Source organism: Hyperoodon ampullatus, assembly GCF_949752795.1.
Source record: "Hyperoodon ampullatus genome assembly, chromosome: 2".
Taxonomy (NCBI): domain Eukaryota; kingdom Metazoa; phylum Chordata; class Mammalia; order Artiodactyla; family Ziphiidae; genus Hyperoodon; species Hyperoodon ampullatus.
In genome coordinates this window covers 189,363,893-189,508,071 of record NC_136915.1, presented here as the reverse complement: position 1 = coordinate 189,508,071, position 144,179 = coordinate 189,363,893, and the positions used below count along the sequence as shown (strand labels likewise).

The 144,179-nt window shown below is 39.6% G+C and overlaps 1 protein-coding gene and 1 long non-coding RNA gene across 5 annotated transcripts; one reads left to right on the top strand and one right to left on the bottom strand.

The window, feature by feature from the left end:
• Window positions 1-24,504: 24,504 nt before the first annotated feature.
• On the bottom strand, window positions 24,505-27,087 carry RGS2 (regulator of G protein signaling 2; the record flags this gene model as incomplete). The annotated part of the gene is made up of 5 exons (XM_079697915.1): window positions 24,505-24,699; window positions 24,947-25,113; window positions 25,682-25,743; window positions 25,841-25,942; window positions 26,978-27,087. 5 exons carry the CDS (start codon window positions 27,085-27,087, stop codon window positions 24,505-24,507), a joined length of 636 nt encoding a protein of 211 aa, XP_079554041.1.
• A 191-nt stretch (window positions 27,088-27,278) lies between these two features.
• Window positions 27,279-143,525, top strand: LOC307049262. 4 transcript variants are annotated; one of them, XR_013810745.1, is made up of 8 exons: window positions 27,279-27,459; window positions 33,011-33,123; window positions 33,805-33,834; window positions 36,213-36,371; window positions 37,019-37,116; window positions 62,925-63,073; window positions 100,419-100,463; window positions 143,444-143,525. It is a non-coding gene; the product is annotated as an uncharacterized lncRNA (long non-coding RNA). The 4 variants fall into 4 exon arrangements; XR_013810746.1 differs by having other exon boundaries at window positions 27,279-27,572; XR_013810747.1 differs by lacking the exons at window positions 100,419-100,463; window positions 143,444-143,525 and adding an exon at window positions 67,977-68,106 and having other exon boundaries at window positions 27,279-27,572.
• Window positions 143,526-144,179: the final 654 nt, after the last annotated feature.

Sequence of the window (144,179 nt, the reverse complement as noted above, 5' to 3'; positions counted from 1 at the left end):
ATCAGTGGTCTTTTCACGTCTACACTGTGGTCCATAGCATCAACTTCACCCAGATTTTTTTTTTTTTTTTGCCCGCACTGCACGGCTTACGGTATCTTAGTTCCCTGATCAGGGATTGAACCTGTGCCCCCTACAGTGGAAGCGTGGAGTCCTAACCACTGTACCGCCAGGGAAGTCCCACATCAGCTTCATCTAGATGTTGGTCCTTCTTGTGGTAACAAGAAGGCTGCTTGTTGCAATCAGGATTACCCACTTTCTTATTCACATCTAGCAGAAAGAGAGAAGGCGTTTTCTCATATTTCTTTCAAAATTGAGTACAACTTTCTCAGAAGCTTCCCACCAACATTCTCCTGTCCAGTAGCAGTTGGGTGTAGATCTATCTGAGCTGAAGGCAGATGTCAGTATACAAATGATAATTGGAGCCGTGAGAGTGCATGAAATGCCGGGCTGCCTGCTGGCAAACACATCTTTCGTGGTGTTTAGAAAAGAACACTCCCTCTGGGCCAAATCATTAGAAAGCTGTGCTGCATCCCTCCCTCCCACAAGGTCAGCCCTGTTCCTACACTAACCAGGACTCCAGCTGTGACTAAATTCCCCTCCTCCTTGATCAGGTGCCTTTGTATCAGACACTGCCTTCATAACCAACCAGATGCCAACAGAGAGGAGATGGTCCAAGGAAGTGGGAGACTGAGGAAAGAGAGACCCTTGGTTGGAAGCACAGGAGGACATGTTCTTTGCGTAGCACAGAGTCCAGGACTGTAGTGATGCTTGTGCTGTGACGGGTCCACAGCAGAGTTGGTCTGTCCCCTCCCTCATCCTATAGCCTCCACCTCTATTAACACAGCCCAACCCTGCATTCAGTTTTGGGGAACTACCATCAACTGTCGACTTATGTCAACGTGAACTCTTGGTCTTTTTCAGAAGCGTTTCTTCTCAGATGCCTTCCTATCAGGCAAAGAGGTTTAGAAGAAGAGCCTGGAAGTTAGCAAAAGAGACCACGAAGGTGAGGGCAGAGAGTCAGGAGAGTAGCCAAGAACACCCAGTGCTTCAATCTTGGAGTTCATTCATGGTGTGTGGACCTTTGGGAGTGATAATCTCATTTCTTGGGTGACATACTGAGGGTATATTGATGCATTTAGACTCATGGCCCCGTTTCTAGCATCTTGAAGGGATTCTGCACATAAGACTTTGATGTATGGAGGCGGATGGTCCATCCCTATTACCTGGTCCTCTGTCTCTCGGAAGCAGTGAAATGCACAGATGCTGCAACTCGCCCCTGGGCACTGCTTCCAGGACTGGTCCCTCTCTCCTCCACCACCTCTTTCATCCACCACCTCCTCTACGTGCTGCACTTGTTGGCACTCTCCTCCCAGGACTCCATGCTCCTCTACCAGCCCCTCAGTCTTTTCCTTGCTTTCTTTTTTTTGCAAAGCAAAAAAGGAGTGGGTGGAGGGAGTTGCAGTCTCTACCTGTGTATATGAGGGGAGGTAACCCTAACCCTAACACAGTTCCCTTGGGTCCCCTGGTTTTTGTGCCTAAAGGTGGGCACTGGGGGAAAGATCAAAATCCCTCTCCTTAGCCTCAGGCAGACAGTTCTATTCTTTTTCAGGTTGTAAACCATGTGTCCTCAAAAGATTGTGATTCCTAAATCAGCTCCGTGGGATGTTGGGGTAACAGAATTTCCTCTTAGAATCTGGCAATACAGTGCCTGTCAATCATAGACTTTGGTGTTTTACATTTTTCTCTTGATGTCTTCACAGGCACTTCAGGGGACATGGCAAAATACTATTTAGAGAACGTTGGCAAACGGTCGTTTAAAACTGGACTCTTAGCCACGGTATTTAGAGAACTACATCTATAAAGCCGCCCAAAATAATTATTCTCTTTAGAAATGGAAAGAAGTCATCATTACTGGTTTGACCAGGTGCCTGTTTAAATGACTAAATCCACCTCGACTTAATAACTGATCTCCTTATTAGAAGTTAATACATAGTTTTAAGCCATTACTTTCTCTTCAGCTCTAAAAAACTGTTGCCTGGCTTCTATATGAATTAAATGTATCTTGAATGACCTGCTTGTACCCATACTTCTTTATCAAGGCTTCCCTGATATCAGCACTTACTGTATCAGAGAATTGCCTCTTAGTAAGTAAATATGGACTTGTAACATCGACCAATATTTTCATTGCGTAAGAATTTATTTTCCCCTCAACTAAATTCCTCAAAGGCTAGAATTGTAATGTATACATATTTGCTTTAACTTTTTCTAAATATTGATTGCATCTCCTTTCGAATTTCTGTCTCTACTGATATCATCCTAGTTTCAATTTTCATTTTTTCATACCTGCACAATTGTAATCTGTCTCTTTTTTTTTTTTTTTTTTTTTTGCGGTACGCAGGCCTCTCACTGTTGTGGCCTCTCCCGTTGCGGAGCACAGGCTCCGGACGCGCAGGCTCAGCGGCCATGGCCCACGGGCCCAGCCACTCTGCGGCATGCGGGATCTTCCCGGACCGGGGCACGAACTTGTGTCCCCTGCATCGGCAGGCAGACTCTCAACCACTGCGCCTCCAGGGAAGCCCGTAATCTGTCTTTCTTGCAATTTCTCCTCATCTCAATCTACCCTACATGAACCAGCCAAGTCAGACTTGTTGAGGACAATTCTCGTCTTGTTACTCTCTTGCACAAAAATGGTCTAAAAAGATTCTCTGTATTTTTTTTTAACAATAAAGTACAAAATCTTTAACCAGGTGGGTTTTATCAGGGGGTTGATAATGGCTTTTTAAAAAACTGAGGTATGGGGGCTTCCCTGGTGGCGCAGTGGTTGAGAGTCCGCCTGCCGATGCAGGGAATGTGGGTTCGTGCCCCGGTCCGGGAAGATCCCACATGCCGCGGAGCGGCTGGGCCCGTGAGCCATGGCCGCTGAGCCTGCGCGTCCAGAGCCTGTGCTCCGCAACGGGAGAGGCCACAACAGTGAGAGGCCCGCGTACCAAAAAAAAAAAAAATAATAATAATAATAATAATAATAATAATAATAAATAAATAAAAATAAAAAACTGAGGCATAGTTGATTTGCAATATTGTGTTAGTTTCAGGTGTACAGCTAAGTGATTCAGTTGTGCATATGTATGTATAATTTTTCAGATTCTTTTTCATTATAGGTTATTACAAGATATTGAATATAGTTCCCTGTGCTATACAGTAAATCCTTGTTGCTTATCTATTTTATATACAGTGGTGTGTATCTGCTAATCCTACACTCCTAATTTATCCCTCTCCCTCTTTCCCCTTGGGTAACCATAAATTTGTTTTCTATGTCTGTGAGTCTGTTTCTACTTCATAAACAAATTTATTTGTATTATTTTTTAGATTCCACATATAGGTGATATCATACAATATTTATCTTTCTCTGTTTGACTTACTTCATTCAGTATGATATTCTCTAGTTCCATCCATGTTGCTACAAATGGCATTATTTCATTCTTTTTATGGCTAATATTCCATTTTATATATGAACCACATCTTCTTTATCCATTCCTCTGTTGATGGACACAGGTTGCTTCCATGTGTTGGCTATTGTAAATGGTGCTGCAGTGAGCACCGGGCTGCATGTATCTTTTCTAATTACATATTTCTAATTATGTATCTTTTCTGTTTGTCTTTTCCGGATATATGCCCAGGAGTGGGATTGCTGGATCATATGGTAGCTCTAGTTTTAGTTTTATAAGGAACTTCTATACTGTTTTCTATAGTGGCTGCACCAATTTACATTCCCACCAACAGTGTAGGAGTGTCCAGGTGTTTTTAAATAACACAGGTCCAATGGCCTCTTTTTTGACATTCCCCTAGCATTTTGAATTGTTTGACTCGAACTTATTTTTTTCAAAACTCTTTTCTCCCATATGACTCTGCTACTATTTCTGTTAACTGCTTTTCAGTCTCTTTCACTGGATCTCCACATGTCTCTGAAATGCTGATAGCCTCTAACAGATGCTCCGCCTCTTCTGTTGTCTCTCCACACTACAGGCTCTTCTTGGGGGACCTAATTTGTTCTCACGCATTGACTTATACAGACACAGTGAGAACTCCAGAGTCTTAGTCTTCAGGCCTGACTTATCCACCTGGCTCCAAATGTGCATTCTGAAATGCCTGGAGAAAAAAAAGCATATGTCTACATCTCCAATGGTGGAAAGTAATTTCATTTTTAAATTTAGAGAAAATCTATTCTTCTTATATGTAAATGATATGGAAACAATCTTCAGTAGTAAATCAAAGTTCCATAATCGATGAAGAAGAGAGAAGGACCACTGGCAAGTGGGTTTACTTTTGACTTGGGCACTTATTTGCCATATAACCTTAAAAAAGGCACCTAAACTCCTGGGACCTCAGTTTGGAGTCTTTAAAATATGGGATAATCTAGTTGAGGCAGCTGGTGTGGAGGGAAGTAGCTTGTGTCTGGAGTCTCATCTGAGTTCTGCTCCAAATGAGCGAAGTGACACTGGCAAGTCATGTCAGCTCCCCACTTCTTCCTCTCTTGTGAAATAAGGAGATTGGATTTGTTCCTCTTTCTATTAAAAATCTATTCTATATCCCATTATCTTACTGTAAGTGTCACGTGGGTGTGAAAGTGCTTTGTAAACTGTGAGATATTATACAATTCTAAGGTCTTCTTAGCAGTATAAATAATAAAGTTGGCACTGAAGATGAGGGACTGAATAATCAAGAACTGCTAGGTTTGGGGGTTCTATTAGGATCTATAAAGTCATCTGAGTTCATGAGCAATTTTTCCCCCAAAATATAAATGTTGAATTAAAACATTTAAATGTCAAAATGGATGCAAGCTCTTAGACCACTTTTGAAGTTGGAGCTTATTTATTTGTTTATTTTTCATCATGAAGCTGTTTCCTGGGTTGATGGTTTTCAAAGGACTAAGTTTTTCATACTTTAAGAGCTTAGGAGAAGGTTGTCTATTACTTTCTTCCACTGGCAGGAATACCAGGAGCCCTAGCTATCCTGAGAAAAGACAAGGAGCCAAGAGCAATTTTTAAGTTTACATATTAATTATTATTATTTTTTTTTTCTGGGCTCACCGTCACAACATGTGGGATCTTAGTTCTGAGACCAGAGATCAAACCTGCACCCCTGCAGTGGAAGCATGGATTCTTAACCACGGGACCACCAGGGAAGTCCCAGGAGCAATTTTTAAGTTAAAAATAGAGTCACTGGGGCTTCCCTGGTGGCGCAGTGGTTGAGAGTCCGCCTGCCGATGCAGGGGACGCGGGTTCGTGCCCCGGTCTGGGAGGATCCCGCATGCCGCGGAGCGGCTGGGCCCGTGAGCCATGGCAGCTGGGCCTGCGCGTCCGGAGCCTGTGCTCCGCGACGGGAGAGGCCGCAGCGGTGAGAGGCCCGCGTACCGCAAAAAAAAAACAAACAAACAAAAAATAGAGTCACTGAATTGCTATTCAGCATCAGTATAATTACTAATATTTATTGTTTATAATAATTGAGCACTGGTAGCATAATTACTTGTAATATACCCCTAAACGGTATACTGTAGTGTGCCCCACACTTACTAAGAGGATAGGTGCCATTATTTATTGTTTTTCTTACTTCCAGCAGTTCACCTCTTCACAGGTATCATTAAGCTGTTTTTACTTTAAATGAGTGATTAACGAGATTATGCACTGTGAACTGAGTACAACCAGGAGGAGTACTTGCAACGGGAAAGTATAAAAATCTAGTAAAAGGTAAAGAAAACTGTATCGTGTAGAAATCTTGAGATGCAGTAAGGAGATCAGTTACTGTATGACTCAGAATTCTCCAAAGTTTTACAGGTGAAAAGAGATTCTAACTTTTCTAGATTTATGTAACTTCTCTGTTCCTGTTTTCTGTTGCATTCAAGGACCAGTTGAATGGTCAACCAAAGTTTTCATATTTTCCTCTAGGCAGTGATTGTAGAAGAGATTTGAATAGCTGCCTCTCCTTACCCCAATTTCCAGTCTGACCCAGGGTGAACACACACACACACACACACACACACACACACAATAAGCCTGCGTGACAAGGAAGTCAATCCATTTGGAAGTTTAACCAATCTAGGCAATTTATTTGACACGACCTCTGTCATGATTTTATCCAGCTTGAGACTTCTAATCCTGTAATGCTAATTTTACAACAATAAGGCAAGACAGTTTTAAAACATCATCAATTCCAAAATAAATATCCATGTTTTGTCTGCCCTATGCTCATACTGTATCTAAAATCTGTCTTTTATTTCATCAAAACTTTTTATTTACTTCAGATATTTGTTTTGTTTTTACTTCAAACAACAAATCTTTTCTACTTAAGGAAAGGGATCAATTAATCTGCCTTTAAAAAGATACTCTTGTCTTTTAATTTCTTTATCTATCTGGGTGATGCAGAAGGTGTTCTTTCTGAGACCCGAGCATATTAATTTTTCAGTGGTTCCCACTGCGCTGATGAAGAGTTCCAGGCAGGGAATTCACTAATTATTTTTGGCAGTAGCCTCACTCACAGTATTAGCTGTCAGATTCGCTGCCAAGATTCCTTTGTTATTGGCCTTAGTAAGACCAACCTGGGTTTGTGTTTCATGGCCGTTCGTAGGCTGTCATGTATGCCCTGCCCGGAGAGGAAGTGAAGAATGTCACCGTCCTTTACAAGTTGTCATTCCTGATGCTGTGAACTATTTCCCAGCTCTTCCTTAGTCATTTCCTTTCAGCTCTTCAGCAATGTTTGTTTCATTTCTTAGACTTGGTTGGGTAGCTAGTTAACACTGAGACATGCAAATGGTTTCTTTTTTTTTTTTTTCATTTTTAATATGTTTTATTTGTAAATGTATTTGTGTATAACACATCATTTCCAAGATACATGGGCAGTTTGTTTTCACTTTTCTTTTTTTAAAATTAATATTTTATTGGAGTATAGTTGATTTACAATGTTGTGTTAGTTTCTGCTGTACAGTAAAATGAGTCAGTCATATATATACACATATATCCACTGGTTTTTAGATTCTTTTCCCATATAGGTTGTTACAGAGCATGGAGTACAGTTCCCTGTGCTATACAGTAGGTTCTTATTAGTTATCTGTTTTATGTATAGTAGTGTGTATATGTCAATCCCAACCTCCTGCAAATGGTTTCTTTGTATTGTCATTTGCTTTCAAGAAGAGTTTGCTGTCGAGGAGAGCTGCATGGGTTAAAGATTTATGAGGCTGCACCTAAGATTTTTATCTTTTTGTGTTTCCAGACTCTAGTTAACTGAAGGTATTACCATCAGTCAATGGCAGATCACTCGAATTTTATATGAATCCATTTTATTTCTGCTATCCAGACTAGCGCTGCAGGATGTGTTCACCTTGACCCTTGGGGTAGGGGTGGGGAGGTGGAAGAGGGGAATGGCATTGGTGTGACTGGACCTGGAAACCTTGAGCCATTCATTAGTGTATTTATGAGGTAGCAGCATGCATGACATCTGTGCCAGATGGTCTGTGAAATGGAGAAAGCACGCATACACTTTATTGTCTATGTTTGGGTGAGTAGTAGTAGATGGATAAGAAGAAATTAGGAATGAAAGCCCAAGAAATGACTAAAATTTGTCTTAGATAATCTAATAATGTTTTCTCAACTAAGATAAAAATATACAAGCATGAGGTCTTTTGGTAAATTCTATATATGACACTTCTCTATGGGATAGATTTGCTTATGTGTTCATTTAACCACACTTATTAGGCATCTGCCGTGTGCCTCAGTCTGTGCTAAATACTGGTAATTAAATATGTAAAATATATATTACATGTTATATATATATATGTGTGTGTGTGTATGTATATAAAACATATATGTGTAATTTCTTTTGAGGAATTCACAGTCTAATGAAAGGATAGACATTCTATGGAATGTGATAGTGACTGAGCTGTCCCTCTCAGGTCCTGGTGTGTGGTCTTTCCTTCTTCTTCTCTACCTGCCATCAGGGTGACCAAGACTGCCATCTCTTTGAGGTGGGAGGCATGCCTGTGAGTATTCTAGGTCACTGAAAAGGGAATTTCCAATATAGCACAGTTAAGAAGGGGCTGTCCTGTGGAAAACCTACACCCAAAGTGATGGGGAGAATGGCTAACTTCACTTCTCCCAGGATGGCAGCCCGTGTTCTCTGGAGTTCTGAGGAAGATCCGCCGGCTTGGGTCACCTGCTAAGCGACAGCTTGCATGGTGATGGATAGTTCCCTACTCCTCTCCGTGTAATTATCCTAGTTCTTGTTGTAGTTTCTCTTCTCCACATAACCCTGGGTGGGGTCGGAGAGGATGCATGGACGTTAGAAGAGCCAGTGTGTGCTCTAAAGAAGGGAGCTGGGCCAACTGCATATCTTGGAAATAATTCTGTGCTGCCTCCTTAGGTTCTTCGTTTATAATTTTTTCTCTAAAGTGGTGGTTCTGTGCTGTGGACCTCTATGGCTAGCTGGTGATTCTCATATTGCTTATAAATCCAAAAATGAAACATATAGGATTGCAAAGGAAACCAATTATATTGAAATACAGTCATCAAAATATCTTTAAAAACAGTAATAGAGGAGACTTCCACTTCCTGGAAGATGGAATAGATATTCTTTCCCCTATTCCTCTCACTAAATACAACTAAAATCCCTGCATATTATATATGAAACAATCATAAAAAGACTCTGAAAAGTGAAAAGAATAAGGAGACCAGCTGGAGACTTTAGGGCCCAAGGAATAATAATATGATGAGTTTTCTAGATTGTCTTTTTGCTTCATATATCCCGGATCTGGAGCTGAAAAAGTTGGCAACCCAGAAATGTCAAGGCAGGCAGACAGAAAAGTCTCAATAAAAGCCTTCTTTCTTTAGCCAAAGGACCAGGGAAGGATTCAGCCTAACAAGACAGAAAACTTTTAAACAATAAGTACTCTATTCCAGCCAAACACCACACACACACACACACACACACACACACACACACACACACACACACATGCACAAATCTATGGCCATACCCATGCCTATGCCAGCAAAGTCTGAATGGGGAGATAGGTTTCCACCTTTGTCAGACTCTGAGCCAGCGAAGTTTCAGTGGAGATCTAGTTAGGAGCTGAAACTCTCACCCCTCCCCAAGAGTAAAAATGAGCATCTGTCCGCCCTCGGGTGTCAACAGAGGCCAAGTGGGAAACTTGGACTTCTAATCCTGGAAATAATAAGGCAGCATCTATCTTCTCCTACTGGAGTAGGCAGATATGAAGGCAACTAATACAGAAGGTTTAAATAAGATCCAAGGTCTCATAACAAAATACTCAAAATGTCCAGATTTTAATATGAAATCACTTGTCATGCAAAGAACCAGGAAAAATCTCAACTCAATGAAAGAAGATAACCAGCTTATACCAACAGTGAGATGACAGAGATGTTAAAATGACCTGAGAAAGAGTTTAAAGCAGCCATCATAAAAACCCTTCAATAAGCAATTATGAGCACATGTAAAACACATGAAAAATAAAAGTTTCAGCAAAGAAATAGAGGACATAAAGAAGAACCAAATGGAAAAATTAGAAGAACCAAATGGAAAAATTAGAACCAAATGGAAAAATTAGAAAAGAAAAACATTTAATAAACTAAATGAAAACAGTCAACAAATGGGCCCAATAGCAGAGTGGATAAGACAGAGGCAACAATACAGTGAAATTGAAGATAAAATAGGAATTACTTAATCTGAAAAAAGGAGAGGAAATGGACTGAGGGAAAACAAACAAAAAAACAGAGCCTCAGGTACCTGTGAGACTGTAACAAAAAAGCTAACATCTGTGTCATCAGAGCCCTGAAAAGAAAGGAGAAAGGGTGGGGCTGAAAGAAAATGGCTGAAAACTTCCCAATTTGACAAGAGAGCTAAACCTACATATTCAAGAAGCTGAGTGGATCACAAAAAGGATAAATCCATAGAAATACACATCAAAGCATATCAAAGTCAAACTTCTAAAACTGAAATGGAGATTTCTCAAAAAAACTAAAAATGGAGTTACCATATGATCCAGTTATTCCACTTTGGGGTATTTATGCAAAGAAAAAGAAAACAGTAATTCAAAAACCATATGCACCCCAATGTTCACTGCAGCATTATTAACAATAGCTAAGATATGGAAGCAACCTAAGTGTCCGTTGATAGATGAATGGCTAAAGAAGATGTGGTGTATATATATATATATATATATATATATATTTCATTATATATGGAATATCATTTAGCCATTAAAAAATGAAATCTTGTCATTTGAGATAACATGGATGAACCTTATCCTAAGTGAAATGTCAGACAGAGAAAAACAAATATTGTATTTCGCTTATATGTGGAAACTGAAAAACAAAACAAAGGAACAAACAAAACAGACACAGACTCATAGATACAGAGAACAAAGTGGTGGTTGCCAGGTGGGGGTAGGGGAGGGACAGATGAAACAGGTGAAGGGGATTAAGAGTTACAAACTTCCAGTTATAAAATAAATAAATCACAGGATGAAACGTACACATAGAGAATATAATCAATAATACTGTAACAACTTTATATGGCAACAGACGGTAAGTGGTCTTACTATGGTGATTATTTCATAATGTACAAAATAATCCTAGGTTGTACACCTGAAACTAATATAATATTGTAACTAATATAACTCAATAAAAAAAGGGGAGATAAAACAAAAGGAAAAAATCTTGTAAGTAGTGAGAGAAATGACCTTACCTATAGGGGGAAGACAATTTGAATGACAGCAGATTTATCAGAAACCATGGAGGCTAGAAGGCATATCACTTTTTAAGTGCTGAAAGGAAAGAACCATGAACACAAAATCCTGTATCCAGCGCAAATGCCCTTCAGGAATGAAAGGGAAATCAAGACATTCTCTGATGAAGGAAAACTAAGACCACTTTCCACCATTAGACCTACTTCTAGTTCTTATCTTATAAAAGCAAGAGGAAGTAAGGTAGGCATACCATAACCAATTCAAAACATAAGCGGTAAAAGAGGGTTTGATATTAAAATTCAGATGTTAGATATTCGGTTTCAGCTTTCACAGTAAAATAAATAACCTAAACAGAAAAGGCACAAGATGATATGAAAAAAGACATGAACAGACATTTCACCAGAGGATATTCAGACAGGTAAACTCATGAAAAGATGTCCAACATCATTAGCCTTTAGGGAAATGCAAATTAAAACCCTAATCGGTATCACTACACACCTACTAGGATGGCTAAAATAAAAAACTATTTTAACTCAAAATGTTTGTGAGGATGGGAAAAAACTACATTATTCATACATACATTGCTGGTGAAAACGTAAAATGATACAGCCACTGAAAAACAGTTTGGCAGTTTTCTTACAAAACTAAACATGTATAACCCAGCAATTGCACTCTTGTTCTCCCAGAGAAATGAAAACTTGAGTTGACACAACAACCTGTACATGAACGTTTACAGCAGTTTTGTTCATAAGAGCACAAACTGGAGGCAATCCAGGTGGATTTCAGCAGGTAAATGGTTAAACAGATGATGCTATACTCACACTGTGGAATAGGACTCAGCATAAAAAGAATAACTCACTGATACACACACCAACTTGGATGAATACCCATAGTGTGATGCTGGTGGAAAAGCCAGTCCCTAAAGTTTACATACTGTAAGATTCCATTCGTATGACATTCTAGAAACGACAAAATTATAGAAATGGATAGGAGGTTGTGGTTTTCAGGGGTTTAGGATAGGGTGGGGTGGGAGAAAAGTATGTATGATTATAAAGAAGACAAGGCAAGGAATCCTTGTGGTGACGGAAATATATTCTATATCTTGAACTATACATGTCAATATACTAGTCGTGATATTTTACTGTAGTTTTGCAAGATGTTACTATTGGGGGAAAATGAGTAGAGAGTACACAGGATCTCTCTGTATTATTTCTTACAAGTGTATGTGAATCTACAATATCTCAAAATAAAATATTTACTTAAAATAAACTATGATAGAGTAATACATGTACTTCTTCATTAACACTTTAAACAAGATCTGCTGGCAGGTCTAATGACTCTTGAGATTTGGAAGTAATAATGATTGTAAATAAGATTTCAAAATATCTTCAACAACTGTAATGTGACGTAAAAATATCTGTGCTTTCTATTTGTGACAGAGTCTCATGTCTCGCTACTACTGTTGTGGTTTATTGCTAGATTCACAATGGAAGGAAATGCTAAATTTAGCCTGGGGTTAGTGAAAATGAAGATGGAATTCCCTCCTATCCAAGGCCACAAACCCCCAAAAGGTCTGTGGACAAGTTCAGAGCCTCTGCTCTAGATCATATGTGAAGTGTTAAAAAAAATAATAAACAGAGAAACAAACTGGACACTGCACAAGGTAGAGTTCTCTTTCCTCCTGGGAAACAGTTCCACGTCTTGCCCAAGCAATGAGAATGCTTTTGGTTGACAGAGAAATGTCTCTACAAGCAAGTGCACAAGGGAAGAGATTAATGTTGTGGGATAGATATTATCTCAATAAAAATGCTATAATGAAGGTGTGAACAAAATAATGTGGGTGATCAGAAAAAAGAAGTATTTTTTCTGCCTAGGGGTTTGTCTGGGAAGTTTTAAAGAAAGCAAATTTTTGTCAAGGATTTGAAGAAGGAGTAAGGAAATCTCAGTCTCAAGAAGGAGGAAAGAAGAGCATTTCAGGCAAGAAAACAATACATGCCGAGGCCTGGGGTGTGGCGCTCCGGAGAAGCTCTTCCTGTCAAGGGATGTAGAGATGTCTGCTTTGGTGGCAGGCCAGGGTGCCCTAGTGGAGAGTGAAGAGAATAATTTTAAAAAACGATGAAAGTAAGCTGGAAAAGTAATTGAGTCAGAATGAGAGGAGCCTGCCAGTAGATTTGGAGCTGAATGTAAGTCATGGGGTTGTAAATAGGTCTTCCTAGGTAAAGAAATGAAGTGATCTCATTGGATTTTTAGGAAGGGAAAGGGAATTAATAAACGTGGTAAGTACAGTGCATGCAATGTTTCTTAGATTTCTTAAAACCATTTATGAGGTTGATACAAGTTACAAGTAAGAAAACAGTCTGAGAGAGGTTCAGTACTAAGCCAAAGACTGAACAACAGTTACAGTGGTGGAGTCACGATGACCACTGGAATCTGATTATTCTTTCTGCTCCACAACCTTTCCACTCTTTTCTTAGGATGCACGGAGCATGTCCAGGCTTGAGATGGGAGACCTTTCAGTAGAAAGTTGTAGTGAAGAATCCAGGGGAGAGGTGGTGAGGACCTGCCCAAAGGTATACTGTCTTCATGTAAATTACTTAGAATACTATTGTTGTTGGTTGTCTTCATGTAAATTCTTTCTCCACTATTTTATTTTATTTTATTTTCCCATTTTATTGATGTCTTCACATTGTAAATTTAAGGACTAGAGCTGTGAGGAGAATCTCTGAGGTTTAGTAACTCAGCAATGTGAATGGTTGAGGTTTCTAACTTTCATAAAAAGTATATATAGTGACAGGTTTTTATCCCAGGGAATAAAGTATGTGATAAAGTCAGTAACATGATAGTATACTAGGAAGAGAAGCAGGTTGCTACCTGAGGAAATAAACCATAAAAAATAATCAGAAGGTCAGGAGCTCTCTAGAAACATTAGCCTGGAGTATCAAAATAATAACAGTAGCAAAACCTTTAGATTAAACCTGGTATCTTTGCTGATTTGAGAAATACCTCAAGGGGTTGTTATATTTTAGAATATAAAAACACTGAATGTAATACGTCGGTGAAAAGATTCTTTTTCTTACGGATAAAAATTATTTTGGAATTAATAGAAAGCTATGGCTTAGCTAAAACAAGTTTTATGTCTATTTTATGCAAAGAGGATTTGTTATTGCAAAGCAGAACCAGGCTTTTGTTTAGTTCATCAGTTGGTCAATACAAATTCACAGAACATCTGACAATACTGCACAGCTAAAATGTGCCTTCCCAGGCCACCCAGTTTTCTCCCTATCTCACCACTTAGCTTATTTTTTTGGGGGGGAAGCATTTGCCATAATCTAGAATTAACTTGTTTGTTTACTTGTTCATTATCTATTGACCCCAGTGGAATGTAAGTTCCAGGGGCAGGTAAACCTGTCTCTCTTATTCAGCGAGGTGTCCTCAGTGCTATGCACAGAGTACGCACTCAACAAGTATTTGCTGAATGAGAGATTAGATGCAGAGATTAATAAACTGGTGTGCCGTGGGAATGTGAGTTGTCTTTTTTTTTTTTTTTCTTTTGCGGTACATGGGCCTCTCACTGTTGTGGCCTCTCCTGTTGCGGAGCACAGGCTCCAGACACGCAGGCTCAGCGGCCATGGCTCACAGGCTCAGCCACTCCGCGGCATGTGGGATCTTCCCAGACCGGGACACGAACCCATGTCCCCTGCATCGGCAGGCGGACTCTCAACCACTGCTCCACCAGGGAAGCCCTGTGAGTTAAGTCTTGAAGCATCTATGGGATATGGGTAGGATAAATGGAGCAGGGAGCCTATTCAGGCAGGTCAATACGAGTGAAATGATGGTGGCTTTGTTAATGGGGATGAGGAGGCAAGCAGAGAGATTAAAGCAGTGATTTTATGGTAGATTATTTGGGGGAAAATTAAGGTTGTTAGGGGAGAGGCAGATTGCAGAGAAGATCCAAAGCCAAGCAGGATTTTAGAGTTAGAAGAGACTTCACGATCCAATCAACTCCCTTAAACGTGAAGTGGCTGGATGGACTTCCCTGGCGGTCCAGTGGTTAAGACTTCGCCTTCCAATGCAGGGGGTGCGGGTTCGAGCCCTAGTCGGGGAACTAAGATCCCACATGCCTTGGGGCCAAAAAACCAAAACAGAAGCAGTATTGTAACAAATTCAATAAAGACTTAAAAAAAATATGGTCCACATCAAAACAAAAATCTTAAAAAAAAAAAAAAGAAGATGAAGTGACTGGGGTGCTGAGAGGTGACGGGTGACCTCGACAAATAACTAAATGGTTAATGCTGTTACGATCAGAAATCTCATTCTGTTGACTTCCAATCCAGTGCTCTTCCTATGGTACTTTGGAGAGCAATGAAACTGAATGAAACACAGTATATGGTAACATTGGTGTTTATGAAAAGTAATCTGACTCAGTATGTAGGGTGAGTTGGAAAGGGAAAACTCTAATTCCAAGAGAACAGGCAATCCACTGGAAGTAGTGTTGTAAGCAGTGGAGCTGCAAATCAAATTTCTAAACATATTCCTTGTTTTATATTTATTTGCTCACTTAATACTTCCCATTCATATTTGAACTGATAAAGACAATAGTGCATGCAGTTGGGATACAAATCATGTGTGTTCTAAATTTCACTTTACGATGGCCCATTTTCTGGTATTCTCCCCAAGTCCCTATTGAGTCATGGACTGCCTCTGCAATGGCTTTAGAACTATCACACAAATACCAGTTCCTTTTTAGCAGCATGTGTGGTAGACATTGTTGATTGCCCACACAGTTTCATTTCCTCCTTACTAACAAAACCCTACTTTCCTTCAGCAACCCACCTCAACCCTAGGCATGATCCGTCTCCTGGACCGAGTAGTACTGGATCCTGGTGATGATTCCACACCTTTGCCAAGGATCCTTTAAAAGCCCAGCCTTGTGCTTCCCTGGTGGCTCAGTGGTTGGGAGTCCGCCTGCCGATGCAAGGGACACGGGTTCGTGCCCCGGTCCGGGAAGATCCCACATGCCGCGGAGCGGCTAGGCCCGTGAGCCATGGCCGCTGAGCCTGCGCGTCCAGAACCTGTGCTCCGCAGCGGGAGAGGCCACAGCAGTGAGAGGCCCGTGTACCGCAAAAAAAAAAAAAAAAAAAAAAAAGCCCAACCTTAAGCCAATCTGCATGATTTCTTCTCTGGACTGATACAGGTTGACCCAAGGAGACTTAAGAAACCTTTTTAACTGACTTGGAGGAGCGATCTCTTGTCTCCATCGCTCCTGTCACTAGTGGCAACCTTTTTTTTTTTTTTTTAACATCTTTATTCAGGTATAATTGCTTTACACTGTTGTGTTAGTTGCTGCTGTATAACAAAGTGAATCAGCTATACGTATACATATATCCCCATATCCCCTCCCTCTTGCGTCTCCCTCCCACCCACCCTATCCCACCCCTCTAGGTGGACATAAAGCACGGAGCTGATCTCCCTGTGCTATGGGGCTGCTTCCCACTAGCTATCTATTTTACATTGGGTAGTGTATATATGTCAATGCCATGCTTTCACTTGGTCTCAGTTTACCCTTCCCCCTCCCCGTGTCAAGTCCATTCTCTAGTCTTCCTCTTTATTCCTGTCCTGCCCCTAGGTTCTTCCCTTTTGTGACCATGGTGGAAGCCAGTCTGTTTTCAAAACAGAAGTATAGAGGAGGGCTAGAGAAACAATGCCCAGTCACAGCAGGAGCCCGGATTGCACAATGACTGGGGTCGATCCTATCTTTGAATTTCCATATTTTGCAAGCCAGCTTGATTGGGGTTTTTGACTCTTTGCAGACAAAATCATCCTATGATAGATATAAGCGAGAAGACTGTAGAGGGGATATTTACTGCAACAGAAATTCCCATGATGGCAGAGACCATGTATCTTGTTTGCTTCTTAGTGGGTACCGGGCTGAATATTCTTGAATGTGTGAAAGCAACTCCTAATCCTAATTCTAATTCTAATTCTAATTCTAATTCTGTGCAAAGGAGTTAGTTCCCTTAAGAAACTAGTTCTTTCAAGTCAGGATTTTCTAGTGGTCTTCCAGTCAACAGTATTTACTGATCTCCATCATGTCTAGAAAATTACACCAAGTAGTGTTAGTAGCTAATGCTTAAATAAATAATGTTACTATTAAACATCATTTGCTAGCACTGTTATAAGCATTTTACATGTATCTATCCATGTATTTGGAAAAAAAATCAAAAGAGCAGAAAGACCTGTTAAAGGGGTCTGTCCCTTGCTGTTATATAGCTGAGAGTGAGGTTAAGAGCTTCCATAATATGTCCCTGCTTGGGGACACAACCAGTAAGAGTTGGAGGTGGGATCTGATCTCAGGCAATCTAGCTTGACTGCCTTTATTCAGCAAATAGAAGGCAGGTTTCCTAATTCAAAGCAGCAAGGTGGTAAAGGATTTTGAGAACTGCTGGCTACAAAGTATATTTTGGGGACTGGAAAAAAATAAGCAAAGTGTAAATTTATTCTGGTTTATAATCTGTCATCTCAGACTCACCTTTTACTGTTATGCTTTGCAATAAGGGAGCCACTAGCCACATGTGGCTGCTGCACTTGGAAGGTGGCTGGTGTGGACCTGGATGTGCTATAAGTGAAAAACATACACCAGATTTTGAACACTTAATAAGAAAAAAGTACATATAAAATTTCTCTTTCAAAAAAAATTTCTCTTTCATAATTTATTATATGGATCACATGTTGAAATGATAACATTCTGAATATTCAGGGTTATATAAAATATATTGTTAAATTAATTTTACTTGTTTCTTTTTACATATTTTAATGTGGCTATAAGATTTAAAATTACCTATGTGGCATGTTGTGTTATATTACATTATCTTTTTTATCGGACAGCACTACTTCACTAATTTTATGTTTAGTGCTGTTTCTGGGTTCTTTCTACATTCTCTGGATGAAAAAAACGTCTCAAAGTTCAGAGATACTTTAACAGTTTCAATAGGGGGTGAATTATTGACTGTTTTCCTAAAAATAGTTGTCTGATGATCAAAATTATTTCAGAAATTATTGTTATCAGCTGCTCTTAAAATGTTAATCACCGTACTATCACTTTTGTAGAAAGTTATAGGACTTGTGAAGTTCTGGAATCTGAAAACAGAAGTAGAAGAAATTAGAAAGAGGTAGCACTTTAAGCCCTGACATTTAGATTACCAGGCTCAGTGGCCACTTCTGAGAAGGCACAGGTTTCTGCCAAACAGAGATTTAATACTGTAAACTTTCCTGTTTTTGTATTGTTAACAGGGCAAAGGTCTGCTAAGTACCACCTGCTTCTCAAACCAAAGCTTTATATCTGGTCTTTCTCAGACTTCACCATGGCTCACATAAACTGCATATGTGCATTTTCTTAGTTCTTTCAATATCGTAGTTTAAAAATGCACTTGTCGTAGACAAGCTGTAGTTGCATTCCGAAGTGAAAGACTGAAGAGTAATTTGGGGTGAAAGTGGCAAGAGGCCTATGAGATTGGAAGTTGCAGATGCATTAAAAAAATAAAATAAAAATCAGGTCCCTTCTTACCCCAAAGCAGACAGCAGCAGATATCAATAGTTTCTTCTCATTCTCTTTTTTGGCCCATTTCTCCTTTTCATTATTTTGATTTCGTGTGACGTCCGTACATGTCTAAGATATACAACAGCTAAGTAAACACATGGCCTCACTTAAGGGAAGTTTCCATATAGGGCAGTGTGCTTTATAAACTATATAAATATCAGATTAATTTGGGATTTGAGAAAAGCTAATGTTAGGATCTTATCCAAGATCCACACAGTTAATAGTTTTTTTTTTTCTAAATTTGCAAGGCAAAAACATAAAGAAAAAATGAAAAACTATGTTGACTCCTGAAAAAACATTGTTTTGCAAATGAGTTTAGCAAATTTAAATCCTTTATATCTCTGCATGCATTTTTACTGAGGAGTTTGTGAATCGATCAGTCAATGACCTAATTACTGAATCAATGATCAATGGGCACTGAGTATCTTCCATGTCTGGAACTTTACTAGTTACTCCAAAAATTAAGTAGAATAAGCCAAAATGGTCCAGTTATTGACCATTTATTTGGAAGATAAGACAGACTCCCTTGGCAGGATTTCATAAAGGTGAAACTTGATCTGAGCCTTGAAAAACGAGTAAAATCTAGGGAAAGAAAGGGTGGTTCTATGCAAGAGGAACAATTTGATCTCGTAACAGGAGAAAAATAATATATCTCAGGAGCAGTAAGAAAATCCAGCATTGAATGTTTCTGGTCAGTGGTGGGAAATAAGATTGGATGGCAGCAAAAGGCCACATGGTGGAGAAGTTTTAGCCTTAGATATAGGAGTTTATCTTGATTTGGGAGATTCCAGAGTTCATATATTTTGTGTGAGAAAGTCAGTGTTCAGATGGTAGTCTAGGGAACAAATGAGAAACAGGACACGGGGTCTGACCTATCAAGCTCTAGTCGAGAGAACCATGACAGTGGTGTGCTTGATGACTAGGCTGGTTGATGATCTTACAGAAATCAGTTTTTAAGACAAATAAAGCGTAGCTTTTGTGTGATTTTGAATTTCCAGCCTTTCTGTTTCTTTCCTTCTCAGTAGATGACCATTTCTCCTGCTCTTTCACATCTCCCGTGCCCGGAGAAGCTCTTCATAAATATTTGCCAAAAATAAATCATTGAAATGTCAATAGTTTTCAAATATACATCTCCATCAAAAATATCTGCCTACAATATCTGTTTATTTAGCTGTTGTATATCATAGCACAATGCAAAATGCAATCCTGCTTTCTCCTTTCCCTTTATTTAAACTGTTTCTCCACCCTGACGCTCTCCACTTCATCCTTGCTAATCGATCCTTTTTTTTTTTTTGCGGTACGCGGGCCTCTCACTGTTGTGGCCTCTCCCGTTGCAGAGCACAGGCTCCGGATGCGCAGGCTCAGCGGCCATGGCTCACGGACCCAGCTGCTCCGTGGCATGTGGGATCTTCCCGGACCGGGGCATGAACCTGTGTCCCCTGAATCTGCAGGCGGACTCTCAACCACTGTGCCACCAGGGAGGCCCTCAACCCATTTTTTAAATCTGCTAAAAATTGCCACTTCACTTTGTTTCTTGATTCATTCCATCTAAAGGGTCTTGCACTTCTCTTTTGATAATTAATCGCCAATCATGGCCCACCTCATGTTTTACTTTTGGAACATTATTTCATCAGATACGTAATTGGTGCCTCCTAGAGGACCAATGTCTTACCATCCCCTGTGTGGTTGAGATCGGTGCTCTGCATAGATGTGTAATTTGCTGTTAACTTATTGGGTTGGCCCAAAAGTTTGTTCGGTTTTAAGTAAAAATAAAAGACACATTTTTTCATTTTCACCAAGAACTTGATTGCACAATGGATTCACTAACCGAACGAACTTGTTGGCCGACCCAATACATTGAATTATTTGGTGACAACGTCCTGGTTTAGGCAACGTGGCACGTCTCATCCGGGCTATAACTGCAGTCTCCTGATTCATCTGCTTGACTCCAATTTATCCTTCATTTGCTGCCCAGGTTATTTTCTACATTTGAGATTGGTATCCATCACCTCAGAATAAAATCCTAACCTTTCGTATTCAAGACTGTCCTCTATCACCTGGTTCTGGGCCATGCTTCTACACCGATCCCGGCCTTATCCTGCCAGGTACTCTGGTGATGCTGAATCATGGACCCCCAATGGGTAGTACCAGGCTTTTGTTCAATGCTATTGCCTTAGGCTAGCATGTACTTCTTACTCCTCTAGTGATTCCTTTCTTTTTTTTTAAAGATGAAACATTTTAATATACATATATCATTTACACACACAAATATATGTAATATGTATACAAGTACATAATGTGTATACACTCACATAATTAAGGAAATTAACCATAGTGTTTACAAAACATATAGAATAGAAAAACTACAGTGTTCAACAGAGGAGAATTAATTATAATAAGCACATGTTACAGAACACTATGCAGTTCTTAAAAATAATGGTCTTCAATAATAGAGAGTCTGGAAAACATTAAAGATATAGCTTTAGATTTTAAAATCAGGTCACAGGAGAAGCTTTTGGGTGCTGTTATTGTTGCCTCAATCAATTCCAAACTACTCCTTGGATCCGATGCCAAAATGTAGATCAACCTCATCTTCCTGCCATTGACAAAAACACAGCCTCCTCACTCTGCAACCCCACAAGGTAAGGATCACTGCCAGAAATGATCAAATAATGTGGTCAAACAAACCCTCTACCAAAGACCTGTTTCCTATAAAATTTGGGGTGATCATTTTAAATCACCACGTTGAAACTCATGTATTGCCTCTCTGGGCTCACATGACAGATAATACACAATTCTAATTTTTTCAGTGGGACCGTATGAAATTACATTTTGAAGTGCTTCTGAACTTAAAATAGATGGAAAATGAAATATTACCAAAGCGAGTGGACTGTGGAGTCTAAGTGTACGAACTCCAACAAATGGGAACATTAAGTGACATTTATTTGTGGAGGTACGTGGTTTCTAAACTTAAATCTATTTCAGCTTGTTCTACACTAAAGAACATTGGAAAATACCACCTGAATAAAGCCTGTACTTCTAGCAGCCCGGAAATGGTCAGAACTCTTGCTTCTTGTTACTATAATCTGGCTTCTCCTTCTATTAAAGGTCAAAAGTTAGAACATGCTTAGTAAGAGGTATTTTTTTGGCCAAGAAGAAAGCTCGGCAGATATTTTCAGATGTTTGAGGCAATGGGGCTTTTAAAACCTTGTCCTCAGTTCCTTGTGCATTGGTAGATACTTTCTGTTTCACCAAAATGTAAGAGTTTTTAATATTCATGCATTCATGAATGCAGCTGGCATTGTGTGCCCGTCAAGGTGCTAGGTGCTGGGATCTGGCAGTGAGCAGAAAAAGACACGGAGTCCTTGAACTGTGACATCTGCAATCCAGGGGGAAAAGATAGAATTATTAATTATCATACAAATTAATGAGAATTCTATTAAGTGTGCTGAATTAGAGAAGCTGGTGCTATGAGAACATCTAAAAGGGGATCTGACCCAGGTAAGGAGGTCAGGGAAGGCTTCCCTGAGGCAGTGATGATCGCACCGATCTGTGAATGATGAGGAAGAGCTAAAATTGCATTCCATGCAGAGGGACTGTGATGCCCAAAGGTCCTATGGAACCAGCGGGCATGGCACCCACGGGGGAATAGAAGTAGGTCGGTGAGGCTGGCAGAGAGAGCTGGGGGACGCGTGGTGGAGGATGGATGGAGTGGAAGGAGGGGTCAAGCCCATGCAGGTGTTAGACTATATTAAGGATGATGCCTTTATCCTGATTGTTTGGGAATCCTGTCAGGGGTTTATGAGCAACAGGAGACAAGATCAGGTTTCTGTGTTGAGAGGCTTCCTAGGGTTAAAAAGCAGGGAACACACTGGAGGGGGGAAAGTGAGTGAGGGTAGGTGAGTTGAGACTGTTGCAGTTGCCCGGGCAGATGGTGGCACCTTTGATCAGGGTGGCGACAGAAAGCAGGCTGGAGAGAGACTTGAAGTAAAAATAGGACTTGGTGACAAATTGGATACATGGCGTGATTCCTGGGTTTCTCTGTTGGCCAAAACCTTTCCAAATTGAGGCTTGTGCAGACCTGGCATATTTATTCTCCAAAGACATCTCTTTCAGTGACCCTTCAGAATTTTTATTCTATCACTATTTATGGAGCACCTGTTATGTATTATTTTGGCTGCTGGTGACACAGGAGTAGACTAGTTCAAGTCTCTCATGGAGCTTGTGCCTGTTGGTCCAGAAAGTGGGGTGAAGGTGAAGTTCAGTGCAAGCACCACGAAAACAGTTTAAACCAGGGGAGGTCAAGTTTTCTTCTGGCAAATCAGGATAAATGTTCTAAAAAGCGCTTTACACTTCCTAAAGCCCCTTACTACATCACAGGAACCAGTGGGATAGGCAGGAAGGTGTGAGTTAAGGAGCCAGGGCAGATTAGGACTCCCAAGGTCACAAGGGGTGCGAAATCAGTCCATGGGCTCAGGTTTTCCAAGACGAGTGTCCGCCCTCTTCTTCAAAATGAAAACCATCATCGGGAAGGTTGAAAAAGCAGCCTGCTGGAGAAGAGTATTCCTTTTCCAAGTAGCTGGTTTGGAGAATAACAGATTCAAGGCCTCTCTCTCAACTAGGGAAAGAGCACACGTCTAGGTGAAGTCTAAGCCACAAAAGCGTGCTTCTTGCCTTCATCATTAGCTGCAGTAACATAACCAGCTTCTTTAAAAAAAAAAAAATTATTTGGCTACACCAGGTCTTAGTTGTGGTGCTCGAGATCTTCATTGCCGTGTGCAGGATCTTTTAGTTGCGGCATGCGGCATCTAGTTCCCTGACCAGGGTCAAACCCTGGCCCCCTACATTGGGAGCATGGAGTCTTAACCGCTGGACCACCAGGGAAGTCCCCAGATTCTTTATTGGCCAAATGAAGGCTGGCAAATCAGGGAAATTCTGATTTTGTACAGCTCCATCATGGAAGTGAACCGTTTCAAGCATGGATCTTGGAAGCTCATGCCATTACCCTGCGGGGGAACATGGAACCAAGGGAAGTAAAAAGGCCTGCTTTCCTCTTTATTTGGTTTCTTTATTTGGTTTCTTTCTTCATTTGAGCAGCTTAGTTATGTGAATAATTTTGGTGCTTTGTCTCTTACATCATTTTACTTCTCGTATTTAGCTGATCTTTAATACTCATGAAAGGCTTTAAAGCCAATGTTCCCATATTTTCAGTATCAAGCTTGATTTTTACAAGGTTGTATTAGAAAGGTTGATCTCAGGGTGGCTCTAAAGATGGGACCTGACCTCCTTTGACCTACGGAAGCATTAGAGATGGGAACAGATCTTCCCTGCAGCTGTAATTTCTCCGAGGATTGTCAATTCTCACCAAACAGGCCCATCAACTGACACCTCTTCTTCACCAGAGAGGAGTTATTTCACCTTGTATCTGCCATATTCAGTTACCAGAAAAACCCACCCCAACCCACATCTGGACCAAATATTCAATAACATTATTTATCAAAATAAATTTATTAAAAGTATTCAAAGACCACTTCAAAGTTTAGCTGCCATCAGGACAGTTTTGGCACTCAGAATGGACATTGTTGTTTTCTACACAACAGCACTCATTCTATTACACACACCGATTGACAATTCAAACAGACTGTTTCAGTTTTAGAGTTACGTGAGACAACAGTACTGATGATCTGTAGTCATAGGAACTTCAATACCCTTGCACATAGTAAACATGTGTTACCTAGTACTAAAGAAACTACAGCTAAACCACTATGTGGTAACAAAGGACTGATTTAGGGAAACATGTACAGCCAGCTCACTAAGGCCACATAACCCCAGACCTATTGATAGTAAATGCTTCTGGACCAATAGTGTTACATCGTTATCTTTCAGTCTCAAGCTCCTGCTTTTCCAGCGCGAGACACGCCACGTTTAGACCACGCTTTCCCTGTGCTCCATCAGTTACGGAAGCTGTCCCAGTACCAGCTTCTCCTAGACGGCCACTGGCTTCCTGATTCACTACCCAACTCTGAATCAATAGTTCTGAGTGATGTTTCCTGAACACCCAGGCTGAATTCAAGGTCAGTCTTTTTGGCAGGTGACAGCCGTTCCCCTTAGGAAAAAAATGAAATGTCCTCGTTTCTGGCCTCCCTTTTTCATCTCAGGTAGCATGGGGCTCTGTGGTGATCTGTGGCTTTTTACACAAGTCCTGGTAGAATTCTGACTCCAAGAAACGGGGATAAGAGTTGTTCTCCATCAAGCTGTACACCCTTTTCTGGGCAGTTGTAAAGCAGCCACTTGTAGCCTCTTGTATGTTTTGGGCAATCAGAGTTTTGGTTTGAAAGTCTATGTTGATCTGAAATAAAACATAAAAAGTGGTTTATTCCATATTCAGAGTTAACAAAAAAACTAGAATGTGTGATTAGCTTCACCAGCCAAGGCACTGAAGAAATGTAATTAACCTCCCTGAAACTAGAAGTAGGGGAAAAACATTTACCCCACTCCGCTTTTAATGTGAGGTCTCTTCAATTCTTTCTGTTTCACTTTGGTGCTGAGAATGTTTAAAACATGCTAAAAGGAGGAACTTTTTTATCTCCCCTTACCTCTTTTGGAGCTTCTTTTTCTATGAAATCAGTATATATTTTCTTTGCTTTTGAGGACAGCTTTTGGGGTGACTTGGTTTTTTTGAAGTCTTCACAGGCCAGCCAGAATTCAATATTTTCTTCACAGAATTCAGATTTTAAAAAAGCCCTGAATGCAGCAAGACCATCTGGGGGTGGGGGAGAAAGAAAGCAAGCATACAGTGAACTGAGTGACCAAATAATCCCTTCTGTTTTTTCCTAGAACTCCCACTCCCCTGGCCCCATATTTTATTATTTCTAAATGATAGCAATTTTCTAGATTTCAGTCAACCTGTAATGCTCAGAATTTAGCTCTTTAAAGACTAACATGCCGGTCAGCAAAACGCTTAAGTTGGCACACTACTACAAAAATATATAAATACTTAGCTTCGCTGTTAATGTAAATATTTATAGGGGAGCCGTAAGTTCTCTGGGAACGACGTCTCTTGAAAACACTGTGTGCAATGGAAAACCTGACTCAACCTTAACAGAAAGCAACTGCCATTACAGTTTTGGGCTAATTTTTTTCCCACCTAGAGTGAAAAAGTCATGCATTTCCCTGGTTAATCACTGGGAAATAAAGGAGAAGAATACGCCTCATGTCATGGGGATTGTAAAGTAAAATTCCCCTTGGGCAAGCTGCTCTTGCTGTGTGGACACAACGTTTCTAGAGTCTCCTGATACTTGAAATGGATCAAATTCAAGAGGTTAACTTACATTTACTGGCTAGCAGCTCATCAAATGCTTCTGACCACAGCTGGGCTTCCTCGGGAGAAGGCCTGCAAGAGAAGTTCTGCGTATTAGCTCACTCATGTCAGAGGTTCCCTTTTCAGCTCAGCAGTGAGCTCATTTGCAAGTACAAGATTTTCAACTTACTTGGTGAAGGTTTGCTGTTTGCTTTTCTTGCCGGTTTTGGGCTTCCCAGGAGAGGAGGAATTTTGCAAGAAGTAGCTCAAACGGCTCTTCCAATCTTTCAATCTTAAAAAAAAAAAAAAAGAAAAGAAAAAAGAAAAAGGATATTCACTTAGTGGCAACACTTGAAATTGCCAATGCAGCTGAAGGCATTTTTACCAAATAAAGTTTCTCCCTCTAGCTACAGACAAACCAAATAAGACACAACTCTTCCTGTCAGTCTTACACCTTTAACGTTTAAACCCAGCACCTATATACTAAACACACTAGTTTCATCCACTCATCGGAACATAATGACTAGTTTTAAAACTAAGGGTAGAACTACCTACAATTATAGGGTGTTTTTATGAATCTAGTTTGCATAGTTCAAAAAGCAGATGTTATTTCTGGCCCACAGAAGGCAGCAGTTTTTCTGGAACGTTAATTACAAGTCTAAGACATTTCACACTTGATGAAACCCACAGTGGAACTGCCCTGAAACAGCCCGTGCTCACTTCCCTCTACCCTTCGCGCAGGAGGCTCTGGACCACCCTAGAAGCTGTGCGTAATGAAAGTATGTGTGTGAGATGGCCCGTCCTCCTCCCCCAATTACAACACTCATTTTAAGAAGATGATGCAGAACAATTATTTGTTCCACAGTCCTGAGTGGGTGAGATCTGCTGTTCAATTAAAAAAAAGAAAAGATTTTAAAAGAATATATTCGGAATCAGCAAAAAATATCTACATCGCAGCAGCCATGTAAAGCTGAGCAAAATTTACAGTGCAACGTACGAATGCTGGGGACGCGCTTCGGCCGCAGGATTCCCTGAAGTCATTTTCGCTGCAGGGGGACAAAAAGCCAACCAGCATCTACCACCGCCTCTGCATCAAGAATTTTCTGCAGTTTCTAAACTCTACCCGAGAGTCCTTCGCTCACGTCACAAAAATAAATACCCACGCAGGTTTAAACCTTACTTAACAAATGAACCTTTTCCACATTTTTTTTTTTCCTGCAGAGGTGCACGCTACCCAGTTCCAAGCGCAAATGTACCGCATTTGCAGCCGCCCAGGACAGCTGGGTCCGCAGGGGTGGCGGGGGGGGAGAGAAGAAAGCCTACTCACAGGGTTCGCTTCATCTTCTCCCGCTTCTCCTCGCTCTTGGGGCCGGTGCCTGCGCTCTTGTCCATGGGTCCGCAGTCGTGCTGGACAGCCAGGAACATAGCACTAGGCATTATCGTTTTCCGACTGAGGATACTGCTCCGAGTAGCGGGGCGGGCGCCGCCGTATTTATAAAAGGCGGAGGCTCGGGGGCGGGGCCTGACGATGCCACTCCCGCCTCCAGTGGACGCCGATTGGCCAGCTGCAGCCGGGCACGGGGGCGAGGTCAGCGCCCGTCTGCGCAGTCACGGCTGCCAGCGAAGGGTCTGGAAGCCAGGAAGCTGCTGACGTCTGCGGCCCCGGCGTCGTGCGCAGTCGGGCCAAACGCGGCGACCGGCTCGGGTCGGTTTGGGAGCAGAGAAGTTTCCCCCCGAGTGGTCGCCAGACACCTCAGCCGAGTTGTGGCGGCCGAGCAGGGTCGCAGGGCTGTGGAGGCAGGGAGCCAGGTCGGCTGCAGGCCCGGCCGGGGCGCTCGCCCTCCCCTTCCTTTTCTCCATCCCCTCCCCTCCCCCACGCTCACGTGCTCCTGACCCCAAAGCGAGCGAGGATTGCCCAGCAGGTAAAGGTTGCTTGCTGGGAACCCGAGTGCAATTACCTTATTTTGAATTAGGATGTGTTTTCCCCTTTTTGGAGCGCACGCCCTCTCCCCACGCCTCATTTCTTGGTCTGCAAACTGAGGCCGTGGGGAGACCCTCATCTGTTCCTCTTTGCGACTCCATTTAATTTGCGGAAGGAAACCGTGAATGGGAGGAAAGGTGACGGTCCAGAGGCAGGTGGTGTGACTGACTTTGCGTTCTGCCTGGGCGTCTCGTAGCACGTTTGGAGATAAACTTTGGTCAGGGAAGGGACGGGAGAAAGTGCTTTCCCTGGGTGTGCAGTTTTGATCACCAGCAGGCACGTGGCTGGGTCTGTCCGTGGGGTTGCAGACTATCCCTCAGGAGTCCTTGGCTGCCTGTCCTTCCAGAACAGAAAGAGAAATCACAGACCTCCTTACGATGAGATAGAGGGAAACACCAAGACCTCGCAGCTGTCATACACCCGAATCAGTGTAAGAGTGCAAGGATGCAAGATTTCCTCCTGAGTCATTCTTAGTTGCTTAGAATTTACCAGAACACGTAATTGGCAAAAAGGAGAGGTGGCGGTGGAGGGAGGGAGGAGTTAACAGTTTGCTTTAATAAGCTTAGTCTGTGAAGTCTTCAAAAATTATCTTGCTGTAGCACGAGTTAAATGGTTTGATTGGTAAGGACAAGTAGATAAGCTCAACTCCAAAATGATTTGATATCAGATAACATGATTAGAACCGTCCAGTGGCATATTCTAGTGGTTTTCCCTCAAGCGTCTAAGTAGCGAGATTAACAGCAAGGTATTAGACTGCAGCTATTCTCTCTGCTTTGCATAAGAGCTGTTAAAAGAAAATGGGGACTAGTTTACCATATTCTTACGATGAGCTGCCAGTAGTTGGAGCTCCCAGTTTGACTTGGAGAGTAAAGCCTGCAATTACTACTAAAGAGGACAGCCGTGTACTCACTTATGGAAAGGAAAATCATGTAGATTTCAGTAATAAATACTTGAAAGCATGTTTGTGAAATGTAAGAATATAATTTTTCTCAAGCCTATGTATACTCTGCATCTCTGAAAGAACTTTGCATATTTCCAACAGCTATTTTTACTTTCTGATGATTCAGTACTTATTTATTAAATATGTGTAACATGCAGACACTTGCCTTTTCTTGCTACTTTAAACCTCAATATGTTTTTCACTTGGAACCTTGGATGGTAGAATTCACTCATAGTGGAAAAGACAGGAGTTCTGACTCAGAGGCAGCAGAGAGAGAGCTGGGCTTGTGTCAGGATATGTAGTTAAGAGTCTCAGCTTCACCAGTAACTGCTAAGTAACTGCTGGGGCAGTCGCATCCCACCTCCCTGAGCACCAGTTTCTCATCTCTGTTAAGAGTAATGAATGTGTTTTTCTTGCCAGCCTCACTGTATATTATGGGAATCTTTCGTGAAAGGCCGTTGCAAATTTTAAAGTACTATACAAAAGTTTGTTTTTTCTTTAAAATTTTTGTGTGCATGGAAGAAGGAAATATCTGGAAGCATAGCTATTCAAGGTAGAAAAATCATTAAAGGATTAATTCAGGGTTTATTAGGTTATAAATGTGTAAGTACTAGTAAAATTCAAGATAACGTCACAGCTTTGTGGAGTACCAAGCTCGTAATAGATACTTAATAAATGTTCTCTGGGTAAAAAACAAATAAGAAAATAAGTAAACTGTTTAGGATTTGAACTTTTTCAGAGATCTTCAAGCCAGAAAAGTTTAATCATCTCAATACATTCACGACAGTGAATGTATGTCGTGAATGTATATGTATATCCATGTAAGTAACTGGTTTAAATACAGACTATTCCAGATGTTTCTTGTAAGTTTTTAATAGAACTGTTTGCTTTTTTTTGCAAACCATTTCCGATTGACAACTGAAGTTAAGGCAGGCAGACGTACATTTAAAGCGAAAACTGCAGTGTTTGATGACTTCCCTTTTTTGCTGTTGTTGTGAGTGGCTTTTAGGTGAATGGGATTGCTTAATATGAAGATGACACATGCTTTCCATTCTGCGTTGGAGGAAGAAACAATGCAGTAGGATGTAAATACTGCACAGCAAAACCTTAGCTTGAGAGTGGCTTGATGAACTACATATACATTTCCCATGCTGAGTCTACCGTGCCCTCTACTGGAGAGGCTGTCTGCTGAGCGCATTAGTGGTGGAAGCTTGCAGGGTGGTCCTTGAACTTTTTGTATCTAAAAAAATTTAAGTTACAGAAGAAGGCAAACAAAAAATACAAGTTTTTAGTAACAAAGGAGATTACGGAAAGCAAAAGTGTCCCCTGCCATACTTCTCTCTTCTGCACCCACTATATGCTATTATTAATAAAAACTATTATTATTATCTGAAAATACTTATACATAATAACTTGCATACTTATGCTTTAGAAATTTAGGAAACAAGATATATGCTTTAAAAGAAAAGGATCATTCTGTGTATTCTCTGTGCTTTACTTTTTTGGTTAGTAAGATATCTTCGTTCCTAAATTTGTAAAAGCTGTAAACCTGTTGCTTACCTCATGAAATCTTAAATTGGTGAGCAGTTTAAAAAAAGGAAAAAAAATTAGGAAATTAAGTGCCCTGTGTCAAACGGTGTGATGAGTAATGGGAAATAATGAAAACTTTTAGTATCCTAATTGTTGAGTGTATTTGAGGAAGTGTGACACCTGTTTTGTCCTTTTGTCTGTCTTTTTTGTCCTTTTTTTCTTTTTGGTCTTATTCTCATTTAATTGGTGGAATATTCTTTTAACAGACGGAACATATGACCCCACAATGAATGAATTTATGACCCCACAGGATTATGTACTGTACTCTTCACTCCTAATATGGTCTGAGATTTAAAATTCATAATTGTTCTCTTTCTTAGAAGGTAATTTTCATACCTAGGAGTTGTTAAGAGAGAAAGTGTTTTTGTCAGGAATGAATCAGAGTTTCAACCAAATACTTGACATGTATTATAGAGGAGTTAATGATTTACTAATCCTTGTATTGGTAATCTCAGTAAGAGCACTTCCATGGTTCTGCCTTAAATTCACCCATCGTGTGAAGTATGCCATACTTCAAATGCAGGCAGGGCCTCCTTAAATTTAATAATTCCCTCTTACTAAGTAAAGCACCTGGATTCTCTTTGGAAACCAACAATAGGAGCATCACAAATTTTTTTTTCTTCCTGAATAAAAATCCTAATGTATATTGAAATACCTCTAGTAGGTTCCTGTCGTTAAAGAACACTTAGTATGAAGTCTAGGTTTGGGGGACTGTTTCCAGTATCTGCCTCTTGCTGCTGTCTTCTGTGACAGTGGGCCACATGGAATCTCAGGGGATAGTAGGCCATTAGAAACACTTTCTGATGAAATAAGTTACAGAGATGGCATATTACCTTATTAACTGCAGAGATAAAACTAGGGCTTTCTTTCCTGGCATTTGTTCTCCTGGGATTTTAATTTCTGTGCACCGAATTTTGTCAAATCATGAAAATGTCAAGTGTCTATTGATTACTGTTTTGAAATCTTGGGATATTGGCATCATAATGTACAAGATTTCAAAGGTCTATATGATATCAGTTGCAGAGAATCTTTTTTTTTTTTTTTTTAAGTGTGAAGAAAGGCTTCTTTTCATCTAGTAAGTAAGGAATCCATTTGCACTGGTATTTCCAGCTTGCTGACTGTTCCTATGTAGGGAGTATTAATTCATTTTAGGCACTGGCTTTCAAAAGTCTTTGATCCATGGACTACTTCGCAAGAACCTAAAACCTCGTGGATTTTCTCTCCCAAACACATTTTTTTAAACCAACAAAATTTCCCAAATCTTAACCGAATTAACTGATAAAAGAACAGTGCTTTCAAGGAGATACCAGTAGGCCCTGCCCCAACTGCCTTGTTATAAATGTTCAAGTCCTCAATAATGAGCTCACATCCTCAGCTTCAAAAGACACAGTACTTTTGCCTTTATTTTCATAAATTATCCTTAGGAGAGCAGGATGGTTGGAGGGTTTGTCCATAATTGGGATACTTGCCTTTAGTTCCCAGTTCCTGGCATTATTTTAGTTCTGACCCCAGGCAAATTGCTTAGCCTTCTTGTGCCTAGGCTTCGTATCTTCAGGGTGGAAGTAATTACAGCAGCCTTCCTTTGCGAGGAAGTGAAAAGAAAACATTGCGGGGACTGCATGAGTGTCTGGGTTGATGATAGCTCATAGTGCCCAGGCCCGGTGTTCAGCAAAACTTTGTAGTAGGACTAGTTTCTTCCAGGTTACTCTTTTTCCCATTTTGTTGTTGCTTTCCTAGCACCCACTATTTGCTGCTACTCTTAGGGTGGCAGGTCTTCCATTCAGGTGGAAGGGTTGAATCAGAAGGCCCTGAGTGCCTACCGGTCCAAGGAGCAAAAGGACAAGTTCTGGCTGGCTTCAGCGGAGGACACGCTGCGTTAAGGGTGGGGGTGGCCAGGGGAGGGCTCTTCTGTCTGTGGTCCTGTCCCTGGGAGGATGCATCTGCTCTCCACCAGGCTCTAGGTCCTGGACTCTGTGCCATCCCTGCCTGATGCCACTGCTTTCTGGGTGTCTGTTCATCCACTGGGTTCCCTGGTGCTCCCTTTGTGCTCCTCCAAATGTCCATTGGGAACATCAGGGATGTAAGGTTACTTTTTGAAATGTTTTAAGTTCTTCCTGAAAAATGTTTTGGAAATGTCTAGCTCTTCACATGCTGACATTTCCATCTATTGATATTTTGAAAGAATTCTCCACTATCTTCACAGGGTGAATTCTCTCTACATTAGATATTTGGTGAAAATTCATCTATTTTTCTCAGTGCAGTGTAGGAAGGATGTTAAGTTGCCTCTGGTGGTTCTCCCTGTTCCTTTCTGAGTACATTCCCCTCTTCCCCCCACCGTCCCCCTTTTTGATCATAGTGAAGCTTTCTTATTTGGAGACTTACAGACTTTCAGTGCTTCAGTTATTTTATCTCTTTCAGTTAATGCAGTGTACATTTGGTTTCGTATTCTTCAAGAGTTTTAAAATAAATTTTAAACTAAACCTAGCAAAGGTGAGCATAGTCACCTGGCCTAGCCAAGCCCGGATCAGCCGTGTTTACCCCAGCAACATGAGGGGCTCTGCCCCCTGAATCTCTCATCCTTGTCTTGTAATCTGTGGTAAAACCCAGTCTATCCTTCCCATGGTAATGGCAGAGCACAAAACAGCCAGTGTTTTGGCTGTGAGAGCAGTTATCCAATTTGCATTTTTAAAAATTCACCCTGACTGTGAGATGTCGGCATTTCATTTGGTGGCCTTTTCTCTTCTCGGAGACATGATCCTGAGGGAGACTGTAGGTTTTCCGGAATTGGGATATGGGGTAGAAGTTGATCTAGTCATTCATTTCTTCTCTTTCTATGCCTTGGTTCACAGGTCACTGTGAAGTTGGGACACGTGAGTTGGCAGAGATGAACTCTTCCTGCAGTGGACACCAACCCAGAGACGGCTAAGCGAGCATTCCCGAAGTCCTGCACTCAGCTGACCAGGTGAGGAGAAACTCCTCGCAGCATACACTGTCCAATGGGAATAGCGACGGCTTGGGTGTCCAAGACACTGATTCAGCAGGACCAAATGCCGAGTAACTGCAGGATTCCAGGGAAGCCTCTTCATATTTGCAGGTCTCCATTTTTCTCTCTCTGAAGAACAGGAAATATGTGAATAAACTCCATATTTTGAATCTGGTGGGGCTCAAGCTGGTGTGAAAAGTTCATCTTTGGCAGGACTGCGACAGTTTTTTTCCAAGAGTGCTAATTTTTTTTAACATATTGTAGAGTTTTCTTGAAAGAATAAATCAACATTTATGTCAAGGTGCAAGGCATTATGCTCTGAGTCATTCTTTGTGCTGTCTTTCCAAAAGGTGATAAGCCTTTAATTCTTGTCCTGAAACACCCAGCTGCAGCTGAGAGCTACAGAATTTCAGTCAGCTTGTCAACTTGTTCTTTATCTTCCCTTTTCCACCTCCTGCCCCTTGGGGAACATCATGATCCCTTGGGCTGGTGGATGACTGTAGCAAACCTGAGGGACTTCTGGAGGAAGGTGTCTCTGCTTTGTGAGACTACCACCTGGGTGGAGCGTCTCCCTTTTTTAAAAAACATTAAATAGTTAATGTTTGTTTGTCATATAATATAGAAACAGACCTTCTTAGCAGACTGTTCTTTTATTTTCAGGGGAGAAGAGCTTATGAACTTGATGAAAAGGTAAGAGTGTGTGTGTCAGTTGTTTTGGGGGAGGGTAGAGAAGTGGGCGGGTGATGGTGGCTATCAGATGTTCGAAAGCTTAGCAAAGACGTGAGTTTAAGCTGGTCAGGAGAACTTTCTCTGTGGGTCTCCCAGATCTAAGCCAGGGGATTTTTATAGGGATATCCAGTTGACTTTCTGTTTGGGAAGAGGGTTTTCTTTCCGCCTTCTTTGCAGCATCTGCTTGTTTGTCCCTTCAGTGCTGAAGTTCCTTAGCTGTCTTCTGTGTTTGCTCTGCATGTTCACGCTATGCAGTCACTCCCATAAACTCAGCTGTGGTCTGTGTGCTGATGAATGTCTATGCTCGTCTCTCTCCTAATCTCAGACCTTTTTAGCTAATTGTCCATTAGCTTGATTCACCTAGATGACTCATAGGCGGTTCAAGTGAACGTGTTGAAAACAGCATTTCCCATCTTTGCACCTAAACCTGTTTCTTTGCCTTTGTTCTCTGTCTCAGTTACCAAAGACAAATTGAGTTTCTCTTTGAGTTCCACCCTCTCCCAGTCTCATATCAAGTTTATCCTGCCTATTCATTTTACTTCTTAAATGTATCTTGAGACTATAAACTTCTCTTTACTCCATTTCCACTTTGCTGATTCTCTCTTCATCTCTCTTATGGATCCAGGCAAAACTTCTAATTGATCTCTCACCTGCTAATTGATCCTCTCTAATGAATGATCTGTTTTCAGGCAGTGTGATTCTACTAAAACATTTGTCTGGTCATGATTGCTTTTCTGATTAAAACCGCTAATGGCTTGTCATTACCCTTAAGTTCCAGATTGCTTAAATTGCCCTACAAGATCCTTTCTGTCTGGCCCCTGAAAGCCTTTCATTTATTACGTGGTCTTCTGTGACTGCTGCCTTGCTCTCTATGCCCCTACCTACTGAATATTTTGTACTTCCTTCCACATGCTATGCTTCCTCTTTCCTTTAGCCATTTGCTCATGCTGTTCCCTCTACTTGGACCTTTTTCCATTCTTTCCACTCTTTATCCGACTTTCTTCTGTATGATTCATACTCTTCCAGGTATCGCTTAAGTGAACTTTCTTTGTGTACACCACCTACACACTTTTCTTCCCTCCACTGACATATCTGGATAAGGTGCTCCCCTTAAGTGCTGTCATAGCACCTGTTAATTTACTTACCACAATGGATTGTAATTTCCTGGTTTCTTGTCACTGTTCATCACTAGACAATTTCTCTTTCTCCTCCCCCTTCTCTCTCCCTCCCCCTCCTTCTTCTTCTCCTTCTTCTTTTTAAAAATTATTATATGCTGGAACATAGAGAATCCTCAGTAAATATTTGCTGCGGGAATGGATGGGTGGACATACAAATGAGTGAATGAGTGAATGAATGCATGCATGGTAACCCTTCCAGGGCGTTTGACATCTGTTACCAGTGTGACTTGTGCTAGAGGTTCATATGTTCTCCATATCTGTAATTAAATTCCTATTGTAACCTTATAAACTTTCCATACTAACATTGAACTTTGCAGTGTTTTTAAGTTTTCTATTCTTTCTGTTGGTATTTTTTCTGTGTGCAATTTATGAAATAATCTATTTGTTGGTTTTCTTAAAAATCTGACTTTTACCTATTGTAAATAGGTTTACAGGTTTAGAGGCTATTCATTTAAAACATTATGAATGTGTGAAAAATCTCACATTTCCTCTAATAAAAATGTTTAAAAAAATAAAAACCCCACAGGATTAAAAAGGTCACACGGTATTATCATTTGTTTTCCTTTCACTGTCTCTTACCATATATATTTGAATGAAGCCATATAGATGTGTATATGTGTGTGTGTGTGTGTGTGTGTGTATTTGTCTTAATTAGACAATTTAATAGTAAATTAGATCTAATATAAAAGTAGCTTGTTTCTTGTTTTTAGGAATTTCCAGTTTGGACCATTATGTAATAGGTTGCCTCTTTTTTGCTTCTGTCAGATAAACGGACTGAGGCCTAACGCATTGTAGATTTTAGAAAACAGAACATTTCCTAATGGTTTTAAAACTTTCATAATGATAGAAAATAATATCCTTTATACTTTCACTGCTTTTAAACTCTGAATTTCTGTTCGCATATAAGCAGTATTGCATTATTTGGATTGTAATGTTCAATTTATTATAACATTATAATATATAATATGTACAATTATCAGTTTAGGTAATTTTCCTAGGTTCAGGAAGAGGAAAACAAATAAGAAAGCCTTATTAAAAGTATGATCAATTGGGTAGCACTTAAAAGAGTTGAAAAATTTTTCTGGATTTCTGCTTTGAGGTCTTGTGTTGAGCCTGTGCAATTACCTCCTGTTCTTCCCCACAATCCACTGAAATGGGAAGAAATTAAAAAGAGAGAGAAGAAAAGAAAAGAGGAAACTTTGTAGGACTGCTGTAAAAGAGGAAAATGTACCATTGATGTATAAGAAATATGGAGCTTGGGGAATATGTGAAACAGAAAGGACCAAATGGAAGCAAAAACCTATCAGACTTGAATAGCAGGTAAGTTGGTTCCTCTTGAGAAGTAAGTGGACAGTGTCCTCAATTTAACCTGAAAAAGTTTCCTTTTTGGAGCAACAGGTTTGAACAAGGGTGTGCTATAGGGGTCATGGATGAGGGGGATATTACATTATTTTAGAAGGTGTACCAGTGATCCACATGCTGTGTTTCCCTGGGTTTTGTTTTATACAGAGAGTACGAGATGAAGAGCTTGTAGGCCAAGGAGGAAATAAAAATAAAAGTCAGAGGCTATTTAGAAATTATTAAAATGGGACAGTCATCTACGAAAAGCTGTGGAATGTGGTCACAGCCATACACAGAAAATAACTTGTCTTAATTTCTTTTAAATTTGAAGTATAGTTGATTTACAATCAACTATTACATTAGTTTCAGGTATACAACATAATGAATCAATATTTTTATAGATAATACTCACATGAAGTTATTATGAAATACTGGCTATATTCCCTGTGGTGCACATTACATCCTTGTATCTTACTCCTTTTATACCTAGTAGTTTGTACCTCTTAATCCCCTTCACCTGTCTTGCCCCATTCCTCTTCCCTCTCCCCATTGGTACCCAGCTTGTTCTCCGTATCTGTGAGTCTGTTTCTGTTTTGTTTTATTCATTCGTTTGTTTTATTTTTTAGATTCCACATATAGTAGAAGAAAGACTGAAGATAAATGAACCCATCCACGTTTGTCACTCAGTGGTTATTTGAGTGCAGTGTTGAGAAGGCGTGTGAAGGTGAGTCTGTACTGATTGGGCAGCACTACTGTTAGTGAGTAGTGACTTCAGGGTTCAATGGATTTTTCAGATGAGCTGAATAAAACTGCTAAGGGTCTGGTAATTCCTATATCGCTCCAAAGCACAGAATGACAGGAAGTTTCCCCAATAATTTTTTTTTTTTTTTTTGCGGTACGTGGGCCTCTCACTGTTGTGGCCTCTCCCGTTGCGGAGCACAGGCTCCAGACGCACAGGCTCAGCGGCCATGGCTCACGGGCCCAGCCGCTCCGCGGCATATGGGATCTTCCTGGACCGGGGCACGAACCCATGTCCCCTGCATCGGCAGGTGGACTCTCAACCACTGCGCCACCAGGGAAGCCCTCCCCAATAATTGTTTTGAGGCAGGCATATTTCTGGTGCCCACATCTGCTGAAGAAAGCACTCAAAAGAAAACTAAAGAAAAAATTCAGTTATAAAGATGTAGATACCTTAAATAAAATATTTTAAATATTTCCACTGTAAACAGTTTCAAGTAAGCAGAAACACTGTGCACAGTGAAATATAGAATTCGTGGTACCTACAAGTGATAAGCTCCTTTGCAGAAATTGAAGAATTTATATCATAATTCACAGATGAGGTGGTGAATAATATCTGCCTGGCTTTGCTGCGTGGGGCAGTTCACAGGGTGGGCAGTGCTGTTGACCTGCTTCCCCAGGGCATGGCAGGAATCACTAGCATCCACACCAAGAGTCTGAGAACTAGGTGAAAGCTCAAGCAGAAAGTCCAGCACCGGATTTTGAAGGTCAAACTTACATTTGGTATTGGTTGAGTTTGTTACCTGTATGTCTGTCTTATCATGAGATACGAACTATAATGATTCACCTTTGTTGCCATCTAGTACAGACATTTCCATAAAGCAAGCGCTAAGAAAATCCTTGTTAATTGAACCTAATCACAGGAGCTATGGAATAGTGGGGCATTCACGGGTCTTGGAGACAAGGATTTGGTTTCATTCAAGCCAGGCTGCTAGTGTGTATCTGCTTTTGTCACGTTACTTCCCTCATGACTCGGCTGGGACACCCCCTCTGGGGAGCCTCTTCGAGGCCCCCCGCGTCCTGAGCGAGCTCACTTGTGTGCTGCCACGGCCCCGTGCTTCCCTCTTCTGGGGCGGTTCGCTTCTCCTGCGTTTCCTCTGTGAGACAGTGGTGCTTGAGGCCAGAGACTCTGTCCTTTGCATCCCTGTGTCTGCAGAGAACAGCCCTTGTCTGGACACAGTAAGGGCTGACCACACTTGATACATGAATGAAGGATTTAACTTCCCTGAGCTTAATTTTTCTCCATTTGAAAAATGAGAACGTTAATAATACATGAGATGAAGTAAGTCAGAAAAAGAAAAACAAATATCGTATATTAACGCATATATGTGGAACTTAGAAAAATGGTACAGATGAACCGGTTTGCAGGGCAGAAATAGAGACACAGAGGTAGAGAACAAACATATGGACACCAAGGGGGGAAAGCGGTGGGGGGGGTGGGGATGGTGGTGTGATGAATTGGGCGATTGGGATTGACATGTATACACTGATGTGTATAAAATTGATGACTAATAAGAACCTGCTGTAAAAAAAAATAATAATAATACATGAGAATGGGGTTTTCAAGAATCTTCCTTAGAAAAAAGTCTGGCCCTTTCATAATAAATGCAGTAGGTTTTGTTTATTGAACACCTGTTACATGTGCCAAACACTGACCAGGCACTCTCTATTATTATCATTCTCTCTTATCCTTCCACGTTTGTGAGGTAGGTGCTATTATCTCCATCTTACAGATGCTTGGAGACCTGAAGAAGCTGCCCCAACTAAATAGCAAGCATGTCCGGCAGAGCCAGGGTTTGAATCCCAAGCCTGTAATTGTTCCACTGTAGAATTGATGTTTCTATGGGAAGCTCAGTTTGGGTTGTTGTCGGTAGGTCTCCTCGTGGGTACCCTGGCTGTGTAATTATGATCTGTAAAAGGTCGATCGTGAAAGTTGAGCTGGTGAAATCCAGCCTTGAGTACATTGCTGGGCACGTGGTAATTGCATGCTCAATATAATTGTTGAATGAAATAATGAATTAGTTAATTAATAGAAAACCCATGAATGTTATTCTTAGTAATTTATGTAATAAACCAAGAGACTGTTTATATGTGTGTGATTCAAGAGTGTTTAAACACCCACAACTTCAGATGACATACAGATATTCCTAGGAAGGTAAAATTGGAAGTTGATTTTCATTTGGTGAGTGAAAAAACGTGAAATAAAAGGATTGGCTAGTCATCTAGGGATCTCTTAAAAATGAAAATCCCTATATTCCATTCCCAGAGTTTGTTATTTTTATGCTCTCCTCTCGTGGATGTGAAATAAAATGCTTTGTAAATTGTGGAGTGCTGTACACACTTAATATATTACCAAGAAACTGTGTGTGTGTGTGTGTGTGTGTGTGTGTGTGTGTGTGTGTTTCCCATGAAGGTGGAGAAAGTATCCTTTGGGATCTGTTGAAAGTAAAGGAAGAGAACAGTTAAGAGCCTCAGTTAAATCAGAAAAGAAAGGGGCTCTTTCATTCAGTGAAAGGAATATTTCTTTTGTCAGTATCTCCCCCAGGAGCAAGTCTGGTTGACTAAAATTTAACAAAGAGATCCCATTGGTGTGTTTGGTTATTTTGTGGTTGAGGCATCCTCGGTTACCCCAGGTGATAGCAGTGTATTGTGACTGTGTACACACAGTCTGAAGGGAGAGCCAGGAAACTCTGAGCAAGGCTGCAGTGCTCAAAATCTGGCCCAGCTCTGGGAGCCAAGGGTGATTCTGCTTGTCTGTCATGCTTGTGACTCAGCACTCCTCTCCTTGCTTCCCTTTGTAGATGTCTTCCTATTCCATAATTGGTTACTACTTTTGTCTCTACTTGTTTCTGCCTCATTGCTTCTGCTTACTGCCTTCTGTCTTTAAAAATACCAGTAAGCAACATTTATTGAGGCTTACTGTGTGCCAAGCAGAATTTCACCTTTATTCTCAGAACAACCTTTTGAGGTAGGAATAGGGTGTCCTTGTTATCTGAGTATTCATTACTATAGTCCCCACACTGAGTGCACAGGGATGCTAAGGCCATCAAAATAGGAAAACATCCACTAATGAGTTGAAAACCAATGCATTTTACACTCAAAACCCTCTTCCCACTTCATAGTAGTCTTGGTAATTAACAATCACTGACATACAATGCACATGTAATGCAAAGCCGAATAGCAAAATTTGCAAAAGATGCAGACTGTCACAAAGTCGATGTCAATAGGAAGGTCATTGGTAAAAGACCGTCCGAGAGTGTGGCCAGTTAACAATTAGAGAAGAGGAAATTGACAAGGCCTGTGTTAATTTTGCTACTTGAGAACCAGTTTTGCTGTTCTGAAATACATTTTGGACATCTTTGGTATGTGCACTGTTATATAATTGAGTGTAGGCATTAACGTAGGCCAGATTTTTATCCTTTTTAGGCCTGTCAGGCTTTCGTGGAATAAGAATTAGGCTTCTGGAACATAATGTCAGTGATTTTTGACTGATATATGCTAATGGGGTTAGGGAAACATGAATACTTGGAGTCCTTAAAAACTGAGGGTCATCTAAGATGTATAAATGATGGAGCTGTGACTATTCGTAGGCCCAAATAGTGTCTTTGGCTTTCACTCTAAAGTCCTGCTAATAGCATCTTAGTTTTATATAGGATATTACAATTTGAGATTATTTTCATGTGCATCATCTCATTTCATGGTTATTTATAACTATAAATATATAAACATTGGGGTGCATGTATCTTTTTGAGTTATAGTTTTCTCCAGATATATGCTCAGGAGTGGGATTGCTGGATCATATATTATTTTTAACTATATGGAGTAGAAAAGGGAAATAACATTATGTTTTAAAGATGAGGATACTGAGGTTAGTCTGATGTCACATATTAGTAAGTGACACTCCAGTACTAGAATGACTTCCCTAAATCCTGGTTCAGTGCCTTTCCTACTCCCCCAAATAAAAACAGAGAATAAGGAAGGAACAGCATCATCTCTGTTTTATAAAGGAAGAAATTATAGAAAACTCAAACATTGTAGATGCACACTGGGAAAATCACTTGGCAAATTAAGTGGAATAATCATGTGTCCATAATCTGACAATTACTAAAAGAATTAACAAAATTGGAGTTACCCAGACTGATTACCCTTTTTACCCAGGGCAGCTTTTAAAATCTTACCTGATTTTTTTCATCAATATTTTTTTTGTTTCTTTTTGTTTTTTTATTGAGGTATAGTTGATTTACAATGTTGTGTTAGTTTCAGGTGTACAGCACAGTGATTCAGTTATACGTGTGTGTGTATATATGTTCTTTTTCAGATTAGTTTCCCTTATAGGTTATTACAAGATATTGAATAGAGTTCCCTGTGCTATACAGTAGGTCCTTGTTGGTTATCTGTTTTGCATATAGTCGTGAGTATATGTTAACCCCAAACTCCTAATTTATCCCTCCCCCCACCCTCTTTCCCTTTTGGTAACCACAAGTTTGTTTTCTGTGTCTGTGAGTCTGTTTCTCTTTTATAAATAAGTTCATTTGTATCATTTTTTTAGATTCCATACATAAGCGATACCATATGTTACTTGTCTTTCATTGTCTGGCTTACTTCACTTAGTATGATAATCTCTAGGTCCATCCATGTTGCTGCAGATTGTATTATTTCATTCTTTTTTATGGCTGAGTAGTGTTCCATTGTGTGTGTGTGTGTGTGTGTGTGTGTGTGTGTGTGTGTGTGTGTATATATATATGTAAATACCACATCTTTATCCATTTATCTGTTGATGGACATTTAGGTTGCTTCCATGTCTTGGCTATTGTAAATAGTGCTGCTAAGAACATTGGGGTGCATGTGTCTTTTTGAGTTATAGTTTTCTCCAGATATATGCCCAGGAGTGGGATTGCTGGATCATATGGTAGCTCTATTTTTAGTTTTTTAAGGAACTTCCTTACTGTTCTCTGTAGTGGCTGTACCAATTTACATTCCCACCAACAGTGTAGGAAGGTTCCTTTTTCTCCACACCGTCTCTAGCTTTTTTTTTTTTTTCCTTTTTTTTCTTTTTTTTGGCTGCACTGTGTGGCATGAAGGATTTTAGTTCCCTGACCAGGGATAAAACCCATGCCCCCTGCAGTGGAAGCATGGGGTCTTAACCACTGGACTGCTAGGGAAGTCCCTGTCTAGCATTTATTATTTGTAGACATTTTGATGCTGGCTATTCTGACCTGTGTGAGATCATACCTCACTGTAGTTTTGATTTGCATTTCTCTAGTAATTAGCAATGCTGAGCATTTTTTTCATGTGCCTGTTGGCCATCAGTCTGTCTTCTTTGGAGAAATGTCTGTTTAGATCTTCTGCCCATTTTTTGATTGGGTTGTTTGTTTCTTGGATATTGAGCTGTATGAGCAGTTTGTATATATGGGAAATTAATCCCTTGTCCATTGAATTGTTTGCAAATATTTTCTCCTATTCTTTAGGTTGTCTTTTCATTTTGTTTGTGGTTTCCTTTGCTGTGCAAAAACTTTAAGTTTAATTAGGCCCCATTTGTTTATTTTTGTTTTTATTTCCGTTACTCAAGGAGACAGATCCAAAAAACATTGCTGCGATTTATGTCAAAGTGTTCTGCCTATGTTTTTCTTGAGGAGTTTTATGGTAATCTGGTCTTACATTTAGGTCTTTAATCTATTTTCAGTTTACTTTTGTATATGTGTTAGAGAATGTTCTAATTTCATTCTTTTACTTGTAGCTGTCTAGTTTTCCCAGCACCACTTATTGAAGAGACTGTCTTTTCTCCATTGTATGTTCTTGCCTCCTTTGTCATAGATTAATTGACCATAAGTGCGTGGGTTTATTTCTGCGCTTTCTATCCTGTTCCATTGACCTGTATGTCTGTTTTTGTGCCAGTTCCGTATTGTCTTGATTACTGTAGCTTTGTAGTATAGTCTGAAGTCAGGGAGCCTGATTCCTCCAGCTCTGTTTTTCTTTCTCAAGATTGCTTTGGCTATTAGGGGTCTTTTGTGTTTCTGTAAACATTAAAAAAAATTTTGTTCTAATTCTGTGAAAAACGCCATTGGTAATTTGATAGGGATTGCATTGAATCTGTAGATTGCCTTGTGTAGAATGGTCATTTTAACAGTATTGATTCTTCCAATCCAAGAACACAATATATCTTTCCATCTGTTTGTGTGGTCTTCAGTTTCTTTCATCAGCCTCTTATAGTTTGTTGGAGTACAGGCCTTTTGTCTCCTTGGGTAGGTTTATTCCTAGGTATTTTATTCTTTTTGATGCACTGGTAAATGGGATTGTTTCCTTAATTTCTCTTTCTGCTGTTTCGTTGTTAGTGTATGAAAATGTGACAGATTTCTGTGTATTAATTTTGTATCCTGCAACCTTACTGAATTCGTTGATGAGCTCTAGTAGTTTTCTGGTAGCTTCCTTAGGATTTTCTGTGTATAGTACCATGTTGTCTGCAAACAGTGGTATCTAAAAAAACAGTTGAAAAGATCCATGAAACTAAAAGCTGGTTCTTTGAAAAGATAAACAAAATTGATAAATCTTTAGCCAGACTCATCAAGAAAAAAAGAGAGGGCCCAAATCAATAAAATCAGAAATGAAAAAGGAGAAGTTACAGGATATAAAGCATCATAAGAGACCATTATGAGCAACTATGTACCAATAAAACGGACAACCTCAAGAAATGGACAAAGTCTTAGAAAGGTACAGTTTCCTAGGACTGAACCAGGAAAAAATGGAAAATGCAAACAGACCAATTAACTACCGAAATTGAATCAGTAATTTAAAAACTCCCAACAGACAAAAGTACAGGACCAGATGGCTTTACAGGTGAATTCTTCCAAACATTTAGAGAAGAGTTAACACCTATCCTTCTGAAACTATTCCAAAAAATTGCAGAGGGAGGAACACTTCTGAACTCATTCTATGAGGCCACCATCACCCTAATACCAAAATCAGCAATATGTTTTGTTGCAATTTTTTTTCTTTTTTAAAATTGGTTTGTTAACCATGATAAATCACATAGGTCAGTACAGTTTTTGTACTTTTCTCTTTGTGAAAAATAATATGTGGTCCTAAGCATTTACTTAAAAAAATAAGTCAAAAACAAAACAAGACAACTCCAGCCAGGAGAGACTTAGTCTTGGGGTGATTGATAGCTGATCATATGCTAATAGTTTCTTCTGCTTAAAATTAATAGTATACTTAACTTGTAACCACAGTTTAGGCTTAAGGGTTTTTCTGTGGGTGCTAGGCAAAGAACAATGATCAAAATTTTTGTGAGTCTTTACATTTCTGACTGTTGCCCTTTATTATTCTTTATTTAAGTATTTAGGAAAGAGTTGCTTCTGCAGAAAGGTTGGTTACTGGTGCTAAGTGTAAGTACCCTGCGGTTTTGTTGTAGGTAATTATTTGAAGTGGAAAAGCCCTGAAGGTTGGTCTGATGTTATCCTGTTATCCACTTCATGGTTAAACCAAATTTATTGGCTGAAAACTTTAGCTTAGGAGCCTCTTGTATAGAGCTCCTGAAATAGATCAGAGCTGTTCCTAGACATGCCCTTGCTTCCCAGTGCTTATCAGAACGCTGTTTTCGTGACTCTTGGCACATTAAACTTTTCTGATTTTCCTGGCTGGTCATTTGAGGACAAATTAAGAGAAGACTCAGGATGAAAGAAAAAATGTCTCTGAAGGCAGCTGTATCTGGTTCTAAGGTATAATAAAAAGCTGTTGAAATACCATGTCTGACTTTAAAACAGAAAAATATCCATGACTTTCTGAGACCTGATCTATAGCCAGGGAGAGGAGACCATCAGCCTCCCAGAGTTTCTGTGGGATTAAAGTTCCTATTTTGTCAAGAAAAACACATACAGAAAAACATTCCATTCCCCTGAATAGGACCAAACATGGCTCAAATATACTAACATCTTATATATAGTTATTTTATAAAAATATTTATTAGGTTTTGGTTATATGTTTGATTTAACTAACTTTATGTAGCTGAATCATCCCAGCATATGACTAAATAGAATTTCTGGCTAAGTGTTCAATTTTTTTTTCACTCTTGTACATTATTATCTTATATTTTTAAGACCATCAAAATCTTAAAAGTTTAATTTTTTTATTAAAAAAAATTTTTTTTTCTGCACCACACAGCTTGTGGGATCTTAGTTCCCTGACCAGGGATTGAACCATTGCCCCCTGCAGTGGAAGTGCGGATTCTTAATCAGTGGACTGCCAGGGAATTCCCAAACAAAGTTTAATTTAACCAATTGAAATCATTGAGAATGTTTATGTTTAAATTTGTATAGTATTTTAAAATATTTTAGATAAAGTGATATTTGCTGTATCAACAATTCAGGCATACATAGAAGTTACGATAGTTATTAAGGTTTTTATGAAATCAGAGAAAGAATAATGAGATATATTCATGTCGGGCAGGAAGAAATTTTTCTCTACCTTTCTAGGTTCTTCTGGCTGGTCTAAGAATTAAAGTGACATGAGACACATTAACAGGAGAAAATCAAACAAAATTTTAATAACATATGTACAATGGGAGAGACCCAAAAAAACTGAATAACTCCTCAAATGGCTGAAACCTTCACCTTTAAATACCATCTTCAGCTAAAGACAAAAGAGGATGTTGAGGGTCGTGGTTTGGGACTTAAAGGGGAGGAAGGCAATGCACATGGAGATGGAAAAACAAATGTTTGATGAATAAATGTTTGCTGGGCCAGGAAGAGACATGGGACACAGAGAGGAATTTGCTAGTTTCCTCCCTGTCTACATACCTAGTTCCTACTATAGCTCCTACTATAATAGTTCCTACTGTATACGGGGATGCGGGGGATAGCTCTCTTCCTGGAATAGGCCCTCTATCTAAATGTTTTTTAGGCAGTTATGGGGAAGGTCAGGGTTTCTTCCTGAGTCTTTTGGGCCTTGATTGTTTTCAGTTCAAAATAATCCGCATGCCACAGAGACATTTTGAGGTGGCAGGTTTTGCTCCCTTACACTCACAAGGGAGGTGCTGTAGGGTTAGGGATGAAACACAAGGTTTGCATCATCCTGATTCTCTTATTTATAACTTTGGTTTAGTCTGGGTTCCTGTTCTCTCAATTATAAAATAATCTTTACCTCAGATGGTATTTGGCATATGTATTAATTTCTGCCTTCTTATGTATTTGATGTGCTATATTAGTTTATATTCGTAAAATATGATTATATAAGTTAATAGGCTTTTTAAATTATAAAAAGTCATAATATGTTGCTTATATTTGTTTCATAAATTTGTTTTTAGGATCAATGAGTCAAGAATTCTGACTTTTCAAAATTCTTTAATGTTCTTCCTTCTTTCCAGTAACTTTGTATTAAAATAAGTAAGCCAGAAGCGTTTGGATTTTAAAGAAAACCTGATAAAATCACATCAGTCTTTGTTGGGAGGATGGTCATTGTAGTCAAACTTCTTCATCTTTTTGGGGGGACTTGATTCCTGTTTCCTTTTCTTTTGTGCTGCGTGAAACCTGACAAAGTGTGTTGATAAGACTCAACTGATAAAATAGGACCCACGTTCACTGTATCTCCGAGGACCCTTGGCATTACAGTGGTCCCTCACATCTGCACGGTAGGGGGGCGACTGGTTCCACGTATCTCCCCCCACCCCCATACCAAAATTCGAAGATGCTCAAGGTCTCTATATAAAATGGTGCAGTATTTGCATATAACCTGTGCACACCCTCCTATATACTTTAAATCATCTCTAGATTACTTATAATGCCTAATACAATGTAAACGTTATGTAAATAGTTGCTGACCCTGGCAAATTCAAGGTTTGCTTTTTGGAACTTTCTGGGATTTTTTTTTTCCCCTGGATATTTTCCGTCCATGACTGGTTGAATCTGTGCCTATGGAACCCTCGGATATGGAGGGCTACTATATTTGGATGCGGTAGGTGGAAGTGAGGGACCTAATTTCCTCCCGGATTATTTTCTTTCCCCTCCCTTGAAATCACGGCTGCAGGTGGTGTATCTATGTAATGGTCTGGTGGCCTGGGCAGTACCTGGCGGGGGAAGGGTGACGTTTAGGAGAGACAGCAATGAAGACTAAGGACTCAGTGACGTAGTCTCGAACTGTTAAATTCTGAAATTAGTACTTAATAGATAAGAACAGAGATGTCACTTTAAAGAACTGGTTGATTTTGTCCCCAGGGGATATTTGACAATGCCAGGGGACATTTCTGATTGACTTAGCTGTTCCTAGCAACTGTTCTATCCTCTCAAACTCCTTCCACCCTGCCTCACTGCACCCCAAGCCAATCCTCTTTTCCTTAGTCCTGTTGTGATGAACTACCTCAAAACCATGAAACAATGCATCATCATGCATTGCAGAAATAAATATTAATGGGAAACACAGGAGAGACAGTGTGTGTGTGTGTGTGTGCATGTGTGCGCGTGTGCATGCCTGCACTCCTGGCATAGTGGGTAGAGGCCAGCAATGCTGCTAAACTATCTGCAGTGCACAGGACAGCCCTTTAAAACAAAGAATTATCTGGGTAAAGATGTCAATAGCGCTGAGGTTGAAAAACCCTGTTTTAATAGAACAACCAACTTTCCAGCTAGTGAATCTTGACTATAAAGGATTGAAGGTATTAATATATCATTCAAAAAATGTGTTGATTGGAATAATGCAGTTTAGAACATTTCAGGAAAAATTGTAGAAAACCAGAAAGACAAAGTTTGGCAATAATTATCCAAGCACAGGGGAACTTTCATTCATTCATTCATTCAGCAAATATTTACTAAATGCCTCCTGGGAGCCAGACCACGTTCTAGGTGTTCACCATGAAGTATGGGGCCATTTGGTGACTCTTTCCTTATTAAGAGGATGGACCCGTAAGTCTGTTAGATCTAATGTCATAGAATAATGCAGTCATAAAATTAACTGCCCTATCGCCATTCTGAGTCCATCCTCACCAAGCTCATCTGAAAATTTTGTTTCCATGAAGCATGTGTCCAAAAGTGCACTATTTAGACCAAATGACAGTTGCATTCCTCTGTGTAAAGGGTCCATTGGCAATTAATCTCTGTAGGCCTGGTTTGTATAAATTAGCGTCCCTGAGTTTTACTACTCTGAGACATTGGTAGTATAGTTTCTGGTCCTGTGTGGTTGAGTGCCAAAGAAGTTTACTGAGGTACATATCGCATTGTGGGCGCTGCATGGGTGGCCATGTTATTCTTTTTCTGAGTTCCTACCGTTTTTCAGTATGTACCTTAATTGACCTTCCAACAGTAAATGATTTATTTTTTGAGGAAAAGAAAATAAATGAAAATATTCAACTTGTTCTCAGTACTTAACAACCTTCTCTTTGGGATGTGTTGTTAGTATTCCTTTTTGTTGACCGAGATTTGTATAGCCTGTTGCCATCATGGACTCAGTCATTTTTATATAAAAAGATATTACCCAGCTCAAAATAATGCCCTTTCTTTGAACGCCTGCAGCATTTATTGTTGGAATACTTACTTTGAGCTTACTTTCATTTTGACTTTTGTTGTCATTGAAATTCGTATGTATTCCGTTATAACCGAAGTAGAGTATAAACTCTAAGAGTGTGTAAGTCAGGGTCTGTAACTTCTTGGAAACTTCTAGGAGCCTTACGTTACCTGGGTACTGCTTAGGTAATCGGTGATACTAGCCACTGTTTACCCAGCATGGACAAGGCGTCAAGGGCTTTGTAGGAGTTGTCTTGCAAGCAGTGAGTTTGTTCAGATTTATTATGCGTTTTGGAGACCCAGAAGAGAGTTAAATGACCCAGAGTAGAGTTCAAAAAAATGTTCCTACTATTTACCAGATGTAGATGACTCTGAATCTCTACTTCACAATCTGTGGCGGCCCATCTTTTTTTCCCTCATCTCCAGATATCCCTACGCGTCCCCAGGGTTGCTTAGTCCAATGAAGTTGTCCCAAGTTTCTGTCTCCTAAAGTTGGGAGAGCATGCTGAATGACATCGTTCTGAGCTGCTGTTGCAGACGTTGCTGCTCTGGGTGTCCCTTCCAAAATCCAGGCAGTCTGGGCCGACCAGAGCAAGTGCCCTTTCACTGCAGCTACTGCCCGTCTGCACAGCGGTTTTTCAGGTCATCAGCCATAATCTGCTCAGAATCAGACCTCTCTTACTCGCTTCCCACAAAATGGGAACCCCCAAACACTGCTAATTGAGACTCCAACACCCAGACAAGCAAGTCCAGTAGTCCACAGGATATTACCCAAGGTCATGCCCCATTGGCTAGTACCAGAATTAGCCTTTTGGGGTGGAGATTTGTCTCTTTCTGGTGTTCAGACACCAGAGGCAGAGACATTTACTACATCTCTCATGCCACCAATAACTGGAAGAGCTGGCTCTCCCTAGCCTCTTGTCCCAGTGCACGTTGTTTTAGGAAGCTTGTTTGGTCCTTTTCCATTGGAAAGGGTCTGGGAAACAGGATCCTCACTGAGGTCGCCTTTCAGATTTAACCAGTTAAAGTGAGAGCTGAGTTCACTGCACGTGTCTCACATACAATTAGGCAAGACCAGGGTAGTAACTAGAAGTACAAAATGAGGATCTACCAAATTCATCCTGGCTTATTTTAATGTAACAGTTAATAAGCCTTGGTATTAAAGTAAAAGATAAGTCTGGGACAAATACAAAAGTGGGCAGGACATCAGGATAACAGATGCAAACCTGGACCACCCAGGCAAATGGGGATGTGAACTTATTCTAAGGAGAAGGGTCTTGATCGCATCCAGAAAAAGAAGGTGTCAAAGTGTATTGAGCCACAGGGAGGGCCTCACAAGATAAGATCGCATAGGTAGAGACGAACGAGACGGTGTGGGCGCTTCTAGGCCACAGTGAGGGTTTTGGATTTTATTTTAGGTGTAATGGAAAGTCCTTGGAGAGTTTTCCCCAGGGGAGCAACGTGATCTGACACGCACTTTAAAAGTCTACGCTTTTTTTTTTATGGAACATAGAATTTTTGGTGCAACAATGATGTGTGGGCAAGCAGGAGAGTTGAGTAGCCCAGGTGAAGGTGGCTTAGATGGTAAAGAGTGGAATTGTCATCGAAAAATTAATCAGTCGATCTAAGAAAGAAATGGAACATTTTATTCGAGCCAAATTTGAGGATTATAGCCCAGGAAGAGCATCTCAGAAAGCTCTGAGAACCGTGGGTTAGAAGTCAAGTTGCAGTTATATGAGGTTGTTTGTTTGTTTTTGAGACTGAGAGCTGTACATCAGATAACATGTTATTGACATTTTACGTAATCCAGATCTAAGCGTCGTCCTGGTGGCTCACGTGACCCCTTACAAGATCAAGAAGGAATGTTACCTCTTAAGGAGTTGTTGATGCCAGGAGAATGTTACTCTTTAAGGTTGACCAGGTATCCCTGCCGATGGTGGAGGTGTGGTCGATGCATAATGCAGATACACAGCACGCAGCGGGGGGAGAGAGGAGGCCAAGGGGCAGAGAAGATCTTTTATGTTTAAATTTTTCTAGTCTTGCCATAAAATATGAATTTTATTTCACAGAATGAAATGGTTAGAGTTAGGATATATTTCAGAGTTATTGTTATGATACGAGGTAATTTGGGGTGTGAGAAAACAAGAATAAAAAGTAACTGTTAGGTTTCTGGCTTGAGTAACTAGGTGGGCTGTAGTGTCATTTGCTAATAAGGTGAACATGGTAGATGAACATATATGGGGGAAAATCAAGAGTTCCGTTCTGGACATGTTAAAATGGAAACAAATGGCTTTTAGACAGAGTTCAGGGGGGAGGCTGGAGCTGGAGATAGAGATTTGTGAGAAGGAAGTGGACAGGTAGGATCTGAAGATGCGAACGAGCCCAGAACCAGCAGTTGGTTAGGCAGGAAGGACACCAGACAACGTGCTGCCGCAAGAGGAGGAGACGTCTCAAGGAGAGGGCAGCAGTGAGTCGCTGCGCGCTGCGGGGAGTTTGAGATAAGGGCGGGGAAACGACGTGGGTTTGGACGTGATGGAGGTTTTTGGAGATCTTGCTTACTATAGTTTCTGCAGAATGGTGGTGACCAAGTCCAGTGAGATCAAATGGATGAGAGGCTAAGAAGTGAGGAAGTGGAGAGAATGATGTTAGACATCAATTTAGAAAACTATTACTGGGAAAGGAACTAAAACAAGGTGGGGTTGTAGCTCTAAGGAGGTGTGATCATGGGAACATAATTCTCTCTTTTTCTCTCTCCCCATTCATGGATTCACCCATCCATCCATCCATGACCATCCTTTCATTACTTAAAATTATCACTTGAGAGAGAGGAGGTTTTCGTGTGCCCCAAGTCCTTGGAATGGTGATAGGGGACGTGATCCAAAGCACCAGTGGAGAAGCATATAGGAGCAGGAACACCTCACCTATTGGAAGGGGAGGCAGGAAGGTAGATTTAACTGGTAGAAGTGGCATGTTTGATGGTGGGAAGCTTAGGGAATTCTCATCTCAGTCCTTCCACTTGCTCATTGAAGTAAGAGTCAGTCATCAGCTGATAATGAGCGGAATGGCAGGGGCGGGGCGTTGTAGATTTGAGAAGGAAGAAAAAGGTGTGATGTGGTGATTTTGGATAGTGAGAAAACAAATATTCCAAGAAAGTGTAGTAAAATACTCACCAGTGTTTAGTGCCCATTTGGGATTTGAGGTCACGAATGCAAAACTGGAATTGTTAGCTTGGTTGTGCGTTTTTCTTCAGCCACATTCAGCTGCTTCAGAGTTAGAGACAGAACAGGCAGACCGCTGTCAGAATTTAAACTGCTGTGTACTACAAAGAGAGGAAGGCATAAAAGAGCAGTGGCCTACCAAGGGGGAGGACAGTGGGAGTGGTCTACCATAGCAGAAGAGGAGTATTTTAGTATTGACATTATTTAAATCGCTAGCACAGGGTAGCAGTCAACAGCAGGCAGGCTTTTAGTGTGCTTCATTATCATTTTATTTTATTTATTTTATTTATTTATTTTTTTTGTGGTACATGGGCCTCTCACTGTTGTGGCCTCTCCCGTTGCGCAGCACAGGCTCCGGATGCGCAGGCTCAGCAGCTGTGGCTCACGGGCCCAGCCACTCCGCGGCATATGGGATCCTCCCGGACCGGGGCACGAACCCGTGTCCCCTGCATCAGCAGGCGGACTCTCAACCACTGCGCCACCAGGGAAGCCCTTCATTATCATTTTAAAATTCTGTTTAGGTAGAGCACCCCTTCCTGCTTGTACCTGGGAAGGATGATTCCTGCTGTGAACCTTCCCTGGACCACTGTTTACAAAGGAAGGAAAGGAGGATTATATTGATTAACCAAGGAATCCAAAGAGAAAAACAAAACTCCTACCCTAAAAGGCCATGTCTAGCTTAAAAAAATGTTTGAATCCTCTTTTTGCCAGGCACCTCCTATATGTACAACTCCATCTAAGAAGAATTAGTGTTCCCGTTTGACACATCAGGAACAGGAATGGAGGAGGGAGGTTCGCAGATGTTGTGTAAATTGCAGGCCCCGTCAGTGGGTAATAGGCACGGCTGAACGTCGTATCTAGGCCTTTTGCATCCAAGACTTTGTGCTTTTTCCTCTGCTGAGTTACCTATTATCTTTAAATCCTTTCATTTTTTTTTTGGACTCAAAAGAGCTATAGGCAGTAGCAGAAGAATTTAGGACTACTGTAAGAATTATTGTTTAAACATAATAATGTGAAATTGGTAAATATAGTTTTTTAATATAAATACAGAATAGGAGACTTTAACTCTTTAATATGTGATCCAGGAAGAAGAATTGCAAAAAGCTAATAATGAGTATTTTACCTCTGTTCATGGTTACAGGGAAGGTAATGAATCAGTTCTGTGAGGTCCTTTTCTTTTCCCCTATGCTTGATCAGTTTATTACTGTTTTTAACTGTGTTGGGTTTTTATTTATTATGGAGTAATTCAGGTATAGAAACATGTAACAACATGAACACCCATGTAAATAGAAATAGAAAGGTCAAGAAGGAAAACAGTGCACACATGATTATTGTCCTGTGGGTCCCTCTGATCCCCATTCCACCTCCTCCCCCAGGAGGGACCATTCTCCCAACTAAGGTGTCAAGGGTGTTTGTGTATCATGCAGCATCTGCAGACCTCTGTTGTATGCCTGTGGAATGTTGAATGTGGGAAAGCAAATCGTAAAATTGTTTGTCTTTTTCTTACTGGTTTTGTAGATGTTCTTTATATATTCTGGACACTCAGTCTTTGTCAGTTATATAAATTCCAAGTGAAGTAAACTCTGAGCCTTTTCATTTCACTATTATAATATTGTCTTTAAATATTTTAAGTAATTGAATTTATGAAATACTTTTCTTTACAGTTCTGGATTTTGGGGTCTTATTTAAGAAATTTTTAACTCTGAGGTCATAAAGGTATTTCTCAATATTGTTTTTTAAAATTTGTGAAGTTTGATTTTTTTATATTTAGTTTTTAAATCTACCTGGAATTTCCTTTTATATATAATATAAATTTATAATATAAATTTCCTTTTATATATAATATAAATTATATATAACATATACTATAACATAATATATAAATATAATATAAATTATATAATATATATATATTTATATGTAATATAAATATAATACAAATTATATATAATATAATATTATTTATATTTATATATAATATATATGTATTTATAATAGTATAATAATGCGCACCTGCATTATTTAAATAAATTTTGTTTGTTCCCCTGATCTAAAATGCCACCTTTGTTGACTTTTCAAATATACGTATATATATGTGTGTGTATATAATATATATGTATACATATATTTTGTTATTGTTTATATGTATTCATAAATAGAGATCTATTTTTAGGTTGTTTTTTTTTTTTTTGCGGTACGCGGGCCTCTCACTGTTGTGGCCTCTCCCGTTGCGGAGCACAGGCTCCGGATGCGCAGGCTCAGCGGCCATGGCTCACAGGCCCAGCCGCTCCGCGGCATATGGGATCCTCCCGGACCGGGGCACGAACCCGTATCCCCTGCATCGGCAGGCAGACTCTCAACCACTGCGCCACCTGGGAGGCCCTATTTTTAGGTTTTGAAATTAAGTTCTTTTTTAAAAATTTTATTTATTTATTTATTTATTTATTTATGGCTGTGTTGGGTCTTCGTTTCTATGCGAGGGCTTTCTCTAGTTGCAGCAAGTGGGGGCCACTCTTCACTGCAGTGCGTGGGGTCTCTCACCATCACGGCCTCTCTCGTTGCAGAGCACAGGCTCCAGACGCGCAGGCTCAGTAATCGTGGCTCACGGGCCTAGTTGCTCCGCGGCATGTGGGATCCTCCCAGACCAGGGCTCAAACCCGTGTCCCCTGCATTGGCAGGCAGACTCTCAACCACTGCGCCACCAGGGAAGCCCGAAATTAAGTTCTTTTGATCTGTTTATCCTTATAGCAATATCACATTCTCTTAATTACTCTGACTTTATAAGACAATATATGTTAAGTAAATATTATACCTGTTCTTTTATTTTTCAGAATTGTTTTGGCTATGATCTTCCATATACATTTTAAAATCAGCTTGTAAATTTACATGAGAAATCTTTTGGGATACTGACTGGAATAGCATTGGATTTATAGATTACCTTGGAGAAAAATGGCATCTTTATGAACATGGTGTATTTCCCCAAAATCTTCTTTCATGACCTTTGATAAGTGGTGCATTCTCTATAGATGATCTTGGAAGTTTTCACTTGCTGTTCATTCTGATTAGAATATACTTCTTTCAGATTCTCCATAGTTGCTTTCTGTATGAAATTCCCAGGGTTGCTATAACAAATTACTATGAACTGTGAATTAAAACAACAGAAAATGTGGCCGTCTGCAATCCAAGAAGCAGGCCCTCATTGGGGAACTGAATCAACCAACACCTTGATCTTGGATTTCCCAGACTTCAGAACTCTGAGAAATAAATGTCAGTCGTTTAAGCCACCACATCTGTGATATTTTGTTATGGCAGCCTGGGCTGACTAGGACAGGGAGAATCCATTCTCTGCCTCTTCCAACTTCTGGTGACTATTAGCACTCCTTGACTTGTGGCTGCATCACTCCAATCTCTGCCTCTGTCTTCACATCGCTTACTCCTCTGTCTTTGTCTTCTTTCTGTCTCTAAATCTCCATCCGCCTTTCTCTTATAAAGACATGTCATTGGATTTAGTACCCATCTGGATAGTCCAGGATAACCCCCTTATCTCAAGGTGCTCACTTAATCACATCTATAATGGTCCCCTTTCTAAACACAGTCAGCATTTACAAGTTCTGGGGATTAGGACATGGACATATTTGGGGGGGGCACATTTCAACTTATTACATCTTATTAATTCACATCTCAACTCAAATGTCACCTCCTCAGATGACATTTTCTCTATCTTCTTTATACTCTTGTAGTTGAAATTTTCTTAATAATTAGTTTAATGTTTTGTCTGTTGTCTCTCTTCCTATTTAAAAAAATGTAACTCTTTGCAGGGAGGGGCTCTTTGTATTTACTGCTATTTTCAGGTTGGTATTCTGATAATACACACTGGGAAAGCTTTATCAGTTGTTTATAGCTGGTGTCTGCTGGTTGAGTATCCATTATAATTGGTCTATGTAATGTTATACTAGTTGCTAGATATTTTATTTTATTTTATTTTTAAATTAAATTTAATTAATTTTTTATATAGCAGGTTGTTATTAGTTATCCATTTTATACACATCAGTGTATACATGTGAGTCCCAATCTCCCAGTTCATCACAGTGCCACCCCCCCACCACTTTCCGCGCTTGGTGTCCATACGTTTGTTCTCTACATCTGCATCTCTATTTCTGCCCTAAAAACCAGTTCATCTGTACCATTTTTCTAGACTCCACATATATGCATTAATATACGGTATTTGTTTTTCTCTTTCTGACTTACTTCACTCTGTATGACAGTCTCTAGGTCCATCCACGTCTCTCTACAAATGACCCAATTTTGTTCCTTTTTACAGCTGAGTAATATTCCATTGTATATATGTACCACAACTTCTTTATCCATTCGTCTGTTGATGGTCATTTAGGTTGCTTCCATGACCTGGCTACTGTAAATAGTGCTGCAGTGAACATTGGGGTGCATGTGTCTTTTTGAATTATGGTTTTCTCTGGGTATGTGCCCAGTAGTAGAATTGCTGGGTCTTATGGTAGTTCTATTTTTAGTTTTTTAAGGAACCTCCATACTGTTCTCCATAGTGGCTGTACCAATTCACATTCCCACCAGCAGGGCAAGAGGGTTCCCTTTTCTCCACACCTTCTCCAGCATTTATTGTTTGTAGATTTTCTGATGATGCCCATTCTAATTGGTGTAAAGTGATACCTCATTGTAGTTTTGATTCGCAGTTCTCTAATAATCAGTGATGTGGAGCAGCTTTTCATGTGCCCCTTGGCCATCTGTATGTCTTCTTTGGAGAAATGTCTATTTAGGTCTTCTGCCAATTTTTTGATTGGGTTGTTTGTTTTTTTAATATTGAGCTGCGTGAGCTGTTTATATATTTTGGAGATTGATCCGTTGTCCATTGATTGGTTTGCAAATATTTTCTCCCATTCCGAGGGTTGTCTTTAGGTCTTGTTTGTAGTTTCCTTTGCTTTGCAAAAAGATTTTAAGTTTCATTAGGTCCCATTTGTTTATTTTTGTTTCTATTCCCATCACTCTAGGAGGTGGATCAAAAAAGATCTTGCTATGATTTATGTCAAAGAGTGTTATGCCTATGTTTTCCTCTAAGAGTTTTATAGTGTCCAGTCTTACATTTAGATCTCTAATCCATTTTGAGTTTATTTTTGTGTATGGTGTTAGGGAGTGTTCTAATTTCATTCTTTTACATGTAGCTGTCCAGTTTTCCCAGCACCACTTATTGAAGAGGCTGTCTTTTCTCCATTGTATATCCTTGCCTCCTTTGTCATAGATTAGTTGACCATAGGTGTGTGGGTTTCTCTCTGGGCTTTCTATCCTGTTCCATTGATCTGTATTTCTTTTTTTGTGCCAGTAACACTGTCTTGATTACTGTACCTTTGTAGTATAGTCTGAAGTCAGGGAGTCTGATTCCTCCAGCTCTGTGTTCTTCCATCAAGACGGCTTTGGCTATTCGGGGTCTTGTGTGTCTCCATACAAATTTTAAGAGTTTTTGTTCTAGTTCTGTAAAAAATGCCATTGGTAATTTGATAGGGATTGCATTGAATCTGTACATTGCTTTGGGTAGTATAGTCATTTGCACAATATTGATTCTCCTAATCCAAGAACATGGTATATCTCTCCATCTGTTGGTATCATCTTTAATTTCTTTCATCAGTGTCTTGTAGTTTTCTGCATACAGGTCTTTTGTCTCCTTAGGTAGGTTTATTCCTAGGTATTTTATTCATTTTGTTGCAATGGTAAATGTTGCAAAAGTGTTTCCTTAAATTCTCTTTCAGATTTTTAATCTTTAGTGTATAGGAATGCAAGAGATTTCTGTGCATTAATTTTGTATCCTGCAACTTTGCCAAATTCATTGATTAACTCTGGTAGTTTTCTGGTGGCATCTTTAGGATTCTCTATGTATAGTGTCATGTCATCTGCAAACAATGACAGTTTTACTTCTTCTTTTCGAATCTGTATTCATTTTATTTCTTTTTCTTCTCTGATTGCCACGGCTAGGACTTCCAAAACTATGTTGAATAACAGTGGTGAGAGTGGACATACTTGTTTTGTTCCTGATCTTAGAGGAAATGCTTTCAGTTTTTCACCATTGAGAATGATGTTTGCTGTGAGTTTGTCATATATGGCCTTTATTATGTTGAGGTAGGTTCCCTCTATGCCCACTTTCTGGAGAGTTTTTATCATAAATGGGTGTTGAATTTTGTTGAAAGCTTTTTCTGCATCTACTGAGATGATCATATGGTTTTTATTCTTCAGTTTATTAATATGGTATGTCACATTGATTGTTTTGTGTATATTGAAGAATCCTTGCATTCCTGGGATAAATCCCACTTGATCATGGTGTATGATCTTTTTAATGTGTTGTTGGATTCTGTTTGCTAGTATTTTGTTGAGGATTTTTGCATCTATGTTCATCAGTGATATTGGCCTGTAGCTTTCTTTCTTTGTGACATCTTTGTCTGGTTTTGGTATCAGAGTGATGGTGGCCTCATAGAATGAGTTTGGGCGTGTTCCTTCCTCTGCAATTTTTTGGAAGAGTTTGAGAAGGATGGGTGTTAGCTCTTCTCTAAATGTTTGATAGAATTCACCTGTGAAGCCATCTGGTCCTGGACTTTTGTTTGTTGGAAGATTTTCAATCACAGTTTCAATTTCATTCCTTGTGATTGGTCTGTTCATATTTTCTGTTTCTTCCTGGTTCAGTCTTGGAAGGTTATACCTTTCTAAGAATTTGTCCATTCCAGGTTGTCCATTTTATTGGCATAGAATTGCTTGTAGTATTCTCTTAGGATGCTTTGTATATCTGCAGTGTCTGTTGTAACTTTTCCTTTTTCATTTCTAATTTTATTGATTTGAGTCCTCTCCCTCTTTTTCTTGATGAGTCTGGTGAATGGTTTATCAATTTTGTTTATCTTCTCAAAGATCCAGCTTTTAGTTGTATTGACCTTTGCTATTGTTTTCTTTGTTTCTATTTCATTTATTTCTGCTCTCATCTTTTATGATTTCTTTCCTTCTGCTAACTTTGGGATTTGTTTGTTCTTCTTTCTCTAGTTCTTTTAGTTGTAAGTTTAGATTGTTTATTTGAGATTTTTCTTGTTTCTTGAGGTAGGCTTGTATTGCTATAAACTTCCGTTTTAGAACTGCTTTTGCTGCATCCCATAGGTTTTGGATCATCGTGTTTTCATTGTCATTTGTCTCTAGGTATTTTTTGATTTCCTCTTTGATTTCTTTGATCTCTTGGTTATTTAGTAACATATTGTTTAGCCTCCATGTGTTTGTGTTTTTTACATTCTTTTCCCCTGTATTTTATTTCTAATCTCATAACGTTGTTGTTGGAAAAGATGCTTGATATGATTTCAGTTTTCTTAAATTTACCGAGGCTTGGTGTGTGACCCAAGATGTGATCTATCCTGGAGAGTGTTCCGTGTGCACTTGAGAAGAAAGTGTAATCTGCTGTTTTCGGATGGAATGTCCTATAAATATCAATTAAATCTATCTGGTCTGTTGTGTCATTTGACGCTTGTGTTTCCTTATTAATTTTCTGTTTGGATGATCTGTACACTGGTGTAAGTGAGGTGTTAATGTCCCCCACTATTGTGCTACTGTTGATTTCCTCTTTTATAGCTGTTAGCAGTTGCCCTGTGTTTTGAGGTGCTCCTATGTTGGGTGCATATATATTTATAATTGTTTTATCTTCTTCTTGGATTGATCCCTTGATCATTATGTAGTGTCCTTCTTTGTCTTTTGTAATAGTCTTTATTTTAAAGTCTATTTTGTCTGATATGAGAATTGCTACTCCAGCTTTCTTTTGATTTCCATTTGCATGGAATATCTTTTTCCATCCCCTCACTTTCAGTCTGTATGTGTCCCTAGGTCTGAAGAGGGTCTCTTGTAGACGGCATATACATGGGTCTTGTTTTTGTATCCATTCAGTGAGCCCGTGTCTTTTGGTTGGAGCATTTAATGCATTCACGTTTAAGGTAATTATCGATATGTATGTTCCTGTTACCATTTTCTTAGTTGTTGTGGGTTTGTTTTTGTAGGTCCTTTTCTTCTCTTGTGTTTCCCACTTAGAGAAGTTCCTTTAGCATTTGTTGTAGAGCTGGTTTGGTGGTGGTGAATTCTTTTAGCTTTTGCTTGTCTGTAAAGCTTTTGATTTCTCCATCGAATCTGAATGAGATCCTTGCCGGGTAGAGTAATCTTGGTTTCAGTGAAAGAGTAAAATTTTGTGAAGAAAAGAAATTTTGGGGGGATACAGAACATTATATTTGGACCATACTATTAAATTTTACATTTGCATTAAAACTCTATGAAGCCATCATTGAGAGATTTTAGTATAATCCCTCCAGTTCTATTCAGTATTGTGAGACATTCTGTTTCCTAGAACGTGAGCATAAGTGAGAAAGTTGGAACATGCTCTTTTTCTCCGAGATGATGAAAAGTGTGAAGGAGATGCTCAGGAAAGATTTGGTTCAGCCTCCACCAGGAACATTGAGACTGTTCTGCTGGGTATTTTGTTTGAATTTATTCTCTCAGGAGTCCACCTTTAAAAAATCTTACAGAAAAAGAAGTGTATCTGTCTTCATTTCAGGAGTTCCAGATGGGGAAAGGTGTGAGGATAGAGCAGCATCCTTGAGGCCCCTACAGCCTGTACGCCTGTTCCCCAAACCCCACAGGGCCTGAGACTCTAAGGGCTTGTCAGATGCCCAGGGTGACTGGGGCGGGCATGTGACCTGGTTTGAAAATCCTCCCTTGGTGATTCTAATACGCCTTCTCTCACCTTCTACTGTCTCACTCCCTGCTCCATCCTGAAAATCACTGTTCTTTTTTATTTATTTATTTGGTCGTGCTGGGTCTTTAGTTGTGGCATGCGAACTCTTAGTTGTGGCATGCATGGGGGATCTAGTTCCCTGACTGAGGATCGAACCCGGGTTCCCTACATTGGAAGCATGGAGTCTTAGCCACTGCACCACCCGGGAAATCCCTGAAAAATCACTGCTCTAATGCACGTGGTTAAGAACAACCCTTCTGTGTGCTAAAGGAGGCATGTAGTTAGATCTTTGGGAATATATGTTGTGAAATGGTGCTGACCTGGAAAGTGTAGTCTTATGGACATCTGAATATATGTGTCATAGATTTTTGCTGGGCCCTGATTTTAAATCGGGTTTATATTTTGTTAGGAATCCATCAAATGATGGGCAAGCACTGGTTTTGGTTGTCCTGGGAAACCTGAGTGTGCTTCCATTACAGCCACTTCAGCTTCACTGAGCCAGTGCAGAGCTGGGTAACTTAGATTCCAAACATACTGACTTGTTTAGCTAAGTGAGTCATTTAGTAATTAACTTACATGTTTGTATTTATAGACTTACCCCAGTGGATTTAGATGCCGGGTGAAATTACACTAACATTTTCCCCTGTTCTACTGATTATAATTGAGAAGATTTTGCCTTATCCGCAGTCCTTCTTGGCAGTGAGTGCTGTTGCTTTTAATATGTACATCTAAGATATTTTTATCTTACCACTTTTTTTTAATGCAAAGAAACTGATGTCTGGTACTTCTGATATGTATCACCGTAAATGAGCAAATGACATTTAGACCTCTTCACTATGGCTGACAGAGAAAAAATAGATACAATTAGTCAGTTCTCTCATTTCTGTTTTGTTTCCTATAGATGCACATTGTCAATGTCTTTTTTATGTTCATGAATTTAAATACTAGTCTGTGATGTGCAGTTTTTTTGTTTTTTGTTTTTTTGTGGTATACGGGCCTCTCACTGTTGTGGCCTCTCCCGTTGCGGAGCACAGGCTCCGGATGCTCAGGCTCAGCGGCCATGGCTCACGGGCTCAGCCACTCCGTGGCATGTGGGATCTTCCCGTCCAGGGCACGAACCCGTGTCCCCTGCATTGGCAGGCGGACTCTCAACCATTGCGCCACCAGGGAAGCCCCTGTGCAGTTATTTTTTTAAGATTCATTCTTTTATACCATGTTTTCTGTAAGGCAATGAATGAGAGGTCTCAAGAATATACTTGTCTCACTGAAAGTCTTTGAGTTAGACTAAGCAAAGACTTTGTTTAAATAACAAAGCTTAATAACTTAAATAACAAAGTGCCCAAAGCTTACTTAGAGGTAAGTACCTTTGTAGTAAATGGATTGAAATGCTATGGAATTCAAAGGAGGGAGAAAGTTGGGAGGTGCTGTGTTAGGCAGGCTGGGCTATGCCTCAGTAACAAACCAACTCAGAAATCTCAGTGTGTTATTATATAAAAGCCTTCAGTGTGCCTGCCAGGTCTCCAAGGCAGCTCACTTTAAGCAGTGATTCAAGGTTGCATCTTGATTCTGTCATCTCAACACTAGTTTTCCATTCACTGAAGCAGGGGATGAAAATCTGCAGTATCCCTCTGGGATTTTTCACTGCCTCAGCCTGGCAGTGACACACATTACTTCTCACAATTTTTGGTCAAAGCTAGTAATATAGCATACCTGTCTCTAGCAGGACCAGAATCGTGAAGAAGCGTGTAGATATTAGGGGAGAATTGCACGTCTGTGCCACGGCTGTTATGTCGTTATGACTGAGATAAAGGCATAAAACAATGAAATATTTGTGGGGTCAAAGGCATAGTTTTATTTGTTGGTTTTGCTTTCGTTTTAATATATGATTGTTTTTAGAGTATGCTGTGGACATATAAACAAAATAATGAATATCCCCAGGTTAAAGGTGCTCATTGTTTCTATGACTTTTAGTTTTTCTAAGTTATCACATCTGCTGGAATCTTTACATCCTTTTGACTTGGTTGTCATGCATCTAGGTAATATTTTTAAAATGACGTGTACATCTGCCCTGGGATACTGTATTTGTGATACTGGATCTAAAACATAGCAGAATACTTATTAGCATTTCCAGATAACTTTATCCTAAAGAGGAAAACATTTTTTATGTGGTAGGAAGAGGTAACTTTTTCAAAGTCACAAGACGTAAGAGGAAGATTATTGGGATTGAAAGATTAAGTAATTTGTTCTTTTTTTCTCCATTCAGGACTTACAGTTTTCCCTTGAACAACATGGGTTTGAATTGCGTGGGTCCATTTATACACGATTGTATTCAATAAATATACAAAGATATATGTGTAGAACATCATGTGCAAGACATATTGAAGTGGATAGCCTATCCTTACACAGACATAGGTGAGTGATATTTAATATAAACTTAATAATGTGTTAGTTTTCTTACTGGTTTATAACTTTGCTTTCAAAGAATTACTTTGCTGTAGAGTATGCCTTCAAGATTATCATGCAAAGCAAAGAGAGTGTGGAGGAAGCACATGATTAAACTCTTTGGCCTAGAGATGATACACATTCACATTATATGGCCCCCAACTAGTAACGTAGCTTCACTTAGAAGAAAGGGGGCTTGGAAATTAGATCATCACTTTCTGGCAGCAACTTTACCCTAGAGAAGGAGAGTGTGGACCTTTGGAGGTCAGCTTGCTGTCTGTCATACCGCTGTTGACGTGTGTCTCTCCAGACTACTATCTCTAGACTCAAACACACACCCTTTTAACAAAAGTGGCATCATACTGTAAGACAAAAATATTAAACATTCAGTTTGTATGCCAGATAAATAGTTCTTGTAAGTGAAATGTGCCTTGTCAAATTTGATGCTTCATTAAAATTTATATAAGAAAACTAAAAGGAAAGATTGGTTTTATTAGATGAGCAAAAAGGGAACATTTAAAGAAAAATTAAAAGTAGCCCTTTTATTTTATAAAATACGTTGAAAGATTAAGAAACCAGGCAGTCAGTTGGGGTTTTAAGAAATTTGGGAATTTTTCATTTTTTATTTTATTCTGCTTGGAATATGCTTAATTTTAGCTAAGTTATTAGAATTTAAAGATAGGTTGCTGGAATACAGGTGGTTATCGTTAATTACATCCAGCTGTTATAAGGAAGGAGAGAAGAATCTTAAGTCTTAGGTACCAGATTTGCAACATTTTCTTGTGTGAATTTCAGGAGATTAACATACATATTATTTCTTGGTCACTGTGGCTGGCATTTGGTAACATTTAGTCATATGTTAATAATATTTTTTTAAGTAATTTTTTTGGGGGGGAAAATTTTAGATTTTCAGAAAGGTTACAAAGATAGAAGAAAGTTTCTGTGTGTTCCTCATCCGGTATCACCTAGTGTTAACATCTTACCCCATCACAGTGCCTTTTGTCAAAACAAAGGAATAATTAACACTAGTACAGTGTTATTAACTAAAGTACAGACTTCATCTGGATTTTACCAGTTTTCCCACGTATGTCCTTTTGCTGTCAGTATCCAGCCCAGGCTAACATAGTGCATTAACCGTGGTCTCCTGAGCCTTCTCCAGTCTGTGACAGCTCCTTAGTCTTTCCTTGCCATTCGTGACCTCAAGACAAAGTTTAAAGAGTTCTGGTTTGGCACTTTGTAAAGGGTCCCTCATTTTAGGTTTGTCTGATGTTTTCTTATGATTACACTAGGATTATGGATTTTTGCAAAAAACACCTAAGGTGAGGTGTTCTTCTCATTGCACTATATCAGGGGCCGCATGACATCAGTGTGGCTTAAATCCGGTGATCGTAACCTTGATCGTTTGGTTAAGGTTGTGTCCATCAGACTTCATGGGTAGTTTTTACCATATTAAATAATATATATAAAATATACAGTATAAATATAAATAATAATCATAATGTGTATCTGTGCAGGGCTGGAGTCTCTTTAGTACGTTTTGTTGACGATTTACATTCAGCTCTATGGGCAGCATCTGTGGCCATAAATACTCTTCATGACCTTGAGCATGTATCCACCTCCTCATATATATGTGTTATGATATATATAAGTTGATATATATGTGTCACTTCAGCATTCTTTTAAGGGGGAATAAAAAGTAACCCTTTTTGCACAGTCTGTGTGAATTGATGTCAATATCAGGGACCTCAAGTTAGAAAGTGGGTGTGGAGGAGGGAGCATGTGACAGTTGGAAGTACTTTGCATTTGCACGTTACATTGATGCTACTGAATCTAAACACTGAGACCTGGGCCAACAGGCCAAGTACTGTCCCATGTAGCAAATAGCTACTGCATATTAATAATTGAGTATTTAGGTCACCCTATATTAGAAAATTCTGTGACATTTCCTGTAGCTACTACTGGGCCTAGTAGTGATGCATGGTGTTACAAGGGATCTTGTAACCAGTGGGCAAAGTAGGAAATGCTTCTGTCTCAAAGTAAGGGAAGGCCTTCGGTTGGGGAAAGACTTCTAAGAAACGAATGCACGGCATACGTAAGTTAATAAGTTTGTGCCTAATGCATAGATTTGAAAATTAGCAGTGCCTTAGAATTTGTCCTGTCCTTCTACCCAGTTAGAAAATCCCGGAAAAATCACTACTCTTAGTATAGTTTCTCTTAGTATTTTTTTTTCCAAATAAGGAAGTTGATTTATGATTTGATATTTATACATTGTCTACAGATTAACATATGATCATGACAACAGGTACAAGAAAGTATTATTTGTAGGTAAGATGACAATTATCCTTCCATTTGACTTTTAATTTTGGAAATTTCATCCTTTTGCTACGAGTGTAAATAATAGTTCCTCCTATAAGAAGAAATTTTAAGCAGTAGCTGTTATCTTTTTATTTAGAGGGTCTTTTTTTATGCTTATACAATTCTTTCTGTAATTGGAGATTTAAATTGCTGTTATGGAAGCATGGTTTGACTAGGTTTTCAATGATTTATGCTTTGGTACAGAAATGAGATTCTTGTTGCAACTAACAGAGTTTCTCTTCTTGGAGAATGTGCAGTCACTGCCGTTTGGCGTTGCCGTGAAAACAGGAGATTAGATGCCATCCTTATTTACAGCAGCAGTGATATCTCTTCTGATCAGACAGTAGCTTCTCAGAATGTAGGGAAAAGCAAACTCTGTGCCTAGGCTTAGGCCCAGCTTTGTTTGCCCCAAGTCCCTGTGCTCTGGCTCCCCAACATTACAGCATTTGTTTTATTGTTACAGTCTCAGTCATTAATCCCAAGGCATGTCCACATGCTGTATTAGCTGTGTCAGATCCGTTTGCTACCTACAGCCAGCTTCTCCTTATGAGAATCTAGGTCTTCCATTGAGCCTAAGTCACAAGTTGAAACACCTGAACTCTTTATCAAGAGCACTTCAGTGATGAGAGGTGTTCTAATAATGTCAAACATCAAAATATAATAAAAAGCAGTTGGGGGCTTCCCTGGTGGCGCAGTGGCTGAGAGTCCGCCTGCCGATGCAGGGGACACGGGTTCGTGCCCCGGTCCGGGAAGGTCCCACATGTTGCGGAGCGGCTGGGCCCATGAGCCACGGCCGCTGAGCCTGCGCATCCGGAGTCTGTGCTCCGCGACGGGAGAAGCCACAACAGTGAGAGGCCCGCGTACCGTGGGAAAAAAAAAAAAAAAAGCAGTTGTGGTCTTAAACTCTGTGCACATCTGAACTGACCTTTCTCCAGTGGACTTTGAGTCCCACATTCTGAGGTCTGTGGTGTTGGGTGACTTTAGTCCAGTTCTAAACTTTATCTGTTACTCCACAATATTAATTTAGATTCTCTGTTCTGTTCATTCTATTTCCTTAAGTACTTTTCTTTAGGAATTCTCTGTTTTTCTGTATTTTATAAAATTGGAATCTCCATGGTCATTAGACTATAGACTCACCAAAACTTTCTTCCATATTTGTCACTGCTGTTAGACATTATACTTACCATGACCCATTTAGAATTTGATGAGCAAAAGCATCTTGGTATATAACAGACTGAAATATAAAGATATACTAAAGAGGAGTTCTCAAGGACCGTCTCAGAAATGTGCCATAAGGAAAAATAGAAAAGGAGATTGTGGCAGGGGGAAGCAGCCTCCTCTCGAATAGGATTGCCAAGATGAGAAGTGGCTAATGGCTTCTGCATGGCCTGTAGCTTCTCACAGGGTTGCACGTCAATAGCACTTATGCTGGAGTGATTCAGAGGAAGTTCTTTGCCTGGCTCCGAGCTTCAGTGTGAGCAAGCCTGGGGGAGGAATGAATGACAGAGATGCTTCCACTAAGGACCTCGATGAGGATGGAAGGTTTGCGACTTGAAACGTGAAGCAGCCAGCACTCCGCAGTTTTCAATGTGGTCCTGTGGATGGATAAAGACAGTGTTTTAGGTGTATTGGCTGGATAGCCGCAGATTATTTAACAGTTCTGATTGCCTACACACTTAATGTTTAATAAACGTACCCTGAAATATTTGGGCCAGTTCATGTCCTTAATCCAAGTTTTTGGTAAGAGTTTATCCTGTGTTTTATGTATTGTTCATAACTGATGGTGACCCTGGCAGCAGGTACTATTGAGTGCAACCAGTGATGGGAGAGCTTAAGAGGAGAGTGTGCATAGATTGAAGTTCTTATGACTGATTTTCTTTTAGCAGCAGCTTTAAGGATTTATTGGCGCTGACTCCTTCCACACGTAGGAAAGTAAAACCTAGCAGCCAGACCCATGTGGCTTTAACAGTGAAGTATTGTTCCCAGGGGTGCATGAGCAAGTTGAAAGCATAAGGAAAAAGTAGAGATGACAGTTTCTCTTAGTGGGGGAATGGAGAAATTGTTAGATTATTTAAAAACCATAACATAAATATTGCTACTATTTGCAATTTATCATATGAGAAAGAATTCTGAGTCATGAAAATGACTGGTCTTTAAACTTATTCTCCCAATATCCCCACTGCCATCCCTGAAAGATATAGACCACTGTCTCCTGAAAGCCTAAAGGATCAAAAAGCTGCATACTGGGATTTAAAACGAAAACGCTGCAAAAACTTTAGGGAGGCCACCGAGGACTCTGGAAGCATCTCTGTTAAAGGAACTGACCCATTATAGTGCTTGTAAACAATGTTTATGCCCAGTGAACTAAGTGGCTTCTCCAAGCCCTCTTCTGAAAATGATAGGTCCTGACATCATGTAGAGTATGTGGAACAAAAACATTGGGGGCAAACAATCAAAACAGTTTAGACAGATAACATCTTTGAGACAATCTGATAATGCTTGTGTTCCATAATTACAGAGGGAAGGAAGAATGAAATGGGGTCATCGGCATCTTCCTGCAGCTCTGTAAATCTGTTGACGATTGCCAAACTCAGAAAGCCATGTGAAAAGAGAGCGAGTCAGAGTAAGGAGGATCAGAGGATGTCTTTGACAGTTATTTCTGGTAAGGGCACTGGAAAACCTGCTCATCTGAATTCTGGGCAAATGTGTTAAGGAAGGTTTTGTGTCTGGTGATTTGATCTAAACACAGAGAGCAGAAGAAGTCCCTAGTAAGTATTCGATCAATTGTCCTTCCATCAGTGTGCTTACAAAACTGTGGAACGGATTTCTTCTACCAGCTGTGAAAGTGTCATGTATTGTAGACAATATATTAGTGTAGAGTTACCACACAGAGAATCTTTGGAATATTTGCATACACCATATATATTCCTTGTCTATTCTAGTGGTTAGTTGGATGACTCCTTTTCAGGCTAATAGTCAAGCTAGGCTCTATCTAGTGCTGGAGAGAACTGGATTTGAATCTCAGCAGTCACTTGCTAGCTGAGGAACCTTGGGCAAGTCACTTAGCTTCTCTAGGCTGTCAGAAAAAGACAACAGTGGATTGGGCATGGAGTACGAGAGGAAGACAGGCATCAAGGGTGGCGCCATATTTTTGGCTGGAGCAACTGGAAGGACAGAGTTGCCATCTGTAGGGATGAGGGTTTGCAGGTGATGCTCACGGTTGGCTGTGTTAGATTTGAGACACCTTTTAGATATACGGGTGAAGATGTTGGATATAAAAGTCTGGAAAGAGGCTTGGGAGGGAGATAAATATTTGGGAGTTGACAGCATGTGGCTAGTATTCAAAAACATCACTGAGGGAGTGAGTAAAGATAAGGAGATGTTCTGAGGCTGAGAGGTCGGAGAGAAGAGGAGGAATGCACGAAGGAACTTGAGAAAGTCTGGCCGTCAAGGAGGAGGAAGTCCAGAGGGTTGGTGTCCCGGAAGCCAAGGGAAATAAAATATTCCAAGGAGGAGAGAGTCATCATTTGTGTTACGTAACATGAGGACTGAGAGATGCCAGGTGGGTTAAACGACTGGGTTACTGGCGACGTTGAGTAGAATTGTTTTTAGAGGAGTGGTGGGGATGAAGTCAGTCATGGATTTAAGACAGAAAGAGAGGTGAGAGGTGGGAAAATGAGATGACGAATATAGACAGTTTTCAGGAGTTTGCTGCAAAGAGGAGCAAAGAATTAGGACCGTAGGTGGCAGAAAGAGCGGGGATCAAAACCCTTGTTTTTAGGCAATGAAGAATAACAGTGTTGGTGTGTGATGTGAAAGACCCAGAGGTCCGGTATGAAAGGAAGGACTGCTGATCAAGGAGAGAGGAGAGATGCTGGGCCCAGTCCCCAGGCAGCTGCAGGAGAGGGGATCTCGGTTACCTCTGCCGGGAGTGCAGACCTTTCTAGATGCTCACCGGTGAGAAGGAAGGACAGGTGGGCACAGACACAGGTGGGTTGTTCTGAAGCAGGAAGCAAGGTTGCTGGCCGAGAGCGCGTCTAGGAAGGCGTGTTAGAAGTGTGGGGAGAGGCGGCAGTTCTGAAACAGTGTCCAGGAGAGAAGGAGGTGCCGTGTCGTGGGTCATCAGCTCCAGAGGCCCATCCACGAGTGGTTAGAACACACAGGAGGTTAGTTCTTTTCTCTTATATAAACATTTCAGCCTTCCGGATCATCCAAAGGGTTTCAAAAGTCTTGAAACAGTTACATTCTCGCGAGACGGAACTTCTCTCAACCTTAACTGTCACTGCAGGGTTTGTCTGTGCTGTAACTGGAGATATTTGTTGAGCTCACGCACTGCATCAGCACCATGCTGAAGGGCTGAAGAAAGAATTTAAAATTTATGTAAACCATCTCTCTTTGGATATGAATAGAGCTTCCAAAACCAGCATATTGAATCTCTTCTCCCCAACCTCCCCACCTCCGCACCGCCACGCCCGTCTGTTTCCTTTCTGCATCTCCTCCATCGCCGTAAACGTCACCACCATCCATTCACTTGCTTTTAGCCCAAAGTCTTGTCAACACACATCCAAAACAGTTCTCAAGAACTGTTGACTCCCTTTCTTCTCCGCTTGTGTCACTGTAACTCACACCGTAACGTCACCACCGTAAACGTCACCACCATCCATTCACTTGCTTTTAGCCCAAAGTCTTGTCAACACACATCCAAAACAGTTCTCAAGAACTGTTGACTCCCTTTCTTCTCTGCTTGTGTCACTGTAACTCACGCCATCCTCCCCCCTCACTTAGATTATTAGAACAAGCTGTTCACTCTTCTCCCTGCTTCTGCCTGTGGCTGCTGCTTGTGCCTCTGCTGAGTCCACAAGTAAGCCAGCCTGGTCAGCGGCACCCTGTCTGAAACCCTCCGGGGGTCTCCCATTGTGCTTAGAAGAAAACCTGTACTCGCCTGCATGGCGGTGTCCGAGCTTGCCTTTCTGCCTCACTTCAGCCTCTTCCACTCATACCCTTGCCCACTGGATTTCAGTCACCTGGGCCACCTGTTCTTTCTTTTCAGTGCTCCGTGAAAGTTAAGGGCTTTCCTGTCTCAAGGCCTTTGTCATTTGTTATTTCCTCTGCCCGAATCCTCATCTCTCAACTCTGTGTAGCTGGTTTCTGCTAATTGCCTTCTAAAGACTTTTTTATACTCTGATGCCATCTCCTCAGAGAGGCCCTTCCTGACCGTTCTACTCAAAGTACCCTCTTCTTGTGTCAGAGGTACTCGCTGTCATATTATCCAGTTTTCCTTCACAGCGTGTAATGGACTCTGAGTCTATCTTGTTTAAAGTTTTATTCTCTGTCCCTTCCCGCTCCTACTAGAAATAAGCTCCTTGAGGACAGGAATTGTGTCTGTCTCCTTTCCTGTTTGTTCAGCTTCTGACACAGTGCCAGGTGCATGGGGGTCGCCCAGGAAACGATAGGAAGTATTGATAAAAAAATGGGAGACGGGCGTCCCTGGTGGCGCAGCGGTTGAGAGTCCGCCTGCTGATGCAGGGGACACGGGTTCGTGTCCCGGTCCGGGAAGCTCCCACATGCCGCGGAGCGGCTGGGCCTGTGAGCCATGGCCGCTGAGCCTGTGCATCCGGAGCCTGTGCTCCGCAACGGGAGAGGCCACAACAGTGAGAGGCCCGCGTACCGCAAAAAAAAAAAAAAAATGGAAGCCAGAACGTGAATGTTTTCCTCCCTTTTAAATTTGCTACTTACCTGTCAAGAAGCTATCTTGCTGAGTTGTGTGTAAGTAAGTGGTGGGTGAGTTAGTTGTACTGCATATCATGGAGTTAAGAGTGTGTGCTCTGGAGCCATACTTCCTGCATGAAAATGACTGTGTAACTTTGGGCAAGTTACTTAACCTCTCTGAGTCTAATTTTCCTCGTCTGTAGAACAGGGCTAATAATAATAATATATATCTATAGCACTTTTCTGAGGATTGAATGAGTTAACTTGAGCATACTGTATGGCATAGTAGGGACTCAGTAAATATTACCTAATATTTATGTTTAATTCATACATGACTCATACCATTTCCTATCCATAGAATCAATAGCTGAGGAAATAAAACTAATTTAAATAGCTTTTAATGATACTTTGAATATGCCATATGTTAGGAAATAAGCTGCTTTAAATGATCTTAAAAGTTCCTGTTTGATAAGACTGATATATTTATGCAAAAGGATTATTGGCTCTCTGGCTGCAGCTTCAAGAGTGGATCAGTGTATTTGCTGAAAATTGTGATGGTGTCTGGCAGTGTGCTACAAAACCAGTTCGTGAAATTAAACTGACGATTAGGAAAACCATGTTGAAAATATTGTTAAAGCATCCGGTGCGGAAGTTGTTCTATAAAGACTTTTCTTGTAGTGTGACTTTTCTTGCTCAAAGGAGAGTGCTTAAGAGTAGCAGCTATCCTATAAACTGATATGGCTTAAAATGTTTGCACTCCATGAAGAAATAGCTGCATATTTCTCCTTAAATCTTGTTCTGTTATATGTAAGTTTTTGTTTAAGCTTTGCTGAGGGAATGAGGACTTGTTTTCTTACGGAAAAAAAGTCATTAATAGTGCTCATCAGAATGTGATGGCAAACCTCTATATTAAAGCCTAAAACAATCTTCAGCATTCAACACAAAATTGCTTTCACGGTTCTGGTTCCCAATCTCAAAATAAAGGGAAGAAGCTTTGTCACCAGGGTAGCCTTCTACTTAGATTTCATTCTCTTTCTCTTTTGGACAAAGGAATGAGAATACAAGGAGAAAGACCCAGAGAATCATTTAGACACAAACCTTTGGGTAAAGGGGTTTTCCATTAAGAGTAGGCTTAGAAAGTCAATGCCTGCTTTCTGAAAAGGCAAAAAAGGTTCCTGGTGCCCTGCGCAGTATTCAGAGTCTGGCATCAGCACTACAGCAGAGCAGCCTCAAATCCCAAGGGTACTACAGGGGTCAGGCCAGGCTCTGCTTGGCTGAATAGGTACTGGAGCGGGTTGGAGCAATATGCGTTACCAGGGCCAGGAGAAAAGAGGCAGGAAGGAAACGACAGCTCTGCAGAGATTTCCAAACAATTGGAAATAACCAAAATGCTCTTAACCTTTGTTTCTTAAATTCAGTGGTGCCTGGCGTTATTATTATTTTTTTGCAAAGAAAAATTTTATTGTACAGAAAATAGCTCTTCACATGGTTACATAAATTATACAGCCATGAGATGAAGGCAGCATTATTATCACTAGTTTACACATGTGACAACTGAGACCCAGGTTAATTTTGAGAAGAACTGGCTGCTCTATTTGAACGTATTCTTACAGTGGGGTAATGAACATATGGTAAAAAATTCACATCTTAACTGTATGCCTTGTCACCTGTTACAGATGTAACTTAAACATTGTAACTACAACCAAGATCAAGAGACAGAAAATGCCCATCACCTTAGAATCAATAAAAACTGAGTTCATTTGTCACAGGGCATCTGCAAGGAAAAGAAAAAAATTAATCATTTATTTAATAATTGTCTTTAACAATTATTTCTGTGCACATCTTTCATTGTGTTATACACTAACAGAGTTTATGCAATAAACATTGCAAGCCAGGTTAATAGCACAGATGGAGAAAGTGATCAAGTTTGAAACTCTCTTTTGTTCTCTTCCCCTTAGCCCTTAAGTAGTTTATGACAGGGGTCCACAGAGGTCTGCTGCCTGTTAGAAACCTGGCTGCTGCACAGCAGGAGATGAACGGCAGGCGAGCGAGTGAAGCTTCATCTGCCACTTCCCATTGCTGGCATTACCGCCGGAGCAATCCGTGAACAATTTCCCCGCCTCCAGGGAAAAAGTTGCCTTCCACGAAACTGGTCCCTGGTGCCTCAAAGGTTGGGGACTCCTGGTTATGGCATATTTGGAAGAAGTTGAAGTAGAATGTGGTGCTGGATGGGCAGGGGATGGAAAGTTATTGAAGATATTCATTGAGCTGCTTTTTTTAGATCAAGTTTTTTTTTTTAATCAGTTACAAGATTTTGAGAGAACCAATTTGATGCATATGAGTGCATCTCAAGTTGTACCTTTGTATGTTATGACCAGAAATCTGAGCATATTGAAATTCTGAGAACAGAGAAAAATGAGTGGTCCTAATTTGTTCAAGGAAGTACAGGTATTTAAGCTAAAATTGAGTGTGTGGATAGACCAGATGCTAAAAGCTGAATTTTCCTCCATTGCTTGAATGGTTCTGACTCAAATAAATGATAGGTTTTGGAGAATTTCAGAGCTTTCCAGTGGAAACAAAACCGCAGTTTTAGAGATGAGTCACAGGGTTTGAGTATCAATTATGCTCAAGTTTTTGCAGATATATTTCTTGAGCTAACCTTAGAAGTTGTTTGAGTTACCAGTACCCATCCTTCAAGAGAGGGGACAAAGTGAATCTTTGAATTCCTGGAATTTTAAACTTTTGAACCGAGTGTATCAATCTTAGAATATCCTTATGATTTGGAACATATGGCAAAATTGTAGACCTAAGTCCAATGGTTTACATAATCTCTTTCATGGAATTTCTAAAATCAAGTGAAAGCTAATAATGACTGATGGAAACCTTGAGTTATAGACAAGATATTCTCTAATAGGACTCAGTTTTTTCTACCTTCCCAGTCTGCTCCCAGGTCTCAACATATTTTAGTCTGTTAGTATTTTCATTGAACTTGATCAGTATAAACAGTATTGGTCTTATAACTGAGTACTTCTGTATGCATAAATTTAATTAAACTTTTGGAACCACTTTTGCATTATTTCCAGAAATTGGAAATGTACAAAAGGCTCCCCTGTCAAAAGATTTTTGAATGTATAGCTTGCTGTAGAAAACATTCATTTGACTGCAGGGAAGAACAGAGTTGTTTTTTGTTTTTGGATAAATTTGCTTTATAAATTCAATGCAGTTTGTCAGCAAGCATTATACACTTCTTTGTCTTTTAGCAACCAGTGTGTGTTGTTCTAATTAAGAAATGCCCCTGATAAGCTTCTGGGAGGGATCTGCATTTGAGGAACCTTCAGGCAAGTATACCTGTGTTTGTGATTGAAACATGAGTATAATGCTCTGGGTTGGGGGAAAACATCCTGTAAGCTGTAACTTGAAGATGAGTTTTGAGTAGCATAAAGGCAGCGTGAAATTGGAGCAAAGCTAGATCAGGAACCTGAGGAAAGAATCACTCACTTCAGCAGCTGTGGCCAGTGACCAGGGAAGGATAATTCCCTGAAAGGATAGTAAATAATGCACAGCTCAATTTCAAGGTAACAGTGAGCATGAGCGAGTTTAGAGGTGAATTGTTCATTCTACTCAAGCACAATGGAATAGCGCCTTCTGAAAAATGGAGTTTGTTTCTTAATTAATTAATTAATTAATTAGTTTTCTGTACTTGAAGACCCTCACCAATGAATATTATATTTACTACAGTAAAATAAAATTTCTCTGAATATATTTTGAGGATTTTTTTTTGTTTAGACTTAAAAAATTTTTAAAGGCAATTATATACGAATCTTAGGATGAGTAAGTTGGTCACTATTGAGTCTTTTAAAACTTTACTCCATTTCCTTGAGCAGTTTATTTAAATGTTCTAATCCTACATTTCATTAAATGTTATAATCCTATGCTCATTCATTCGTTCATTCATTCATGTTTACCGCGTACTTACTGTTTGCCAAAACCTGTGGCACGTGCTAGAATTGCAATGATAAACCAGGTTAAATGTTATCCTTGCAGTTAGCGAATTGGAGGTTTGGTGTGCTTGTGTTTAACCTGTGCTCTGAGCAATCCTGAAGGTTTCAGGGGATGCCTCAGGGCCACCAGTAGAGGTGAGTGGGATGGGAGGAGAGGGGCCAGAAGTTCCTGGCTCATCTTTTTTCCACACTTGCTCTTTCTCTGTTTTACCCTTTGATCTTAAAAGATTTCAGTTGCATAAAAGATCTGGATGCTAAACCAGTTTAAAATTCACAATCCAGTTAGCATTACTGCTCTCAACAAGTCCTCCTTTTCCAGTCTCTTCAGGTTTTCACTTATTTGCTCAATGAACATTAGACATCAGGGGTTATGCTGAATGTCACAATGGATTATAAAATATAGTCGTTGCACTCAAGAAGTTTTTAATCTAGTAATATTTTATTTTACTCAGCTATTTTAAGATTAGAGCCGTTGAGGTGACCTCCACCAGGTTACAGCTGTTCTGCAAAGCCTCTTCCAAAATTCCTCTTGCAGTTCAAGGACACACTTGTGGGCTGGTGGTGGAGGGGCAGCCAGGAGCAGTAGCTGCTGTGGCCTCAGGAGAGGATGGACTGACTGCTTACCCTGCCCATGGGTGGGGCTTAACCTTTGTTCATGGTACTGCATGTTCACGCACAAGCCATGCTGGGGATTTCCTGAGATTTTGGCCATCCAGATGAAGAAGAACTTAAATAACTTCCCAGGGATGAGCCGTGCCTTCTGTATTCATCACAACTCCTCTCCTTTCCCCCAGTTGGCAGCAGCAGGTCATCGTGTCACTAGGTAGCCAGGCCGAGAACTGCTGCCCCGAATTAGCTCGCGTGGTGCTTTATTTACTGCTCTTGGCTGCTTAGTAAATGGCTGTGGAACTGAACTGAATAGGAACAGAGGTCCGTCCCATGCAGACCATTAAGCTATGTATACAGAGGTTCCTGGAGTCGAGGAGTTGGTGATGACCCTTTACCTAGTGCTCAGTCGGCGGGTAGGGTTATGGTTCCTTTATCCTCAGGCAGTGCTGACCTGACGGGTAGGATGACTGGGTCATCTGAATGATTTGATTCAAGGGGATTCTGTTAGAAAGCATCTCTCCCCAAGTACCCTCCTGGCTTTTAGAGTCAGCACTTAAATTCTTTCACTAATGGTTAAAGCAGTTCATCTGAAAACATACCTATTAAAATACGGATCCCTCAGTCCCCATGCCCTCCCAAGGTGTATTGATAACGTATGTTATCATCACTCATTTGAATCTTGTGAGTATTATTTAATTCATCAGATTGACTTCAGTTAATTTACAGAGAATTTGATAACTAGGACTGATTGAAAGAAAGGCAGAAGTGTGCTTCCTGAACACAAGGCTCTCTGCATTAAAGATCTAAGATACTGTAAAATGTAGCCTTGTTGTTTCAGGAGGCTGATGCGTGGAATTGGAGGTATTAAAAAACACCCCAAACCCCAAACTATTTCTTCCACGGTTTTGTCTCTTGCCAGTTCTAACTTTCAGTGTTGTAATTCCCAGCTGCAAGACTGGGCACTGGAGCTGAAAGCTGTTCTCATCGGTAAAAGAGGATAAATGCTTTCCTATATCTATATTTAGATATGCTTCATATAAATTTTTAGATTTGGTCCTGAGCCATATCTATACTGAAGGAAAAGAAAATAATGAATCCAGGTCAGAGAGGATCCATAATTCTGTAATCTACTACTGAACTTTTATTTTAGAATAATAGAGGAATTTCTACCAAGACCCCAAATTATTCATTTATCTCAGTATGATGTCTGAAGAAGGACATATATGCCATACTTTAATATTTATTGTTAATCACAATCAAAAAGAATATATTTTAAAATCTGAAATGCTATACATGGAAGCTTGTATTAGGTTTTGGATTTGAAATTTTTAAGAGTTCTGGAATTTTAAAACTAAAAACTTCCATTAGTTTATTTTTTTAAATATTTCAAAAGATATAAACTATACATTGGAATCTTTGGTATACCCTAAAATCACCTTGAGTTAAGTATTATGAAATTTAATTTGGTCTGCTTATCTAATTAATGAGATCTGATGATACCTGGCTTGTGTTCAGAGTGATGTAATGCTGAAGACATTTTTTTCAAGACTAGGCACACAGGTGACTCACTAAGTATTTCTATTTACCATTGTGTTATTCTCCTCTACTTAGAGACCTCAGTAGGCCAGGCATGTTTAGTTTCTTAGGTAAAAGTAGGGCAACTATCATATTTTCCATTGAAAGTCAAAGAGCCCCTGTACATCTATCTGAAATGGAATGAGACACAGCAGAGACATGACTGTGATTTATGGTTTAGGAAATCTAAACACGCTTCTAAACAGGTCAGCTATTCTAACTACCATCATGGATTTTATTTTTGGAAGTTTGTTGTCAAAGGATAAATTTCATAAATTTACGTGAATACTTTTTTTTTTTTTTTTGCGGTACGCGGGCCTCTCACTGTTGTGGCCTCTCCCATTGCGGAGCACAGGCTCTGGACGCGCAGGCTCAGCGGTCATGGCTCACGGGCCCAGCCACTCCGCGGCACGTGGGATCCTCCTGGACCAGGGCACGAACCCGCGTCCCCTGCATCGGCAGGCAGACTCTCAACCACTCTGCCACCAGGGGAGCCCGTGATGCAATATTTTTATAGATTACAAAATGATCATGATAAGTCTAGTTAACATCTGTCACCAAAGTTATTACAATATTATTGAGTATATTTCTTTTTTTTTTCTTTTTTTTTTGCTGTGCGCGGGCCTCTCACCACTGTGGCTTCTCCCGTTGCGGAGCACAGGCTCCAGACACACAGGCTCAGCGGCCATGGCTCATGGGCCCAGCCGCTCCGCGGCATGTGGGATCTTCCCGGACCGGGGCACGAACCCGTGCCCCCTGCATCGGCAGACGGACTCTCAACCACTGTGCCACCAGGGAAGCCCTATTGAGTATATTTCTTATGCTGTACATTACATTCAGTGACTTATTTGATAGCTGGAAGTCTGTAACCTCTTAATCTTCCTCAAATACTTCATTTATCCCTCACACCCTCCCCTCTGGCAACTACCAGTTTGTTCTCTGTGTCTATGAGTCTGTTTCTGTTTTATAATGTTTGTTCATTTATTTTGTTTTTTAGATTCCACGTATGAGTGAAATCATACGGTATTTGTCTTTCTTTGTCTGACTTATTTTATTTAGCATAATACCCTCTAAGTCCATCCATGTTATTGCAAATGTTAAGATTTCCTTCCTTTTTATGGCTGAGTAATATTCCATTATGTGTGTCTGTCTCATATCTTCTTTATCCATTCATCCATTGATGGACACTTAAGTTGCTTCCAGATCTTGGCTAGTGTAAATAATGCTGCAGTGAATATAGGAGTGCATGTATCTTTTTGAATTAGTGTTTTTGTTTTCTTCAGGTAAATACCCAGAAGTGAAATTGGTGAATAATATAGTAGTTGTATTTTCAATTGTTTTAGGACTCTCCACATTGTTTTTTGTAGTGGCTCTACTAATTTACAGTCTCACCAACAGTGTATGAGGGTTCCCTTTTCTCCACATCCTCTCAGCACTTGTCACTTGTTTTTTAAATAATAGACAGCCAGCTGTTCAGACACGTGTGAAGTAATATCTCATTGTGGTTTTGATTTGCATTTCCCTTGTGATTAGTGATGTTGAGCATCTTATCATGTGTCTGTTGGACATTTGTATGTCTTCTTTGGAAAAATGTCTGTTCAGGTCCTCTGCTCATTTTTCAATTGGGTTTTTTGATGTTGAGTTGTATGAGTTTTTGTCTATTTTGGGTATTAACCCCTTATCGAATATATCATATGCAAGTATTTTCTCCTATTCAGTAGGCTGCATTTTCATTTTATTATGTTGAGGTATGTTTCTTCTATACCCATTTTGTTGAGAGTTTTTACCATACGTGGGTTGAATTTTGTTAAAAGCTTTTTTTGCATCTTTTGAGATGATAATATGATTTTTTCTTCAGTTATTTAATGTGGTGTATCGCATTGATTGATTTGCAGATAAAGTGATCTTGATCACGGTGTATCATTCTTTTAATGTGTTATTGAATTCAGTTTGCTAATATTTTGTTAAGAATTTTTGCATCTATGTTCATCAGTGATATTGGCCTATAATTTTCTTTTTTGTGATATCTTTGTCTGGTTTTGGTATCAGGGTGATCCTGGCCTCATAGAATGAGTATGGAAGTATTCCTTCCTCTTCAATTTTTTTGGAATAGTTGAGGAAGAATAGATGTTAACTCCTTTTTAAATGTTTGTTGGAATTCACCTGTGAAACTCTCTAGTCCTGGACGTTTTTTGGTGGGAGTTTGTTTTTTTTTTAACTGATTAAATTTCATTAGGGTAATTGGTCTGTTCCTGATTCAGTCTTGGAAGATTGCCCATTTTTAAGAATTTGTCCATTTCCTTTAGTTGTCCATTTTATTGGAGTATTATGGTTCATAGTAATCTCTTATGCTCCTTTGTATTTCTGGTATTGATTGTAAGGTTTCCTTTTTCATTTCTGACTTTATTTATTTGGGCCCTCTCTGTGTTCTTTTATTCTTGAGTCTAGCTAAAGGTTTATCAATTTTTTAGATTTTTTTCTAAGAAGTAGTTTTTAGTGTCATTGATCTTTTGTTTTTGTAGTCTCTGTTTCATTTAGTTCTGCTCTGATCTTTATTAGTTCTTTCCTTCTACTGACTTTGGATTTTGGTTGTTTTTTTTTTTTTTTAGTTCCTTTAGATATAAGGTTATTTATTTGAGACTCTTCTTGTTTCCCGAGGTAGGCTTGTATTGCTATAAACCTCCCTCTTAGAGCTACTTGCCCTACATCCCATAGATTTTAGAACACTGTTTCATTTTCATTTTTCTAAAGATATTTTTAAATTTCCTCTTTGATTTTTTCATTGACCCATTGGTTGGTTTGTAGCATATTGTTTAGACTCCATGTGTTTGTGTTTTTTGCAATTTGTTTCTTGTAGTTGATTTCTAATCTCTTATTGTTCTGGTTGGAAAAGATGCTTTATGAGATTTCAATATTCTTAAATTTGTTAAGACTTGTTTTGTGGCCTCACAAATGATCTATCCTGGAGAGTATTCCATTTGCACTTGAAAAGAATGTATTTTACTGCTTTTGAATTGAATGTTTTATATATATATATAAAATTAGTTGGTCTAATGCGTCATTTAAGACCAGTGTTTCCTTCCTGATTTTCTGTCTGGATGATGTGTTCATTGATGTAAATGGAGTGTTAAAGTTCCCTACTCTTATAGATTATGCTTGTTTGTAAAACTCTTTATCTCTTCTTCAGATCTGAATGATAGCCTTGCTGGGTAGAGTACTGTTGGTTGTAGTTTTTTCCCTTTCATCACTTTGAATATATTGTGCTACTCCCTTCTGGCCTGCAAAATTTCTGCTGAAAAGTCAGCTAGCAGTCTTGTGGAAGTTCCCTTGTACGTAACTAGTGCTTTTGCTGCTTTTAAGATTTTATCTTTCTCTTTAATTTTTGCCATTTTAGTTATAATGTGTCTTGGTATGGACCACTTTGGATTCATCTTGTTTGGGACTCTTTGTTCCTCTTGGACTTGGATGTCTGTTTCCTTCCCCAGATTGGGGACGTTTTAAGCTATTATCTCTTTAAATAATAATAAATTTCTTCTGCCCTTTTTTCTGTCTCTTCCTGCTGGGATCCCCAAAACGTGAATTTTAGTAGGCTTGACATTGTCTCACAGGTGTCTGAAACTATCCTCATTTTAAAAAATTCTTTTTTCTTTTTTCTGTTCAGCTTGGGTGATTTCCACTACTCTGTCTTCTGGTTCACTTATCTGTTCCTCTGTATCAGTCTACTGTTGATTCCTTCTAGTGTATTTTTTATATCAGTTATTGTTTTCTTCAGCTCTGTTTGGTTCTTCTTTACATTTTCTAACTCTTTGTTAAACTTTTCACTTTGTTCATCCATTCTTCTCCGAGTTTGTTGAGCATCTTGATGATCATTACCCCAGACTCTTTATCAGGTAGATTGCTTACCTCCACTTCACATAGTTCTTCTTCTGGGGTTTTGTCTTGCTCCTTTCTTTGGAACCTATTTCTCTCTCCTCATTTTGCCTAATTCTGTGTGTTTATTTCTGTGTGTTAGGTCAGTCAGTTACATGTCCCAATCTTGGAGAAATGACCTTATGTAGGAGATGTCCTGTGGGGCTCAGCAGCACACTCCCCTCTTGTCACCAGAGCTGTACACTCTAGGGGTGCCCCCTGTGTGGACTGCACAGGTCCTTCTGTTGCGGTGGGACTGACTACTACGGGTGTGCTGGTAGGTGAGGCTGGCCCCTGGCTCAGTTGACTGCCAGGCCCTCCCTTGTGCAGTGGCTGCATGCCCACTGGTGGGCAGGGTTGGATCCCATCCAGCTTGGTGTGCAGCCCCGGGTGGGGTCTCATGGCTGGTGCTGGCCCATTGGTGGGCGGGGCCAGGTCCTACCACAACCCTTGTCTTTGAAATTTCATCCCAGGATCATTCAACAAATATCTATGACCATTAAAGGCCGTGGTGGATAGGCATATTTTCACATTTTAGCTTTGTTATGAGTGACTTTGCCATATTTGGTAAGAAAGAAGTAAAAAAAACCCTTGAGTTTGCCCTTCATTTAATTCATAAAACAAAGAAAAAAAAACCCATCCAAACTGATTTTTACTGAGTACGAGGCTATCCTTCAGGATTTAAAGCAGTTTCAGATTTGATCATTCATCCTCAGATATCCTGTGTGTAAGGTTAGGTGGTATCCAACTCACTTAAAAGCTGATGAAAGTCATATGACCCAGCAAGTAAGCTGGCAGGAAAGAGCCATTTTTAGACCTCATCTGGTGCTTTCGTATACTTCATATACTTTAAATGCTGACATTTTTTAACCTATGAGTTACATAAACAAAACCTTAGATCAACGTGTTTCATTTGATGCAATCCTTAAGAAGAATGTCAGTGGGATAGACTTTGTGAAAGAAGAGTAATGCAAGTATGTATGGTGATGGTAGAAAGATATTATTTTGTAGAACAGATTTATTACAGCAGAGTTGGCTGACAAAAGTATTTCAATGAAGCAAACTAGTAGGATTTCCATACTGACTTTTATTTTTCCTTGAAATGTGATGAGATGAAAACTGAGCGTCTGGTAACATGCTGGTGACACAGTGCCTGGTGTGGCTTTTGTTTACTGGAGCACCAGTGGGAGTTTTATCTGTGGGATATTGTCATTCCAATTTAACGGTTTGTTTTGTTTTTACAGCATGTTCCACCATCTCATTTCGACCACCAGCTGTTTCTGGGTTCCTCCTTCCTGTCTCCTTTTGTTTATATTCTATCTCAGAAAAAGTAAAAACTCTGAAGCTTTTCTTCCTTGAGTGAGAATGAAGTGACAAATAGGTCCAAAGCAAAAGCAGACCTCACCAGAGTAGGTCCTGTGTCAGCCAGGTTAGGGAGCTGATGAATTAGAGAGTCACCCACGTTGTGTGACTGGAGGAGGTACTGAGCAACGCCCTCTGCTCAGAAAAGACACCTAACTCATTGTTCTCTCACAGTGCCTACATGCCAGACATGAGATCTGTTTCTTTAAATCGACCTTCCCATTCAAGGGTCTGTTATGGAAATGTAATGACTCCTGGAAGGAGTCGTTTGTTTGTTTGTTTGTTGTTTAACCAACTAGCTTTGGCCTAGTGGAGACGAGTTGAGAGCTCTTTGAGAGTAAAACATTCTAGGAGAAGGGGGGTGATTGCCTTGAGGAACTGTTTTCATGATCCTTCTATGAATGCTGTAATTGAATGTTTTTAATTAGAACTTTTTCAGTGGCTCTGATAAACACCTTGAAGGCCTTCTTCTCTGTTTTTTTTTTTAAGTGTTGCTTGACTTTTTTTTAAAGCAATTACTTTTCCAAGAATGAAAGATATGATATGTGACAGAAAATGAAATAGGAGTCGTCAAAATAATTTCACCTAATTCACAATTTAAGGAAGTCTTACCCATTGTATTGCCTTTTAAGTGTCGTGTCACAAAATGAAAAATTAGAGCTACTTTACTTGGAGTAAATGCCCTTATTAATTTGATTTGGATTTACTTATAGATAGGAATGACTAGAGTTGATTTCTTCAGAGGATTGCCTGCTTTGATTTTGTATTGGCGTCTGCCAGGCCAAGAAGCTTAACTAATACTTTCCTGGTGTGTTATAATGCTTTGTATTTCTGTTACTAGTTCCCTCAGTCATTTCCTTACTGGAAATCAAAAGTGTTTGGCAATTACAGAAATAACTTATCTGATCACAGTCTGCCTCACGGGCTTGGGTAGGACAAAGGAAACAGTGACTGTTTTCCATTTCATTTTGGGAAATCTACATATGATAGCTGTTGCTATGTGTACATTAGGAAAATAGTTACCTGAAGCAGACAACTCACCTTGGAGAGTTTCTCAACTTACCCAAAGAGTCTATTCTAAGAGATCAAAAATTTAGCAGTTGCCTTAAGATAGTCGTCACTTCCCTAGTTTTACGTAAATTACTACCTCTTCCAAAAGTTGATTTCAGGTAGCTTTACTGCCTGAAATTTGCTTTCTCAAAAGTGACTACAGTTTATTTTTTAAATGAAATTGTTACATGACATTAATCAGTTTTCAATTTTATCATAGCTTCTAAAGTAACTCATGATTAATAGTGGAATTTAAATATCCTACTGAAAAATCAAAGTGTGAAATTCTGGATGTAAAGCAAGTTTTAAAAAGAATGCTGTGGGACTTCCCTGGTGGTGCAGTGGTTAAGAATCTGCCTGCCAATGCAGGGAACATGGGTTCAAGGCCTGGTCTGGGACGATCCCACATGCTGCAGAGTAGCTAAGCCCATGCACCACAACTTCTGAGCCTGTGCTCTAGAGCCCACGAGCCACAACTACTGAGCCCACGTGCCACAACTACTGAAGCCCATATGCCTAGAGCCCGTGCTCTGCAACAAGAGAAACCACCACAGTGAGAAGCCTGCGTACTGCAATGAAGAGTAGCCCCTGCTCGCTGCAACTAGAGAAAGCCCGAGTGCAGCAGTGAAGACCCAGTGCAGCCAAATAAAAATAAATAAATGAATAAATTAAAAAAAAAAAGAATGCTGTAGTTGTAATGGTAATGGTCATGGTGGTGCTCATGTTTGGAAAAACTATATACAGAAGCAACAGTTAAATCATTGATACTTTTGGTATATACTTAATTAAGAAAGTGTTTAGTTTTTATAAAAGTATGTCATTTGGATTTAAAACTATTTTTAAGAAAGTTCTAGTTGTTACAGATTTAAAAACCCAACTCTTTAGCCAATGTTCTAAGGTATATTTCTTTGAATAAATGAATTATAAAGTTTTTGAAAAGTCTATCAATTGATATTAATATCAGTATATTAATAGGGCTAGACATTCCATTATTTTATAATGCTCCTGATTTTAATACCGATTTCTGAATGATACAGGACAGATGTCATTTTTATGACAATTCACAGTTTAGGAAGTTATAGCCAATTATCTTTATAGGTATATATACTATATTTTGTTTCATTTCTAGAAAGTGTAATTGGTTCCTGAGTCTAGAGTGATTTTACTTACCTTTGAATCTGGGCTGTTGCACTTAACCTAAGTGTCACTTCAGACAAGCTAAACTGTGGCTAAGTTTTCTCATCTGTAAAATGGGTTGATGATAGTACCCATTTGATAGGCTTATTGTGAGGAATAAATGTATTAATTAGCAATAATGAATTACCCTAAGCTCTTCCTGTTGTGCTAGATACATAGTAAGAGGGCATTAAACAATTATCATTACTACTTGATTATAAAGACTGTATTGCCCAATAATGCTGGAGTCAGAGAGATCTGGGTTTAATTCCTATTCCTAGACTTGTCAGTTAAGTGACCTTGGACAACTTAGTTAACCTTTTTGATCTCAGTGTTAACATAAATATAATAGGATTGTTGTACTGGATAAGCTTATCTCATGTAACTTAGCACATCTTTTGGATGGATTAGATATGATAAATGGCAACTCAAAAAAGAATGTAGTTTTCTCCTTTTTCATTTCTAATTTTACTGATTTGTGTCCTCTCTCTTTTTTTCTTGATGAGTCTGGCTAAAGGTTCATCAGTTTTGTTATCTTCTCAAAGAACCAACTTTTAGTTTTATTGATCTTAGCTATTGTTTTCTTCATTTCTATTTCATTTATTTCTGCTCTGATCTTTATGATTTCGTTCCTTCTACTGACTTTGGGTTTTCTTTGTTCTTCTTTCTATATAGTTGCTTTAGGTATAAGGTTAGATTGTTTACTTGAGATTTTTCTTGTTTCTTGAGGTGAGATTGAATTGCTATAAACTTCCTCTTAGAACTGCTTTTGTGGCATCCCATAGGTTTTGGGTTGTTGTGTTTTTGTTGTCATTTGTTTCTATGTATTTTTTTATTTCTTTGATTTCTTCAGTGATCTCTTGGTTATTTAGTAGTGCACTGTTTAGCCTCCATGTATTTGTGTTTTTTACAGTTATTTCCCTGTAATTGATTTCCAGTCTCATAGTGTTGTGGTCAGAAAAGATGCTTGATATGATATCAGTTTTCTTAAATTTCCAAGGCTTGATTTGTAGCCCAAGATGTGATCTATCCTAGAGAATGTTCTGTGTGCACTTGAGAAGAAAGAGTATTCTGCCCCTTTTGGGTGGAATGTCCTGTAAATATCAATTAAATCTAACCGGTCTATTTGTCATTTAAAGCTTGTGTTTCCTTATTTATTTTCTGTTTGGATGACCTGTTCATTGGTGTAAATGGGGTGTTAAAGTCCCCTACTGTTGTGTTACTGTCGATTTCCCCTTTTATAGTTGTTAGCATTTGTCTTACTTATTGAAGTGCTCCTATGCTGGGTGCATAAATACTTAAAATTGCTATATCTTCTTCTTGGGTTGATCCCTTGATCATTATGTAGTGTCCTTCCTTATCTCTTGTAACAGTCTTTATTTTAAAGTCTATTTTATCTGATATGAGTACTGCTACTCCAGCTTTCTTTTGATTTCCATTTGCATGGAATATCTTTTTCCATCCCTTCACTTTCAGTCTGTATGTGTCCCTAGGTCTGAAGTGGGTCTCTTGTAGACAGTTGTGCATGTGTGTGCACAACTGACACCACAGAAATACAAAGGATTATAAGAGACTACTGCAAACAACTACATGTCAATAAAATGGACAACCACAAAGAAATGGACAAATTTTTGGAAAGGTACAAATTTCCAAGACTGAACCAGGAAGAATTAGAAAATATAAACAGACCTATCACAAGTAATGAAATTGAAATTGTAATTAGAAATCTTCTAACAAACAAAAGTCCAGGACCAGATGGCTTCACAGGCGAATTCTGTCAAACATTTAGAGAAGAGCTAACACCTATCCTTCTCAAACTCTTCCAAAAAATTGCAGAGGGAGGAACACTCCCAAATTCTTTCTACAAAGCCACCATCACCCTGATACCAAAACCAGACAAAGATATCTCAGTAAAAGAAAATTACAGACCAATATCACTGATGAACGTAATGCAAAAATCCTCAACAAAATACTAGCAAACAGAATCCAACAACACATTAAAAGGATCATACACCATGATCAAGTGGGGTTTATCCCAGGAATGCAAGGATTCTTCAGCATACATAAATCAATCAATGTGATACACCATATTAACAAATTAAGGAATAAAAACCATCTGATCATCTCAGTAGATGCAGAAAAAGCTTTTGACAAAATTCAACACCCATTTATGATAAAAACTCTCCAGAAAATGGGCATAGAGGGAACCTACCTCAACATAATAAAGGCCATATGTGACAAACCCACAGAAAACATCATACTCAATGTTGAAAAACTGAAAACATTTCCACGAAGATCAGGAACAAGACAAGGATGTCCACTCTTGCCACCCTTATTCAACATAGTTTTGGAAGTCCCAGCCACGGCAGTCAGAGAAGAAAAAGAAATAAAAGGAATCCAGATTGGAAAAGAAGAAGTAAAACTGTCACTGTTTGTAGATGACATGATACTCTACGTAGAGAATCCTAAAGATGCCACCAGAAAACTACTAGAGTTAATCAATGAATTTGGTAAAGTTGCAGGATACAAAATTAATGCACAGAAATTTCTTGCATTCCTATACACTAAAGATGAAAAATCTGAAAGAGAAATTAAGGAAACACGTTTGCAACATTTACCATTGCAACAAAATGAATAAAAGGAGAAGGATAAGTGTTAAATGAATTCAGGTATATTTATTTGAATAATGAATAAATGAATTATAAAATTTTTGAAAAGTCTATCAATTGATATTAATATCAGTATATTAATAGGGCTAGACATTCCATTATTTTATAATGCTCCTGATTTTAATACTGATTTCTGAATGATACAGATGTCATTTTTATGACAATTCACAGTTTAGGAAGTTATAGCCAATTATCTTTATAGGTATATATACTATATTTTGTTTCATTTCTAGAAAGTGTAATTGGTTCCTGAGTCTAGAGTGAGTTTACTTACATTTGAATCTGGGCTGTTGCACTTAACCTAAGTGTCACTTCAGACAAGAAGGATAAGTGTTAACTCTTCTTTAAATGTTTGGTAGAATTGCCCTGTGAAGCCATCTGGATCTGGCCTGGACTTTTGTTTTGGGAGGTTTTGTTGTTGTTGTTGTTTTTAACTGATTCAGTTTCATTACTGGTAATTGGTGTGTTCATGTTTTCTATTTCTTCCTGGGAGATTCTTGGGAGATTATTTTGTTTCTAGTAATTTATTGATTTCTTGTAATTTGATCATTTCATTTCTGTATAATTCTTTGTAGTACCTTCTATGGTCCTTTGTATTTCTGTGGTGTCGGTTGTAAGGTTTCCACTTTTATTTCTGGTTTTATATGGGCCCTCTCTCTTTTTTTTTTTTCATTCTTGATGAGTCTGGCTAAACTTTTATCAATTTTTAAAATTTTTTCTAAGAACAAGTTTTCGGTTTTATTGATCTTTTCTACTGCTTTTTTAGTCTCTATTTCATTTATTTCTGCTCTGACCTTTTTATTTGTTTTCTGCTACTCATTTTGGGTTTTATTTGTTTTTCTTTTTCTAGTTCCTTTAGGTTTAACTTAAGTTAAACCTAAATCTTAAGATTAGATTGTTTGAGATTTTTCTTATTTTCTGAGGTAGGCCTGTATTGCTATAAACTTCCTTCTTAGCACTGTTTTTGTTGTATTTTACAGATTTTGGTATGTTTTGTTTCCATTTTCATTTGTCTCAAGATATTTTTTGATTTCCTCTTTTATTTATTTTTTGACCATTAGTTGTTTAGTAGCATGTTGTTTAGACTCCACATGAATGTGTTTTTTCTAGTTTTCTTCTTGTACTTTGATTGGACTATTTGGTCCAGTACATTTAAAGTAATTATTGATAGGTATGTACTTATTGCCATTTTATTAATTGTTTTTTGGTTGTTTTTGTAATTCTTTTTTGTTCCTTACTTCTTCTTTGCTTTCTTCTCTTTGTGATTTGATGACTATCTTAGTGTTATGTTTGGATACGTTTCTTTCTCTCTTTTTTTTTCTTATCTATTATAGATTTTTAGTTTGTGGTTGCCATGTGACTCACATATAACAACATGTATAGTATATATATGTTTATTTTTTTTGTTTTGTGTATCTCTTAACTACTTTTTGTGGATAAAGATGATTTTACTACTTTCTGTCTTTAACCTTCCTACTAGCTTTATGAGTAGTTGATCTATCACTTTTACTGTATATTTGCCTTTATCTGTGAGATTTTTCCTTTCGTAATTTTTATATTTCTAGTTGTGGCCTTTTCTTTTCTGCTTAGTGAAGTCCCTTGAATACTTCTTGTAAAGCCAGTAGTGTGTTGAACTCTTTCAGCTTTTGTTTCTCTCTAAAATTCTTTACTGGGCTTCCCTCGTGGCGCAGTGGTTGAGAGTCCGCCTGCCAATGCAGGGGACACGGGTTCATGCCCCGGTCCGGGAAGATCCCACATGCCACAGAGTGGCTAGGCCCGTGAGCCATGGCTGTTGAGCCTGCGCGTCGGGAGCCTGTGCTCCACAACGGGAGAGGCCACAACAGTGAGAGGCCCACATACTGCAAAAAATAAATAAATAAATAAAATAAAATAAAATAAAATTCTTTACTTCTCCTTGAAATCTGAATGATAACCTTGCTAGGTAGAGTATTTTAGGTTGTAGGTTTTTTCCTTTCATCACTTTGAATGTATTATGCTACTTCCTTCTGGCCTGCCAGGTTTCTGCTGAAAAGTCAGCTGATGGTCCTGTGTGCCTTTGTATAGTACTTGTTGCTTTTCTCTTGCTGCTTTTAAGATTCTCTCTTTATCTTTAATTTTTGCCATTTTAATTATAATGTGTCTTGGTGTGGACCTCTTTTGGTTCATCTGTTTGGGACTCTCCTTGCTTTCTGGACGTTAATGTCTGTTTCCTTCTCCAGGTTAGGGAAGTTTTCAGCTATTATTTTTTCAAATAAGTTCTCTGCTCCTTCCCCTCTCTCTTTCCCTTTTGTGATTCCTATAATGTGAATGTTAGTAGGCTTGATATTATCCCAGAGGTCTCTTAAACTATCCTCATTTTTTTTAAATTCTTTTTTTTTTTTCTGTTCTGCTTGGGTGGTTTCCCCTACTCTGTTTCCCAGTCCTCTGATCAATTCCTCTGCCATCTAATCTACTGTTGATTCCTTCTTGTGTATTTTTTCTTTCAGTTGTTGTATTCATCAGTCCTTTTGGTTTATCTTCATATTTTCTAACTTTCTATTGAAATTTTCACTGTGTTCATTTAGCCTTCTCCGGAGTTTAGTGAGCATCTTTATGATCATTATGATGACTTCTTTATCAGGTAGATTGCTTATTTCGACTTTGTTTCTTTTTTCTTTTTTTTTCCTGAGGTCATATCTTGTTCCTTTGTTGGAACACATTCCCCTGTCTCCTCACGTTCCCGATTCTCTGTGTTTGCTTCTCTGTGTTAGGTGGGTAAGTTGCATTTCGCAGTCTTGGAGAAGTGGTCTTAGGTAGGAGACCTCCTTTGGGGCCCAGGAGCACACTCCCCTCTGGTCACCAGAGCTGTATGCTCTAGTGTTGCCTGCTGTGTGGGCTGCTTGTGCCCTTCTGTTGTGAGGCCAGCTGCTGTGGTTGCAGTGGTAGGTTGGGCTGAAATCCCCGGCCCAGTTGGATGTAAGGCCCTGCCTCCTGGAGTGACTGTGGTCCCCCTGGAAAGCGAGGTAGGCTTTCTGTGTGATTGGCTGTGTGCCTGGGAAGCATGGGGCTGCTGGTGGGTGGAGCTGTTTCCCTGAACAGCTCTCTGTGTGGCCCATGTGAGCCTGGGGCTTCTGCTGGCCCACTGATGGGCAGGTAAACTCCCTGTGCCAATAGGCGAGAGGGAGCATTCCAAAATGTGCTTGACAGTGTCAGTGTTAGCATGGTAAAATAAGCTCTTAAAAATGGCTCTGCCAGCATCTGTGTCCCCAGGGAGAGTCCCAGTTGCCTCTTGCCTCCCTGGGAGGCTCTCCACGATCAGCATGTGGGTCTGACCCAGGAGCTCTTTTCAGACTGTTGCCTCTCCACTGGGACTTGGGGCGTGAGATTTTGCCTGTGCTCTTTAAGAGTGGAGTGTCTGTTTTCTGTAGCCCTCCAGCCCTTCCAAGTATAAGTCTCTTTGGTTTTCAAAGCCAGATGTTCTGGGGGCTCGTCTTCCCGGTGCAAGACCTCTGGGCGGAGGAGCCGGATATGGGCCCAACACTTGGCTCCTTGGGGAGGACTTCTTGGATTGTGATATTCCTCCCATTTGTGGGTCACCGACCCAGGGGGTGTCGCTCCTGACTATACTATGTCTCTACCCCTCCTGCCCTCCTTGTTGTAGTTCTTTCTTTATGTCTTCAGTTGTGGAAAATCTTTTCTGCTAGTCTGCAGGCCGTTTTCATGGATAATTGCTCTGTAAGTAGTTGTAATTTTGCTATGCCTGGAAGAAGGTGAGCTCAGGGTCCTCCTACTCTGACATCTTGGCCACTCTTCCTCATTCAGTTTTTAAAGAATTATTTGTTGAGCCACTTCTGTGTGCCAGGCACTGCACTTAAAGCTGCACATATAAGAGGATAACAGTGTCTTCCTTATGGTGTATCAGGAGTTATTTTAAAGGAAGCATATCATTTTATTAATGAAAATAAAAGTTCTGAAAATGTTATTTAAAAAAATACACAGACACAGGCACACACATACCCACATGCTAAACAGATTGCAACAAACTTTCTTTTTTAATAGATCTTTATTGGAGCATAATTGCTTCACAATACCGTGTTAGTTTTTGTTGCACAAGTGAATCAGCCATATGCATATGCATGTCCCCATATCCCCTCCCTCTTGAGCCTCCCTCCCACCCTCCCTGTCCCACCCCTCTAGGTCATGGCAGAGCACCGAGCTGATCTCCCTGTGCTATGCTGATGCTTCCCACCAGCCAACTATTTTACATACCGTAGTGTATATATGTCAGTGCTACTCTCACTTCACCCCAGCTTCCCCCTCCCACCCTGTGTCCTCAAGTCCATTCTCTATGTCTCCCTCTTTATTCCTGCCCTGCAACTAGGTTCATCAGTACCATTTTTTTTTTTTAGATTCCATACATATGCGTTACCATGCGGTATTTGTTTTTCTCTTTCTAACTTACTTCACTCTGTATGACAGACTCTATGTCCATCCACCTCACTACAAATAACTCAATTTCATCTCTTTTTATGGCTGAATAATATTCCATTGTATATATGTGGCACATCTTCTTTATCTTTTGCAACAAACAGAATATAAAGTGGTTTGTATTTCCTAAAACTCTGTTTCAGAGTTTGATACATAGCCGCAACTACATGAATCAAATGACAGGATTTTCTAAGTTGAAACTTAAAAACAGAAACCCGTGGTTAGGACCAAGAATGAGATTCCTCTAACTAATTTAGGCATCAACAGTTGGAATTTAGACCAAACAAATAATACAAGCAAGACCCATTTAGAAATGAGTATCATACAAACACAGTTCTGTTCCAAGTGTGGGAAAGCATCAGGAAGTTGGGAGATTTCCTTTTGTTCCTGGAGTCTTACTGAGCTTGAGAAGAAAAGCCAATTGAGGAAACCTGATAGAGAAGAAGGCGGGCACTGATTCAGAGGAAGAACTCTATTTTTGCCCTCATATCATCTTCTTTTCATGTAAAGACCTCTTAGAAGAAGTTCCAGCGTGCTTAGGAGTGCCCCGCAGCCTCACTGCACTGGGAGCTGTTCCTCCCCTCATCCATCTGGACCTTTCTGGGGCTGCCTGGGGAATGGGCAGTAGGAAGCCTTCCCTGGGAAGGTTTTTAAAACTGGAACTGAGAAAAGTAAACCCGTCTCTGAGTTCCTAAAATGTAGCATGTACGGCCTATGGTGTGTCAGCAATGTGTTTCCCAGCATGGTTCAGAGAGGAGGAAGCTGCTTTGCAGAGAGAAAGAGAAGAGGGAAGCTGTCGTGGAGAAGAGCAAGGGGGCAGGCTGGGGGTGTTCGACTTGTCTGTGGTTCTGCTGTGTACGAGGCTCACCATGCACCATCCCGTCCACGTGTTCCTGAGAGGCACACCTTCCTTAAGTTCTCTTAGCATAAGTCCTGTTAAAAAATCCAATCTGAGCTGGGTTTGTATCCCCTGCAACCTAGGATCCAAATTATTTTATTTTCACCTATTTCTCTCCAGTTATTTGGATGTTAAATTCAAATTAACATGAAAGAAATATTGCAACAATAATAGCAATGAATCATGCTTATAGTATGCCTGGCACTATTTTTTGCACTTTACTTACATTAACTTATTTAATCCTCAGAGTGATCCAGTGAAGATCCTGTGGTAATATCTCCATTTTATACATGAAGCACAGTGAGGTTAAAGAATTTGTCCAACTTTATATATTAGCACCAACATTCAAACCCAAATGGCCTGGCCCTGCCATGCTGTAACCACTACTGTCTCTGCCTCTGACTGGTGTGCTTCTTTCCTTCCCTCCCAGCCTTCTGCCTGTCCCACTCTGGCTGCAGTGTCATATCACAATTATTAAATGAGCAGATGAAACAGAAGTGCCTATTTTGAAAGCAGTAGCCCCATTTCATCAGTTCATGTGTTGTGATCACAGCTGGGCTTATTCTCCTCTGCATTTATGAATGCTGTCACTCCTCTCCCAACAGCGTCTGGATACAGACTGTTCAGTCTGGGAGGTACAAGATAAGTTGGGCACAGAACTTACTCTGAAAGCAGTGCCAAGTAGCTGTGTGACTATTCTCAGATTTTAAGGTCAGCTCATCATCTAGGAATTAAATTTCATTGGGAAGATAATGTTCTCAGAACGTCTGGGAGTGGTGTGTTCTAGATTAAGACATTTCCCCCATTGTTTACAGATATTTTAGCCTCTCAAAAAGCTCATCAGTCACACACACACAGACACATACACACATTTATCCACCCGCCTCCCTCCATCAACAAGTGGAAATTGTCACAATTCATGCATCACCAGAGATGTGTGGTGATGTCCCTGCCATCTTCCAGTAAAATCTGTGTGATCTTGTCTGCATCTTGTGGCCTGGCCTTTTGTTGCCTGATGAATTTCATCATTATCATGTGATGCTCTCTGTGCTCACCATTCTTCACTTTTTATAAGGTCATCATTTAAAAAATATATGATCATAAAAGGTTTGTTTCAAATAGTTCTGTTTCTTGAATATTAAAGTGTTCAGTCTCCAGGTAGGTGTTCTGATATTCACAGTGTTGCTGAAGATGTCATGGCTGAGGTTTCTTTGGAAGTGATCTTCAAGGATGGGTGTGTGTGTGTGTGGCTAATAGTGTGGGGTTAATGCTTGTTGAGTGAGTTATTTTGTGAACCATCAATGGGCCTGATTTCCTGGGAACTTCTGTTTCTTTAAATACTTGTCAAATTATTAGTGCCTCTTGTTCTAAAATGTCATGATCATAGTATAGTGATTGCTTATGCGTCAGTGTTTTATAAAGTGTTGCTTTTTAATTTTAAAGACTGTCTGTGTGGAAAAATCTGCTGAAACCCTTCTCTCAGTTAAGCCATATACAAGACTAAGGATTCTGACCATAAGGCTGTGTTAGAATCACTCCCCATAATGAGAAGAGTCACTGACAGGATTGGTTGCGTTGGAAGAAAGGTTGAAAAATAGTGCTTCAGGAAATAAGACGATTCCTAGTCAAAGCTGGAAGATGAGGGCCTAGCTGAAATTTAATTAAGGCAACCAAGGTTAAGTCTGAGGTAAATATCATTTACATACAAAAGAATCTGTAATTATATAGCCACCTAATTGAAGGAAGGATTTTTGAATAAAAGATATGCAACAGGGGACAAGGAAGCTTTTGGGGGTGGTGGATATATATGTTCATTGTCTTGATTGGGCTAATGGTCTCTCTGTTGCATAAATGTGTCAGAACACACGTATGAACACATTTAAGTGTAAATTTTACACTGTAAACACATGCAGGTTATTGTGTGTCAGTCACACCTCGATAAAGCTGTTACAAAGAAAAAAATCATAAGGATCCAAATCACAGGGAGGCTTTCAAGTAAAGTGCTCACCAGCGAGTCCTTCCTTCTGCCTCCGCCCTCTAGCCTGGGAGGTGAGCCAGGCTGCATCCCACAGGGGAGACTTGTATTAGCCCCACAAAGAGGAACATGTGATAAATGCAGTGGAGGGTCCACCAAGAGGGAGCATTTTTGAACCACTGCACATTGGGGACTAGGGGGAAATTGAGAGATTCTCTAATACTCTAGGAAAATAGATTTACAGTTTCTAGTGAGTTGTCCAAGAGAGTGCAGCTATTGATTGGAAACCTAAAGAAAGCAAGTGATTTTGGAGAGGTGGGGTCAGTGAGCTGCTCTTGAAGGCAAGCTGAGCTTGGACACGTGTTGCCTTGTGGACGCGCCTCACAGCCAGAAGAGGAAGGTCGCGAGGCACAGAAGCAAAAAGAACAAGGAGCATATGGACAAGACTTTTAGTGACGATGCAGAACATTGAGAACAGCAGTGAGAGATACAGTTGGAACTGTTTCCTTTTTAGGGAAAGTAATGAATTGAGTGACTTTCCATGACCAGCTTCTACAGGGAGGATGATTGTTTTCTTATGTGACACAGATCACTTTCTACTCAAAAGTTCTTATTATTAGATAACGTGTGGTACCCCTCAATTCTTATTAATACTTTTGGAAATTCAGAATTATAAATACAACCTAAGACAAAAAAAAATCTGACAAAAATTTGACTGTAATGAAGATACATTTCTAGTTATTTTAAAATTCATTTCAGAATTTTATTCGTAAAAGTACAGACTCTGTCCTAATTATAAATTATAACATAGTACTTTCAACTGAATAACAAAGGATTAAAATGTTTTTTGAGAAACATTTTAAAATAAAAAAAATAAATAACATGTATAGGGGTATCTGTACATATGAGGAATTTGTCTTTTTACTTGAATAAACCAAGTTGCAGCACATTATGTAATACTTGCATAAATATTTCATATAAAAACCTAAATATATGTCCCATTTATATGACCATAAATGTATCTTTAAAAGGACTGAAAAGATTCACATCAAACCGGTTACTTCTGAGGAAGACAATGGGATTGGATGGGCCGCCTACAAAATCTGATTCAAAACTTTTCAACATGGAGAATATCTTCAGGTGTTAACTGTGTATTTAAAAATATGTTTCAAAAAGATGCAAAAACAAATATAGTCAGTAACAGACTAAATATTTTAGTGCTTTGAAGCCTAGAAATGGAAAATTAGAAGTGACTATTCTAAAAATCTATTATAAATGGATTAGTTAGTAAGTGGAATTGTAAATATATTTATATATATCTCTTCACATAGTGGAGAGTAAGCTTATAGGTCTCATTTTTTCCCAGTGGCAGCACAGGCTAAAAATACAAATGAGTGAACAAAGAATTTAGATAAATGCATAGATGGAAGACCCGTACTGCCTTATAAAGGAAAGTCATGAGATCTGGGCTGTATTCCTAAATCATAGAAGATTATATTTTCAGGGCTGAAACACTGAGTCACATGATAACTGAGTATTTCCCAGCACAGGTTTATCCATGTTCTTCAGGTGTGACTTTCTCAGGCTTTTCCTTGAGCACCTGGTGTTCTGTCTCTTGTGCCCTGAAAGAGTAGGAGGTCATCTTCACCCTCTGGGAGTTCTGAGCTTGGCACACTTGCCATCCCTTCTCTCTCTGATGATCAGATCACCTGGGCGGGAACCTGCCCTTCCTGTGACTGTAGTATATTTGGTCCTCATTGTCCCCATAGGTCTTCAGTGTCTTTAAAGATATGGTTTTTGGTAATTTATTTGGCGTTTTCTAGTTGTTGCAAGAGATGCCTTGCCATGACCTACCACATCTTTCACGGAAGGGAAACCCTGCAGGCTGTGCTTAAAACCTCATCTTGGTGTCACGTGTAATTCCCGACAGCGTATCTGACAGGAAGTATTTCACACATAATTTTTCTTTGCCTGCAGCTGGGAGCACATGGCCTGTGGGTTTGGATTTCCTCAAAAAGAGGGTGTTGTTTGTGCCCTTCCTTCGGGCTGTGTGTGTACTCTCTGCGGGGCTGCCTTCTCGCTGTCTGCCACAGGCCCCAGCACACCCCGGAGGGGTTGTGCCTGGCTGCACCACAGCCTCTGTCCACTGCCTGGATCCTGGAGCCCCCTCAGTCTGTGCCATTTATCTGTTCTAGCCCTGAGAAAGGAGTGTCCATCCTGCCTTTGTTTCAGCATCTCTGTGGGGGTGATCCCATCATCTTGGAATTCCTGGAATGTTGTCATCATGGTCCACCTCCATAGAGACTTCTAGTTTATGTTTTGAAGATTATTCAAAGGGGCTCTAATAATGTATTTCTTTTTTATTCATCACTTCTCTTCCCTTAACCTATAAACTCTTGGTTTGAATTTAGTGCCAGGAAAAATTCTGTTTCTTTAAAGAGTTGACATGTTTTTTTACTATGTAATTATGGCAGCCACACAATTTATTATTCTCTATCTATCTGTCTGCCTGTCTATCTATCTATCTAATCTATCATCTATCATGTATTAGACCTTAATATGAGGGTATGCAGAACCTCAGTGGCAGCACTGATGTTATCTTGTAGTCAGAATGTTTACATCTTCTTTTTAGTCCTCGACTTAAAAATTTTTTACTTTCCTTAGTTATATCTTTCGTTGTAATCTATTTTAAATCCCTTTGGGAATAGGAGGGATATAAGTCATTTGACACATAAAAGTAATTTGTGTAAGAATTAAACATTACACTTCTTAATATAAATTTGAGTTTGCTTAATTAGCATGCAGAGCAATAACAATTATGAATATTTTAGAATGCTAATCAATAGAACATTTTCTTAAGGCTTATTTGATTATACTATTGAATTCTGCTCACACATTATAAATACTTTATAATTCATGAGGCAGACTTTATTCTTATACCAAAACAAATAGAGCCAACATTTATCATCTGTTTATCTCTGAATGCATCATTCCCCTTATTGTTTAGAATAATCTTGGGAGATAGAAAATATCCTTAGGAAAATTGAGAGAAAATTGAACAGCGTGTCTTTGAGCTCAGGGTTCCACAGTTTGTTGCATTACATTTTAAATGGAGCCAAGATTATTCACTATTTATACCTTTGTTGTTAGACAGAGATTGCTTTCTATCATCATTTGTTCAGAAACAGAAGACATCTGGTAGTAGATTGTGCTGAAATCATTTGGCTGGAAAAAAAAGGAAAAAAGTATCCGTTTAACAGCCTGCCAGATGGTTGACAAAGAATGCCTTCACTAATCTGTGGGACAATTTTTCTTAAGTACTGGGCTGTTCCTGAGAACAAAATGCTCAAATGAGCAGAGAGCTTCAGACAAAAAATGTCGCCATACTGTAATGATTCCATAGGCGTTACCCAACTTCTCATCCCTCGATTAATTCGCTTCAGAGCACAGGTTTTCTGAGTGAAGGGACAATGGAGTACGTTGGATTTCAAATCCAAAATCTTGATAATACTATATTGTTACTGAATTTTAAGCACCGAGTCCTTCCCAGTTATCACACTTACCTGAAAGGGAATGTGATCTAAGATTGACACAAGCACATGGTTATCCAGATCAGACAAAGTCCCTTTTAGGATATTTTGAGATTGATCATAGTCTCCATGTGCATCTTCGGCTGGTGCTCTCTCTCTCTTCACCCTGGATTAATTTAAAAGGGAGAATCACGTTACAGATAAGAAGCTGCTGTTTTCCTTTGTCTTGGCAGGAGCTAAAAAGAAGTACCTTGTTGTTTTTTTGGAAAGCCTTAATTCTAGATATTGTTTGCTGGGTTTCTACCCTCCTGGATTTTAGCTGCTCTGGAAGCTTTGCCGGAAAAACCCAGACCTGTCCTGCCACCTTCTGCATGATGCAAGGCAGAGTCAGGGGCTTTGGTGTCAGAGCCAGGGTCCTGTCTTTGTCCTGACAACATTGCTGTATGCTCTGGGGAAATGACCTGGTCCCTCTAAATTTCAGTTTCACATAGGGTTGTTTTTGAGGATTAAATGAGAAAGTGTGTTAAATGTTCGGTAAGTGGTAGCAATAGTACTGATGATAATAATTATCTGCCACCATGATAAACACCCATCCTTCCCTGTTTACCTTCTTATTAAAATGCATAAATATTTCTACTAGTAAACCTCTATATATGGTTTCTCGCTCCTGTCTCTCTTCCATGAACACAGATTTAAGTGTCTATCCTGTCTTTGTCATTAAACACTGTGTCTATCTCAGCTTAGGCTGCCATAACCAAATACCATGGACTGGGTGGCTTTAAAAACAGAAATCTGTGCTCGCTCCGGCAGCACGTATACTAAAATTGGAATGATACAGAGAAGATTAGCACGGCCCCTGCTCAAGGTTGACGTGCAAATTCGTGAAGCATTCCATATTTTTGAACTGCTTTGTAATTAATCAAGATTAATTACTAATATCAGCACTTCTGTTTTTACCCATAAAATAACATTGTGCCCCACAAACTGACATTTGGGGTTTCCACTGAGAATGTGAGCCTTTTTAAAGCGGGAAAGAAGAAGATGATGATGTAAAAGAAAGTACAAAATAAATGGAGCTTTTTTTCTTTATAAATTAAAAAAAAAAAAAAACCAAACCCCCCAAAACTCAGAAATTTAGTTTCTCATAGTTCTAGAGACTAGATGTCCAAGATCAAGGTGCCAGCATGATTGGTTTCTAGTGAAGGCTCCCTCCTTGGGTTGAGAAACTGCCACCTTCTTGCTGTGTCCTCATATGACAGAGGGAGCGAGAGCAAGCTTTCTAGTGTCTCTCCTTATAAGGGCACTATTCCCAGCATGAGGGTCCCACCCTCAGGACCTCCCGAAGGCCCATTACCTCCCAAAGGCCCATTCTCTAATACTGTCACGTTAGGTTGGGCCTCAGCAGGGCCATCCTCCCTTTACCTTGTAAGTTCTCAGTGCCCAGTGCAGTGCTGCTCAGGGGACAGGAAGTCACATTGTACTGTTGCCTGATTAAGTGACCGGTTCAATCTCCGAACTTCTCAGAGTGACACAGGAGCTCCACTAGTGTGAACTGCAGACATGCTAAGTCAGAAAAAACCTAAGGTTCCAGGATCACCTGAAAAACTAGGAGACAGCAGCACCACGACTGTTCTCGGAAGGAATAACACTTTCTCTGGTGGCACTTCAGGGGAAATGATTCCACTCTAGGCAGTAGAGCGTGGTGGTTAAAAACACGGACTACGGAGTTCAGATGGCCTGAGTTTAAATGCCAGCTCTACCACTTCCGAGCTGTGTGAAGTTGGGCCTCAATGTTCCCATCTTTAAAGTGAGGATACGTAGCTTTCTCATAGAGTGGTTGTGAAGATTAAATGATGCACGCGCACACACACCACACACACACACACACAGTCTCACACACTCGGTGAGTGCTTAGAGCAGTCTCTGGCAAACAGTAAGTGCTATGTAAATGTAAGCTGTTGTTATTATTCATCTGGGAGACAGGCCTGTGAACGTGTGTCCCTGTCATCTGCTTTTCTGTGTATCTACAGGTGGACCAGAGCCCAGGATACTGATGCCAGCGTGACTCCCACTGAGTAAGCACATTCCTTTTTTTTTTTAAATTGAAGTATAGTTGATTTACAATGTTGTGTTAATTTCTGCTGTACTGCAAAGTGATTGTTATACGTATATACATTCTTTTTTTTATTCTTGTCCATTATGGTTTATCACAGGATATTGAATATAGTTCCCTGTGCTCTACAGTAGGACCTTGTTGTTTATCCATCCGATATATAATAGTTTCCATCTGCTAATCCCAAACTCCCAATCCTTCCTTCCCCCACACCCCTCCGCCTTGGCAACCACAGGTCTGTTCTCTATGTCTGTGAGTCTGTTTCTGTTTCATAGATAGGTTCCTTTGTGTCATATTTTAGATTCCACATATAAGTGATATCATATGGTATTTGTCTTTCTCTTTCTGACTTACTTCACTTAGTATGAGAATCTCTGGGTCTGTCCGTGTTGCTGCAAATGGCATTACTTCATTCTTTTTTCATGGATGAGTAGTATTCCATTGTATATATGTACCACATCTTCTTTATCCATTCATCTGTCAGTGGACATTGAGGTTGTTTCCATGTTTCGGCTATTGGGAATAGAAGCATATTCCATTCTTGAGCATCTCTCATCTTCAGTCTCTTCGGACAAATGAAAAGGAGTTAGTATTCATCTCTAGGCTCTCCGATTAAAAGGAAAGTGTGTTTTTCTGTTTTACTTGTCTGTGAAGTGCTGAGGGCATACACACAATTAAGGAATTTATCCAGGGGATGATATTTGATTCCAATTTATCCTACTTTTATGAGTGTTTCCTTTTTTCGTTCTTTTCCAAGCATCTATACAGCCAACCCGATTTTCGTTATTGATGAAAATACATACTGTTATCATTTTAGGTTGTTCGTCAACACACTGTGGTCATTTACTTGCAAATGTAACATTTAGGGATGGGGAAAAAAAGAGTTTGATCTGGACTATTACAAAAGTCTGTGTTTTATTGACCCCAGCTCTAATTTTGCAGTGACTATGTAGGTGACTCAGAAAGTGGAATTGAATGCCGTTTGCCATTCCACGTGGCTTTTCCAGTTGAGAAGTGGCCCAGCAGAATCTGTGCGTTGTGGGATTATGTTTTTAATAACAATAGCTACCTTTCATTGAACACGAAAGGTACCTTTTGTTGATACATAGTTATCACGTGCAAGGCATTTTATATATATATATGTATGTTGTTTTTGAAAAAAGACATTTTAGCCATGCCAGGGTATCTGCTTAGGATGTAGGAAGTAGACTTTACCCCTTTTCTCTTATATCTATTGGAGTTTAGTTGCTACCCTAGGAGCAGAGGGAGAAACCCTCCATTATGAATCCATCTGTAACCATACATTTGCATGGAAGTGGAGGAGTTTCCTCTGAGGAAAGGGGCCCACAATGATGCCTTTCTTTTGGAATCCAAAGTTGTTAAACGTTTTTAATTAACTTACGTAGCCTTCATTTTTTCTTCCCTGCAGGGAAGAGCAGTGACACTCTTGAGAGTGAATCCATCGCTACCAGAGTATATGTGTCTAGTGGGTGAGGTTCTGTCTCAGGGCTGGAGGCTAAAGGGAAGCTCTGGTTGTGAGACCGTGAATTAGCTGACCTTGGAAGCACATAATTCCAGTCCAAACACTCTCACCAAGAGCAGTGTGTGTGCTATTGAATAAGAGACCTTATCCCATTTGGCACCCAGGCCAGTTTTGTCACAGAGTGCTCCTGTCTGAGCTTGTCTTTTAAACAAGGTGCATTTATCAAACCTTAAGGAATGATGACAGTCTAAGGATGTTGCTAGGAGTTGTACCCCAGCTGTGGTGGAGGCACCCAGGACCCCAGTTTCAGTGACTGTGGCACCAAAGGCAACAGGAGCTGTTGGTCTTTAATCTTTAAGAAGAAGAGTGCTCTCATTCTTACTTGGGTTAATGTTTTGGGCATGTTAACACTTCGGAAGAGGGTTGGGCATGTGATTGTGTGGTCCCTTATGGGGAGTTTGGCCAGCCTCAATTCTCAGTCATGAAGCTACAATGACCCAGGGATCTGCTGGAGCAGTGACATGGCATTTACCGATCAATAGGCCATGAAGAATTGGACAAATTATTGATATTTTGACATACTTGTTGTAGGTTGTCAGTATACAGTATTTTCCTCAATTTTATGATTGTTTTAATTCAGTAACATTTAAGTATCATAACTGAGGTAAAGAAGAAAGAGCTTCGATTGATTTAGTGCCAGAATAATTATTATGTTGAAATTAAACTGATGTTCCCTAAGAGAATGATTATCTGGGTAAGCACACCTCTCATATTGTCTATTTATTAAGACACAAAATGCTCTTTGAAACATTTAAAAATGCATTACACCCAACAAACAGCAGTTCAGGACCAGATGGCTTCACTGATGAATTCTAACAAACATTTAAAGAAGAATTAATACTAATTCTTCTCAAACTCTTCTAAAAAATAGAAGAGAACATTTTCAAACTCATTTTTCAAGGCCAGCATTACCCTGACAGCAAAACTAGACACTACAAGAAAATAAAATTATAGGCCAATATCCCTGATGAACATTGGTGCAAGAAAATCCTCAACAAAATATCAGCAAACTGAATTCAACAGTACATTAAAAGGATCATACACTATGATCAAATTGGACTTATTCCAGGGACACAAGGATGGTTCAACATCTGCAAATCAGTGTGATATACCACATTAACAAAATGAAGGATAAAAATCATATTGGGCTGGCCAAAAAGTTTGTAACACCTTACAGAAAAACCCAAATGAACTTTTTGGCCAACCCAATACAGTCATCACCATAGATGCAGAAAAAGCATTTGACAAAATTCAACATCCATTCATGACAAAAATTCTCAACAAAGAGGCATAGAGGTAATGTACCTCAGCATAATAAAGACCATATATAACAAGCCCACAGGTAACATCATACTCAGTAGTGAAAAGCTGAGAGTATTTCGTCTAAGATCAGGAACAAGACAAGGATGCTCACTCTTACTGCTTTTATTCAACATAATATTGGAAGCCTTACCACAGCAATTAGACAAGAAAAAGAAATACAAGTCATCCAAATTGGAAAGGAAGAAGTAAAACTGTCTCTCTTTGTAGCTGACATGGTATTATACATAGAAAACCGTAAAGACTCCACCAAAAAACTTGTTGGAACTAATAAACAAATTTGGTAAAGTTGGAAGATACAAAATCAATATACAAAAATTAGTTGCATTTCTATATACTAATAATGAACTATCAAAGAGAAATTAAGAAATCAGTCCCATTTACAATTGCATCAAAAAGAATAAAATACTGGGTATACAGTTAACCAAGGAAACATAAGACACCAATGAAAGAAATTGGAGGAGACACACATAAATGAAAAGATACTCTGTGCCCATGGATTGGAAGAATTAATATTGTTAAAATGCCCATACTGCCCAAAGTAATCTACAGATTCAGTGCAATCCCCCTCAAAATTCCAATGACATTTTTCACAGAAATAGGACTAAGAACCCCAAAATTTGTGTGGAACCACAAAAGACCCTGAATAGCTAAAGTAATCTTGAAAAAGAACAAGATCAGGGAACATATCATGCTCCCTGATTTCAAACTATACCACAAAGCTACAGTAATCTAAACAGCATGGTACTGACAGAAAAATAGACACATAGATCAATGGAACAGAATAGAGAGCCCGGAAATAGACCCATGCCTGTATGGTCAACTAATTTATAACAAAGGACCGAAGGATATACAAAGGGAAAAGGACAGTCTCTTCAATAAATGGTGTTGGGAATACTGAACAGCCACATGCAAAAGCATGAAACTGGACCACTATGTTACCCCTGTTGACCTGAAACAAATAACTGCCAGATATTGCTCTAGCAAAGATGGGTTTATTTGGGATCACTAGAGAATTGTAATTTGGCTTCTGCAACCATGGCAAGCCATATGCAAGTCCCCACACAGCAAGGGAGGAAGAACACTTTTATAGAAGGGAAAAGGAAGTAGGGAGGGTGATGGTAAACAAAGAGTTCGTGGCTTTTCACTGGCTGAGTCCTGCAAGGAAAGAATAGGGGTCTTTCTTCCTGTTGGGCTCTGCTATTATTGCAGGCCATGAGAGCTCCCCATTCTAGTCTCCCAACTCTATTTAATTGAGGTTTCTGTTTATTCATTTTGTATACTCCATACACAAAACTGAACTCGAAATAGATTAAAGACTTGAATGTAAGACCTGAAACCATAAAACTTCTAGAAGAAAACATAGAGATAGGCTCCTTGGCATCTGTCTTGACAATGAGTTTTTTGGATTTGACACCAAAAGCAAAGGCAACAAAAGCAAAGGTAAACAAGTGGGGCTACATTGAACTAAAAAGCTTCTATACAGCAAAGGAAACCATCAACAAAATGAAAAGACAACCTACTGAATGAGAGAAAAGAATTAAAAATCATACATCTGATAAGCTAATCTCCAAAATATACAAAGAACTTATACAACTCAATAGCAAAAACAAAACAAAACAAAACAAACAAAACAAAAAAAACCCCCAAACCCAGACAATCTGATTTTAAGAAGGACAGAGGACTCGAATAGACATTTTTCCAAAGAAGACATGCAGTTGGACAACAGGTACATGAAAAAGAGCTCAATATCACTAACCATCAGGGAAATGCCAATCAAAACAACAATGAAATATCACTTCTCACATGTTAGAGTGGCTGTTTTCAAAAAGAGAAGAAGTAGCAAATGTTGACAAGGGCTTGGAAAAAAGGGAAACTTTGCACTGTTGGTAGGAATGTAAATAGGTGCAGCCACTGTGGAAAACAGTCTGGAGGTTCCTCAAAAAACTAAAAATGGAACTACCATATGATCCAGCAGTTCCACTTCTGGGTATTTATCCAAAGGAAACAAAACATTAACTCGAAAACATCTGTAACTCCCTATTCATTGCAGCGTTATTTATAATAGCCAACACATGGAAACAACCTAATTGTCCATTGGTGGGTGAATGAATAAAGAAAATAATGGAAAATTATTATTTAGCCATAAAAAAGAAGGAAATCCTGCCATTTTGAGACTATGAATAGGGGCCTTGAGGACTCCTAAATGAAATGAGTCACACAGAACAAGATACCATAAGATCTCATGTATATGTGGAATCTAAAAACAAACAACAACTCTGAACTCACAGATACAGAGATCGGTAGTTGCCAGAGGCGGAGTGGAGGGATGGGTGAAATAGGCGTAGGTGGTCAAACTTCCAGTTATCGGATAAATAAATCCTGTAATTTACAGCACGGTGACTATAGTTAACAATACTATATTATATATCAGTATTTGGAGGTTGCTAACTATGCATTGTTATGGATGTTAACTAAATTTATTTAGGTAATCATTTCCCAAAATGTACATATATCAAATCATTATGTTGTATACCTAAAACCAGTACAATGCTATGAGACAATTATATCTCAATTTACCAAATCCACGTGCCATCTCTCCAACCTCTTGCTCCCTTTCCAAGGCTGGTGACAAATAGCAATTGGTGCTGGCGCAAAGCTAAAGAGAAATTGTAAAAACTATTTCATGACCTTGGGATCAATTGATAAGTTTGAAAATCATGCTAGGAAAGAAATTATTCCCTTTATGGAGCTTAACAATAGACTCTGATACAGAGTCTTCTGTCCTGACTTTTCAATTAGAACCTGAACCTAGGGTAAGTAACCACCACTTCCTCATTTGTAAAATGGGTTTTCTTGTTACCATCCTTTACTTACTTTATAAGGATTTCCTAAGGAGTCACTAGAATGCTATTCTAAGGAAAGAAAGCTGGAAAAGTTTCAGGAGAGGAGTTCCATGTAATTATTACAAGCATCTTTCTGAATCATACTGTGTTTGCTGCATTAAAAAATGCATCACAAATATTGATTTAGGATACCACTTATCATAAAGCTGTTTAATCTTTGCGAAGAGCATGGAGTGCGCCCGTTCTACCAATATGACTGAGCCTCACGAAGCATCCTGTTGGCCCGGAGTACACAGACGATGATGGGATCGCTCTTGTCCCTGAGTTCCCCACGACAGTACACTTAAGTTGTTTGCTTGTTGAAATAACAAGATCTAAATCAGTTAAAGTGTAGTGCAGATTTGACCTCCTCTGGTTTGCAAACTTAACCGCATAGAACATAACCTGAGCTGGATCTTAGACACCATGGTTTTTATGGCAAGACTTGTAGGATAGAAATGAAAAAGATACATGCACCTAACTAAGTAAAGCAAACAACCTGATTGTCAGCTTGGAGCAACTGGTGTTTCAAACCTAGTTGCGTTCTTTTGTGTCTACTGAGCCCATGATCCTTTGACAAATGATTGTAGTAGAATATATATTAATTCCAATCTCTCTTTATGGCCACATGTATTGAAACAATTGAAAATCTTAAACATTTGTCTTTTTGGAAATGAACTGAAACAACCTAGCGTCAGATAGTGGAGAGAAATGTCCGTTTTACCTTTCGGCATCTTAGCATGCGTGCAGTTGAGAGGGTCCTGGCCGGGGACTGAGCTCCACGAGAGGAGCTGCAGCCCTGACCTCTGTCTGACATACACCACGCATCCCTGTTCCTCTGTATAACCTGCTTGGTGAGGAATCATTCGGTAACGACACTTATTTACTTAACACATAATTTTGAGTGCCTGTAACGCGCCAGTCACTGTCACAGACGTCAGGGGGCACAGTGAATGGAAGTCCACGCCTTCACATGCGGTGAGACAGACACTAAGGCGATGATACATAACAAGGAGATGAATACATAATGAACCATCAGATGGCCCTAATGCTAAGAAGGAACGTAAAGCTGCTTAAAAGAATAGAGAACCATACAGGGTGCTGTTATGGATCGGGGGTCAGGAGCGTTCTCTCTGTGATGGTGACGTCTGAGCAGGACACTGGAGGACGGGAAGGGGCAGCGTGGCCACCTGGGGACACAGCATTCCAGGCAGAAGGGGCAGCAAGCGCAAGGCCGGGGTTTGGTGAGTTTGAAGAAATGCCAGGAGGTGCCTGTGGTGAAGGCAGAGTGATGCTGGTCTTAATCATCCTCGTGAAAGTAACGACGAAAAAGGACTGTATTCTCTCAAACCCAAGTTACGTCCACAGGTCCATTTCCTTTTATAAGTTTATTTTATTTTTTTTAAAGCTGTGAGTAGACAGTTTGATGAGGGATCAGCATTGCACTGTTTCGGGCATTTTACCAGTGACTTCATGTGGGCAAGCTCCTTGAAGATTCACAACAGCCCCATTATTACCCTCATCTCTCCTCATACCTCATGAGCCTCATCTCATACCCTCATCGCATTCGGAAGGACCGAGGTATGGAAGCTTTACATGACTTCCCCACGGTCCCAGAGCTGGCGGCTGTCGGAGCCAGGATCTGCCCAGGCAGCCTGATTGCAAGGGCGGTGCCCGGGCCCCTCAGAGCTGGCTTCACACCAGGCCTCTGTGAGCCTGAGACCTTCAACTCTGCACTGTCTAGATTCCTTCTTGGAATATGGAAAAAGGGACGCTTTGGGCCACAGCCTGAAAACGGATGCGGGGGACAGTTTCCAGCCTTGGTTATTTTGCTGGGGGCTTATTCTACATATCTTTCCCTGTGGGGAATTAAATGATCCCTCTTAGGGGAAAAAGCATATAGCTTTCTGCAGCAAGAACTCTGGCTGCAACTCTATGTTATATGTATGGGAAAGGGCCGTGAAATAAATTAATACCAGCTTGAATACACTTTGGACCGTTTGTTGTCAGAGTTGGAGGAATAAACTTCATTGGTCAGAGTGTGCCCCAAGGTGTGGGCACAGCAGACTGGGGTCCAGGAGCCATCCTTCTGCAGGGAGGATAAACAAACAGTACTGGCAGAGATCAAGGGTTGTCGTGAATAGGTTCCTGAGTCTCAGAGCAGAAGTGAAGCTCAGAGAATGGTCCAGCTCTCTTAACATTAGATCAAGGCTGGTTCAGAAAAGTTAGCTGCCAGGAATTAAAAATACACTGTGCTTATGATAAAATGCCTGTTGTTGAAAGCTGACATTATGGGCAGCTGCTGGTGAGATCGAGATTTCTGGTGCCTGTCAGCCCTGTGGAGAGAATGACAGGAATGGTCTAGGAGGGCTAGATGTCCTATGCCGACAGGTCCTCTCTCTGGTCCTTACAATGTCTGAGGCAGAAGCTCTGATTTTGAGTGTTCACATCACTGCCTGACTGGGCATTAGCAGGTATTTTCAGATAGCACTCTGTTATTTCTTATTTCTGAGGAAAGATGCCTTATTTGAGACATCTTTTTAAGTGCCATGGTTGTTTCATTTTCCTTCAAAGGAAAGAATTAAACTCCACTCTATTTTTGAATCTGGAGTGCCACTGGAAGTCACATCCACTGATTTTGGCAAGCATTCTCCTACTGTTAGGACTTTCCATTTGCTTACTTGGTACTTTCTGACATGAGAAACAGGAAAGGATTTGTTGTTAAGTAAACGTGTTCTTGAGTCATGTGTAGAGCAGTAAGTAGCATACATTTCAGAAAGCGAAGACTTTGTAACCAGGCCTGACTTGCTTACAATAGATAATAAACGACACAGTTCAGGGCAAACAAATACCAAAGATGAGGCACGTTCAGTTTTAGCACATAACAAAGAGCATTCTTCATATCAGTGATTTGAGGGAGGCTGTGTCTTGGTTCTTGTCTATTACTTTATAGGCATGACCAAAGCTGAGAAGATAAACCAGATATTGATCACAAGCGGTACTTCCAGATATTAATCACAAGGGATTTTACTTATAGATCATTTGAATTATTTTTCCAATATTGATTTGGAAATAGTGATGGTATTAATTCAACATTTTTATTGTTATGTTACTTTCCCTATTAAATGCCTCTAACATTTTGGCTTAGTGTATTCAAAGATTAATTATGATAAATTCCAGGAAGCTGAAAAGATGACTAGTTTCCATCTTGATTATGGTCTCTAGTGTTGAAACAGAAACTTGAGAAGTTAGTTTTACAAAAGAGAATGAATAAAGATATTAATCATCTTCTAAATATTTGATTGGAAATTATATCAAATATTAATGAGACCCTTCCATTAATTAAAACATTCTTACTATTTTTGAATTATCAGATTTCATAAGATTAATAAAAAGTTTTCTATACATTTTCTATGTTAAAAATGGGTAAATAATAACTTCTTAGAAAGCCTCGTTGTTGTTACCTCTCACATGTTTGGCAAACTCAATCACCGATATAAATAGACATGTAAAAATAAATAAGAAAGACTTCTGGGTAGCCAAGTCCAGTAACACAAAATCCACATGCCCAGACTAAAGTCCTCTTACTCATGGGTAAGTGCTCTGGCTGTCATTTACAGGCATTTTCTTTCCATTTTACACTCAGAACTATGCTTCTCTTTTTTATCCATCCCTCAGAATATTAGAAATGGGAAATCAAAGCAGAGAGGAAAGAGAGGTGACAGAGGCAGGTACAGTGCCTTCAGTAAAAAAGCAATACCTGAGAGCTAAGTGGGAGGGAAAAGGCAAAATGATAGTAATATTATTAATATCTATCTGTGATGATATGTATAGATCTGCCTACACATCTGTGATGATTTTAGGTGTCAACTTGACTAGACCGCAGTACCTAGCTATTTGGTCACATATGAGTCTAGATGTTTCTGTTGAAAGTATTTAGATGACATTAATGTTAAATCACTAGATTTTGAGTAAAGCAGATTACCCTCATAATATGGATGGGCCTCATCCAATCAGTTTAATTTGAGAGAAAAAAATTGGACATCAGTTGAGGAAGAAAATTCTGCCTGCAGACTGCCTTTGGATTTTTTTTTTTTTTTTTTTTTTTTGGCGGTACGTGGTCCTCTCACTGTTGTGGCCTCTCCCATTGTGGAGCACAGGCTCCGGACGTGCAGACTCAGCGGCCATGGCTCACGAGCCCAGCTGCTCCGCGGCATGTGGGATCTTCCCGGACCGGGGCACGAACCCGTGTCCCCTGCATCGGCAGGCGGACCCTCAACCACTGTGCCACCAGGGAAGCCCCTGCCTTTGGATTTGAACGGCCATATTAATAACTCCTCTCTGGGTCTCCAGCCTGCTGGCCTGCCCTTCAGATTTTAGACTTGCCATTCTCCACAATAACATGAGCCAATTCCTTAAAGTAAATCTCAGAACCTCTCTCTATATGTATATATACTATTGGTTCTGTTTCACTGGAGAACTCTGACAAATTTCTGTCTGTCTGTATATTTGTCTATCTATGTATGTATGTATCTATCTACCTACCTACCTACCATCTGTCTGTTATGTATCTGTAGCTGTTATAAAAGCCAAAACAAGTTTGAGGAAGGTGTCATTTAACATACACATGCTTGAACCTTGAAAATTTTGAAGGATATGCTTCCCCAACCTACATGAAGTGGTCTGAGTAGCAGAAGGGGTCCATGGTGGACACCAAGTTGTGCTTCTCAGAATCCTCTTCCAGGAAGGACTCTCTACCCCTGTTCCTGCTGTACTGAGGGTATACAGTCTTCAGCTGTCATCCCTTTCTCAGATTGGCTCAGCCGCAGACATCTCTCTCACCCTAGGTCGCACACTTTCCAAAGTAGCCCACATCCAGTGACATCCTAATTGAGGCAGGGTAAGAAGTCATTTTAGCTCCAGAGCTCCCTGTGAGGTTGGTTGACCCTCATTGAGCTTCTGCTGAAGCTTCCTCCTTGGCTCAGACCTGCTCTTGTCTCCTTTACACAGGTGTTGATTCCAAGACTCTTTATTCAACACCCTATACTCTAAACTTGATCTCAGAGTCTGCTTTCTGGAGAACCTGAAGGAGAACCTATCTCTTAAACAGAGAAGTGTGGCCCATTTCTGTTCTCAGATTCCCCATACACCTCTTTTATTGTTCTTTACACTCTTAGGTGGGGTTCACACAGAAGCAGACCCTGCGATAAAGATGTGGGTGCAGGTATTTGGGAGGTGATTTGAGATGTGATTCCAGAAAGCGTCAGTTGGGTGGAGAAGTGGCAGAGAAGGGAAGAAAACAAATAAAGGATGCCTCATTACTTAGGTTACCATCAATACCATAGGTAAATGGGGCTCAGTTACTCTGAGGAAATTTAGGAGATAGTATAGAACACACCTTAAAATTAACCCCACCCAGAGGCAAAGGAGCAGAGGTATTTATCCACCACCTCCCATCAGATATTGGTTGAAAGCTGCTCCCCGGTTAACTCCAGGAACTAGAGAGAGAGGGCCAGCCAGGATCTGGCAGCCAAAGGAAGCCCGGAGGCAAAGTCAACAGATGGTTACATCTTGAAACTGTTCAGACAGCTTTCAAGGGAATGGTGAATGTTAGAAGAGTGTGGGATGGGCACCTACAGCATCTGCAACAATTACCCATCTCAAACCATAGTTCTTGTTCCAGAATGGAGTGAACCCTATCTCACAGAGCCAGGACATACTCAAGCTAGAGTTCCATTCCCTCTGATTCTCTTTTTTCATCAGTTGATGAGAGTTTTTCTGTATTTGTGCTGCTACTAGCTGTTGTTTCATCCTACTTTTGTCTTGTTTATGGTGTAAACTTTATGCTCCGCGCCTGCTTCAGGGCTTTGCCTCTTGAATTTCAAAACCCAGATTTTTGGAAAATGAAAAACTCTTCTGTCTCTTAAGAGCCTGGCTCTTGAAACAAAAATGTTTGTCTTTCAAGACAATTTTTCATGCTGTAAATTTAAAATACATTTATTTAGCAACTCAATTAACATTTTTTTTTAACAGGTAGAATTTTCCCACTCACTTACTGATGTCATAAATCCAACTAGCAGGCTGGATGGGTGCCTCAGGGCAATATGAAAATAATTTAACAAATAGAATTGATATTAATTATCTCCTAATATACTTAACAAATGTGACTGGGAAGAAAAGGTAAGAAGAAGTAGAAGGGGCAGTGTTCTCATCTTATGGAGCACAAGGTTAACAGATACTGTTTACATTTTTAAAATCTAGGCTAAAAGTATGATTTCTGACACCTTTTTCCAGCTCTAGAGAACTCTTTTGTGAACTTAGGTATTTAAGAAATATTTATTTTAATGCCTAATACATCAATTCAGTTTATTTTTATTTCATTAAATCTAAGTATAATTAAATAATAATTTCTATTTAAAATGTCATGTATGTAGAATCCCATTTTTAAAAAGGCTGTGTATTTATCATCTATGTACTTTTCTATCCTCTCTTCAATGTTTATATATAGAAAAATATCCACAGTGCAAGTCAAAATATATTCAGAAAATGATTTCTACATGTTAGGATTTTAGGGGATTTAAAATTTTTTTGCTTTGTACTACATTATTTTATTTGATTACTTATGATGAGTATATACAGTTTTGATGAAAGAAATGTTATTTAACCTTAGCAAAGACAATCAAAATAGAACCTAAGGGGAATATATACCAGAATATGCTTGTAGTGTTTGTTCTCGATAGATAGAAACTCAAACAAGTATCAGTTGCATATTACTATTTAAGGAATACCATCATATGAATGTTAACTTGAATTCATTAGAAATTTTTCTTTTATTAAGCAGAAATTTGATTTTTTTCAGAGAGTATATGAATGCAAGCATTTTAAAATCACAGATGATTTAATTCACTCTTAATCAATATAATCTGGTTGACTGGATTCTCAGACCTCTGAGGTGTAGTTTTAAATCTGTACTTTATTACTGGCTCTATTTGAAGGAGCTTTAAAAATGAAAATATATATACATATACCCATAATGACCACATCTCCTTTGCTTAAGAATACAGAGGTAGAGCTTCCCTGGTGGTGCAGTGGTTGAGAGTCCGCCTGCCAATGCAGGGGACACGGGTTCGTGCCCCGGTCCGGGAAGATCCCACATGCTGTGGAGCGGCTGGGCCCATGAGCCATGGCCACTGAGCCTGAGCGTCTGGAGCCTGTGTTCCGCAATGGGAGAGGCTACAACAGTGAGAGGCCCACGTACCACACACACACAAAAAAGAATACAAACGTATTTAAGGCTACTTGAACAATTAATGATGAAGAGAATGCCAGTGGAATGAATGCTTTGTAACTAGGAAGCCCAAGAGCAAATTGAAGAACAAAAGGATAATAAGCAACACTACATCCTGAAAATATATTCTCTGAGCAAAAATGACCCAAAGACCAAATTTGTCCATAAAATTCCATGAGGCTGATGAATAAAAAGAAACAAAATGTTATTCTACTGCTCTTGTAAAAATCTTGATGTATGACAAGAATTTTAGTTTCCCGTAGAATAAGAATGCTTCTAAAGGGCTAAGGTCATACACTGTCTTTTCGTGCTCCAAAACATACAGAAAATACTCAAAAAATGCATGCTTCTTGCATAACTGAAAGGCAGCAATTCACCACCTTTTTTCCCCCACATCATAGATATCCTCACTATCTACGAAGTGGTTGCAAACTTTCCTTAGGTTGTTAACCTGGTTGAAAAATTTTAAGAAGAATTTTGAAATAAGGAATTACTAAAAAAGAAAATCTCAATTTGCTTCTTTCATGAGTTCTCACTTCCAAATCGTCTTAATATACATTTGGCACATGGTTTAATCTTGTGATCCTAAATCTTTTGTTTAGTTAGCTGCTTTTCATAGAGGACACAGATAGAAGGAAGGTAGGACTCAATGATTTGACTGCCAGGGAATTCCCAATTTTGAACAGTCTTGAGGTGCCTTTGTTAATTATATTTGTCATTGAGATAATATCTTACCAGTCAACAGGTTGCCTTTCTATTCCATTAATTTGCTGAATTCTGCATTGGCAGTTTAATGTTTGGAAATTAGAAAATACTATTTATCTTTTGCGAAAGGATAGTCATTCAGAAATTTAAAACTGTTTACAATTGCTTAAGTTCAAATCACATTCAAAAGATTTCTACGGTCTAACTGGTCCATGAGTCACATTCTATTTAGATATTCTTCAGAGTGGATTCTAAGAATTTGTGGGGGTTTTAGCATCATTTAGTTGAAGAAAATAGTGACAGGCGCAGGGCTGCTAGGGTCCAAAAGGCACCTCCTCTGGTGCCTATAGGTACATGGCTTGAGGGATCATCTCAGCCTCCACTGACTGCCTCAGCTTTGTGCCTTTACACAGAGAACAACCTGTAGAACCCTTTGGAGTGGCCCTGACCAGCTTCATTTAGAAATGGAAAAATTGTGTTCTCACTGTTAGTTGACTCCTTTGATCATTTGAGCAAACTACTTTAACCATTAATGTGATTTTATTTGCACTGTTGTAATGTCTAAGGTAGATTAATTATGTGACACTTAAATCAGTTGCTTTATATACAACTATTATAATCAAGAAAGTGAACTAATAGAAAGTGTCAACGGTCTACGTTTTGTTTTTCCTTTAATAATTTATTCCATCAACTAATGGATTACACAAAGTCAATTGAGAATTTTGACCATGGTAGAGCCTTACTCATATACATCCATCCTGTGTGACTAGAACATGGTGCCAATGAAGTTTCGGCCTCTGATTTGAACTTCATGTGAGTGAGTGCTCTTCATTATTTTCAACAACCATAGCAGTAAGTGTCTACCTTAGTTTGTCAGATAAATCCTACATGGTAATTCAGTATCACTCATTTGGTAAGTTATGTTTAGTTTCACTTACAACTAATTTGTTACACAAGACTTTGTAGATAAATAACATTGGTTAACATTCTTTCTGTGGCATGTACTATAACATAGGTCGTGCTATGAAGCAATGGATTTGTATTTGTTTATTTAATTTTGGCAAGAAACCAGAAAGTCATGCATATATACTTTATAAGGTCATAGTAGTAAAAACATTTTAAAATATCATTTTATCATAAAGTCATTCAGGAAGATTGCTTGGGAATGTACTTTCAAAGAAAACTCAAATTCAGATCTACATTAGTAAAAACCTATGCCAAACACTGAGGAGTATAGATTTTAGTGATCCAGTTATATCAGTTTGGGTATAGACATCCAAACTATTAATGATCCAAGAAAGTTGCAAAGGGGGATGTTATTCAAGCTGCTCCCAGTGTTTCTAGAAGTCTACCAGAATCATGTATTTACCTGCAATATGATTTCATAGATTAACTGAAATGTCAGGCTATTCTCACCTTGATGAAAAATACACTCAGGTACACACACACACACACACACACTTTCTTTAGTATACAGGAAAATAATATATGCTTTGTTTGACAGATCAAGCAAGCAAGCAAATGCAGTTAGCAACATGTACTTGGAGGGCAAGGTAGGCGATAAATAATAAGGGAGTACATTGTAGCAAAATAACTGGGAACCCCTAATCAAGTCCATGCTTTGATATACACAGTGTCATAACTCTCCTCTTCGGTTACATAAACCTCATCCAATCAGAATATTTTTTTTGCTTTTATAATGTGTAGACCTATACAAATTACATAGCTTATTTTTCAATTATGTGCTTATTTTCTAGTTAGTTTTCAGGGTGTCAGCTTCCCCCATTTTCCCTGTTGTTTTTTGGATATGCAGTGTAGTAATTTGCTAGGGCTGCCGTAACAAAGTACCTCAGGCTGAGTGGCTTAAACAACAGAAATTTGATTCTCACAGTTCTGGAGGCTAGAGGTCTAAGATTAAGATTGGTTTCTTCTGAGGCCCCTCTCCTTGGCTTGCAGATGGCCATGGTGTCCTTACGCCATCTTCCCTGTGTGAGTGCACATCCCTGGTGTCCCTGTGTGTGTCCAAATTTTCTCTTCTTATAGGGACATCAGTTAGGTTGGATTAGGGCCCACTCTAACTCAGTCATTTGAATCGCATTTAACTTAATCATCTCTGTAAAGGTCCTATCTCCAAATACATTCACGCTTTGATGTTCTGGGGGTTAGGACTTCAACACATGAATTTTGGGGAGGCAGAGTTCAGCCCATAATATGCATTAAATCTACTTTGATCAGCTTACTGAGTTACTTTAAAGAATTCCAGGCAGTAATATTTACTGCATGACACTCACAAGGTATGTGTATGTTGTGTGTTACTCTGTATGTGCGTGTGGTGGCGGGGGGAGAGGGAGAAAAAAAGAAAGAGAGAAAGAGAAAGATGGTTCCTGCCCTTTTCTGGGAAAGGAAGACATATACAGGTTTGCTTCATTTAAGACTTCCCAGCACCTTGTTTGTATCTTTTTTGTGATGCAAAATCTGCCTGCTACAGCTGATTGTTTAGATTGTAAATTTTTGAGGAGAGACACTGTCTGAATCATCTTGTTTTCCCTAGTACTGGCCTTTCACAGAGAAGACCCTCAATAAATGTTTACTGGATTGAACTAGACCTAATATAATTTAAAGTGGTATATAATAGGTACCATGGCAGAGGTGCAAGCAAAGTATAATGAGGAAAAGAAGAGGAAGACAATCATTCGGACTCAGGGAATTGAGAAGAGTTTAGAGTTAGAGGACATTACAGGATTTCAAGATGCAAGTAAGGACAGGAGAGAACAAAGGTCATTCCTTGAGAGATAAAGGAAGGAGTCTTGGGTAATAGAAAGTATGTAATTGGAATAAAGATTAATTCACAGTAGAGACCAAGGGAAAAGCAATAGACTGGGAGGAGATACAACTGAAGTGTGTTGGATCCACATAGAAAAAGCTCTTAAATACCAAAACCAGGTATCTGAATCCTACTCTTTGGATGTTGGGAGCCATTGCAGATTTGGGGAGGAATGACATGGCCAGATCTTAATTTTGGGGAGGTTACTGTAACTTCATGAAGGATAAGGAAATGGGGAAGAGGTCTAAATTCATGGAAGGATGAATAGTAGAAAACACGGTGAAGTGAGGTGAGAAGTGATGAGAGAGAAACTAGGGAAGCGTTAATGGAAACGGTGAGAAAATGAATGGAAGTATTAGGTGAGATGGGAATGGAAGCACGGATTAGATGAAAGTAATCAGATGAGCAGACAAGCTGATTAGAGGAGGAGAGTAACAGAAGGGGATGGTAGATGATCTGGAATTCTGAGGTTTCAAACATAGGCAACTGGGAGTATGATGAGGCCGTGAGATGGAATTTCTAATGCAGGAGGAGGACTGCATTTGGGAGGAAGATGAGGAGTTTGAAGTTATGAGGCATTTGATCTGCTTCTGGGAACATTCGTATTACAGGGGTCCACCTGAAAACCGGACATGTGGATTTGCAGTTAAGGAGAACGCACAAAATGAGAGACGTAGATTTAGGACTGCGAAGATGGGTGATTGGAGATGAAATTGTTCAGAAAGTTAAAGGGGAAAGCACTGAGCTTTAAAAATATTTAAAATAGGGGCTTCCCTGGTGGCGCAGCGGTTGAGAGTCCGCCCCCTGATGCGGGGGACGCGGGTTCGTGCCCCGGTCCGGGAAGATCCCACATGCCGCGGAGCGGCTGGGCCCGTGAGCCATGGCCGCTGAGCCTGCGCATCCGGAGCCTGTGCTCCGCAACGGGAGAGGCCACAACAGTGAGAGGCCCGCGTACCGCAAAAAAAATAATAAAAAAAAAAAATAAATAATATTTAAAATAGTTTAGGTAGACAGCTAAACTCTGTGTGTGTATATGTGTGTAAGCGTTCACTTGCAAATAAGTGTGTAGGAATATACATGAGGTAATTAATACAGTAAAGGTCAAAAAGGAGAAAACAGTGTATACTTTCAAAGTACAGATTTGTGGTTTAGTCAAACCCATAGTTAAAGGTGTGAAAGACAATAGATCTATCTGATCCATTTTCAAAATAAATCACGTAGTTATGCTGCATTCTACTGCAACTGTATCAAGTTAATACTAATTAAAAGTTAAAATTTTAAGTCCAAGGGGCTCCAGAAATCTCTGTGTAAGGCTTAAATTCCATTATGTCAGATTCATAAACTAAAAATATAGGTAGAATCCTGTTTTAATTTAGTTGATGGTTCAGACTTAAGCTATTATTGCTAAAATATACCTGGTGATGGGGGGAGTAGAATTGTTTATATATGCAAAGACATGGCACACGTAAACAATGTTTCTGCCTAGAAACTTAAGTCATAGCCTATCTTTCTACTTCTTCTCTGAGCAATGACTATTACTCTGCAACTAGAAACCTCCAAATATGAGGGTAACATGTTTAATATTGAGACAGAAATCTATGAGGAGTATGTTATTTAACTAGTTCTTTATAATCAGACAAGCTAAGCTTTTTGTTACTTATTATACTGGCACATTCATGATTGTGGAAATGGTCTTGTTCTACAGAACCACAGAATAGTTGTTACATACAGTATAGCAGGTGGGTTTCCTAAAGTGCAATTTGACCTGTGTCCTAACTGATTATCCTCATTGTTCAGTAAAGATTTACCCTGACTTTTGTGGGGCTTGCCTGCCTTAGAAAACACAAAGGATCTAGTCTGAGACCCGAGCTTAATTCTTAGGAGACACTTCAACTTTCTGAGTTATTATTTACTTATTTATAAAGTGGAGATTATCATAATGATAGTCTCCTCAAGGAATGGCTCTGAAGATCAGATATGTTCATGCATGAGAAAGATGATGTAATGTTATAGGAAACGTTGAGTGTTAGAATTAATGCTATATGATACTTGAATTTAGTTAATGATTTGAAACTTAAATGAGGATACTTGCTATTTTCTTTTTCATTAGAATACCCCAAGTTTCTGTGTTTTTTTTAATCCTGTTTTGTGTATTACTCTGTGATTACCTTTTTAAGCTAGTGAATTAATTTTTCTGAGCTTTACAACTCATGTAAAAAAGCAATATTTGGGGGATTTGGGGAATGGTTAAAAAGGATACAATGATTACAAAAGTGCACTATAAAATAACACACAGGAAGTATAGAATTTTGAAAATATAAAATGAATTGACTGGTTTGTGGTGGAAAGTTGCCATGACTTCAGGTGTTTATACAGGTATGATTTAATCTCCCCAAGATGGAGTTTCACAATCTATATTTAGCATTTTTCTTCCTGGCAAGGATTTTAGAAGGTTGTCACTCACTTTATTTTCAAAATAAGATATTAGTACTTCATGTTCTAAAATCCTTCCAGGATAGGAATCTCTCCAGGTAGAGGAAGTATTTAGCTGTAAATAATAGATGTATCCATCCCCAGCCAAGTATGTGGATTTTGGCTAAAATGCACCCATGTGTCTATTAAAAGTTGTATTATGGTAGATCCCTGATATGTGACTTCTAGCATACTGCTTTCTAAGTAGTTAGGAAAAAAAAAACAAAAAAACTTTACTTAAATATCCAGGGGGTAAATTTCCACTGGAAAATAAATTTCTCAGGATAAACTTTAAAACTACGTTTAATTAGGGTTAAAAAAAAACTAAAAAAATACTACATAGTGATTCCTCTAGGTATTTAGACTGGCAGAGCAAACCTTTCTTGCTTTGAAGACCAAATAGGTCAGTTGGTTTTAGCGTGGTGCCAAGAAAATCGAGTGTGAATTTAGCCCAGGCCGGCCAGTTAGCTCCGTAATCCTACAGAATGACATTTTTCAAGTGCCTGTTATTGCTTCAGCAGGAACCAGGTAAGAAATGGAGACAGATTTGTAAAATTCTTCCTCCTCCTCTTTCTTGGGAAACTAAATATAGCTTGTTGAAAAGAGGTCACAGATTTCATCTTTGTACATGGCAGGGTATTTTTAAGTATGTGAATTATAACATTTCCCATTAGAAGTTTAAATGTCCACTTGAAACATTTTTTAAGCCTCTTTAATATCCTTGAATCTACAAAAAGTTGGACTTCAGGTGGAATTAAGTTCTGCGTAATTTAAGTTATTTTATATAGCTAAAATTATTTTACATTATTCAAATGATAGTAGCTAAATAAGTTGTAGAATTAAATATAGAAATTGTATAAAATATATAAGTTGATAAAATTGATAATTTGATTAAAATGTGACCTCCATTTAGATAGAATTAACTGAATACATCCTCTGAGCACTGATACTGGAGAAGATTTAATGCTGCACTAGAGGAAATATTTGCCCAATGGATGACCCATCTTCAACTCAATCATTAATCTGAAAGTAATAGTTTTCCTCCTGGAAAACAACATTAGCTCTCTTTCCTTCGTAGGGAACTGAATAAAGTACTCTTTCTTTCCTTTGGCACAGAGAGTAGTTGCCTCACCCAGAGCTCAGAATGCCATGTAAACAGAGGAAGAGGTTTAGCCCATGTAAGCCTCTGGGACAGCATGAAAAGCATGCAGCTGACATTTTGCAAGGCTTGTTAGAGAAACATTCCCTCCTCAGCTGTACTGCAAGGTGGCTGAGCACACAGCTTGGAATTAGACATTTCTGCATCTGAATTCCAGTCCACCATCTCCCATCTGTGTGACTTTAGAATTCACACAGTACCCGCCCGTAAGCCTCAGTTTCTTCAACTACACAGTGGAGGTAAAAATATCTACCTTGCAATGTTCTGTAAATATGATATGAGATAATAAATGTAATAGATTTAACAAAATGATTAGCAGGATTTGAGTAGTCATTATGAGTAAATATTATTAGAAAGTAATAATCTCATACTTGAACTTTCAGCACATGAAAAATTAGACTGAAAATAAAGATCCTTGCGCTCAGTAAGCCAACATTCCATGATAGAATAGGGTGGCACAAAAGTAGTGAAGTATTCATTAAGGAAAAAGAAGATGCTAATAAAAGAGAACTCCAGACCGGAATGGAGACTATTCTCACAGCCATACTAAAGTGTTTACCAGTTCCACTGTGAGAAAGTCATGCAAGTTTATTCAGACCTCATTTTTATCCATTGAATGCTTATCATAAATACTATGTATGCATGGATACTATTTATTTGCTTAATGCATTCTAAGATATAGTAATATCTCTGTACATATCCATATACGTCTTACTCAGACTAGGGGTTATTCATTCTTTGCATTCTCAAATAAGGTTTTGGTTATCTCATAAAGTGCCAAAAAATTTTTTAAATGAAACTTTTGGAATGATTGTACGTAGATAACTGAACTAAATGGACCCTACTGACCAGTACAGTCAGGCTCCCTTTGCTAAGAGGGAGAAAACCGATGAGCAGCTTGAGTAGCTTAAACACCACAGACTTGGAGTCAGATATGCCTGAGTTTGGGTTCTTCATTTTCCACTTAGGAAGTTAGACAATATTCTCAAATTCCCTGAGATTTCATTTTCCTCTCTATAAACTGAATATAACTACCCCCAACAGCAGTTGTGAAGATTAGAAAAGGCCATATTATTTAAAAAGAGATTTTCTTTGGGGAGAGGTGTCTGGCTGTGATGTAACATTGCAAAGTGTTTGATGTAAAAATAGAATAAAAGGAAAAGAAAAGAAGTGAGACGATCAGTGACATAGTTTATTTACAAAAAGTAGATAGTTCACGGACACATATGTATGTTTTCCTGATATATTAATTTCAGTTTGGGAAATGTTTTTTGCACTGTTAAAGACTTTTGAGATAAAACAAATGTGGAGATATAAAGTATTTTAATAAAATGTTGTCAAATGTTTATCTTGTTTATATTTTAGGGAAAACTGTAAAATCTTCCTTACATATTATAAATTATCCAATTTAAAAACTATCCAGGTAGAACTACTTTTAAGTGATTTAACCTACATGGATAATATGTGCACAGATATATCACTGCATTTTCATGGTGCTTTTATTAATCATTAATTTGTTATAAGTCTATTACGTTTATTAAGCCTTGCTGAGAACAGCCACTGTTCACCTAACTTTGTATTTTGCCAACATTTGCTTTTATAATGTTCTTGATGTAATATGATAGGGTTTGTTTTTAGAAACCTAGGAGAGTTAAAAAAATTTTTTTTAGCTAGTAGTTCACAAAAAATTATTACCTGTACCTTTTCCTAGTACAGACAGTTTCATAGATTGCCACATAAATGGACACTCCCACATGAATTTTTTAAAGAACTCTATCATCTATGGGCCTTGATCTTTTGAGAATTGCAGAACAGCTCATATTCTATATGAATCCACACGAACAATATTTTAGCCAGTCTAACTACTTGTGATTTCTGTGACTATTTAAAGAATAAATGACTTTTGTATATTGTGGTTTAATAGTTTAATTCTGTTAACAGGAACCAATTAAGTTGCAAATTTTGGTACCAGAATCTCTCTCTTCTTTCTCTCTCTCTCTCTCCTTTCTCTCTCTCTCTCTCTCTTTCTCTCTCTCTCTCTCTCTCATCTTATCTCTCTGCTTTAGAGTGTAAAACTTCTCCAGAAAAGGAAGAAGTCAGGTCACTATGCACATAAAGAGTGGAAGCTTTTATGTAAGGATAACTTCTGTTTAATATTAAGGTAGAGGTTTCAAAGTCTATTCTTACAGGACCCGGCGGGAACTATAAATGAAAAAAGTAGGAAGAGTGGGAAGCTCTAAGATAACCAGAGCTGTGGGGGACCATGGGGATCTGGAAACTGCATTCCCATGGGTCAAACAAATTACTTCTGAGAGCTTAATGTGGTTTTTGAGGTGCTTGTGGCTGTCTTGTCTTAAAGCATGGGTCACATTTGATTAGGAGAGCAGAGAAGGTCAATTCTAAGACCGGGACCAACTGTAAGCAAAGTGGGTCCCAGTCTTAGAATTGACCTAGACATCCTATAATACACAGTCCATCCCCTCTAGGAGAATTATCTAGTCCGAAATGTCAGTAGTGCCAAGGTTGAGAAACCCTGCTCTAGATGAATGTGCGTGGTGGGAAACAGGGAAAGAGAAGACGTTATATCCTGCAATTTACTGTCAAATGCTTCAGCATAGAAAGTGCTAGTTAATTTAATCTATAAGGTCGACATTTCAGATACCGTAGTCAGGAATTCGCACGTTAGGAGTGGTTAGTCGGTGTATGAAAGTCTCTAAACAGAGGCCCCAGGGCCAGAGGCCCAGGCAGGCAGAGAGCTTCACTGTCTTTATTTCAATTAATATCAGTTGCCTTATTAATTTTTATAGTTGATGTTAGCTATTATTTTATAATCCATGAAATGAGGGCTGATCAGTCTAGAAACGTTGTACAGGCATGGCAGCTCGGGCACAAACAAGGCACAGAGATCCCACTGACCACACGCTGTGGACCACACGCTGGGCTCAGGTTTCTAAACCTGACCTGGGCTCAGTTGTTAGGCAGAGGATACTGTTGCTCAAGCCTGACCAGGTGAGTTGCATCCTGCCATTAGAAGAGTGTAGAGGGGGCTTCCCTGGTGGCGCAGTGGTTGAGAGTCCGCCTGCCGATGCAGGGGACACGGGTTCGTGCCCCGGTCCGGGAGGATCCCACATGCCGCAGAGCGGCTGGGCCCGTGAGCCATGGCCGCTGAACCTGCGCGTCCGGAGCCTGTGCTCCGCAACGGGAGAGGCCACAACAGTGAGAGGCCCGTATACCGCAAAAAAAAAAAAAAATAAAAAAAATAAGGGAGTGTAGAGTGTGGGGAAAGTGGGAAGATGCTGGTCAAAGGGTACAGCCTTCCAGTTATAAGACGAATAAGTTCTGAGGACCTAGTGTACAGCATGGTGATTGTAGTTAACAATACCCTATTATAAACTTGTAAGTTGCTAAGAGAGTAGATCTTAAATGTTCTCACCCAAAAAAAGAAATGGTAATTATATGATGTGAGGGAGGTATTTGCTAACACGATGGTGGTAACCATTTTGTAATATATAAATGTATCCAATCAACCTGTTGTACACCTTAAATTTACACAGTGTTGCCTGTCAGTTATATCTCAGTAAAGCCGGGGAAAGAAAGAATGGTGTAGAATCTGCTTTAGGTAAATTTTCTATACAGAATGCTGTTGGAACATGAGAAAGGATAGAGAGATGGGCCTCCACCAGGCTTACAGAACAGGTGGCATGGTTGTTTTAGGGTCACATCACTGTTTGCATCGGTGGCAGAGGCAGCTTTTTCAGTCTTGCTTTCATTTTGGTGTAACTCTGAGTGACAGAGGGAGAGAAGACCTATAGCTTTAACTCCCTCTAGCCATTGGTTTCTACTGAAAACTACCAAAAAGAATCCATGGTGCGTTAACAATGCGTTTAGGTTGTTTTAGCGGAGTCAGCTTACAGGAAACCTTGAGAGTGAGGCCCAAGAATGTGCTCAAGCCAGGAACTTGATGTGATGGGAAGTTGCACATAGGGGACAATTAATTACTGATGTCTAAAATGAAGAAGGGGAAAAATTGATGGTAAGAAAACCAGTGGGAAAGCTCTTAAAGTCATGACATGAGGTGTCAGGTGATGAGACTTAAGATTCTGTTGGAATCAGCAGCAATTGAGAAGAGACAAAATCAGTGAGACACATCAAGGCATGAATAATAACAATAGCTAAAATGTGTAGTTCTCTGTTCTTTAGTTACCGTGCTTACCCCTTTTCATGCATTATGTTCCTTAAACCTCGGAACAGCTCTAGAATTCTAGACATTATCGTTACCCCCATTTTTAGGTGAGAAAAGTCAAGCACAAGAGTTTCAGTGACTTCCTTAGGGTTACAGCATTAGTAAGTGATGGGCCAGAGCATTTGGGATTAGCACAGGTTTGCCAGGGGAGCCTCGTGTGCTGGTGCCAGGTTCCAAAATGGGTCTGTAGGAGTGGAGCCAGTTTCCACAGGGAAGGGAAGAGGGTATATGTGGGCTCACCAGACCTGAGAGGGCAGAAGGTAGTAGGAGTTGTTGGCTCATGGAAGATCTGCCAGAGGACCCGTCAAAACTGAGCCAGAATAGACACAGCCCAAGTGATAATTTCACGAAGTTAAAGTGTCCGGTGTTCCTGGATCTGCCTGGGTTTCTTGAGTAGATTTATTTAACTTTCAGTGCTTCAGTAATTCTAGATTGCAACTGCTGATGAATTTTGGTTTACGAGTTAGACCCTTTGCACTCCAAAGACTTGTGTCAAGAAAACATTTAGTCATGATTCTTAAACATGCATATGTGATATTCATACCTACTAAGAGGCAGCATTTACTAAAACCAGGGCATGGCTTTCTACCGATTGTAACCCCAGACCATTTGGGTTAACTAGAACTCATAGTTTCTAGATTATTGTCTTGATAGCTTCTATTCCTTGATTTAATGCCTGACCTCACAAACTCAGAGGGAGAGTCTATCTTCCTTAGAATTTTAGGAAAGACAACAGAAGTTTAATCTATAATCTCTCTATATTTATAGATTAAATTACTTAACCTGTAGATCCTTGCAAATTCAGAATGGAGAAATGGGGTAAACCACTCCATCCCACCTTTCATCCTCAGGTCCAAGCACTGAAAAGCCAGTGGATATTCTCAGGGATCCTTCCTGTATTGTCTTGGAGACTTTGCTAGACATTTTACAAAGAACACTTTATTATGTTTTTCTCACGAATGACCCCCTCTTCTTTTCACTTCCCTAGCAACCTACACTTCTTTAAAAGACTTGATCCATGCAGTACCTTTTTGAAGCTTATTTTTCTTGCGGGAGTAGAAGCTTCTTGAAGCTAGGGAACTTGTTCACAGTGTATATGTCTGACATATTGCAGGAACTGAGAATTGAAACAAATTCCAGTCCCTGTGTTAAATGATACTGGGACCAAGCAAAATGTATTATTTTTGTTTCATTCCAGGAAGCTAAGACCACAGGCCAACTAAAATGGTTATCGTATGAACACGAATAGCTTCCTCCTCAAACTGCTTCGGAAACAGCTTGCTTATCAGCCCTCATCTCGAGAGCTCACTTTACTGTGGCCACCAATCCCAAGTGACTCTGTGCTTAATTCTACCCAATCCCAACTGCTTCTCTGCTTTTCAAAATGACCTTGAAATCTTTTGGCGCGGGTCCTGTAACCCTATAAGTAACCGTCCTTAATTTTCTCCCTTTGGTGATTCTAAGATTTTGTCAAGATAGTGTTCTTACTTGCTACAGTAAATTTAGGAAAATTATCTTCTTTGGATCAGTAAGTGTTTTTGGTTGTCTTCATGGGGGCTTTCATTGGAGCTAACAAATCTTTATTAAATGGGCAAGAAATAACTATTGACATTTCCACTTAATAGATGTGCATGCTAAAGCTCAGAAAAGTGAAGTACTTAATTAAAGTAGGTAGACTGTGGGTTCCAATTCATTCAGTATTTCTGCAAAGCACTATTTGCACATGGCACTTCTGAGTTTTCTTTCTTCCATCAAGGCTGCCTTGAAGTTGTTTGAACCTGATTCAGCCTAGGTTACTGGGGGGAAAAAAAGAGGATGAAGTGTGATTGTACCCTGTGCATTGTCTTGACCACCTCCTTTCGGGGGAGGACCTAGACTTGGGGTGTGCCTGTTCTAGCAGTTTGTATGGGAAACATGAGCTATTGAAGAGCTCACGTGTCCAACCAGAATATGTAACTTAGACAACGATGAACCGGGGGTGGAATGAAGCCTCTCGTGAACACTTTCTCAGCTGGGGTGATCTTGCTCCCAAGGGGTGAAAACAGGTTCTTGGGGGATCAAGAAAATCTCAGATGTTTCAGGTCTGTGGCCCTATAAAAGGCCATAGTACATAACCAGGTATGGTGTATCTGAGGTATTAAAATTTCACGGGGAGGGGACAATTAGGAAAAAAAATCTAAAGGGGGGTGATAAAAAAAGGTTGAGAAACACACCTCTAGTGATAGTTTCTTCTAGATGGCCATGATTCAAAACCCCTCACATGCAGTTCAAAGCTCATACTGGATCTGGTGCAGCCACTCGTGGACTCACAAAAGGCATTTAGTTGTTTAAAAATAAGCAACATGATTTAAAGAGGCAGTCTTAGGTAGAAAGAAAGAAAAGTACATATGGTGGCTGGGATCTCTTAGTACCTCCGTAGGTTTGGTTCTGTATGTTATCAATTCAGAAACTAAAGTGTGTGTGTGTGTGTGACAGAGAGAGAGACAGAGAGAGACCAACTTTTCTGAGACAGAGGGCTCTGAAAACTTAGGGTCCCCTGACATGAAATTCACTTGGTTAAGAGATTGTGGGGATCTAGCATCACTTTGGCAAATTGCATAGCAAGCTACAAATGAAGCAAGTCACTAGAGACCACAGTCTCCTTGCCCTGATATTTACTGTCCTCTATCCCATTAGCAAGATGTACCAGTCAAAACTAATCAGTCACAGCTGCTGGAAAGCAAATAATTAACATGTCTCATTATATTATTCATCCTCTCAGCTCACAGAGAGTGGATAATGGGGTCTCTGTGTGCTACTTGACTGTTTGCATTTAATTTGAATTGTAATCAGAACATTCTCAAGAATTCTTAATACATTAGATGGCAGAAGATACTAGCCTGAACTTATTGACACAGGATCTACTCATTTTTTGTAAATAATCAGAGTTTCCAGGAAATATTAGGTAATAAAATAGATACTGTCTACATAAACATATTTACTAAAATAGAATTATCATGAAAATTGGTCCTTCGAACACTTTGACATTGTGTAGGTGTGATATCAGAGAGAAGACTTAGTCCAGAATGTAATGAAGACCATAGTAATCTGGGTTTTTATGAGGTTATTTTGCTTTTTCTACAGTGCTAGATGTAGATTATTGTTGTAAGCAATGTAAACTAATAGGCCGATGCTTGTCACTCTTCAATTTGCAGACTAACAATTCACTGTGTTTTATGCCTTTCAGGTGACAGCATTGAATGATCGCACTCCTCTAGGCAGCTGTGTGCTCCCATTTACAGAAAACAGAACGGGAGCAATAACAAAAGATGTGTGTTTGTGGACATTTATTGAGGGCTTGTAATAGGCTGGTCAGTTTATGAGATACTTCACATATGTTATTGAGAGTAATATAATCTTCATAGCAACTCTGTGAAGTCACTTTTATCCACAGATACTACTTTTATTTTGTTTTAGGGTAATTTTAGGTTCACAGCAAAATTGAGAGGAAGGTACAGAGATTTCCCGTATGCCCCCTGTGCCCACACACGCACAGCCTCCACCATTATCAGCATGCCCCACCAGATGGTACATCTGTTACAACTGGTGAACCTACACTGACACATCAGAATCACCCAGAGTCTGCAGTTGACATTACAGTTCACTGTTGGTGTTATACATTCTATGGATTTGGGTGCTGTGTGATAGGATAATGCCACATGTCATTGTACAGAGTATTTCCAGTGTCCTAGAAATCCTCTGTGCTCTGCCTGTTCATCCCTCCCTCTTCCCCCAACCCCTGGCAACCACTAGTCTTTTTACTGTCTCCATAGTTTTATCTTTTCCAAAATGTAATATAGTTGGAATCATACAGTATAAAGCGTTTTCGGATTGGCTTCTTTCACTTAGTCACATGCACTTAAGGTTCCTCCATGTCTTTTCATGGCTTGAGAGCTCATTTCTTTTTTTTTTTTTTTTTTTTTGCGGTACACGGGCCTCTCACTGTTGTGGCCTCTCCCGTTGCGGAACACAGGCTCTGGACGTGCAGGCTCAGTGGCCATGGCTCACGGGCCCAGCCGCTCCGCAGCATGTGGGATCTTCCCAGACCGGGGCATGAACCCGTGTCCCCTACATCGGCAGGCAGACTCTCAACTACTGCGCCACCAGGGAAGCCCGAGAGCTCATTTCTTTTTAGCCCTGAGTAATGTTCCATCTTGTGGATGTACCACAGTTTACCCGTTCACCTACTGAAGGACATGTTGATTGCTTCCAAGTTTTGGTAGTTACGAATAAAGCTGCTATAAACATCTGTGTGCAGGTTTTTGTATGGACATACGTTTTCACTAATACTGCTTTTAATCCCTAACCTTTCTCCTCATCAGCCCTACTTCATGCATTTTGCAGTTGCATTTTTGGACCATTGCATTGTTGAGAAATTTGCAAAATGACCAACTGAGTGTATATTAAAAACTATTCTTAGTATGTATTATTTATTTATTTATTGTAGGCTCCGATTAGATAGAACCTCCCAAGAACTTATTTTAAAATATATACTTTGTATATTATAATATATATTAAAATAACGCGTTAGGGATTGACAAGTGTTGTGAAGAATAATAAGGTTCAGTGGAAGAGAAAGAGGTGGTGATGATATAATAATGTTACTTTGTGTAGAGTGATCAGAGAATGTCTCCCCAAGGCATTTGAGCGGAGAACTGAACTGAGAGTGTTCCAGGCCCAGCGGTTAGCCAGTGAAGATGCCTTGGGGTAGAGGGAGAAGAGGATGATGAGTTCATAGAAGAGCAAAGAGACCCCATGTCTGGAGTAGAGGGAAGGGTGATGGGTTTTTGCTGGTGGTGTTAGAGCAGTAGAGGATGGTAGCAGGAAGATTAGTTAGGCTTGATGGTGAGGTATCGGTGGATCTGTTAGTCTTTGGCAAGGATTTGGGGCATTTTCCTTGAGTGCTATTGAAATCACTGGAGAATTTTGAAGAGTGACATAATCTTATTTTTAAAAGAATACTCTGGTGTGTGTGTGTATGTGTGTGTGTGTGTGTGTGTGTTGGGGAAAGTGATGGAAATGGAGAGGTAGAAACTCTAAGGCCAGCTAAGGGTCTACTGCAATAGTCCAGACACAGTGTGCCAGTGGCTTGGTCAAAGTAGTGGCTCGACAGGACTCTCAGGGTATAGTTCAAAGGCAGAGATGACCAGATTGACTGATGCATTGCATGTGGGCTGTGATGGGAAGAGCAGAGTTCAGGAAGGTTCCAAGGGTTGGGGCCTAAATTTATGGCCCATGAATTGCATTGATGATGGTTGCTGTGGGCACTCAGAGGTGAGCGAGTGTTCTAACCCGGGATGATCATGAGGACTTTGGGAAAACATGGTGGGATGTGAACTGGATATTGAGGGAGGAACAGGGTCTGTTTAAAGCCAAGAGGAAGGGGGCAGGGATTGTAGGCCAGTGAAACAAACCTGAAACACGGACAAGTTGAGAACTGGGAAAAGGCGGTGGTGTTTCCTGAGGGGAGGGAATTGGGGAGCAATAGGGTTTGGAGGAAGACCAAGAATTAATTTTTGGAACTATTAGTTTTGAAATGTCTTATTAGACACCCTGACTATTTAGAGGTCCCTTAATATTTCATCCTCCTTCATGTGTGATCATTCTTTGTCTGTAGGAAGCAATAAACCGGGAACAGATGGTATGGTACTCAGAGCACTTTACAGTCTCTTCGTCTTCATCTTCTTCAGTTAGGTTTCACTTGCAGATGATTTCACCAATTCCAAATCCAGTTTGGAGGTTTTAAAAAAAAACACTTTTCTCTCTCACAGTGATTTAGTTGACAATAATTATTTTATTCCATGTTGAACTTTTTAACTGCCTAGTTGTTTTTCAGAATTATCACTAGTTCTGATGTTTAGAAACCTTTGTGTAATATTTATCATTATTTATTGCAGAGTTCTGGTTCATTAGGTTTTCTATTAATGTGATTTACTATTTTTTTCCCTGAAAATTTATGGCACTTCATTAAAGCCATGAAGCACCCTTAACCCCATCCACTTCTTACTTCTGGAGACCATTGCAGAGGGCCTTCCCATTGCTCTCAGATGGTCTAGATACTGGAATGGAGATTGGCTTTTAATAAAGAATACATTTCCTAAAACCATGACATCAAAAAACAGATAATAAAATTTTGTCCGTCTGAGGAAGTCCTAGATGTGGATTCCTACAATGAGAAATTTAACATTGAAGATTAAACTAAGTTACGGTTTTTCCACTTCTAGCGGTGTGGCTTAGAGCAAATGACTTAACACTTCTCAGGACTCTAAAGTCTGTCTTATCTGCTAAACAATAAAGGTAATAATGGAACCAAATTCATAAGTTTATGTGAGAGTTAAAGGAGATAATCCACATGAAGTGATTTGCATAGCACCCGGCACATAGTAGATGCTTAATAAATTATTATTATTATTATTATTATTGTTATTGTTGTTACTATAATCATCATCACCAAAGATAAAATACCATATCAAATGTGCTTTTAGCATTTATGCCTTTCAACCCACTGATGTGGTCTCTGGTGGATATAAAGGTGGAAAACATATTTAGTTCCCTCCAAAAATTTATACTCTAGTTGCAGAAATAAGAGTACTATTCTTGAAAAGAATATGATAATAAAAATTTTAAGAAGTAGTTCAATAAAGATAAAAATTATGGCAAAATGGCACAAGATTTACGGCCCATGGATTTCATTGATAATGGTTGCTGTGGGCATTCAGAGGTGAGAGACAGATGGCTTTCTAGCCAGGGGTGATCATGAAGGACTTTGGGAAAACATAGTGGGATTTAAACTGGATATTGAGGGAGGCACAGGATTTATTTAAAGCCAAGAGAAAAGAGGCAGATATTTCACGCCGGTGAAATCTAACGGAAAAGTGCAGAACTGAGAAGACCCAAGTGTGTTTATGGAAACAGTATTTATAAGAGAGCTATGATTTCAGTCAAAGTAAAGCAGATTTTTCTGATGAGTTGTTTGCTAAAGTTCTATTGGCAAAATAAAGTATAAAAACTAGAAAGTGAAGGGAATAGATATAACTATAAGACATAAACTTGAATTAAAATTTTCCATGCTAAAGACAAAAAGTTTGGAAAATTTCAGTAAAGAGTGATTCTAAGTGCTCCTTATTAGAGACCCCTTTATTTATTTTTCTAACAGCATAAACATTATGCTTGGGTTTTCAAGACAGCCTTTGAGTAGGAAAAGTCTGTGCTTGCAAATAAAAATCTTTTAAGGTCTTTGGCATCACTACAAGTTTCAGGTCTTTATTTTGGAACTCAAAAGCCAAGACTTTGACCATTTGCTTTTTGTGCTCTTTCTGCTTCCTTGAGCTGCTGCTGTTTGCTGCTGACAAAATAGGAGAACATGAAAGTAAAAATGTGTTTTTAAAAAGTGAGATGCAGTTGACATATGACATTATATTAGTTTCAGGTGTACAATGTAAAGATTTGATATTTGTTTATATCATGAAATGATCACCACAGTAAGTCTACTTAACGTCCATCACCACATGTAGGGACAAAATTTTTTTTTCTTGTGATGAGAACTTATAAGATTTATTCTCTTAGCAGCTTTCAAATATACTGTAAAGTATTGTTAACCATAGTCACCATACTGTACATTACATCCCCGTGACTTCCTCATTTTATACCTGGAAGTTTATGCCTTTTAACCCCTTCACCCCTCTTACCCATCCCCCCCACGCACAGATGAAAAATCTTGGTTAATATCTCATATATTATTTTTCTGCTACAAATGCTACCTACTAATGAAGGTCAGATCAACTGAAATACAAGAACAATAACAGAAAAGATAAAATAACTGGTGATATTTAATGCAAGCAATACATTTCCATATTTTGAACCTGTAAAATCAGGTGTACATATTTTAATGATTAGAAGTTTTGTGCAAAAGGATCACATGTTTGAAGACTATCACTTTATTTTCTATTTCTATCATTTTTATTGAAGTATAGCTGACACACAATATTATATTAATTTCAGGTAAACAGCATAGTGATTCTACATTTATATCTACTACAAATTGATCATAACGGTAAGTCTGGTAACCATCTGTCACCATACAAAGTTATTACAGTATTATTGACTATATTCCCTATGCTGTACCTTAGACCCTCATGACTTATTTATTTTATAACTGGAAGTTTGTACTTTTTAATCCCTTCACCTGTTTCACCCAACTTCCCACACCCGCCCCTCTGGCAGCCACCAGTTTGCCCTCTGTATCTGAGTCTGTTTCTGTTTTGTTTGGTTTTTTAGACTCCACATATAAGTGAAATTATATGGTATTTGTCTTTCTCTGTCTGACTTACTTCTCTTGGCATAATACCCTCTAGGTTCATCCATGTCTCAAATGGCAAGATATCTTTCTTTTTTATGGCTGAGTTATATTCCATTGTTTTTATATATACCAAATCTTCTTTATCCACTTTTAAGCACTTAGGTTGCTTCCATATCTTGGCTACTGTAAATAGTCCTGCAGTGAACATAAGAGTGCATTTATCTTTTCAAATTAGTCTTTTCGTTTTCTTTGGATAAATACCCAGAAGTGGAATTGCTGGATCATATGGCAGTTTTTTTTTTAAATTTTTTGAGGAATCTCCATACTGTTTTCCATAGAGGCTACACCAATTTACATTCCCACCAGCAGTGCAGGAGGATTCCCTTTTATCCACATCCTCGTCAACACTTGTTATTTGTTGTTATTTGTCTTTTTGATAATAGCCATTCTGACAGGTGTAAAGTGATATCTCATTATGGTTTTGATTTGCATTTCCCTGACGATTAGCGATGCTGAGCATCTTTTCATGTGTCTTTTGGCCATCTTCATGTCTTCTTTGGAAAAATGTCTATTCATATCCTCTGCCTATTTTGTAATCAGATTGTTTACTGTTTTTTTATACTGAGTTGTGTGAGTTCTTTGTATATTTTGGATATTAACCCTTTACCGAATACATCATTTGCCAGTATCTTCTCCCATTCAGAAGGTTGCCTTTTCATTTTATTGATGATTCCCTTCATGGCGCAAAAGCTTTTTGGTTTGATGTAGTCCCATTTTTAAATTTTTGCTTTTGTTTCCTTTGCCTGAGGAGACAGATCCCAACAAAATATTTCCAAGACTGATATCAAAGAGCTACTGCCAGTGTTTTCTTCTCGGAGTTTTATGGTTTCAGGTCTTGAAATCAAGGCTTTAATCCATTTTTAGTTTATGTTTGTATGTGATATAAGAAAGTGGTCCAGTTTCATTCTTTTGCATGTAGCTTTTCAGTTTTCCCACCACCATTTATTGAAGAGACTGTCTTTTCCCCCACTGTGTATTCTTGGCTCCTTTGTCATACATTAGTTAACCATATATACATGGGTTTATTTCTGGGCTCCCTATTCTGTTGTTTCCATTGATCTATGTTTCTGTTTTTGTGCCAGTATCATACAGTTTTGATTACTATACTTTTGTAGTATAGTTTGAAATCAGAGACCATGATACCTCGAGCTTTTTTCTTCTTTCTTAAAATTTCTTTGGCTATTCAGGGTCTGCTGTTCAGTACAAAATTTTGAATTATTTGTTCCAATTCCGTGAAAAATGCCATTGGTATTTTGATAGGTATTCCATTGAGTCTTTAGATTGCTTGGGGACATCTTAACGATATTAATGCTTCTAATTCACTAGTACAATATATCTTTCCATTCGTTTGTGTTGTTTTCACTTTCTTTTATCAGTGTTTTACAGTTCCCAGAGTATAGCTCTTTCACCTTCTTGGCTCAGTTTATTCCTAGGTATTTTTTTCTTTCTTATGAAATAGTACATGGGATTGTTTTCTTAATTTCTCTTTCTGATAGTTTTGTTATTAGTGTATAGAATTGCAACAGATTTATGTATATTTATTTTGGTCCTGCCACTTTACTAACTTATTTATTAGTTCTAATAGATTTTTGCTGGAGTCTTTGGGTGTTTTCTGGATATAGTATCACGTCATCTGCAAATAGTTGCAGTTGTACTTCTTCCTTTCCAATCTGAATGCCTGTTATCTCTTTTCTTTTCTGATTGCTGTGGTTAGGACTTCCAATACAATGTTTAATAACAGTGGCAATAGTGGGCATCCTCATCTAGTTCCCGATCTTAGAGGAAATGCTTTCAACCTTTCACCACTGAGTATGATGCTAGCTGTAGGATTGTTGTATATGGGTTTTATTATGTTGAGATATGTTCCTTCTATGCCTAATTTGTTAAGAGTTTTTTTAAAAATCATGAATGGGCGTTGAATTTTGTCAAATGCTTTTTCTGCGTCTATTGATATAATCATATGATTTTTATTTTTCATTTTGTTAATGTGGTGTATTACATTGACTGATTTGCAGATGTTGAATCATCCTTACATCCCTGGAATGAATATCACTTGATCATGGTGAATAATCCTTTTAATATATTGTTGAATTTGTCATGCTAGTATTTTGTTGAGGATTTTTGCATCTGTGTTCCTCAGAGATTTTCACCTGTAATTTTTTCTTTTTTGTAACTTCCTGGATTTGGATGACTGTTTTCTTCACCAGGTTAGGAAAGTTTTCAGCCATTATCTTCAGATAGGTCTTCTGTCATTGTTTCTTTTTCTCTTCTCCCTCTGGGACCCCTATCATGCGAATGTTAGCACACTTGATGTTGTCCTAGAGGGCCCTTAAACTATCCTCATTTTTTTGGATTCTTTTTTTTTTTTTTTTTTTTTGCTGTTCCAGTTGGTTAATTTCCATTACCCTGTCTTCCAGATCGCTGATCTGTTCTTCTGCATCCTCAAATCTGCTGATGATTCCCTGTAGTATGTTTTTCATTTCAGCTATTGTATTCTTCAGCTCTGATTGGTTTTTTATATTTTCTGTCTCTTTGCTGAAGTTCTCACTGAGTTCATCCATTCTTCTCCAAAGTTCAGTGAGTATCTTTATGAATATTTCTTTGGACTCTTTACCTGGTAAATTTTGTATCTCCATTTCGTTTAGTTCCTTTTCTGAGGTTTTGTCTTGTTCTTTTGTTTGGAAGGTATTACTTTGTCTCCTCATTTTGCCTAACTCTTTGTGTTTGTTTCTATGTATTAAGCATGTGAGGTATATATCTTCCAGTCTTTAAAGAGTAGCCTTATGTAGAAGGTGTCTTGTGGGACGCAGTGGCACAATCCCCCCTGGTCACCAGAGCCAGGTGCTCCAGGTTTATCTCCTGTGTGGACTGTGTGTGCCGTTTTGCTGTGTTTGGGCTGTGATTGCTGCAGGCATGCTGGTGGGCAGGGCTGGCCCTCAGGCCAGCTGGCTGAGAGGTCTGCACGCAACTGCTGTGGGCATGCTGATGTGTGGGGCTGGCCCCCAGTGTGACTGGCCCTGAGGCCTTGCTGTGGCTGTTGTGAACATGCTGTGGCTGGGGGCTGGCCCCCTGGAGCAAGAACTGCTTTAGAGGGGCCACTGATGCTGACACAGGGCACTTGCCAGGCGGAGGGGGGGTGCTGGGAGCTGCTTTGGAAGGGCCAGCTGGGATGGGCCTGGTAGCGGGGCTGGTCCTCAGGAGAACACCGGGGTGGGTGCATGGTTTTAGCTGAGATGATGGCAAGTGACAGAAGTGGCACCTGCCAGTGCCAGGCCAGGTAGGTAGAAAGAGAGCACAACAAAATGGCACGCGCCAGCACTTCTGTCCCTGAAGAAAGTTTTACCAGATCCCTGTCCCTCCAGCACAGGCCCTAATATTAGTCAACAAATCTCCTTCTCACATAACCCAGGCACTTTCCAAGTTGCTTCCTCTGTGCTGAGACGCAGTGAGAGTGAGTCTGTGCATGAGCCCTTCACGAGCGGAGTCTCAGTTTCCCACAGCTCTCTGGCTCTCCCAGATGTAAGTCCCACTGGCTTTCAAGGCCTGACGTTATGGGGCTCATCTTCCCTGTGCAGGTCCCCTGAGTTGGGGAGCCCAGTGTGAGGCACGGACCCCTTGCTCCTTGGGGCATCCGTGGTTGTGATGTCCCTCCTGCCTGTGGGCCACTGCACCAGGGGTGTGGCTTGTGACAAGACTGCGTCTCTTCCCTTTCTTCCCGTCTCCATGTGGGCTTTTCTTTATATCCTTAGTTGTAGTAAATGTGTCCTGCTAGTCTTCAGGCTGTTCTCAGAGAGAGTTGTTGTATGTGTGGTTGTAGTTTGGTGTGTCCCTGGGGAGAGGTGAGCTCAGGATCTTCCTGCTCTGCCATCTTGATCCACCAGGCGTGAAGACTGTCCCTTTAAAGGGATGACAAATTATTAACCTTTGACTGGCCTTTTAATTAGAAGTGTATGAGGTAAATAAATGGATAAAGGGCATTGCTTGTGCAAGAAGCCACACAGTGGAGAAATAGCACCTAGGTTTAAGGGGCTTATAAGCAGTGTGTAATGGCTGGACCTGTGCGGGTCCAGGGGGGTAGAGAGAGAGAGCACGCGAGGGCCAGCGAAGGGCGAGATGAGAGCGGTTTGCACGGTCAGAGCTCTGAAGAGACATGTGTCGTGGTGGAGGTGGTGAGGAGTTACTGAAGAACTGGATCGCATTGGGTAGACAATGTTTTTGGCGAGAATCACCTCAGAGAGGAGGGTGTTTCCATCATTCAGAAGAGAACCGTGGTAATCCAAGCAAGAGGTGGGAATGGAAACCATAACTAAGGCAGTCACGGTGGAAAACTGAAGACAGCTTCACGAGACGTTTAAAGTAGAACGGATGAGACTCGATTCGTACTGGTCTCAGGGGCAGGAGAGGAATGAGTCGTGGATGACCTCCGGGGTTCCAGCTAAGGTGACAGAATAGCATCACTTACCAAGCAAATACTTATATGTTAAATGTGTCAGACTTTTTGCCAGGCTCTCCGACGGGTTGTAGGCACACAAAGGTAACTGAGAATTTAGTGGAAGAGGTAGACAAGTGAACGTACAAATATATTACAGTTGGTAAGTGACACCATTCATCCTCATAAAGAGTCCAGGAGAAAAAGAAAGCAGAGATGAATTATAAGGAGGAAAAGTGGCGTTCAGTTTATAGACACAGAAAAGATCAGGAGGGCTCTGGAACCACGAGTGGGAACTGGAAGTTATACAGGGAGGCAGTCAGGGTGAGAGGGACAAGAATCAGACTTGGAATCAGAAAGACCTGGGCTTGGATTGCTGCCTGGCTCCATCAGTTGTTAGGTTTATGACTTCAGGTATGTAACAGTTTCGTCATCTGAAAAATGGGATTCAGATCACCCACTTTTCAGAGTTACTGAACATGGGTGATGATAATGTATTACATCTTTAGTGCAATAACTGACCAAGAGGGTGAGTGTACATGGGGGTTCTGAAGTGTGGTGGCATTGCACAGTTCCCGTCTGGAGTTCAGGTGGCAATCTCAGACGGGGGGTAGATGATTGGTGAGGCTGCAGTGGGTGGGAGACTGCTCCAGAGAAGTCTAGCAAGCAAGGAGGGCCATGATGATTTCTGAACATCGTCCTGTTTTCTGAACGGGTACTCATTTCAAAAAATTCAGATTATTCAGTTCAGTTTATCTGAAGAATTTCCTTGCCTTTGGAAAGATAGGGAATTACTGAAGACAGTAATATCTTTTAAAATTAAGTCTTCGTGGTTTTTTTTTTCTTAGAATGTGCATCAGAGTGCACATATCAATAACTGTTGCATATTGCATAGAAAGAACTTTCTAACTTGTCTGTGTTCAGGATAATGACTGTGACCATCCTTACAATATAATTTGAATGATGACAATATCTCTTTTGAGATTTATTAAGAAAATCAGTCATTACTCAGTCACAAAAGAGTCTCCTCAATTTCAGAGGCTAATTTTAAGCATGTGACTGAAAGAAGTTGCAATTTTGGTCTTTAATCAGCAAAATCTCATTTGATTTATGGGAAGAGCGGTTATTTCAGAGTCAGAAAGTTCTTAGTTTTAGTCCTGACTTGGTTTCTTGGTTCCTTGAGTGAACTTGGACAAGTTTTTAATCTCTCTGAAGCTTAGTTTTCTCAAGGTTAAAATGTAGTTAATAATAACTTCTTTGCACATTTATTGTGAGACTTCAATGAGATAAGAAATGCAAAATGACTATCACAGTGCCTGGCACCTAGGAGCTTCCAAGTTTTTTTTTCCTGGAAACAGAACCTCAGTATCTTTTTTCTTTTTCCTCTTCTCAAAGAATAAGCATTGATGACACTTTTCACCAAAGCTTTAAGCTAATAGTAACATTCATCTGTGGCAACTCTAGAAACAAACTGCCACACTGAGACATAAAAACTGAGCTAGCACATACGGTCCAATTTTAGAATTAGTTACTTGGGATGTAACTTGTGTATAAATCACCAAAGGGCTGGGGTGCTATCAGACAGTCTTACAGCATGAAAGCAGACTATATTTACCTTAACTGTCTTTTATTATGCTTCTCACTAGCAAAGGCCTGTGAGAAAGAACTCAGTTACCATTGCTGCCAGAAAAACACATCTAAGTGTCTAATAATATAGCTAAATACATTATTAATTAGAAGCAGCAAGATGAGCTGTAATCCTGTCAAGAAGTTAAATTATCCAGTAGGTTTTCCCACCTCTTTCTGTATACCATTCCTTTTACAGGATAAGTTTCAAACTAAGTATGTTTATAGATCTGGCAGATTCCTTTCTTGTATTGAAAAGTTTCCTTTCCTTATTAAGAATGGAAGCTCTCTAATGAAGGGTGTTTATCGTTATAAGCACTGCTTATTTACTATCATAGCACTTCTGCATGCGGCTTATTTCTTCATTTCCCCCCCTCCCTTCTAGCGATTGTCATCTGAGGCCACTGCTCCCTGCGTTTACAATACAGCTTCTTCTGTTTCCCCGATGTATTTCATTTTGTTTTTCTCTTGTATCCCATCTACAGATTCCCTCCATTTTGATTCTCACATGCTGTTATTCTCTAAAATCCCAAGCTCTGTCTTAATAACTACCTTTTTAGGCTCACGGTGACCTGCCAGGTATAGTGGTCTGGGAGTCTGAATCCATTAACTCACTTACTTCACCCCGTACCTCTGCAAGGCATTTCCTATTACCACCTGCTACTGGATTTCTGTTCGCATGTGAGAACCTCACCACTCAACCACCGGCCCATGTGCTCTTTGGGTCTCACTACTCTCCTTCTCACATTATCAGGGATAAAAATTCATTCTGATAGGACTGTTTTGAGGCTCAAGTAAAATAGTGGATATCAATATTTTTCCTGAACTCTGAAGACTTTATTGATTTTTTTAAACATCTTTATTGGAGTATAATTGCTTTACAATGGTGTGTTAGTTTCTGCTGTATAACAAAGTGAATCAGCTATACATATACATATGTTCCCATATCTCTTCCCTCTTGCGTCTCCCTCCCTATCCCACCACTATAGGTGGTCACAAAGCACCAACCTGATCTCCCTGTGCTATGCGGCTGCTTCCCACTAGCTATCTATTTTACGTTTGGTAGTGTATATATGTCCATGCTGCTGTCTCACTTTGTCACAGCTTACCCTTCCCTCTCCCCATATCCTCAAGTCCATTCTCTAGTAGGTCTGTTTCTTTATTCCCGTCTTTCCCCAAGGTTCTTCATGACCTTTTTTTTTTCCCCTTAGATTCCATATATATGTGTCAGCATACGGTATTTGTTTTTCTCTTTCTGACTTACTTCACTCTGGATGACAGACTCTAGGTCCATCCACCTCACTACAAATAATTCAATTTCATTTCTTTTTATGGCTGAGTAATATTCCATTGTATGTATGTGCCACATCTTCTTTATCCATTCATCCGATGATGGACACTTAGGTTGCTTCCATCTCCTGGCTATTGTAAATAGAGCTGCAATGAACATTTTGGTACATGACTCTTTTTGAATTATGGTTTTCTCAGGGTATATGCCCAGTAGTGGGATTGCTGGGTCATATGGTAGTTCTATTTGTAGATTTTTAAGGAACCTCCATACTGTTTTCCATAGTAGCTGTATCAATTTACATTTCCACCAGCAGTGCAAGAGTGTTCCCTTTTCTCCACACCCTCTCCAGCATTTATTGTTGGTAGATATTTTGATGATGGCCATTCTGACCGGTGTGAGATGATATCTCATTGTAGTTTTTATTTGCATTTCTCTAATGATTAATGATGTTGAGCATTCTTTCATATGTTTGTTGGCAATCTGTATATCTTCTTTGGAGAAATGTCTGTTTAGGTCTTCTGCCCATTTTTGGATTGGGTTGTTTGTTTTTTTGTTATTGAGCTGCATGAGCTGCTTATAAGTTTTGGAGATTAATCCTTTGTCAGTTGCTTCATTTGCAAATATTTTCTCCCATTCTGAGGGTTGTCTTTTGGTCTTGTTTATATGGTTTCCTTTGCTGTGCAAAAGCTTTTAAGTTTCATTAGGTCCCATTTGTTTATTTTTGTTTTTATTTCCATTTCTCTAGGAGGTGGGTCCAAAAGGATCTTGCTGTGATTTTTGTCATAGAGTGTTCAGCCTATGTTTTCCTCTAAGAGTTTGATAGTGTCTGGCCTTACATTTAGGTCTTTAATCCATTTTGAGTTTATGTTTGTGTATGGTGTTAGGAAGTGTTCTAATTTCATACTTTTACATGTACCTGTCCAGTTTCCCAAGCACCATTTATTGAAGAGGCTGTCTTTTCTCCACTGTATATTCTTGCCTCCTTTATCAAAGATAAGGTGACCATATGTGCGTGGGTTTATCTCTGGGCTTTCTATCCTGTTCCATTGATCTATATTTCTGTTTTTGTGCCAGTACCATACTGTCTTGATTACTGTAGCTTTAGTCTGAAGTCAAGGAGCCTGATTCCTCCAGCTCCATTTTTTTTTTTTTTTTTTGTGGTATGCGGGCCTCTCACTGTTGTGGCCTCTCCCGTTGCGGAGCACAGGCTCCGGATGCGCAGGCTCAGCAGCCATGGCTCACGGGCCCAGCCGCTACGCGGCATATGGGATCCTCCCAGACCGGGGCACGAACCCGTATCCCCTGCATCGGCAGGCGGACTCTCAACCACTGCGCCACCAGGGAGGCCCCAGCTCCATTTTTTGTTCTCAAGATTGCTTTGGCTATTCAGGGTCTTTTGTGTTTCCATACAAATTGTGAAATATTTTGTTCTAGTTCTCTGAAAAATACCACTGGTAGTTTGATAGGGATTGCATTGAATCTGTAGATTGCTTTGGGTAGTAGAGTCATTTTCACAATGTTGATTCTTCCAATCCAAGAACATGGTATATCTCTCCATCTATTTGTATCATCTTTAATTTCTTTCATCAGTGTCTTATAACTTTCTACATACAGGTCTTTTGTCTCCTTAGGTAGGTTTATTCCTAGATATTTTATTCTTTTTGTTGCGGTGGTAAATGGGAGTGTTTTCTTAATTTCATTTTCAGATTTTTCGTCATTAGTGTATAGGAATGCCAGAGATTTCTGTGCATTAATTTTGTATCCTGCTACTTTACCAAATTCATTGATGCAAAAATCCTCAACAAAATACTAGCAAACAGAGTCCAACAGCACATTAAAAGGATCATACACCGTGATCAAGTGGGGTTTATTCCAGGAATGCAAGGATTCTTCAATATATGCAAATCAAGCAACATGATACACCATATTAAAAAATTGAAGGAGAAAAAACATATGATCATCTCAATAGATTCAGAGAAAGCTTTTGACAAAATCCAACACCCATTTATGATAAAAACCCTGCAGAAAGTAGGCATAGAGGGAACTTTCCTCAACATAATAAAGGCCATATATGACAAACCCACAGCCAGCATCATCCTCAATGGTGAAAAACTGAAACCATTTCCACTAAGATCAGGAACAAGACAAGGTTGCCCACTCTCACCACTCTTATTCAACATAGTTTTAGAAGTTTTAGCCACAGCAATCAGAGAAGAAAAAGCAATATAAGGAATCCAAATTGAAAAAGAAGTAAAGCTGTCATTGTTTGTAGATGACATTATACTATACATAGAGAATCCCAAAGATGCTACCAGAAAACTACTAGGACTTAATTGATTTTTGAAAATGAGTTATTCTTTCTAAGACATTCTGCCCATAAAGTGTTAAAATTTGAAAATGCCACTGGTCAAATCCTTTCTATAAACACATTTCTTTATAATTAGATAAAGGATCTAAGCCCTCAGTGACTGGTTCCTAATTTAAGCGAAACTGACCGTGACAGTGGTAGGTGCCAGATGTTGGGTGGTGTCTTCAGAAAGTGGCAAATGCTGCTGCATGTATGGCTGATGGATTTTTAAAAAATGACCTCGGATGAGAAAGATGCTGCTTGTGAAAATAACTAAAATACCCTCATCATTTCCTCCTTTATTTTCTCTAAAGTTTTTGGCCGTTGATTCTAGATTCTTTCAGCACTTTCTTTCTTTGGCTTTTCGTGTTTCTAATGACATTTTCACTCTCTGCCCACACCTTTCCTCCAGGCTGTCAATCTGAAGATTTAGCCATTAGTACTCACTGGCCATGGCCATGGTCCTGAGCCTGGACCTCCTGCTCACTTTCCATCCAGGACAGCGGTGACAGCGTGGGATGCTGCACGGTAAGTACCATGACCTCCAGCCTCTCGACAGGCTTGGTTCCTCTCCTGTCTCCCCCTGCATCATTTTCATAAACGTAAGCTGAGTATTCAATATGTGTGTTTCAGTTCCTGGAGTCAACCATGTATTTGCTAACTAAAGAGAGGAGGTTTCATCTTATTACTGGAACTTGGGCATCATTACATCAATCAGTTGCCTGGTAATTCTTCTTTCTAGCAGAAACCCAAGCATCAGCGATGTTTTAAACCAATCTGTATGAGCTTATTAGCAGCAGTAACTAGCGGTAGCTGTAATAGTGACCGTTTCCATATTAAAACAGTCTGTGTAGGTAATAGCACTTTACATTTGAATATGTATTTTACTATATTAGGTTATTGTGCATTTCCTTGCCATTTAGCTTGTTTGTGGGAGGCTGTACTTATCGTGGTTAAGGTATGAGAGTCAGAAAAATCTTGGTTGTAGCCGAGAGGCACTGAAAACGTTATTTAACTTCGCAAAGCCTTGGAGTCCCAGCCTTGGTTAGGGCTGTCGGGAGGGGGACCGCGTGAACTTTGCAGAGAAGCTCCCCTGACAGCTGTCTCCAGCTGTCCCCATCCTGCCTCTGCTGCTCTCTATCGTATTG